General features: G+C 32.9%; 16 protein-coding genes and 2 non-coding genes across 24 annotated transcripts; 11 read left to right on the top strand and 7 right to left on the bottom strand.

The window, feature by feature from the left end:
• Nucleotides 1-4,632: 4,632 nt before the first annotated feature.
• Nucleotides 4,633-12,464, bottom strand: LOC106357095 (phosphoenolpyruvate carboxylase 4). Its single transcript, XM_013796782.3, has 20 exons — nucleotides 11,014-12,464; nucleotides 10,721-10,884; nucleotides 10,494-10,608; nucleotides 10,041-10,118; nucleotides 9,881-9,949; nucleotides 9,733-9,811; nucleotides 9,581-9,657; nucleotides 9,343-9,438; nucleotides 9,038-9,179; nucleotides 8,832-8,939; nucleotides 8,664-8,734; nucleotides 8,331-8,570; nucleotides 8,046-8,171; nucleotides 7,881-7,982; nucleotides 7,652-7,798; nucleotides 7,405-7,503; nucleotides 7,222-7,310; nucleotides 6,991-7,117; nucleotides 6,704-6,910; nucleotides 4,633-6,555 (listed from the first exon to the last, which is right to left on the bottom strand). Exons 1-20 carry the CDS (start codon nucleotides 11,167-11,169, stop codon nucleotides 5,731-5,733), a joined length of 3,117 nt encoding a protein of 1,038 aa, XP_013652236.1. The 5' UTR covers nucleotides 11,170-12,464; the 3' UTR covers nucleotides 4,633-5,730.
• A 10,119-nt stretch (nucleotides 12,465-22,583) lies between these two features.
• On the top strand, nucleotides 22,584-30,476 carry LOC106362667 (glutathione S-transferase T3-like). 5 transcript variants are annotated; one of them, XM_048735900.1, is made up of 4 exons: nucleotides 22,584-24,451; nucleotides 24,928-25,444; nucleotides 25,529-25,591; nucleotides 26,889-30,476. In XM_048735900.1, exons 2-3 carry the CDS (start codon nucleotides 24,937-24,939, stop codon nucleotides 25,546-25,548), a joined length of 528 nt encoding a protein of 175 aa, XP_048591857.1. In that variant the 5' UTR covers nucleotides 22,584-24,451; nucleotides 24,928-24,936; the 3' UTR covers nucleotides 25,549-25,591; nucleotides 26,889-30,476. The 5 variants fall into 5 exon arrangements, 4 of the variants coding, with proteins under 4 accessions (XP_048591857.1, XP_048591856.1, XP_013657987.2 ...); XR_007314701.1 differs by having other exon boundaries at nucleotides 24,928-25,591; XM_013802533.3 differs by lacking the exon at nucleotides 22,584-24,451 and having other exon boundaries at nucleotides 25,207-25,444.
• Nucleotides 30,477-33,160: 2,684 nt separating this feature from the next.
• On the top strand, nucleotides 33,161-35,451 carry LOC106357094 (transcription factor bHLH30). Its single transcript, XM_013796780.3, has 2 exons — nucleotides 33,161-34,267; nucleotides 34,790-35,451. Exons 1-2 carry the CDS (start codon nucleotides 33,689-33,691, stop codon nucleotides 35,270-35,272), a joined length of 1,062 nt encoding a protein of 353 aa, XP_013652234.1. The 5' UTR covers nucleotides 33,161-33,688; the 3' UTR covers nucleotides 35,273-35,451.
• A 1,180-nt stretch (nucleotides 35,452-36,631) lies between these two features.
• LOC125576182 (peroxidase 11-like) lies at nucleotides 36,632-37,930 on the bottom strand. The gene is made up of 4 exons (XM_048735594.1): nucleotides 37,853-37,930; nucleotides 37,446-37,637; nucleotides 37,178-37,343; nucleotides 36,632-37,059 (listed from the first exon to the last, which is right to left on the bottom strand). The coding sequence occupies exons 1-4, from the start codon at nucleotides 37,928-37,930 to the stop codon at nucleotides 36,632-36,634; spliced, it is 864 nt and encodes a 287-aa protein (XP_048591551.1).
• Nucleotides 37,931-39,982: 2,052 nt separating this feature from the next.
• On the top strand, nucleotides 39,983-46,430 carry LOC106357092 (protein SOB FIVE-LIKE 2-like). The gene has a single exon (XM_048735897.1). It carries the CDS (start codon nucleotides 43,251-43,253, stop codon nucleotides 43,671-43,673), a length of 423 nt encoding a protein of 140 aa, XP_048591854.1. The 5' UTR covers nucleotides 39,983-43,250; the 3' UTR covers nucleotides 43,674-46,430.
• Nucleotides 46,431-52,710: 6,280 nt separating this feature from the next.
• Nucleotides 52,711-56,379, bottom strand: LOC106353837 (myrosinase-like). The gene is made up of 12 exons (XM_013793646.3): nucleotides 56,166-56,379; nucleotides 56,022-56,082; nucleotides 55,890-55,951; nucleotides 55,728-55,803; nucleotides 55,464-55,629; nucleotides 55,102-55,357; nucleotides 54,898-55,013; nucleotides 53,770-53,996; nucleotides 53,619-53,653; nucleotides 53,404-53,515; nucleotides 53,193-53,295; nucleotides 52,711-53,113 (listed from the first exon to the last, which is right to left on the bottom strand). The coding sequence occupies exons 1-12, from the start codon at nucleotides 56,340-56,342 to the stop codon at nucleotides 52,861-52,863; spliced, it is 1,644 nt and encodes a 547-aa protein (XP_013649100.2). The 5' UTR covers nucleotides 56,343-56,379; the 3' UTR covers nucleotides 52,711-52,860.
• Nucleotides 56,380-61,494: 5,115 nt separating this feature from the next.
• LOC106353836 (DNA-directed RNA polymerase 1, mitochondrial-like) lies at nucleotides 61,495-66,495 on the bottom strand. Its single transcript, XM_013793645.3, has 17 exons — nucleotides 65,571-66,495; nucleotides 65,161-65,495; nucleotides 65,005-65,071; nucleotides 64,879-64,937; nucleotides 64,646-64,763; nucleotides 64,435-64,548; nucleotides 64,172-64,303; nucleotides 63,684-64,100; nucleotides 63,517-63,567; nucleotides 63,311-63,381; nucleotides 63,159-63,234; nucleotides 62,907-63,059; nucleotides 62,726-62,800; nucleotides 62,509-62,646; nucleotides 62,309-62,423; nucleotides 62,125-62,227; nucleotides 61,495-62,031 (listed from the first exon to the last, which is right to left on the bottom strand). Exons 1-16 carry the CDS (start codon nucleotides 66,228-66,230, stop codon nucleotides 62,130-62,132), a joined length of 2,679 nt encoding a protein of 892 aa, XP_013649099.2. The 5' UTR covers nucleotides 66,231-66,495; the 3' UTR covers nucleotides 61,495-62,031; nucleotides 62,125-62,129.
• Nucleotides 66,496-67,312: 817 nt separating this feature from the next.
• On the top strand, nucleotides 67,313-68,057 carry LOC125576269. The gene has a single exon (XM_048735896.1). The coding sequence runs from the start codon at nucleotides 67,531-67,533 to the stop codon at nucleotides 67,801-67,803; it is 273 nt and encodes a 90-aa protein (XP_048591853.1). The 5' UTR covers nucleotides 67,313-67,530; the 3' UTR covers nucleotides 67,804-68,057.
• A 2,534-nt stretch (nucleotides 68,058-70,591) lies between these two features.
• On the top strand, nucleotides 70,592-71,747 carry LOC106357089 (E3 ubiquitin-protein ligase AIRP1). Its single transcript, XM_013796776.3, has 4 exons — nucleotides 70,592-71,057; nucleotides 71,174-71,261; nucleotides 71,351-71,460; nucleotides 71,546-71,747. Exons 1-4 carry the CDS (start codon nucleotides 70,947-70,949, stop codon nucleotides 71,588-71,590), a joined length of 354 nt encoding a protein of 117 aa, XP_013652230.2. The 5' UTR covers nucleotides 70,592-70,946; the 3' UTR covers nucleotides 71,591-71,747.
• A 2,549-nt stretch (nucleotides 71,748-74,296) lies between these two features.
• Nucleotides 74,297-78,447, bottom strand: LOC106357088 (floral homeotic protein APETALA 1 A-like). Its single transcript, XM_013796775.3, has 8 exons — nucleotides 78,105-78,447; nucleotides 76,660-76,738; nucleotides 76,484-76,548; nucleotides 76,219-76,318; nucleotides 75,978-76,019; nucleotides 75,839-75,880; nucleotides 75,082-75,236; nucleotides 74,297-74,632 (listed from the first exon to the last, which is right to left on the bottom strand). The coding sequence occupies exons 1-8, from the start codon at nucleotides 78,287-78,289 to the stop codon at nucleotides 74,530-74,532; spliced, it is 771 nt and encodes a 256-aa protein (XP_013652229.2). The 5' UTR covers nucleotides 78,290-78,447; the 3' UTR covers nucleotides 74,297-74,529.
• A 4,499-nt stretch (nucleotides 78,448-82,946) lies between these two features.
• On the top strand, nucleotides 82,947-83,020 carry TRNAI-AAU. Its single transcript has one exon. It is a non-coding gene; the product is annotated as a tRNA-Ile (tRNA).
• A 1,156-nt stretch (nucleotides 83,021-84,176) lies between these two features.
• Nucleotides 84,177-88,322, top strand: LOC106357087 (nuclear transport factor 2-like). The gene is made up of 5 exons (XM_013796774.3): nucleotides 84,177-86,513; nucleotides 86,661-86,847; nucleotides 87,057-87,509; nucleotides 87,589-87,730; nucleotides 87,819-88,322. The coding sequence occupies exons 2-5, from the start codon at nucleotides 86,674-86,676 to the stop codon at nucleotides 88,235-88,237; spliced, it is 1,188 nt and encodes a 395-aa protein (XP_013652228.2). The 5' UTR covers nucleotides 84,177-86,513; nucleotides 86,661-86,673; the 3' UTR covers nucleotides 88,238-88,322.
• Nucleotides 88,323-89,142: 820 nt separating this feature from the next.
• On the top strand, nucleotides 89,143-97,481 carry LOC106355875 (nuclear transport factor 2). Its single transcript, XM_048735895.1, has 5 exons — nucleotides 89,143-90,761; nucleotides 90,959-91,220; nucleotides 91,297-91,502; nucleotides 91,627-91,768; nucleotides 91,857-97,481. Exons 1-5 carry the CDS (start codon nucleotides 90,588-90,590, stop codon nucleotides 92,303-92,305), a joined length of 1,233 nt encoding a protein of 410 aa, XP_048591852.1. The 5' UTR covers nucleotides 89,143-90,587; the 3' UTR covers nucleotides 92,306-97,481.
• A 227-nt stretch (nucleotides 97,482-97,708) lies between these two features.
• LOC106353835 (ninja-family protein AFP1) lies at nucleotides 97,709-99,505 on the top strand. Of its 2 annotated transcripts, XM_022689046.2 has the most exons (3): nucleotides 97,709-97,855; nucleotides 98,072-98,767; nucleotides 98,992-99,505. In XM_022689046.2, exons 2-3 carry the CDS (start codon nucleotides 98,083-98,085, stop codon nucleotides 99,348-99,350), a joined length of 1,044 nt encoding a protein of 347 aa, XP_022544767.2. In that variant the 5' UTR covers nucleotides 97,709-97,855; nucleotides 98,072-98,082; the 3' UTR covers nucleotides 99,351-99,505. The 2 variants fall into 2 exon arrangements, with proteins under 2 accessions (XP_022544767.2, XP_013649098.2); XM_013793644.3 differs by lacking the exon at nucleotides 97,709-97,855 and having other exon boundaries at nucleotides 97,891-98,767.
• Nucleotides 99,506-101,306: 1,801 nt separating this feature from the next.
• Nucleotides 101,307-101,380, top strand: TRNAN-GUU. The gene has a single exon. It is a non-coding gene; the product is annotated as a tRNA-Asn (tRNA).
• A 764-nt stretch (nucleotides 101,381-102,144) lies between these two features.
• Nucleotides 102,145-109,670, bottom strand: LOC106353834 (PLASMODESMATA CALLOSE-BINDING PROTEIN 4). The gene is made up of 4 exons (XM_013793643.2): nucleotides 109,415-109,670; nucleotides 103,177-103,416; nucleotides 103,056-103,083; nucleotides 102,145-102,690 (listed from the first exon to the last, which is right to left on the bottom strand). Exons 1-4 carry the CDS (start codon nucleotides 109,464-109,466, stop codon nucleotides 102,354-102,356), a joined length of 657 nt encoding a protein of 218 aa, XP_013649097.1. The 5' UTR covers nucleotides 109,467-109,670; the 3' UTR covers nucleotides 102,145-102,353.
• Nucleotides 109,671-113,579: 3,909 nt separating this feature from the next.
• Nucleotides 113,580-117,521, bottom strand: LOC106353833 (probable WRKY transcription factor 57). The gene is made up of 4 exons (XM_013793642.3): nucleotides 116,922-117,521; nucleotides 115,851-115,994; nucleotides 115,326-115,696; nucleotides 113,580-113,898 (listed from the first exon to the last, which is right to left on the bottom strand). The coding sequence occupies exons 1-3, from the start codon at nucleotides 117,275-117,277 to the stop codon at nucleotides 115,327-115,329; spliced, it is 870 nt and encodes a 289-aa protein (XP_013649096.2). The 5' UTR covers nucleotides 117,278-117,521; the 3' UTR covers nucleotides 113,580-113,898; nucleotide 115,326.
• A 6,430-nt stretch (nucleotides 117,522-123,951) lies between these two features.
• LOC106353832 (chorismate mutase 3, chloroplastic) lies at nucleotides 123,952-126,415 on the top strand. Of its 2 annotated transcripts, none has more exons than XM_013793641.3 (6): nucleotides 123,952-124,513; nucleotides 125,214-125,439; nucleotides 125,506-125,592; nucleotides 125,684-125,827; nucleotides 125,899-125,923; nucleotides 126,061-126,415. In XM_013793641.3, the coding sequence occupies exons 1-6, from the start codon at nucleotides 124,356-124,358 to the stop codon at nucleotides 126,309-126,311; spliced, it is 891 nt and encodes a 296-aa protein (XP_013649095.1). In that variant the 5' UTR covers nucleotides 123,952-124,355; the 3' UTR covers nucleotides 126,312-126,415. The 2 variants fall into 2 exon arrangements, with proteins under 2 accessions (XP_013649095.1, XP_013649094.1); XM_013793640.3 differs by having other exon boundaries at nucleotides 123,956-124,513; nucleotides 125,899-125,991; nucleotides 126,072-126,415.
• Nucleotides 126,416-131,909: the final 5,494 nt, after the last annotated feature.

Here is a 131,909-nt window from a genome sequence, read left to right as displayed (position 1 = left end):
AAAATCAGGTTCTTACACTTCGAAGTCAGGCTACGCCCTCTCCAGAATCACTTCTTACCCCCACAACATTGACCCCTTCCCCTGGAAAAAAACCATTTGGAACCTTAAGACTTCTCCAAAGCTAAGGTCCTTTCTTTGGAAGATCAAAAGTGCGGCGCTTCCAGTTGGCTCTGCTCTCCTAGCAAGAGGCATACAAGTCGATCCTAGATGCAAACGTTGTGGAGAGGTTGAGACTCCTATCCACCTACTCTTGACATGTACCTTCTCTGCCCGTGTATGGGATCTTATTCCGGCCCTGAACAAACCAGACCCTAGCTCCGACCTCTCCATCTCTGAGCTTCTACTCTGTTGCACTACAATGACCAATCTCCCACCTACCGGCCTGGCCTCCACTCCGGTCGCCCCCTGGGTTCTTTGGCATCTCTGGAAGAACAGGAACCAACTTGTCTTCGACAACAAGTCTTGGTCTGAAGCAGAGATATCTCTGAAAGTTTTAAAAGATGCTAGGTCCTGGGAAGAAGCCTCTCAAGCCCCTGTTAAGACTTGCTCTCCACACAACCGGCCTCCTCTACCGCAGCAACCCTCTACTGGATATGCTTGCTTCACAGATGGAGCCTGGGACCCCATCTCAAGAAACAGTGGACAAGGCTGGGTCTTTCACGACCCCAATGGTGTCTCTGTTGAGCACCGATCTTCAAACCGCTCTCATGTCGCTTCACCCCTGGTTGCTGAAGCCCTTGCGGTAAAGGCTGCTCTACTTGACGCAGTCGCTTACGGATTCTTTCGGTTGAATATTTTCTCTGATTCGAAATCCCTCGTCAACCTTCTCAACTCGTCCTCTTCAACAATCGAGCTGCATAGCTTACTGTTTGATATTAGGGTTTTAAGTTGCAGGTTCGAAGTTATCTCATTTGGTTTTATTCCACGTTTAAACAATGTTAAAGCAGACTCTCTTGCTAAATCTGCTCTGCTTTCCCTTGTAAACCCTCCCCGTGGGGAGTAACTCTTTTTCTTAATGATAATCACTTGTTCGTTCAAAAAAAAAAGAAGTAGATAGTGTGTTTGTTTTGTGAGTGTAGGTTAAGAGAGGATTTATAATGGACAAAAGAAAAGGCAGAGAAAGAGAAGAATATATGTGACTGGGCTTGCTTGATCCTACTGATAATGCTTCGCAAAGCACATTCTCAAATATCCTTCTTAAAACTAAACCTGATCATGTACTAATTTTAATCCTATACTTCTTCCACTTGTGCTTTTAGATAGGTAAATCTTGTCTCGTGTGGGACCTTCTGATTCTCACCGGTATATATACACCGATACTTCTCTGGCCGCCGGGTCTTCTTGCACCTCTCTCACCACTCAAAATGTTCCACCTATGAGTGAAGCTTGTACCGAGTACCGAACTAAATGAACGGTAAGGGTATATATAATGTGGGTATCGTAAATGGGATAGCCTTAAATAGTAAGTAGATTGTAGTTTAGTAATATTGTCTGTGGAAAAAAAGGATATATCTGAAATGGACCAAAAAGAAATTAGGTGCCGAGAGACACAAAAGATGAACTCAGGTTGGACCAGCTCGATTTCCACTATATTTGTTTTGGATGGTAATGAGATTTTGAAAACATGTATATCTTAAGGAAGAAGAAAAGAAGAAGAACTACAAATCAAATTTTGATTTCATAGTTTCATATTACAGTTGCGCATACTGCCAAATCCATGTTAATAGTCATTCAAGTAGTTTAAGTTTTTACCAATCAGAACATGTATTAATGTTCTTTATAACCCACTTTCATAAATACAAAACTGTAAGTTAATATTTAAAATTTAAAAATATTTTTAAAACCACGTTCGATTGCAAACAAAAACAAAACATATATTGCAAACGTTCCAAATTTTGAGGTTTTTAGTTTCGCATTCTAGTTTCCATATACATTGGAAAAAGTAATTAAGTATGAGGTTAAAAACTACCATGGGACTTCAAAGGTGTTTGCTGAGGGAGCTAACATTTTCATTCTGTTTATGGTTGCTTGTTTTACAGTAAAAAGTATGAAATTTTCTATCTGATATTTTAGGGAAAATATTATTACAAAGCACAGGATGCTCATGAAGCTTTATGCACGCGGTTTAAAAATACGTTTTTGAGCAACCATACGAATGGAGGGCATTGAAACTTCAAAAACGTTTTTGAGCAACCATTTGTATTTACCTTTTTCCGACTAAAAAGAGAAAATTCCTTATCATATCATATCCAACTTCCAATTTATGGCAATGTTGGTCCACCGTTTCTTCTTCAAAGCCAGCGGAAAATGATAAAACGACCAAATACCTATATTGCGAGCCACTAAAGTTTCTACATTTACAATTACTTTTTTTTTGTTGTCAAAGAACCCCATTTTACAACAATCATAACCGAAAATATACCATCACTATTTGGCTCGTCAGATTGCAGTAGCATGTAGACTAATGTAGTACGGGTAGTATTAAATAAGAGTGATGTATCCAGGGACATCTAGCCAAAGCTAGTTCAATGCTTTTGTCGGGTTTTTTTATAATAGCATATCCCATTTAGTTTTGTGGTGCGATTTCTCCTTCATTTTTTGTTGTTACTTTTGTAAAAAGGAATCCAAACAAATTCAAATGGTGACATGTAATAGTGAATCTAGGAGTTAGATAAATAGGGTAGCCAAATCAGAAAATTCTATATCATGTGAGAAACCTGAGCTAAACCTAAGAAAATCCATTTTGTAAGAATATGATACCAACCTTCAGTAGTACACTCTCTTTGATGTAGGCCTCTGGTCTAGACTATGTGGGAATATATGTACGTTGAATCTCTCTATTTATACCGTCAACTTTAAAAAAAAAAATTATGGCGCATCATACGAGCAAATTTCAGAAAAATATATTTTGTGATGAGATGCTAACCAATCGTACAATTAAAAACGATGATGAAGATATAATTAAATTAAGTAAGTGTTAAATATATATAAGCATATATATGTAAGTAGTTTAATAAAATTTTGAGAAAACATATTTAAATATATTATATATATTATTAAACTACTTGGAATTTTTGAGCGAGGGTTATATCAAATGTTGATATCGTAACAAGGATAATATAGAGGCAGCTCATAAGCACATTAAAAAAATTATTCAAAGATCATTTTATCGTAGACGCTTTGTATTTAGCATAAAAATAATATATATGCTTTTGTAAAGATGTTTTACAAGAACATATATTTAAAATTAATAAAAATAAGAAAATGTTGCTTCCCGTAGTGATTAAGGAGTGTTTAGTAAAAAAAAACTATGCTTCAGTTTGTAGTCAATATATAATAGTTTAACTAAATAATTTATCATCCAAGTATAAGATTTTGAATTAAACTAATAGTTTTTTATGAAAAATAATTAATAATTGTTGTCACCTCAACATAAAAACAAAAAGAAAAAAAAGAAAACAAATCAATGTATATGGAAAAACTTTAAGTCAAAAAAGAAAAAAAAAGGGTTGTATATGGAATATATTATTTCCGGAGTTGAATAAGCTAATAGTTGGAAAATACATAGATATATTTTAACCAAAAGGGGCATACGCCATTCTCATAGAATCTAAATAATATATATGAAGTTTAAAGAATGTATACTTATTTAGCTATAGCCATTTCTCACGAAAGTTATTTTGTTTTATTAACTTTTGCCCACGACGCCACGTGCAATTCTACGGTATATAGTATTAAATAGTAATACACATAAATATTTATTTTATTTATTTATAATTACAGTTCAAAAGGTAACAACGACGTTTAATTAGTATATGTTTAGCATATGCTTTCAATTTAGGCAGCGATGGATTAATGAAGTTTTGCCTGTACCTGGATTCGGATTCTTACAAGCCGGTTGTTAAGAATCAATTATCTTCGAATCGTTGAGAAGAGAATATATATACACACGATCCTATAGAGAAAAAGGTTGGTTTGGACTTTGGAGGTATTTTATGATTGTGATGTATTTATACTTGAGCGAATTCCATGTGTTTGGAAAATTTTTAAGATACTCTTCATCATGTAATGCATGCAGGTGGTGTAGATAAAGTCTTTATATGTTTGGAGGCAGTAATTCAATTAAAGTAATTCAATTAAAGTGAATTCAATCATTTGGAGGCAGTAATTCAATTAAAGTAAAGGTAAAGCAGTGCTTATCAATATGTGCTCGTGAACAGTTACAAAAAGTGCTCGTGTATCAGTGCGTGCTTAGCTCACTATTATCTTTTTTCTTTCCGAACAAATCTATTTTGATATTTAGACTTCGAATGCTTACAAACAGCAACGCACCGCACCTTAGTTATATTAACATAAATTTCTACATATATTTATTTATTTATATGTTTTTATTATTATTAAAACCTCAGCGTAGTAGTTCTTGCATATTGCCATTCGGACCCGTACTTTCAGTTTCAGATATTTGCGTTCTTCATATGAAATCTTATCTACATTTTTTATAAATTAATATACGTATACTCATGTATCAATAGTAAAATACAAAAAAATGAAAAAACCCACCCAAATCAATTTCAGTTGTCTGCCTATAAGTTAAACCCAAGTAGCTGAATCAAAATCGACAACTGAAAAACATCGGTTCGGTTTGCACAGCCTATACCTCACAACGTTGACAAAAGATATGCACCACACAAGCAAATAATAATATTCTAAAGAATATGCTCTCCCGGGATTCATGCCTTGTATTTCTCTTTTTCTTTCAGGTATGTAAAGGCTAGTAGGCTAGGATTCAGACATCAGTGTTCTACGAAAAAAAAGAGTAAAAAGCAATTGGCAATGAGAGAGAATAATAGCAAAACTAAAGTTACTTAGACCACAAGTTGGCAGTGGATTTATACATGAAAAGTTGTTCTCAAATCTTACTGTTTAGAAGATTTTTCCTTTATATCGATTTACATATAAATCGAATAACGATGTTAACATCCCAGAAGGATAATGATCAAGTAGTTTCTGCTGAATTTTCAACACTCAAGTTAGAAAACAGTAGTAAAAAGATCATCAGATGTGTCAAAAACATAATATTAAATAAAATAGAAACAATAGTAACAATTAAAATTTTTAATTTAGAGGTTGTAAAATCAAATTTTAATTTAGAAAGCGTAAACAAAAAAAAAAAAATTTCTGTTATGTTACCATTTTAAACATGTTTAAAACCTTTGAGTAATAGAATGGTCTTTCGACGTAAAAAAAAATGTTTAAAACAATTTTTTCAGTTTATAAACAAATTTAACGTTGTTATTTCAGTTCTGTTGCATTGTATGCGTGAAATATGACAACATATTTTATTTATGTACTAATCCATCATGGATACTTATTTCTCCTAAATGATGCATGCATGCACATTTTGATCGTTCATCAACGAAATCGGTTATAAGATTTCAGGATGGGGTTTAATCACAGGTTGTATAAAGGAAAAGGAATATGTGGATATAGAGACATTGCAATATTTTGCTCTGTCTTTACCTATTATTTCAATAATTCCACCGCAAAGTCCATTGAGCCCAAAACATTACAACTATATAAACTGTGGAATTAGTCCAATGATAAATTAAAATCCCCGACGCTCTCTTCTGTACGATTACCTTGTTGTTCAACAAGAAACAAAAGAACAGACCAAAAGAAACCAAATAATAGATTATTGTAAATCTCCGTTTAGTGTGTTGTGCTACTTTCTTAACCAGTGTTTCTCATTCCTGCAGCGATACCATTGATTGTGATTAGCAAAGCATCCCTAAGCTTATTGTTATCTTCATCGCGTCTTAGCCTCTTAAGTACTTCAACTTGCAACATGTTCATAGCGTTAAGATACGGAAGTCTACTCTCTATGAGTTTCTTCAAGCTCTTGTTGCTCTCCAAGAGTTTCTCGCGGCCAGTTATCACAAGCACATACTTTTCAGTAGTCATCAATTCTTTCCTCAGCATATCACCAAGTCCTCTTCTGTTCTCAGAGACAAGTTGTTCGTCATAGAGTTTTGTAATGGGGATGTCTGCTTTAGCTAACACCATCTCTATAAGGTCAATAGTTGACTGAAAAAACGGCCACTCTTTATACATCTCCTGAATATCGTCTGCGTAACCCTTCTCAGAGACACCCTTTAGACCAGCTCCTACACCGAGCCAAGCTGGTAGAACAAACCTTGTTTGTGTCCAAGCAAAGACCCAAGGGATAGCTCTGAGATGTCCTATGCCAGTAGAGCTCTTTCTTCGAGCTGGTCGGCTTCCTATGTTGAGGTAACCGAGCTCGGCTTGTGGTGTTGCCTCATGGAAATATGAGATAAACTCTGGGTTTTCGTAGACTGTGCCTTTGTAGTTTTGGGAACTGATTGTTGAGATTTCTTCCATTAGATTTCTCCATTTTTTCTCTCGAGGCGGTTGAGGAGGCTTTAATGTAGCGAGTAGAACCGCGGTTGTGTATATTTCTAGTTGTCTAACAGCTGTTTGTGGTATACCAAACTTGGCTTGAACCATCTCACCTTGCTCGGTAGAACGCAAAGAGCCCTGGCCAAACCAAGTAATTAATATTTGACATAAATTATTGTGGTGGTTATGTGTTGGTTTCCAAAGTGACTTAAATCTCAGTGAACCAGTAAAAGACCATATTCTTGTGTCACCATGAAAAGAAAACTCAAGAGAGATGAAAACTGACCATTACAGAGCCTGGTGGTTGGGATTGTATGGCGAGATAGGTCGGGCCACCACCACGACCAATACTTCCTCCTCGTCCATGGAACAAAGTGATTTTGATCCCAAACTCATTGCAAGCAGCAACAACATCTTCTTGAGCTTTGTAAAGTTCCCATGCTGCAGTAAAGCGTCCAGCATCCTTTCCTGAATCAGAGTATCCAACCATCACCTGCACGTAATATTAATTGTTACAAGTTTCTAGAGGGGTTATTCTTCTAAGAAATTGTTTAATTTACAGTTGTAACTTACCTCTTGGTGACCATGATGATTCTTTTGGATGTGTTCTCTGTACCAATCTATTGAAAGCAGTTTCCTTATCACAGAACCAGCAGCTCGTAAATCCTTCACCGTTTCAAAAAGAGGAACCACTCGTAGCCTAACGAATAAGAGAGTATGGCATCATACAATTCGAAATAAAATGTTTACATTAAAATGTTTCTATAATTAGTATGAAAATAATGAGTATGAATTTAAACTCACGTTCCACCAGGACATGGTTTTCCATGTTCACTAGTGACCGCAAGTCGAGTATCTTTCTGCAGAAGCTCCACAGCAAGGACGTCACTTGCCTGGAAATTTAGCAACAAATTAATCAATTTCAATGTATACGTATCACATAACTTATTGCTACATTTGATTCTAGAGAAACCAAAGCGATCATACATTTGAAGCCATGGAAATAACATAAGCTCCAAGTGATTCACTTCCAAACTCAGCAGCAACTCGGAATGTGTCCAATACTTCTTTAACTTCAGGAACAACCTACACATAATATAGACCACAGCTGATATTAAAAAAAATTGATACATTATTAGTAAGTTGTATTCTTTGGATCGCTCTTGTTCGAATGCACCAGTAACACATGCTGAAAGACGGGTTTTGATATGCAAAAGGTTATTGTCATTCTGACCTCAATAGTGGGAGGAACAAGGGGTCGTTTCCCTTTAAGTTCTTTTGTCAAGAAATCTAGTTTTTTCTCTTCATCCCATTCACTATAAGTACCAAGATCCAAGTATGTTGTAATTGCATCCAAAGCTTCAGCATGCCTTGCAGATTCCTGGTAAATGATTCATATATACATTATTATACGAGTAAAACCACTAAAACAAGAGCGATCCAAAAATAGAAGAAAATCTCACCTGACGTAAATCAAGTTTCACCAAAACCATGCCAAATGTAGAAACTCTACGGATTAGATCAGCAAGTTTTCCATCAGCTAGTACACCAGCGCCGGATGATTGCTAAGTAAAAGAATGATGTTAAAGATCATTTTGATGGAACGTTATTTTAACATGGAGTTTTACCAGTGATTCGTAGCAGAGGAGCAATGGTTCTAGAAGTTGCTCTGACGTTTCATACGATACCCTAGGGTCATACGCACAAGGAAGACCCTCAAGTAGAAGTTCAAGGAGTTTTCGAGTCTTCACAAGCTGTGATCATAGAGTATTCAGTTTGAGAATTAGTTAGAGCACTTATATGGCTCAAACTTTATGCTTACTAAGAATTAGAAAAAAAAACGAGTTATAATAGGTTAAGATGCAACCAACACGTAAAAGTTAATTTTGGATGAAAATATTAAGGTCTTGTACCTTATCCTTAACATCTCCAAGTACAATGCGGTAAGGAGCCATTCCAGCACGTTTAAGTGGAGGTGGTTCTAGTAGCTTTTGAAAACTGGCCCTCCCAATTTTAGATTCCGCAAATAGTTTCCTCTGGAAGAGAAGTTGAGAGGTAGATGAGAAAGAACCTCGCGAAGTAAGACCTCCCGTATGAGTATCATCAGCATTTGACTTCGAATCTATCTTTGGAGAGTCTTCTTCATTTTGCTTCTGTGTAAGAAAAATAAGGAAAAAATATCAAAAGACTTGGCAAGAACTCAACAAAACTATGTTTCATGTAAATATCAAAAGGCTTTGCCTTACCTGGAGATTAGGAGGCACAAAATCTGTCGTCGTATTAATTTCAAATTTGGGATGTTGTGAATCGCCATCTTCTGTAATGAAATGAGTTATAAGAACATGAATGCATCAGGAAAAAGGTGTGGATGTTGGTCGTGTTTACCAGCACAAAATGTAAAAGTATTTTTTTACCAATGCAAGAAGGATGTTGAGCTTTATCTGGAAGCTGTGTTGACAAGGATGAATTTTGCTGGTTTAAGAAACTTGATTGTCCTCTGTCAGAATTTTTTTCAGAACTCTCTGAGGGGAGAAAACATCAATTTGTAAGGTTTTATAGTAAAAAAATATTATGAATGGAAAAAAATATACAAATTCAACAGAAACTGATAGAAGCATACCTTTTTCAAGAATGTCCTCTGCTAATCTTGAAAATCTGTCACTGCATCGATCTGTAGACAATTCAAATCTTAAGCTATCAACCTCTCTTATGTACAGATCGATAGCCATCCACCTGGACAAGAGAGATACTTCCTTGGTGACCTGGAAAATTAGTATCACAACATTTAAGTGTGAGATATCAAGGAAATCACAAGGTTAAAGTAAGATAAGTTCGATGTTCTCCATGGAAAAGTAATTGGCAGGAATTTTATATGGGAAAATGGAAAGTAGTTGTGCCCTAGAATAATATACATAAAAGAGTAACCTTCGCCGTCACATTTGGGTTTCCATCTCTATCACCTCCCATCCAAGAACCAAATTTTATAGGCGTGCATGTTAATGGAAGTGGCTTCCCCGTAAACTAAATCACAATACTCTCAAGGTTAGGTAACTTGAGTTTATCCAGATTTTATTTTTGGAATGTTATATTTATTGCTTAATAAATTCTTTGCTAGAAACTTATTTTTCCAGATATACACTAGAAAATTTAATTAGAATCATACCTTTTTCAAGGAATTGCTGACACGACGCAGGTAATGTGGTACAGCTTTCCAAAGGGATTGCTCAACAATGTTCAAACCTGGTGAATTAGAAGGGAAGGAAAATGAAGGGAATGTCAACTAAATTTTTATACAAATTCGATTTAACATAATACCAGTTCTAGCTTCATCAACTGGAGTAGGTTTTTGACGTCTAAGCTCATCAGTCTGCCATACTGAAGTTATCTCCCTAACCTTTAAAATATGATAATTAGTTTATTAGATTTTAATGCTCTAACAAAACGAATTATAAAAGAAGAGTACCAAGTCTTCAATTAGTGTTTCTCGATCTTCATGGCCGATATCTGATCTGCTGTTATATTCTAAAAGATTCTGCAAGAAAGTAAACGGTCTTAACGCTTTTTTTTCTGACTAAAGAATACAGCAAGAAAGTATATATATACCAACATCATTCCAAACTTACAGCAATTCTGACATGCTTGTACTGTAAGGTTCTCCGGTTAATTTGAGTAGGATGAGCAGTAAGAACAATCTCGACCTCCTAAAGTCGATAAATAAAATTTGCAATTTAATATCAAAATGTGGAAATTTGACACGCAGCTCTGTGACATACTCCCTCCCTTCCAAGATAGACTTTTTAGTATTTTTACACTTATTAAATAAACACATTAAACTACCATAATAAAAGTATCATTTTCTGTAATTTATAATTTTCAATAATTTTTAACCAATAGTAATTCAATAAATTCAATTAATTTTTTTAAAGTTTACAACTTTTTCATAGAAAACACAAAAAATACATGTTTGTGAAACAAATTTTTTTTCTAAAAAATCTATCTTAATGGAACGGAGGGAGTATGATATACGTGTTACAAACATATTGGAACAGTTAAAAGTGATATAATATAAAGTCAACCTGCTTGCAAACCGTTTTGTAAAGCTCTTCCGAGGAAATTCCACTTTGCAATAGCTGAGTGAATATATCATCACACGATCTTGAAAGTTGTGTAACGTCTATGAGTTTATGCATTCTGGAAAAACAAAAAAAAAGGTTTATATACCAAAAAAAAATTAAGAATTTATTATGCTTGTTCATTATTTGTAAATACTTTTGTTGTAAATGTTTTTTTCTAAAACCATGACCTGTGATGAGTGTCTGCAATGCCCATAAGGTTAAGAGAGTGAGTGAACGCACGAGCCAATGTCAAAGCTTCCTCTAGTGGCATCTTGGATATTTCACAAGTCAGTTGCTTCTCTAATAGGTTTGCAGTATCTTCAATACCAGCCAAACGCAAATTCAACGCACTCTGAAACGTTTTTAACCACAAACACTAGTATCATTCCTCTTTATTCCAAAACCATTGTACACTTTTTAGATTAATGACTTAATTTTTAATAATATATTTAACACAATTATATACTAATATAAAACAAACCTGAGCCAGGATTCGAATGCGTTCAATTTTCTCCATGAATGAGCTTCCGACTTCCCTCTGCAACACATCATTGAAGAGACTTCCGAGCAACTTGCAGTCATCTTCGAAGCTTTGGAATGAGATTTCCTCTGCAATATCGTCTGTCGTATCCGTCATTGTATCGATGAAGGAATGACAGAGAGCGTAGTGATCAAAGTGAAATATTTAGACGAGTGATTTATGGTTTGTTAGCTATATATGGTGTCTTACTAACTTATTGATGCAATCTCATGCTGACAAGTGGTGGTCAACGCAGTAAAGTATTGCGCAATTAAATTTGTGGTGCTAGTAACTTCCCGTAAAAATATAGAGAGGAGCCTATTCCTCTTCCTTCACAAATTTTAATAACAATATTGTTAATAATTAATACGTTTATTTTTGGGGTATGAATGTTAAGAATATTAATTTTTATAACAAACAAAAACATTTGTCGAAAATAATAAAAGAAGTGTTATGGCTGGGACTCATGCCACTGGACCGTCTGACATCGTATAGTCAACGATGAATAAACAAATCGCCGACGAGAGAGGATGGTTATTTTATATTTTTATTCACACTGAAATGGAGACAGAAAGTGCGATGCCGAAAATCGCTGTTGTGGTCGGTAAACTCGGTGTTGCTAGAGAAGTAATGGAGGAACCGGGACTAGAGTTCGAGAAGATGAAGCTGTTGCACTGTCAATCTGTCATAAACAACGTCTACAAGGAAGTGCCAAAGGCATCGCGCACTACATCACTGTGTTCAAGTTCAATTTATGTTAAGTATGAAGATAACTTCTCATCACTCAACACTCTCTTTACTAATCTTTAAGAGGATTACACACAGACTAACACCGATTACAAGGATAGCTTGAGGTTTGCTACATTCTCATGGCGAGTGAATCTTGAATCACCGATCTCATCAAGATCGGATCTAAACTCATATGTCTAACCAATTACAACATCAAACATAACCTATTCTTCAATCAAGCGACTCTACTTATAGTCTTCTTGCTGATGCATATTACTAACGACAAAGCGTCTCAACCATCCCGAGTCTTTACTTTGCTCTAACCCTTCCACGTCATCCTGAGCACTTGCCACGTCAACATAATGATAGATGATACCTATCAATTTACCAAAGACTTGATATTGTCCAGAAAATGGTGAAAAGACTGCATCATTTTCTAGCTGATTGAAATAAAAAATGCAGAAAATGCATTTGGTCTAGTTGTATGATCCTCGCTTAGGGTGTGAGACGTCCCGAGTTCAATTCTCAGAATACCCTCTCTTTTTTCCTAGTCGTCTAGAAGAAAAAACTGTGGCAGACGTGTTGGTTCGTCTTTGTCTTGTGCATTTTATTATCTCTAATGTTTGATTCTACTATTACTTCAAATTCAAACTATGGGAGATGCTTGGTGTTTATTTATCAAGCATCAATAATATTAAAAGGAAAGGAGTCTAAAAAAATATACATATAAAAGTTGTTTAGACCCTTTTATTTAACTCATTATTTTTGGTCTTACCTTAAATTTATACTAACAATATGTTACCATATATTTCTCTAACAATAATTTAGTCAATTTTTTTATTTATTTAAATTTCACTCCTAACACTACAAGAAAACAGCGGTATTCTGACGGACGTATATAACCTTCATTAAGTGTCTTAACCAGATTATGAAGTCAAACTTTGGTGTTTTACCCAATAACAAACACTTTTACGATTGCATGAACGAAAACCACACAACATAAGAGAAACACTTATACACTTTAACAAACGGTAAAGGGAATACTTACAATTATTTTTGAAATTTTGTTATTTCATGGTTTATGATCATCTATACAAAGAATCCTCAATGGTATGCATTATAATTGTATAAGAAATGAAATACGGCGAAAATAATCGATGTTTTGAAACCCCAAACCCTGGTTCCTCAGAATTTCCTCGGTAAATTCCGAGGAAATTCCGAGGAAACCTGGTTCCTCGGAATATTTTCATTTAACCGGGTAAACCAAGCCGCCAAATATTTCGCGAAAATTGAATTAATGATTTCCGAGGAAATTCCGACGGATATAGTAAATATTTCCGAGGAAATTCCGACGGATAATTTCCGTCGGACCCCTCATTTTATTAGGTCGAGCCCGACCTTCTTCCCCATTTCTCTCCGCCGCACTCTCTCTTTCCCCTGCGATTTCGTCAACTCCTCTCTTCTCCCTTGCGATTTACGGCGCTTTCTCTCTTCTCCCTCGCGATTTCCACCCTAATCCTCATGTATGAACCCTATCCCACTCTTTTAGGTTAGATTTGTATGGTTTTTAAGTAGATTTGATGATTTTGGAATGAGATTTATAGATTTTGTTAGGGTGAATGGTAGATTTGTGTAAAATCGAGTTTGATTATGTATTTCACTTGATTTGAATTTTTTTTTTTAGTTTTTATTAATTTTGTGGTTATAAAAATCGAATTTGTAATTATATATATATATTGAAAACGTTTTTTGTATATAAAATCTATTTTTTGCATTTTAAATTCATTTATATATTTATTAAACATTTTTAAAATCTATAAAACTTTTTTTAAGATTAAAAATCATATATATAATATTTAAAATCATTTTTTGTGGTTATAAAACGTTTTATGTATTTTATATATAAAATATAAATTTCTATATTTATTAAACATTTTTAATATTATGAAAACTATTTTTTGTAATTATTTAACATTTTAAATATTTTTAAAACTATTTTTTGTAATTATTAACTGTTTTTGCGATTTATTTAAACTATTTTCTTAATTTTTATACTATTTTATATTTATTAAAACTAATTTTGTATTTATAAAACATTTTTTTTATTTATAAACACTATTTTATTATTTTTTGTATTTATAAAAACTATTTTGTATTTATAAAAAGATCATTTCATATTTATAAAAATATTTATATTTATTATAACTAATTTTGTATTTATAAAACATTTTTTTATTTATAAAAACTATTTTATTTTTTTTTGTATTTATAAAAACTATTTTGTATTTATAAAAAGATGATTTCATATTTATAAAAATATTTATATTTATTATAACTAATTTTGTATTTATAAAACATTTTTTTATTTATAAAAACTATTTTATTTTTTTTGTATTTTAAATATGTTTTCTATTTTAATTTTAATTTTGTATTTTCGAATTTCAATTTAAAAAAATAAATTTATATTTTTTTTTTAATTTTGGAAATATTCCGAGGAAGTGTATCCCTCGGGATATTCCGACGACATCTTCCTCGGAAGATTCCGAGGAAATTCCGACGAACTTGTGGTCCTCGGAATTTCCTCGGAAATTTATTTCCTCGGAATTCCGTCGGAAATTTCTGAGGAATTTCCGAGGAAAAATAAAATTCCGAGGAGTTATTTCCGAGGACTTTTTTCGTCGGTATGTCGTCGGAATAGCGTTATTCCGACGACATACCGACGATTTTTTCCCTCAGTATGTCGCTGTTTTCTTGTAGTGTAAATCCTAATCATTACTATTATTATATTTATCATTTTGATTTTTAATCGTAAAAGCATTGAAATAAATGTTTTATATTATCACTTTTATCATATAATATATGATTTAAAGCAAGATAAATTACAAGATAAATTACAAGATATATATGTGTACATTATAACTTCCTCTTTCGTTTGTAATAAAGTAATCATATCATATATAAACTTTTCCACTAAAATCTCATATCATATACTAAACTTTCAACCGTCTATAGTTTGATAATATTTTCATATTTAAAAATGATTTTTCTGAATATTCATGTTACCTTCACAAAAATGAAGAAATTCATTGGTTCTATTAAAGCTAACCCGATTTCACGATATCAGTATTGATTATTCAAGATTTTGAAAATTATTTGTTTAGATATTATACTTTTATATACTTTTCACTTAAAACGAATCAATACTATTAAAAAGGAAAGAGTTTTAAAAAATCTAATATAAAAAAGTTGTTGGAGTTATGTATAACTATTTATTATTTTTCTGATAATACATTAATCATTCTAAACATACAATATTTTAAATATTTTAACAGATCTTAATATTATTTCTTATGATACTTTTACTCAGAAAAATATTTCATCAACCATGTTTTTGTACAATAACGTTAAAAATCTATATCAAAAGGTTGTTGGACCTAATATGGACGTAATGGGTCCACATCTGTTAGGGTATTTAAGATCCTAAAAGAATTCAAAATATATAAAAAATTTGAAAAATATCCGAAACACGAAAAGTATTCGAAACTCCAAACAAATACCAAAAAAATTCAAATACCTAAAAATTTAAAATGTTATTCAAAATGTGACACGATGAACTAAAAAATACCCAAAATTTTATCCAAATACCCAATTTTCTTTTTAATTTGAAAAATTTACCTGAAATCAAAACTCTAATCGTAAACCAAAAACTTAAAAACAATATCCATAATACCGGAAACATATTCGAAATATCCAAATATACCTAATAAACACATATTTATGATCGGGTTTAGGGTAGGACCCGGACTCAAACAAAGACCTGCGGGTCAAAAAAAACATAATAGGTTATCTTCTCTGGACATGAACTAACCTATAATTTTGGATCGGTTTAGTTTGTTTTTTTATCCGGATATAATTCTCATGTCGAAAAAAACTTACGTAAAAGTGTACATATAAAATCTCAAATAAACTAATTTGTAGATTATATAGCTGTTAAAAATTATATTTTTCGATATAATAAATTTTTTATTATAATATAATCCAACAACCCCGCGCTTTTCAAGCGCGGGTCAAAATCTAGTATCTTCCTAAGAGAAAGACAAGTATTCCAGGACAATTGTGTTTGGTACATGCTTACTTAGATATCTTAATAACTTTTAGTTTTAGCAGTTTGACTTCTAAGACTAAAACCACATTTTGTGTATAATGTTATAAAAATAAAAGGAGTTGTACGGTGTCTTATTGATTATAAGTTGTTATCTTCAGGAGCTTATGACATAATTCAAGAACATCAAAAGATTGATACGAACACTGGATTTACATTATAAAATAACAAATTCAATAATATAAAATTTAAAATATTTTAAAATATAATATTTCAATAACAATAAGTTTGTCGTTTGAATACAAATTATTTCCAATAGTGAATTTTGAAAAACGAAAAATAAAGTAAAACAAACTGTAGGGCCACTTTATTTTGTTTCTGTACTGAAAATTCGGCCGTCTTCTTATAATCAGGCTTTTACTAATAACTTAACTAGGAACAATGACCAAAAATAAATGGGCTTTCGACATATATCAGGGCAACAATTAAAAAAACAACAATGCTCTTTTGACGAGGCTCGTGAATTGTGAGACTGTGAATATTTTACGGAAGCGTAAATCCATCAGCAAGGTTTCTTTCAATTAATCTATCAATTTATTGGAAATCAAATAACTAATCTAAAAAATGAGGTCACAATTTAACTCCTAAAGAAAGGTGGTGTGGACCGGAGTAATGATGCAAATGCATGTTATGACCTATGAGACGTCAGATTGAAGCAACATCGAAGTCTCGTATATATGAGATGTACGATCTGTCTTTCACACAGACACACACTTTGTGCATATATGTAATTACGCAGACACATATATATGCAAATTAATGATAAGCATGCATGTTAACAATTAATATTCGTGTGGTACCAAATCAAAGAGACTGAACGGTTCTTGATGTGCCTTTTTGTTATAGAAAGATACAATGTATCAAGTAGCTTCCAGAAAACCTCAATATCGAACTTATCACGAGTTTGGGTTCTAGATCACAAATGTACATACTGTTTCGCAGACCTAATTCATTTCATAAGATAGTCTGAAGTGTTTATTTATATATGGAGCAAAAAAAAACCATTGTCTTACCTCGGGGACACATTTGTTTTAGGGAATATGGAATATATTTGACACTCTCCAAAAGATAATTTAGAATAGGGTAATTACGCATTATGAAACATACTTTTATCGAACCAGACAGACAAAACTCATAATGTTTGATCTATGACTCAAACCACATAAGTGTATTGCACTTAACTTTGTTTCTTTTGTTTTTTTTTTGTCAGCACTTTGTTTTATTGTTCTCCACTAATACTCTTATTTTTCAAATATCAATATTAGATTATTACCTCCTTTACTAAGAAAAATAGAGTTGTAATTATGATTTTGGAGATGTATATACCTTCAATGTATTCTTCTATGTTTCCACTAAAATAAAGATGTGTTTTAATATTTTTTATTTTCCTCAAAAATATTTTTTTTAATATATTATATTTTGATTCTAAAATTTATTCCTTTTAATTATGAAAGTTTAAATCAATTCAATTCACTTTGATTTTTGCAGAATTTCGAAATTTCATAAAATTATAATATTATATAACATAATATAGTGTTATATATAACAACATTTACATTTCTTAAAAAATATGATATTATGGTATGAACTTGTCGTCTTATATAAAAATGGGATATTATATGTTTATAATTCTTAATTCGAATCTATTTATCTATTTTTAAGAGGTATATATTTTTTTACAAAATCAAATAGTGATACATGAACAATAATGCAAAACAACCTAAAAACAGAAATCATTGACAAGCATAATATTCTATCAAATTCTCATAGAGTACCTATATGAGATGTATATGACACAGATAAATTTATAACAACAACGTGTTGGATAGCTAATAAAATAAAAAGACAGTCATACATGATATAATTGACACGATAATAACACACATTATTCTGTCAACGCTAATTCATGCATGTATGTTTGGTTGTGAGTAACATTGAAACTACTGATAATAGGTTCAAATGTTGATGTAGTTATACATGGTGAATGGAAAACATATACTTAAATATTATTTTTTCAATAAATCATATGAAAAAGTATTGTTTGGACTAAGAGAAAATTAAAAATATTCATAAACCATCTTTTCAAGTTTAAAATATAGAGAATTTATATTACTCGATAAATAGTCTTTAAATGTTTTTCTACAGGATGATATAGAATAGAAATAGACATTTTTTATTAAGAAAAAATTATATATTTACTGAGAAATTTATCTAGTTTAATTTTTTTTTCAAAACATGGCATATGTAAAAAATATTTTATAACCTAATTATTATGACTGGATTATATTGATAAAAATATACATATCAAATGAAATTTAGGGAAAAAAGATAAGATAGAGAAAGATGAAAAAAAAAAAAAAATAAATAAACGGTTGTGGTTGATTACAATAGATATTATAATATTATATAAAATCTAAAGATTATTATAATATTATATAAAATATATAAATATTGTATAATTTGTATTAAATTATAGTTTCTTATAGTATAAACAATATATCTACAAAACTTAAAAACGTAGGGGTAAAACATACGAGTGTAATACGCCAATACCTAGTAGATTAAGAAAAAAAACGTATTGTTTGATTTTTGATACTTTCCAATATATTGAGTAAAACAAACAAAATTCACCAAAATGTTTATATCAAAATGGTAAAAAGAAAGGAGCCTGCGTCAATGAAATGGTGAAAGTAAGAGGCAGAAATGAAAGTAAAGTTAGGTCTTATGATTTGGCCTCTTTTTTACTTTTGTCAACCAGACTTCTTACGAAGACTGCGTTTTTGTCTGCACTTTGCCAGTCAACCTCGCTATTTCAGTTTTTAATTTACTAATCATCTTAGCTTCAATAAAACCAATTAAAGAACAAAATTCAACTAAAACTTCTCTCAAAATGACCAATAGCAAACTCAAGTACTCAAATGATCATTAATGACAACCATAGTGAAGGATCCAACAAGATTTTCCTTAATAAACATGTTTGATCCTAGCATAATTCTCAAGACAAAAGAATACTAGCTCTCCACGAAAATGCAAACATCATCATGTAAGTCGATTATAAAAGTTATCTAATATTTATTCAAATCCCTGATTTTAGCTTTCACCATAGCAAATGGTTTGGATATATCTTTAGACTTTAATTTGTACTCAAGCCATTTTTAATATAAATAAACGATCTCAAAATTATAATGGTGGAATTTATAATGAGTTTTACTTTTCAATTGGTGCACTTTTATCTTTCATCCTTTGAATGGAAAGATAGAATTTTGTGCTCATTGTGAGGAGTTCCTTTTCTCTATATTCTCAAAGAGCTTACTTTTGTTTTTGACAACAATACGAAGAGAGTAAAGAAAAACTAAATTGTCGTCCAAATTGAAAATTCGGTCTAAATGGACAATATGTGACGCTTGACTCCTTGCATCTTTTTATAATTTGTCGGTAATGGTGTTTGTCGTTCGAGGGTTATGTGAGATTGTGAAAACATTTAAATATTTTATACATCTTTAGAACTCCTCAATGTAGACTAAGAAAACTAGCCAATCCATTGATGTCGACCCTCGACACTGTCTTCACCAGTTACATACTGTCTGTTTGGAAAGCTACTTCTATTTGCCTAAAAATAATCATGCATTTCATTTTCCAAATTCGAGCCTCAAAATCTGCATTTAAAAAAAGGTAACCGAGAAAATAAGTAATCCATATTTGTGTATATTGATTATTTTGGGAAAATATATGGATTAGAGGGTATATTCAGAAGTATCATGTTTGTTTTGACGGCGGTCATTAAAATTCCATCACAATGTATCCTTGTGCCTTAAGGTTATAAGCTATTGACATACATCCTGGAAAAAAAATGCCAAAAAAAATGTTTCATTTTTAGTGGACACTTGAGTTTCTAAACAAATTCTTGTAAAGGATTTCGTGCGACTTGGTATCCTGATTTAGATGTGTTCCTGAGTTTGTAAAGTGCCTAAATATGGAATTATTTAGAGATAACGTACTAATATGTATTTTCCTAATGATTTCTGCATCTGAATCTTCAATAATGTTATAAAGGAGTTGATGGTTCCTTGTTTTTGTATGTCAATTGATAAATTGATCTACTGTGAGAGTGGGATAGATTTGTATTTTTGGAATTATGCTGGGCTCGGGCGGTGGACTGGAAACCAGAGATCGTTCGACATGTAGATCAATTTATCCGTTCTAAACTTTTTGATTAGTCATTTATTAACCATAGATATAGAAAAGGTGATACTTCACTATCCATAAAATGGTGAATATGATCAGATAAAGTTTAAAAGAGTTGTTTTCATGAAATATATCTACCTTCGACGATCCTTCTTTGGTTTCTAAAGAAGGATTTGCCATTCTTCTCACTCACAACTTGTGTTTCTTCATTTTTATTCAACAACTTTGTTCGTGACAAAAAAAAATATTCAACAACTTTGTAAAATCCCCTTTGATTTTCATCTGTATTTTTGGAATACAAGAAAATATTTATAGTCTGGTTGAGATAATTTGTTTCAATAGATAAACTAAGTATCTGAAAAATTCATTCCACAAACTAGCCAACGATCCCCTAATTTAATTTTAATTTATATATAAATCTAAAAAATATTTAAATTTATGCAACATAAAATCATAATAAACTTGTTAACTGCCAATTTATCAAACATACATGATTTTAGTTGTAATATTTTATATGGTTCTTCTGGTTGGTTCATATTTTTTTACTTGCTGATAGAAATAAGTGCTTAGTGTAACAACTTCAAAATTAACCAATTGCTCGTTTAGTCGGGAAATCGACCAATTCATACATCAACACAGGACTGCGGTCCCGATCAGTACATATACTCGACACATGTGCTAAATCATACATCAACACAATTTATATTCAAATTTCATACATCAACCAACAATTGTAGGTGAATTAATACATTGACCAAGTCTCCGTTAGTCAAATAGTAATGAATGCTTATGTGGATTTAACAGTGCTTACGTAGCTTTTACATTTTAAATAATTGATAAAAAAATTAATCTGTAGTCGGGGATGACGGACCTAGGTTCGGACCATATTGTCCCATACACACAACCACTGCGCCAAAAAAGATTATTAATTGGGTTATCAATTCTGACTTATTTATATCTAATATCTTCTATTCATATATTTCTATTTATCTAGAATTAGTTCCACAAAACATACAAATTCTAAGTAACTGTGTTTAATTATGTTAATTATTGTTATTGTGTTTTAAAAAAAAATCAAAAATCAAAAAGTACTTTTGAACTTTAAAAATAAAATATGAAAAATTATTTCAAAAAATTATTGTAAAATAAAAAGTTTGAATTTAAAAACATATAATTCAAAACTATTTAAAAATATTTTTTTTATTATTTATTATCAATTTAAATAATTATTTTTATATAACTATATTTATTTAAATATTAAATAATCATTTAAAATTATTTAAATAATAATAAAAATAAAAATAATTTTTTTCATAGTTTCAAATTATATTTTTTTAAATTCAAACTTTTCTATGATAATGTTTCAAAATTTGTTTTTATTTTTTTAGAAAAATGTTGTTTTCTTATTTTCTTTTTTATTTGAAAATGCCTTTTGATTTTAAATTTTTATTTCAAAAATTTTATTTTTATAAAAAAATAACAATAATTAAGTTAATTAAAAACAATTACTTAGAATTTATATATTTTGTGGAACTAATTCTAGATAATTAAAAATATATGAATAGAACATATTAGACGTTAATAATACAAAATAGATGACTTTACCCTTAATTTCGTTTGTCACAGTGGGTGAGTGTGTGGCTCAATATGGTCCTAACGCAGGTTCGATGCCCCCGACTACTTATTATAAATTTTGTATTTTGTTACTTAGTTATTTAAAATGTAAAAGCCGCGTAAGCGCCGTAAATCCACATAAGCATATGTTACCATTTGACTAACGAAAACACGGTCAATGTATGAATTGACCTAAAATTGTTGGTTGTTGTATGAAATTTGAATATAGATTATGCTGATTATGATTTAGCACATGTATCAAGTATATGTACTGATGGGAACCGTGACATTGTATTGATATATGAATTAGTCGATTTTCCCTTGTTTAGTCTATATACTGTTACACAAAAAATGTACGAAACAAAAATCTCGTGTTATTTATTGTTGTATATTATAACGTTTCGGCACTTATTTGTAATATAAAGTAAAAACTATATAAATTAATAATGTTGAAACTATCGTAATTTCTAAATTAATAGAGTTATTAATTTACAAAAACATTGTTTTCTAGATTTCTTTATTTAAAATATATGTTTTATAAATTACTAAAAATAATTGATTTTAGTGTATATACATTAATTAAAAATTTTGAAATTTAACATTCATATTATTTGGTGTATATAAAATTTAAATATGGTTTCAGATATAATTTTACTAAATCTCATCAAAGATATTAAGTGTTAAGAAAATATAAAGATAGTTCATTGTCAATATAAAACAAACAATATAATAATTTTTTATACTAATGTAAATGTATATAAATATAAATTATTAATTTGTAATTTTAATAGAACCATATATTTACATAGGATTTTTTAAAAAGTTATTATCTTATTGATTAGTGACATATTTTGAATGAGTCCATCGTGAGACCAGAAAAATTTATTAATTTATGATATTTATTAATTTATCAAATTTGTTGAGTTTCTACTATACTATACAATCAAACCTTTTGACTCTACAATTTATACAATTAGTTATGTTAAAGCTTGGTTACATTGGTGCAGAAAGCCATGTAAGCCTTGGCTTGCATTACATAGGAAGAGATGAGTACGTTCCAAGACAAAATGATGAAAAAGTCGTAGGGGAAGCCATAAAGGATTAGCGTGGGAGATGAAACTCAAGAGAAAGAGCACTGATTTTGTTATATGAACAAAATTGACCCTACTTTCCAACTTTATTTGTCAGTTTTTTTTCCTTAGACTATGGTTTAAACAGAGTCTCTGATATAAGTGATGTCTCACATTATTTATAGGCTTAAGTCAAAAAAATACTAACAGTATATTTACTAATATTAAAAAGTAGTTTTAAAAATTGAGAGCTATTTATATATATATATATATATATGTCTCATATTTATTTTGAAATTATAAGCTCTAAATTTAATAATATATCTAATTTTTAAAATTTAAACCATAGTTTATATATTTATAATCTAAATTTTGTTTCAACTCAGGAATATATGTTTGAAATCACTTCACCCGCTAATGTTTAAACCACAGTCGGTCAAACTTTAAACCCTACCAAATTGAAAAGAAACATTCAAAGAGATGTGCCAAGCTTTTTGCAATCTTCCTTTCTTTATTTTTAAGGAAATTCATTACAATAATAGTTCGTCTATAGTGCAATGGTAGTGTTGGTGTTACTTAGTCTAGTGGTAGTGACTTCGAAGCTCCATACCAGCATAAAATTACTATCAGGCGCTAAATATCTCTGTTACAAAAAAAAACAAATTCATTACAATTGGGAGACACATTCAAAGAGATGTGCCAAGCTTTTTGCAATCTTCCTTTCTTTATTTTAAAGGAAATTCATTACAATAATAGTTCATCTATAGTGCAATGGTAGTGTTGGTGTTACTTAGTCTAGTGGTAGTGACTTCGAAGCTTCATACCAGCATAAAATTACTATCAGGCGTTAAATATCTCTGTTACAAAAAAAAAAACAAATTCATTACAATATAAAAACCGTACAAAAATCTGAAGTTAATGTGAACCGTGTTTTTACCAATGATTGTCTTGGGCATGCGTTACGTTCAAAAGTAGAGAGAAAGTTTTTTTTTTGTCGACAAAAGTAGAGATAAAGTAGTAAAAATTTCTAGAACTTTTCTCATTAATAAAACTGAACAACTATATATATATATATATATTATATAATATATTTATATTTATAAAATAATAAAAACGCACACGTGCATGTATTTTTGCGTGTGCTCACATGTAGATGCCAATTTGCCAAGAGAAACTCGGTGCTGTATATTAGAGTTTATGTTAACAAATAATATTTTCAGTAAGGAACAAGTTTTAAAAGTCGACAGGACTAAAATTTTTGTAACCGAAATTTCTTTATTAATGCTAGCTTTTTGCAATGAAATGAAAGTGCGAAGAAAAGCAAAAGGGCTTTTTGATTGCAAGTTTGAGACTAAGAGCGTCCGTAACGGGGGTTCACAAGCAATCCTTAGCACAAGTACATAGGTTAGTCGTAATATAATAATAATAATTATGTTAATATTCCTAAGGATTGGTCCGTCGGGAAGGAGTTTAAGGAGTTGATCCTTAGCTACGTGGCAACAGCTGAGTGGGATTGGCTCAGTTTGTTTTTGGTTTTGGTTTAAAAAAATTGGTCATTCTCGACCGAAATTGAAAAAAAAAAACGAGACCTCGAGGAAAGACGATATTTGGGGGATTGAAAGCGATCGTCTTCACGAAGGTAAATCAAAGGTTAAACCTGTATGTTTGTTCGATTTAGCCTAGGTTTCAACTTGTTTCCTCTCCTTTAAGGGTTCGGGAACGGGTTCGAATCGATTTGGGTTTATGATTGAAATTAGGGTTTTCCAAAAATTTGGGGTTAAATCGATTTGGGGTTTAGATCCAGTATGGGCGTGTATAGAAAGGGTTTTGACAAGATTTGTGTTTCAATCGAAAGCGGATATTATCTTATTTCTCCGTCCCCGGTTTCAAAATGAATTTCGTATCAAACGGGATTTTTTTTTTTTGTCAACGGTTTCATAACCTTTTAGGTTGATATGTATTCGCTTTCAATCGGTTCGTCATTTTTTTAAATCCATATGTTGTTTGCTTCCTTCATTTTGTTGCTGTAACTATGTTCTTGTTATTGAAACCATATGTTGTTATCGGTTTAAGTTATTGTTGTTTTTAACTATCTTCGTTCATCATTTGTCTCAGGTTAACCAAATGGGCCAAGATTACAGCTACTCTCAGCCTTCTTCATCATCAAACTCTATAGACATGAGCTCCCTTCTTGAAGCTGAAGCCAAGATGTACGCGGATGAAGCTGAGAGTCCCTACTGCAATGCCGAGCCGGATCAGTTCCCACCCCAACCAGAGGCTGATGATGGAATCCCTACGGCTTGCTACTGTGGTGCTCAGCCTGTTGTCAAATGCTCTTACACAGCTAAGGATCCATACCGAAGATACTTCTCGTGCCCCAATGTCGATGATGGTGGCTGCCACATATGGAAATGGTGGGATGTGGCTTTAACGGAGGAGCTGAGTGAGGTTCAGAGACATGTCAGACAGCTCAAGGATCAAGCTTTTGAGTGTGACCAGAAGATGCTTAAGCTACAGAAGACGGTGTGTGAGGTGAAGAAGAAATCAGAGAATACAATTGTGTTTGCATTGGCAGTTTGTGTAATGGTGGCCGCAATAGTATTCATGGGTTTGGCTGCTATGTACCTGAGTGGTAAGTATCTCTCTTGTGCTATTTCCTTGTTTCTTGATGACATTTTTAAAAAACTTTTGACTGTGTGATTTAATGGTTATGCAGGAAGAGCTTCCAAGAAGTAAAGCAGATCAACTACTAAAGGTCAAGAGTGTCTTTATAATTAAGGTATGATTCCTACTCTCTTCTGTATGAAATGATTTGTATCGAAATGCTTTAGAATTGATTTGCTTTAGTAATGAATGCAAGTTAGTATTGATTGTGCTTGTATTGATTGTGCTTGCGCATAAATGCTAGTTGTTTGGTTTCTACCTTCCTACCGCCTTTGATATGATTGTTTTAAATGTTTTAGTACTTTGCAAATGGGTGTTACTTTGAATTGATTGTTTTAAATGTTTTACGCCTTTAGTTAGCTTTCTACCTTACTAACTGCTCGGTTTTGTTGGCCTTAAATGCAACTAGTTTAGCTCAATGTTTAAACTCGTCTACTTAAGTCTCTGTGTTGATATTAGAGTGTAGCAGACCGATATTCGAAATGGAAAATAATACACCTTATATGAATCTACTGTTTAGTCAAACTCAGACTCCGGTGGACCTTGATTCACCCGAACCTTTATGGTTCGGTAGCCAAGGTCCTAGGGAGGCTGTTGTCCCTCCTGTAGTCGAGCCTGTTGTCGAGTCTGGCGGTGAGTCTGGTCTCAGGAAGAAGTGGTCTCCGATGGAGGATAAGATCCTTATTGGTGCTTGGCTTAACACCAGTAAGGATCCTATCATCAGCAATGAGCAGAAAGCTGGTTCTTTCTGGAGGCGGATTGTAGATTACTACAATGCAAGTCCGCAGCTCGTTGGGACCGTACCGAGAGAGCTAGGTTCCTGCAAGCAGAGGTGGGGGAGGATCAACGCAGATGTATCGAAGTTTACAGGATGTTATGATGCGGCTTTGAGGGAGCAGAGAAGCGGCCAAAATGACGATGATGTGATGAAGGCGGCGTTGGAAATATTCTTCAAAACAACCGACTCCAAGTTCACCATGGATCACTGCTGGAGGGAGCTGAGGCATGACCAAAAGTGGTGCTCTGTCTACGGGCCGAAGGAGGGTGGAAAGGAAAAGCGTAAACAAGTGGTTGATGTTGATAGAGCAGAAGAGGAAGTCGGCGAACCAGAAGGTCGACCTCCCGGGGTTAAGGCTGCAAAAGCTGGTATCAAGAAGAAGAAAAGTGGTAGAGAGGAGGAGCTGGGGAAGCTTCAGGGGGTTTTAGCAGTCAAAGAAAAAGTGTCTAGAGCTAAGATTCTAGATCGTTTACTCGCGAAGAAGGAGCCTTTAACTGAGATGGAAACAACTCTAAAAATGAAACTAATGTCTGAAATGCTTTGATGTATTAATGTTGGTTAGAGGTATTATTTATGATTCCAGTAGTATAATGCATTTGAACTTTACTAACCTTTGTCTTATTTGATGTGTCAGGGGTTGAAGTCACGGGTTGAAGTCACGGGGATCTGGCACGGGTTGAACTCACGGGTGGAAGTCACGGGTTCTTTTCCTCACCTAATGTATTATAAGTAGAACGCAATGTAGTCTTTAACTTTCTATCTCGGAGAGGTGTTTTTCTTTAGCCTCAAAACTTGTTTCATGTTGTTCAAAACTTATGTTTCCTCTTCTCCTTACGTTTAACTTGTACTACAAGAACCACTTCTGATTAGGTATGTATGAAATGCTTTGTGTCCTCTTGTTCTTTTTTGTATGAAATGCTTGTGTTTAGGTAATGAAATATTTTATTTAGCTCATGAACTTGTTTAATTGAACTCACTGATATTAGTTTACTTGTTATGTTGAATTTGAGTAGAATAGAACTTGAATTTGAATTAAGCGACTTGAGTATCACAAGGTATCACTGGTTTGACTTGAACTTGACTATCACTGATTTGAATTAATGTTTCAAGGAAGGTAGGGCTTCTCTGTTCTCTGTGACATTGTGACGGAGAAACATATCACAAGGTTAGCAAAAGACCGAACATATCACAAGGTTAGCAAAAACATGTCTTAATGGAATTTAAGATGATTAGAAATTGGATTTTATGAAATAATACCATATAAGTTTAAAATTTTAACATCTATAACCAAAATGAGAAATAAGATGACTAGAAATTGAGATTTTATGTAATAATACCACTTTAGTTTAAAATTATAACATCTTTAACCAAATAAAAAAAATTTGGAAATCAGATTTTTTGAAAATGGGAAATAAGATGATTACAAAATGCGATTTTATGCAATAATACCAATAAGTTATTAAAGTCAAAATAAATGATATAAAAAACTAAACTTAAATTTTTTTTTTAAAGGAGTGAAACCAAAATGTCCTCATCATCATCATCCGATGAAATCGATGAAAGATTGGACGAGGTTCTCGATGAAATCGTCGAGGATGTATATAATGACATAGTGGAGGCCCAACCGAATAGGCAAAACACACGGGGTTATATTGAACGAGACCGTGAAGGGGGACACACCCGTTTAGTTAATGACTACTTCAGAGAGAATGCGACATACTCGGCACAATTCAGACGACGTTTCCGCATGAATAAGGGTTTATTCATGCGTATCGTCCTTGCCCTCCAGGAGAACTTTGTATTCTTTCAACAAAGACCAGATGCAACCGGGAGGTTAGGCCATTCTCCGCTACAAAAATGTACGGCGGCTATTCGACTCCTTGCTTATGGTACTGGGGCTGACACGGTTGATGAATATCTCCGACTAGCTGAGACCTCAGCACTTTCGTGTTTACATAATTTTACTGACGGAATTATACAGTTATTCGGAGACGAGTATCTACGAGCACCCACACCGGAAGATCTTCAACGACTACTCGACATTGGAGAGAAACGAGGGTTTCCTGGGATGGTCGGGAGCATTGACTGTATGCATTGGGAGTGGAAAAATTGCCCGACCGCTTGGAAAGGACAATACGCCCGTGGATCAGGAAAACCGACAATTGTCTTAGAGGCTGTAGCTTCCCAAGATCTTTGGATCTGGCACGCGTTTTTTGGACCTCCAGGTACCTTAAACGATATTAATGTCCTCGATCGATCTCCTCTTTTTGATGACATTTTAGAAGGTCGAGCTCCGCGGGTAAAGTACATGGTCAACGGACACATTTATAAGTTGGCGTACTACCTCACAGACGGTATATATCCAAAATGGTCAACCTTTATCCAATCCATCTCACTCCCTCAGTCACCAAAACAAGAGTTATTTGCTAAACATCAAGAAGCAACCCGAAAAGATGTGGAGCGGGCTTTTGGAGTATTACAAGCGCGATTTGCGATTGTGAGAAACCCCGCTCTTACGTTGGACAAAGCAAAGATAGGGAAGATTATGAGAGCATGTATCATACTACACAACATGATAGTCGAAGATGAAAGGGATGGATACATTCATTATGATATATCTGAATTTGAAGAAGGTGACGTCATGAGAAGTTCACAGGTGGAAACCGAGATTCCTACAATTCTCAATAATATTTTTCCCAGTCGGAATGATGTTCGAGATAGGAGAATACATGACCATCTGAAACATGATTTAGTTGAGCATATTTGGAACAAATTTGGTGACGAGGATTAAAAATCCTTCTATCTTTATGTTTAATTATTGTATTTTTTTAAAATCCCTTGATTATGTTTAATTATTGTATCTTAATGTTCAATTAATGTATCTTTATGTTTAATTAGTGTTTTAATATTCAATCATCTTATAAACTCTTATGTGCAATTTTTATATTTAATAATGTTTTTATTTAGGAATTTTTCTATCTTTATGTTTAATTATTGTTTTTATTTTAAATTGTTATATTTATATGTTTAATTATTATTATTAAAGTTTATTTCTACTATTTTATGTTAGTTATTCTATTTAAGAGTTTAATATATAAAAATTACATTTCACGAAACAAAAAAAAAATTATTTTTTTATTCCGAAGGATTCCAAATTCGGGTTCACCATTGTACACTCTCCTTTCACAAGAATCCTTAACTATTCAAAAAAAAAAAAAAAATTATAATTTATTCCTAAGGACTCCACAATGGGGTTCACCATTGTGGATGCTCTAAGGTCATGATGATACGGCTACCTTTTTTGAGTCTTTGGTCGGTCCGACAATCTGTGTGTCTTGTGTTCACTCTGTGTTTGTTTTTGTTTTTATTTAACAGTGAAAATCTGAGTTTGAGTCCGTAATTTTTCCTAGATCCGGAATTATGTTTAAAATATTTCGATTTAGCGAATAACTCTCCGTATCAAAGGTGATTTGAACCCAGAGCACAGGAAAACCAATCTTTTTGTGTTACCAATTGGCCACCAACATCTTATAAGAAAATCTCCAAAAATACACTATATTTTGAGGTTTGCAAAACTTTATATTTGAAGTTTTAAAAATATTATTTTCAAAAATTAAATTTTAAACTTAATTTCAAAAATATGTGTATTTTATATTATAGTCCTTATATTTATCATAGTTAACTTAAATTCATAAAAAAATTATACATATTACATATATAAAACTATTACAATAATATTAATTATTAAAAGTTACACTAAAATATAAAATTTAGGTGAAATACAAAATTAAATATTAAACTAAAAACAAAATATTATATTTTCCATAAAACTGTTTCCGTAAGGCTTCTATATATGACTAACTATTGCATTACAAAGTAAAAATGATTTTCTTTATTTTTAATTTGTAGCTTACGAGCCAAAAATTGTTTAAATTGGATATTCTCATTTCCGCCATTTCAACTATTGCTCCTGCCACTGATCTTGTATCCCTATTGACAAAAAACATTTAATCTGTTTGGACAATATTTTGGGTATTTTTTTTTTTGATAATCTAGGTAATCTGGACATTCCGGAGGAAATCCAACTAGCGCCTAAGTACACTTCCACAGAAGCATCTGTTGTAATATTTAAATTTTTGTAATAGTTATGTATCCATGTACTTTTTTAAAACATTTTTTTTGTTAAGTTTCTTTCGTGATATTATTATTTTCTAAATTTAGTTTTAATTTGTTTTTTTTAAATTATTTAATTTTATGTGTAAAGCATAAAGTTATATAAAAAAATTTAAAATAATTATGAGATATAAAATTTGTAAAGATTAAAACGATATACGATAAAATATGATGAATAATTGTAATGACTAAAATGCAAATAAAAGATGAAATTTTGAAATCCCTTATATATTATTTGAGAAGCATTACAATATTTTTTTGTAGCCACATGTCATCACTAGAATGATTCTTAGAATCCTTAGAGAAATAGGTTGGTCCATCTAAATATATAATAAACTTTTTATTAAACTAACCATAAATACATTATTAATGTGCTTCATTATTTTCATAAATAAAATTACGGAATTATCTAATATGGCTAAAGTATATATGACAATTAATGATTTTGAATAATAAAGATTTGATAAAAATAAGTGTGTTTTATATTATATTTATTTAATTTTAAACTATTAAATTAAATTAAAAAACCATAGTAACCATTTAATAAAAATTAAAAGTTTTCTTTATATGTTATATTTTGAATTTTTTAAAACGAATATAAATTACTAAAACCTTTAAAAGTTTCACATTCAAATTTTGTGATTTATGGTTTAAAATTTTTGTTATGATATGATACAAATAATTAAAAAATCATATAAGTTGAAAGTCTCATTTAATAAGTATTATATATATATATATATATATATCATTTTGAATTAAATTATATGTCATATAAGAAAATACATAAATATCTTAATTTTGAAAGTACTTTGAACAATTTGTTTTTGATAAAAAAATTTGAAAAAATATTGACAGCTTAATTTTTAAAAATATTATAAATTACTTAAAGTATTAAATTATATAAAATATTTTTTATATATAACATTCATCCCGCGCAAGACGCGGATCTTAACCTAGTTCTTTTTAAAAAAAAAAGCAAAACACTTCATCTTTGAAGTTATAAAGTGTTTTTTGGAGATATTCTTAGTATCATGTGTGCTTTTTTAATTCATTTTTATTTTGTATTATTTTCGGTTATAGAATTTATCTAGCCTCCGATACCCTATAAGGGAATGTAAAGTAAAATCTGGACTGAAATAAGACAATATTTTTGATTTTCTTTTTTCTCTTATAGCTAGTTAGCTACACTCCTAGTCCTTAGTTTAGCTTTCCGTAAGTTGAAAGCAAAGACGACTTGCAGAGTTACTTTTCAAGTTGCACACTGTTGAAAAACCTAGACGTTGTAAATGCTTTATCCATGTATCAGGACATATATTTATATGCATCTCTAGCCTCTAGGTTTAGAGATCCAAGTATATAATAAAACCCATAACAAATTAAGTAAATTTGTGTTCTTATCTTAAGATGAATTTTATCATTGGCAGTAGACAGTAGACACTAGTATTTGTAAATATATGATATTCAATATATTTTTCATAATTATGTGTATGTGAGGTCTAGTTAACTTGAATCTTAGTCTCGGCTGGAGATTATAAACTCATTCTCTTTTTCATGATTAACAAAGTGTGTATCATAAATAGCTAAAAAGAAAAACTGATTCTTACGAATTCAGGTGCCGAGATAGCATATTTTCTTGCCAAAATCTTTCCAATAATGTACAAGATGATGATCAGTATTAATACAACTCCCTCGCTCACTCAAATCATGAGTTCCTCTCTCAAACTTTCTCACTCTATTCCACATACATGCGCAAATGCTCTATTCTTGCCTTTTAACATGATCGTATACGAAAAAAACATTAACGTATACGGTATAACCAAATGGCCCCTCCACCTGTAGACGTCTCTCGGATCTCGTACCTCATGAACCACAAGATTCCTCATGACTATTTCAATAGTGAATAAACGCACATCGACTTTTTTGTGAGCGAAAGACTCTAAAGTCTAAACTGCTCACAGGGCCGGGCCTCACAATTACCGGCCCAGAAGCAAAATAATTTTTTTGTTCTTTTACTTTAAAAAAAATCATGAAAAACATTGAAAATGTAATAAAGGCGTTAGAACCCGGCCCCCTAAGATAATTATGCATCATTACCGCTAGACCAAAGACTATCTTCTGTTGTTTATGGCCCCTAAAATATCTAATAATAGTCCGGCCCTGAAACACATGCTTCACCTGCCTAGGCCCGGCCCTGCCTGCTCATAGACTCATAGTATTCAAACCTTCTATTTGGCAGAAGCTTAATATCTTGTTTGTTTAATTTTAAATTTGGTTTATTGTGTATTTTGTAATAATGCCGTTTATATTGATAGTAAACCGATTGGTAGTTAACTTTTATCACGATTTCGATCAATGAAAAAAATGAACTATTGATCGGATTATGTAAAAATATGACTTTATCTGCTAAATTAGAATTCACTGCCAAATGTGTTTTTGTTCCAACCATTGTGTAACTTCCATACAGGGGATAGTCTGGTTCACAATAATATTTTCTATGATCATAATACCAGACGATGTCGTAGATGAGTGGCCTCCGTAAAATCCAAAAATCCAGTAGATCAAAAATGGAACATATAAAATCCTGATTATGTTTTCAGCAATTAAAAAAGAATTAATAGTACGTAAATACATTCATTTCCTCTATTATGTGCTCCACTCTCTAATAATAGAGCAAGTAAAAACCAAGTTTAGTGGTCTAAAAAGAAACAATACTCTTAATTAATTCCACCATATTTGTTAAGTTAAAAATGTTTGTAAGTAAGAATGTATCTAGCTTTTAGGTTAACTAGAAAAATATCCAAGATAAAGTTTAAAGCTAATAAAAAAAAGTTTAAAGCTAATAGAATTTGAATGATGCTTGGCTTTGGACTTTGGGTTTACGGATGTCACCCTATAAAATGTTTGTATATTCCATTTAATGTAACTCAATATTTATGTACAGATTAGAAGATATCGACAATGAAGTATTAAATCTATGAATAATCTAAAGAATCTTAAACCCATTAACCTTTTTGCTTTTCTAATAATTCCACCACAATACAAACACACAAGTTGCAAACTCGATATGTAATTGGAACACTATTATAACACAAATGCATATAAGTGTTCCTAAATAAATCTGCATATGAAAGCAAGCTTTTTCCCTTTTTAACTCTCTCAACTCCTACCTTCCTTTACCAACCTTTACTTTCTTTTCACACACACACACATATGTATATATAGAGGGAGAGAGAGACCTTTATGACTTCATAGAAGAGAGTGATGTGCTCAAAGAAAGAAGTAGAAAGTTCAGGAGCCATGAACAACATACAAAATCACCCAAATAACCTCTTCTTTCACCAACTTGTCTCCCATCATCATCACCAAGAACCTTCTCAATCCGAAACTTTCAGAGCCCCAGGTTACAACGTCGAATCCGGATTCACTATCTTCTCCCAGGACTCCGTTTCCCCAATATGGCCTACTTCGACCCAACCACAGTTCGATCCATTTACTCCTCCTACTCCTCAGGCATCTTTCTACGGGAGTTTCTTCAATAGAAGCCAAGCTCATCATCAGGGATTACAGTTTGGATACGAGGGTTTTGGTGGAGGCACGTCAGCAACGCATCATCATCAAGAACAGCTTCGGATCTTGGCAGAGGCTTTAGGTCCCGTAGTGCAAGCCGGGTCGGGTCCTTTCGGGTTACAAGGTGAGTTAGGGAAGATGACAGCACAAGAGATCATGGATGCTAAAGCTTTGGCTGCTTCAAAGAGTCATAGTGAGGCTGAGAGAAGACGAAGAGAGAGGATCAACAATCATCTTGCTAAGCTCCGTAGCATATTACCCAACACCACCAAAGTAAGTCACAATACTTCAAGTTTTCACATTACATTCATGATTCATGACAAACCATTAAAATTTAAAATGAAACTTTAATATAAAAATAATATCACAAACAATGTAGAGTTGAAATGGACAAACATAGAAGCTGTGAAATGAAAGTTCATGTCACATTTTGTCTCTTTGTTTTTTTATTACATTTAGGGTTTTATAAAAAGAGCTAAGTTATTCAAAGGTTTTCTCTTGAATCATGGATCTTCTGTGTATTTGTTAAATTCCCGAGGAGAGAATCAGTCAGAGACAGTTGAATAAATAAAAAGTGTGGGAATATGGAACGTTGATGTCGCTTCTTGGTTAATTGATGTAATAAAGAGAAACAAACGGCGCTGCTCAAAAAGAATAAAAGCAACAAAAATTACTTATTGCTGGACCAAATCATCACTTCGTCGACCACATCATTTTCTCCTCGATAATAACAAATTTATGTTTTGTGATTATTTTACGTTTGAGATTATGATGTGTTTATCTTTTGGTATGCAGACTGATAAAGCGTCGTTACTAGCAGAAGTGATTCAACACGTGAAAGAGTTGAAGAGAGAGACTTCAGTGATCTCGGAGACAAACTTGGTTCCAACAGAGAGCGACGAGTTAACGGTGGCTTTCACAGAGGAGGAAGAAACCGAAGATGGCAGACTCGTAATTAAAGCGTCGCTTTGTTGCGAAGACAGGTCGGATTTATTGCCGGACATGATCAAAACGTTGAAATCGATGCGTCTCAAAACGCTCAAGGCCGAGATAACCACCGCCGGAGGACGAGTCAAGAACGTGTTGTTTGTCACCGGAGAAGAGAGCTCCGGGGAGGATATGGAAGATTATTGTATAGGGATGATAGAGGAAGCTTTGAAGGCGGTGATGGGGAAGTGTAACGTTGAAGAATCATCTTCTTCTGTGAATGCTAAGAGACAGAGAATGAGTAGTCACAACACTATTACCATCATCGAACAACAACAATATCACCATTAAGGTAATCAAGTTTTAATCAATATTGTACGTCATGTTATACTATGGATATGTGTGCTTGTGTGTGTGTCTGTATAACGGAGATATTTGTATCCATTAAGGGACTTGGTTTGGTTATAAGTACTTTCTTTTGGTTGTTATATATGTTGATTTGGTTATATGATTTTTCTTTTTTTCTCTTATGCATGAGTTTTGCACCATTTTTTTGTTTGCTTACAAATGTTAAAGTGAAACCAAAAAGAGACAATGAAGAAGTACAGGAAACGTACCAAAGATGATGTGTACCATTAATGATTTTAGTCGGGTTCGGTTTGGAGAAAACAAGAAGAGACAAGTTTGGATTCTGAGCTTTGTACGTTGATGCACCTCTGACTCTTTTGCCTTGTGTATTTACGTGTCTCTAGTGCAATCTTTTTTTCGTGCAAAAGATTTTACATATATCCATTTCTCGTAAACAACCAGCATTGAGGAGTTAGACCTTAAAGGACCAAAACACAAGAAAAATAACCGCACAGGAGTTTCTCAACTCTGGGATCAAAGGGGTTAATTAGTTACATTAGTACTGGTTTTATTTCAGTATGAAACTGGCTGGCCACTTGATCATTTAGGTTTCGGTCCACACGGTTTATCCATGCAGGAAGGCACCACTCGTTAAGGACTTGCCCAACTCCAAAACTAGTCAAAACCCATAAACAAAGAACCAAAGAACCATCACAATATTAAAAAAAAGGTTTGTATAAATTGCTTCACAAAAAAAATTGTACTTGACAAGAAATAGCGATCTCTTCTAAGTAGCTTAGTGCATATTTTGAAAATAAGAAAATAAAAAAGAGGTGAGGGGTGGTATTTTGGAATATAAACTTTCTTTGAATTGTGAGAAACCCCATATAAGACATATCTAGTGTTTATTGATTTAACCGAATATAATTATAAAACTAAAATACTGATTTTTTTTTTTTTTTGAGAGAGACTTGTGTGGTTTTCTCATGGACGCTGCTGATGCATGATCGACAGACGATTGTGATTGGTCATGCGATTAGTCATGACGAGGAGATTACGTAATTAACGTCGTATATGTCATGCCACATTTCTAAATTATGTTATTTTTTTAGAAAATGAATATGGTGATGATACATTAACAAAAAAATTATGAAAAAACAGTTATCAAACTATGAGCAAGGATGCCTGAGAATTGCTCAAGCCTCAAAGAAAGCCACCGGGTTCATTTTGTGGCATTATCGCCATAAATTCATATTCAAGCTCCAAATCACAAGAAAATTTTTTTAAAAAGGAGAAAAAGAAAATCGATTTTTCAATTTAAAATAATAAATTATAGGAAAATAGTTTTGTTAATGAATATCTTCATGTATTAACGAATCTGCAACTTCTTCGAACTTCTCCATCAACGAAACTCTCAGAATTCAAAATGTTCCCCATCTTCACCATCGACTTGGAGAATTGCTCAAAGAAAGCCACCTGATCCTCCGCGTACTTGCTCACTATCCGCCGTGTCTGTAACCCGAACATGCTCGTGTACATCTCTTGGTCAGAATTCAGCAACCCTTCTCCTCTCATCAGCGTGTGGTAGATCGAGTTGTCAAAGAGATTCGGCGTCACATTGTCCATCGCCGTCACGTTGCTGCCACCTTCTCCGCTGCTCGCAGGACATATCTCTCTGAGGCTCGCTAGGTACGTCTCCGACACCGGATTTAGTGCTGACGTCACATGAAAATCTCCATAGATACGGGATCGGAAGTTCCGACACTGTGCCTTCCCGATCGTGTGGGCTCCTATATAGGTTTGGTCAAATGTTAGGGTTTAGTGTTCGGTCTTATGTTACAATAATCCGGTCTACAACGATATCAATAATTAATCCCGGTTTAACTTGGTTTAGAGGATTGATCTTACCAGAAAGAGCGACCATGTCTTCAACAGAGAGACCCTGATTATGGAATTTAGAGATGATGCTGATCAGACCCTCTTCAGGAGTTGGAATGTTCGATGTCGCAAGCTCGTAGCTTGCTGCCTTTGAATCTTTTCTTCCCACAGGAACGTCCCAGTAAGGCCCACCAACCTTAAACCAAAAACAATATGAATATGTCGTTTCAGTTTCATAATTCATAATATGATTTTTTTTTCTTCTGATAAAACCACATGAGGGGCTAATAATATGTACCAGTATTGTAGCATCTCTAGCAGAAATTGTAAGTAGATCAGCGCAAGAAACGACTCCAGGACATTCAGATTCAATTATGTTCTTGATTCTGTCTACGATTTTGTATCCTTTCAGTGAGTTTATGTTGGGAGAGGCTTTCTTCTCTCCCTGAAATGTCTCTGTTTCATCTAGTAACACTGATCCATCGCATCCCTGAAATACAATTTAAACCCTTTTGGTTAAATTCAGCTAAACTCTGTCTATATTTCATTAATAATCTAAAAAAGAGTTGGTAATAGTAGATGCTTTATGAGTTTGCTTTACATGAAGAGGAAGTGTCATGAGGCTGAATGAATGAGGATAGAAAGGTGGGAAAGATCCCTTGTGTCTCAAGCAAGGTGTGTATATACTATTTAATTTGTACTTACTTGGACAAAGCAGTCGTGGAAGTGTAAGCGGATAAGTATGGCTGCATTCCTTGGATCTTCCTTCACTATGCATTCCATTTCTTTCTTCACTACGTCAAATACGGTTGGGCAAGTAGATTTGTAATAATCTAGGGTTAAGGGAAAATCCTTTCCCGGTACATCAAAGGAAAAGCATGGGATAAAGATGGCATGAACGATAAACATCACAAGGAGTTTCATAGTTCTTCTCTTGAAACCCTTTTCGGTCCAAATTTTTGGGGACATGTAAAAGTGTTTATGGGAGGTGATGAGTTATAGAAAGATGGTAGGACTTCAAAGAGATATATATGTTTGAGAGCAGAGGGTATAGTAGGGTTTTAGTTTTCTTGTGTCACAAGGGTTGAGAAATTGGTGAAGTGAGATGCAACTAATTTTGTGGGATAGTTGTTGGGTTTTTCTATCACCCAGATGGAAGTTTATTTGAATAGTACGTAGTACATAGGATTACCAAACCAAAATATTATATTATATTACCATGAAGTTTACAATGTCCACATCTGAATTAGATTTTTCTGAAGAGGCAGATCTTTTTGTATGTTTCCAAAAGTTCAACCATGCTCACTCAAACTTATTCTTGAAACAAATCTATAAGTCTCATTGTTTTGTATTTTTCATCTGATTTTATTTATTTGGTGACAAACTAAGTAACCTTTTTGTTTGAAGTTCCATATTTTGAGATATGATTTGAACGCCGGTTGTGATACGACAGCAAGGTCTATACTTACTTTGTGAAAAGCAAATAATTGTGGTGAATTTGGAACTATAACCGCCTAATTTGCATAATAATGTCATGAGTAATTGGTGAGGTATGTAGGTCGCCAATAGGATACATGATACTGAGTATTGGAATCGAATGAGTATATATATATATATTTTTTTTTTTGAAAAAGATTTTTCTATTTAAATTGCATGAGACCGAAAAAGTTTTACAGAGTTTTAAAAACTCAGTTGGCCAAGTGGCCTAACATATCAAACAGATACAAACTTGAATCAGTAATTTGTTGGATGGGTTTTAAGTAGAGAACCACAGCTGAAGCATAGAAGAGGAGAATTTTGGCCTGTCGATTCTTAGGCTGGAGATTCTGTTTTTTACGGTGAGCTTGATCTGCGCGACCAGTCCGTCCGGGGAAGAGAAGTGAGCATTGTGCAGTCGACCATTCCTCTCTGTCCAAATCGCATAAAGGGTTGCCTGCCAGCATAGAAGTAGGAGAGTCTTTTGTACCTTAGCTGAAGTGTGGTTCTTGATTTGGGGGAGCAAGTCAGTCCATTGACGCGTTGAAACAAAGTTACATTTTGCTGCGATAATTCTCCATACATCCCAAGCAAAATCACAATCAAAAAAACAATGAGCAATTGACTCATCAGCCACATTACATAGGAGACAGCATGGGTCAGTTTGCAGCCCCCAACTTAAGATTCTGTCGCGAGTGGGGCATCGGTTCCTGACCATCAACCACACTAAGAACATATGTTTGGGTGTACCACCTGAAAACCATACCTCTTTGTGCCAAGGGACAAGAGGAGAGAGAGGACGGAGCAGATTGTAGAGTGCGCCAGTTCGGAATTTCAATTGTCTTTTGTTTCCAGGCCACCATTCAAGTTCATCATTTGCATCATTTAAAGTGAGGGTAGAGATGTATGAAATAACCTCTAGTTGCTGATCTGAACGCGCATTTGGTAGGATCCATCCTCCATTCTCCCAGAGTTCAGCGAGAGTAGTTCTTGCAGCGACAGGGAAGCGCCTCGCGCCTGTGGTACCAAGGTAGTCCGTGAGCTTTCCATAAGGTGACCAGTTTGATGACCAAAAGAAGGTGGTTTCTCCATTGTGAACACGCTTCCTAATCCAAGGGAAAATAATTTCCCTCGAATGAGTATATTGCATTGGGTTGCTCTTTTTTTTTTTTTTGCTAAAAAGGTTTGCTCTTTTCTTATATGTACAGAGATGTATACAAGAAAGGTAAGACAATATTCTAGGAGATACAAAAAAAAAAACTAATTACAGAATAGGTAGCTGTTGATAGACAATTGTGATTATGTTTTTTCCATACTCTTACAGATGAATCCTTTTTGGTCAATATTTGAGTTTCTCTTAAGTCTCAACGAAAGAATGTTAAGAATTGGCGTCTTTTTTTTGTCTACGATTAACATTCCATACACTTACAGGATGTGCAGCTGTTGATAGACAATTGTGACGTCTCTTTTTATTTTGGTGCGAATGTTAAGAATTGACGTCCTTTTCTAACTAAGCTCAAAAACTTTTAAATAACAACATTGTAGTGAATGATTAGTTAGGCTTTTCAATTGTTTAATTTTATTTATTTTTAACTTATCAAAGCTAACCAATTATGATATAGTTTTATTTTAAATAGTCAAACATACATAAAAATTCTACAAATTTATACCAATTATTCTAAAAAATACAAAAGAAAAAAATTTGTTTAATGTATATTTGGTAAAAGGCCTACCTCTCTGTTATTTAAAATAGAATCTGTAAAAGACCATCCATTATATAAAATAAATTTCAAAACTCATAGATAAAGTTTATTAATTTTAAGAGTACTATATTTTCAAATTTTAAGAATTATTTTTAATTTTAATTTGAAAACTTTTAATCAAGAAAAAAAAGTAAATCTCAGTGGCTTAAATGGTGGTCTTGTGAGACCCACATTAATATTGTTTTAGAAAACCAAACACATTGGTCTCTGTTAATCAAATCAATGTACTCTACCACGACATAACGTTTATTAAGCAAGATGTCTTTCCACAGTCTCGTCTAAACTTATTTTTGTGGTCTCATCTAATTGCGTTATGATTACTTCTTTAGAAGGTGATGAGCACAACTAAGAAAATCTTTGAAAAACACAAAAAAATGGCATGATATAGAAGAAAAAAACACAAAAAATGGCAGAGAAATATAATCGAAAGTTATGATGTAACATCAGAGTTTTTTGTCATCTTATCTAAGATGGTAACCAAATCCTGAAAAATGGTTTTAAGAAGTATAGTGGTGTGTCTAATTTAAATGAGAAAACATTCCAAAATATATACATAAAAATACAATAATATATGAAATAATTTCACATGGGAGACTTATGAGTAAGAGACAAATGAATCCATGGAGAAGTATACCTGACAGAAGCAGGCATTTGAAGTAAAGCAAAAAGTTTGGTGCAAAGGGGACATACCCACTTTTAAAAACTTTTTAACAGCATCCAATTAACATGACATTTATGATTTAGTTTTAAAAAACATATTAGCATAATTTGTTCTAAGTTCATAGACTCATCATCATTTACCAACAACATGAGTAACCAATATTCTAGAACCCATCAATATACGTATGAGAGTGAAAGAGAAGCAAATTCAAATTCTCTCTTTTTAATCTTTTTCTCAACTACTCACCCACCTTAAGTGTCGAAAGGAAACAATATCAAATTCAACAAGTTATATATAATCTAACATTGGCCGACAAATTAGTGTAAGCTTAATCCCATTACTAATGAAATAACGATGTTATAGAGAGAAACAGTACTCACACGTGTAGGATCAAGGATGAATGATAGTACAAAGACCCACATGAGAAAAATACAAAAGAGTCTCCCAAAGAAACAAGCTTGGAGGCATTTACGATGTGTACAGTTTCCTCATATGTTTCCACTCATGAGACCCACAATGCGTATTATTATATGTACTATGAGGATCCAATTTCGTAAATTCCAAAATTGAAATTAATTTAAATGCTCAAAAGAAGGGTCGTCAAAGTCTTACTACACCATCCCCCGTCGTTATTGTTCCCCGTCGTTATTGTTATATCTGGAAGCTACCACACTTGATTTGCTTAGCTGTAACCAATATGGATTCCAAATGACTGATAATATGAATTTTCTACAGTTTTCACATATATTAAAAATATACGTAATATTTACAATTAAATATATTATTTTTACTATACATTTTTCAAATAACTATTAATAAACAATGTTTAATAGAAAATCTATCTTTTGAAAACACCAAAGGATATCAATAATCCGGTTGCATGACCTTCAATCCAAATGAAAACATTTCTATATTTTGGGAGGGAGAGAAACCAAAAGGCTGCAACACTTTTTATGACCAAGACAGGACTGGGAAAGAAGAAGAAGAGTATTAAAGGAATGAGGAAGAGGAACAGCTCCGAACCTAATTAAGAAAATGAGTTTCATATTCCTTTTTGTTACTTGAGATTTTTTTTTCCACCCCAAGAGCTGAATCTTTTTACAGTTGTGTGATTGACTATAGGTAAGTGAATGAAACATAGAGGCTGTGACTGTAAGTCACGTATAGCGCGAGAAGTTTTCAGCCAAAGTAGATATTACTCTCAGTTCCACTGAAATCATTCTAGTCAGGTGAAAAAGTTTTTAATTATTTTTTAATTATTTTTTACGTTCATCACTGTTTATTAAAAATGAAATTCTTAGTGCTATTTTCCTCTTAGTTTTTGTAGAGTAAAAAAATAATGTTCATTTCAACTTTTTACTATTCTTTTCCTCTGGCACTTTTCCTCTCAATTTATCGACCTTAAATTACTCTATGGGTGTGACTAAAAGATATTAATAGAGATCAATATTTACTCTAGGTTGAGCTAAAATGTTACCAATCAAGTGGAACATAAGTTTTTGTTAGTAACTCCATGTACCCTACACAAAAAAAGAAAAGAGACTAAATATTACTTTGATTATACTAGAGACTAGAAATATATGATTTTACTCTAGATATTTCTCTCTCTCATATTTTCATCTTTTACATTTTCCACTAAGTTTTACTTTTTTATTTACTCTCATTTTTTTTACCAATCACACTCTATATTGCGCTAGTTTTTTCCAGTCAGACTCGGAGAGAGAGAAGGAAAAACTAGTAAATGTTTTGTCAACCCTATCCTTTCAATCCCGTATAGATATCTCTAATAAAAGGTTTGGGGACTCTAATATTCAATCCCGTATAGATATCTCCAATAAAAGAAATGGGTAAAAAGGAACCAAAATTTATAGAAAGTGTACTATTTTTTATTTCAAGAAGGCTAGCCTTTTCTCCTTCATATATATCTGAAAATGACTTGTCTTTTAGTTCTTCAATTGAGAAAAAACAATGGTGCTAAGTTTGCCATGTGGTGATACTCACTTATGGTATTCATTTATATGAGTGATTCCATAGGCTCCAGCTTTTCTTGATTCAGAAACACAAGAAAGGAAATAGATCAGAAAAAAAAGACAGTTCTTTAAAGCCAGAGGCAGCGAGAGACACAGAGGGTAAAGAGATTAGAAGAAGCCGAGGTCGTAAAGTTATAATAAAGAAAAAGCTTAGTTAACTTTTTGTGTTGGCAATGGAGTCTCCTAGTATACATGGAGGTGCTGAGGAGAAGAGTAGTTGTGAATCAGGATGGACCATGTACATAGAAGACACGTTCCATGGGAGCCATCACTCTGAAGAATACAATGACGATAATGGTGATAATTTCCGTGTAAAAGAAGTCGATGATGATGGTGATGATGATAGTAGTAAAAATGGGAGCGATGACTCCATGACTTCTGATGCATCTTCATGGCCTAGCACTCAGCTTCCAAGGAACACCAAGAATCATGCAGAGGCGAAGAATAGTAATGCCAAAAAAGTCAATCATCAGACAAAGAACAGAGCTAGCGAAAAATCCAGCAACCAAGAAGAAGAATCTGAGTTCAAGGCTAGAACAAGAACCAATGCAGCTAGCCGTGTACGAAGTAGAGACAAGGTGAGCAAAACGAAATAAGACTCATTAATACATGGTTTTAGTTTCCATTGCTATATCCAATGTTCTCTTTGGCTCAAGGAAAAAGTTTTCTAGAGCTGATATCAAAATCATGTAGTTTTTTTTTTTTTCATTTGAGATGTTATTTTGTAATTGCATTGCTTTCTTTAACAGGATTATGTATTTTTGCTAAAAGCAAATCCCGTTCCTGTAACTTTAACAGGATTATATGTACCTTATCCGCACATACTCCGTTCTAACACAAAGGGAACGAGTTCTTTAATCAGTGGCCATTCAAAAGCAAAACAAGTATACTAATTAATCACTCATCATTCAAACAGTAATCAGATCCAGACATTTGTGTTTCAGATAAAACAAAGAAGTTGATGACAAACAGGAGTTTCTTAGGTTTACCAAATGGTTCAATTGGTGTGGCCCCAAAGTAGCTAACACAGCTTAGCTTTGCCTGGCAAGAGAAAGTTCTTCCGCTTTCAATGCCTTCACATGATTCTTTTTTTTTTCCTTCAAAAGAACAAATATCAATCATTCAAGATATTATCAACTTTCACAAAACTCTTCATTAATTAGTAATTACTAGTATTTTACATGAGGCGAAGAGTAAGATAATAATAATAATAATAATACTAATACTAATAATAATAATAATATATTTACGATATTCTTAAAATGTGTTTTACCGATTATAATTTTGAAGATAGATATTTTTATGGAATTTAATTATGTGACAAGTTTTTTGGGTTTCTCACTTAAAACTAATTGGTAGGAAATGAAGTGGTCCATATCTTTTATATATTACTCAAGTTCCTAACATATTTTCAATGTTGGATTTTCTCTCCAACATTTTTCCGCGAGAGACAATGCTTTATTTTTCTAGCAATTTCGAATGAATTGAACTTTTTTTGGGTCATCAATTCGTGGGATGATTATGTCACTTTCTGAATAGGATTAATGAGTCAGGGTGTTGGTCTGCTCTGATACCATGACAAGTTTCTTTGGTTTCTACCTTAAAACCAACTAGATCATGACCCGCGCTTCGGAAGCGCGGGATATTTTATTCAAAATTCTATGAACAATGTTACAAATATTTTTTTAATTTATAAAATTTTTGTCTATTTAATAATTGGCATTTAAATCAACACTTTTAAATCTAACTTATACCCTCGAGCCGGTAAACCTGTTAATCTGATATGTAATCCAATTTAGATTGGTTAAAGGGTAATGGGTTAAGAAGTTTGACTTGAATCCATTTTGAATATATCATATAGTATGGCTATATATATAATTAATTGGTTACAGAGTAATATACTGCATGGTGATTATCTCATAGACTTATTGGATGGTGGTTATGAAATCTCAAAATTAGACATTATTGCACGTTGTTTATGAAATCGATTGGGCAAGATTTTTTTTTTGAATATAAGGCATATGGACCAACTGATAAATAAATGCATATAAGGTATTAAGTTAGCAAAATAGAATAAAGAAATAATTTACTAATATTAATTGTTAACTAATAGAATCAGAAAATATATCATATCTAATAGTAAGTCCAACTTAAAATCCACCTAGAAAAAGTCACAATGTTTCTGTTTTAATAAGATAGATTAGTAGTAAGTGAAATGAACAATTTATCTTATAGATTACTCAATTTCTTTACATATTTTCAATGTGGGATCATCTCTCTAATATTATGTATTTTTGATTTTATTAGTACTTTATTGAGTTTTTTTTTAGATTTTAGATCAATTTAGGGTAAAAGTAGGCATTTTTGTGTCAACGAACTATATATAGTTGTGCAACATGTGTCACAAATTAGCCACTGGATGACTTCCCACCGAGTGATCAGGATATGTTTTATACAAAAACTATATAATTGAATTATTTTTCTTATGGGGTTTGAGATTTGATCTAACGATGCGATTCCCTAAAAAATATGCACATTTTATTCAAAACTGATCCGGACACAACATAGATCAAAAGTAAGAACAATGTAAAAAAAAAAAAGTAAGAACAATGTAGCTTTGGACACAGCATATATCAAATGTATCCATCAGAAAAAAAAGTCTCCAAAATCGATTTTGCTTTAAGAACCCTAAAGAGAAAGAAAGTATTTTCTGATGGATACATTTCTATGTAGATCCGGACACAAAATAAATCAAATGTATCCATCAGAAAAGAAAGTCTCCAAAAACAAAAACAAAAAACAAGGAAGAGTTACTACTGCAGAGATTCAACTGAGAGCCAAAAGCTCAATAACAAAGTAAATTGATGGACCAGTCCGTAAAATAGCTTGGTGCATCTTGGAAAGTCAAAGCTGGTGATTTGTAATCAATGTACAGTAAATGTTTTGAAAATGAATGGAAAGTTTTAGGCTTGTTGAGGCACATTGAATTTGGGAGCAGAAAATAACAAAGATGTTTGAGCTGGCAGCTCCTTCACGTAGATGTGATTCTCAAGTCACTTGCGAGGTTGTAATCTCAAATCCACCATGCACGTGCAGAAGCAATAAACAATAGACGATAATGAAACAAGGGTGTCCAATGTAATTCTACCTACAAAATGTGAGAGAATGTGACTCAGTAAATGCACAACAACTCATTGGACCTGGTCTACCAGTTTAAACTTGAGGAAGACTCATTGGACCTGGTCTACCCATTTCTTTTAAAATATTTGGCCTCTGCACAAGCTCCTTTGGTAATCGAAAATGATATCCAAGTAAAGATCAACAAAAGAAACTATGTCGACTTGAAACAAAAAGCAATCACCAAACCAATCATTAAGAGGAGATTCAGTAAAAATGTTGAATTTATATTAATTAGAAAATGATTGTGAGTTACACAAACAATACACCTCAAAATGACTACACAATACACATTTGTCATTTGGACAAAGGTAGTATTGAAAAATATATGAAATATATGAATCACATGACAACGTTTTTGAATAATTTTTGTTATCTTGCTAATACTATAAGCACAATTTCAATAGCCGAAAATATGTCAAAATTTGAAATTTGGCAGAACCCAGTAAAAGTAAAACTACTCTGAAAAGTGGATTATAACACATACACATGATAAAAAAAAATATGAACACATAGATCAAGCATTTAAATGTTATGGTATATAACAAAGAAGATGTGAAAGCATGTTAAAACATCATCATAACTTGATGGGTTACAACTCACAAATATGTTATACTTGTTTGGTTATCGAAATCATGTTGTTGGTGATGTTGTCATGTCATTTATATAGTTCGTGAAGTTATCAATGATTTCCGTATGAATTTCCTTCTCATTAACACTTTTAATAAGCTTTGCGGTTGAATCCCTCACTCCCATAACATAAAGCACTCTTAGAAACGGTATGTTGGAAATTATGTTGGTTACGATGGTGGCTTCTGTCTTCCCCGACTCTGCATCAGAGGATCCGGTGGCAGCACCGTCACTTACGTGATGGTGGTGGCAAAATTCAATATGATGGTGGTGGTCGAAGGGACAAAAATTGGATTGAGAGGGACCATGTACTGCAAACCGCTGAGTTGCTGGTCTGGCTCATGTGACGTACACCATTTGCATTTAGGACAAAGGGCTTTACGAATCTCTCGTAAGCAAAGTCGGCACCACAATCAACCTAGCTAATGAAGTGTTAGCCACTGTTATTTTGGTTTTGGTATCCATAAACATAATCTAATGAATCGCTTCAGACTGAGATGATGTTATGACAAGATTATACTTCAACTGGAGAGTTGGCACTAAACTAGCAAGTGCATTGAGTTTCTTTCTACAGATTCTCTCATACATCATCATCGGATCGATAAGACAAGAAGATTGAGTCCCACACTCTGAATATTCATTATCTTCAAATTTTCGAGTTGTGAATAATTTAGTTACAACTTTGAAATGTTTTTGAGTTTGAAAGAAGAAGCAGAGAGGGTTGAAAGTTGAAACAGAAGGAATCATTAAACATCAAGACAATGTGTGATCATGAGTGTTTTATGCATTTTTTTGTCAACACGATCATTAATAATACTTAAATTATATCAATTTAAACCCTTTAACGAAAAAAATAAATTATATCAACTTACAATTGGATTGTGTGGTGAAGAGATGTGGTGGTTCCTATTCGGATCTCTTAACACTGACAGAAACATTGTCCTCCATTACACGCACATACACAGGGACGGCTAGAGTTGCATTCCTTAGGACAGTACTTGTTGCAGTTATTATCTTCGTAGCAAAGCGCAGTGGTCTCCATTGTAGGTGCTAACGGCGACGACGAGTTACAGTTCTTCTTTTCTTGGGGACATTTGTCGCCGAGGCAATTCACATCTTCTTCCGTCATCACTCTTGCGTCAGCCAAATACGAACCTTCACATACATACACTACAAACTTTAATCAAGAAACAAAAAAAAATCATATAAGTAAAGAAGAAGCATACAAAGTGCTATGACTGTGAGACAGAACAAGAAGACAAGCTTGAGAGATGTTTTCTTCATCGTTAATTGTAATCTCAGTCTTTTCTTGTTTATTTTGATTATACAACTGATGATATATGAAGAAAGAAGTATGATTGTCTTCTTTTATAGAAGCAAGTTAAAAAGGGAGAAAAAAAATCTTGTAATACCAATTCAGGTCAGATGCTATTTGACTACACATTGTTTTATTCCTACTTGAGATCATTTTAGGATCACTTTAGTTTTTCTAGAGGGAAATAAATCCATAGTTGACTTGACTTGACATACTTTGTATGCTTCTCTTCTATGTCGATGGTCAGTTATTCTTTGTTATGTAACTTTTTGTAGAGGGAAATAAACCATATGCGTTTTCTCCATTGCTAATTGTATTCTTAAAATCATTTCTGAGTCTATTTTGACTGTACAAGTGAGGAAGAGACAAATATTTTGTTTGAAAGTTTACCAGATGGAGCCAGATGCTCTTTCACTACACTTTGTACTAGTCCACATTAGTCTTCTGAAACAACAAACTATGCCAGCTACTATCTGATTACAGTATGTGTACCAGATTATTTGATCACTTTAGAATTGGCTGATTATGTTTTTATAGAGGGAAATAAATCAACAGTTGAGATAAACACAAAAATACAAGAGATTAGAGTATTTACAATGAAATATACCAATGGCTAATGTTATTGCTAAGATAGAGAAAGATACTAACATATTTTTCAGAACTAAAGATTTTTTTCCTTTAACAAAAGGCAAGCAAAGAGTGAAAGAAACAGCACAAAAGCTACTGCAAAGTTGCTTGCTCCGCTGATCCTCTGCTTCAACATCAGTTTCTGGTTCTTCTCTTGTTTTCTTATCTCTCAAAACTGGTATATACATTGCTCCTCAGCGGTCCTTTTTTCTACTCTCATGGCTTTAGATGCTTTGGATTTGAGATATTCGATCATGGTCTCCATGTCTCATATTGCTGAATACGACATGTTCTGCTGTTTTTGACTTGCTTCTGATATACCTTAGATTTTGTTGCAACGTCCCACATCGGCCACAAACCAACATCACTAACTCTATATAAAGTCTCATTGGTCCCCTCACTTAAAAAGTAGCTTTTGAGTGGGTATTACCTTTTAGTTAAATATGGGATTAGTTAGGATAGATTGTGGAGAACTTGCACCAAATGTAAGAATCTCGTAAGCAAGACCGCAGCCAAAAAAAACACCGTCTGTTGAGCTCAACATCCCAGAGACCTTCAAACACAATTATTATGATTTTAAGGAAGTGAAAGAAGCTGAAATGGCACCACAATCTACGTAGCTAATGAAGTTTTATCCTATGTTGTTTAATAAACTCATCAGACCGAGGTGATCATGATGTACGACAAGAGTATATACTCCAACTGGAGAATATGCACTAAACTAGCAACAATGTGTTTTATTCAATTAGCAAGTGTAATGAGTTTTTTACAAAAAAAAGTGTAATGAGTTTCTTCATACATGTTCTTTCTCATATCATCATCGGATTAAAAGAGAGGACTGAGTCACACACTCTGAATATTCATTATCTTCAGATTTTTGAATTGCGAATAGTTTTTTTTTTTTTTTTTGCAACTTTGAAATGTTTTGGAGTTTGAAAGAAGAAGAAGCAGGGAGGGTTGAAACTTGAAACAGAAGCAATCATTAAACATGAAGATATTGTTTGATCATGATTGGGCTTGTTTCATGCATTTTGAGTCAGCGCATGCATTAATACTAAAACTGTATCAACTTCCAGTGGTATTGTTAGTGGTGCAAATATGTGTTTTCAAGGGGAATAATAAGTTAATTTAAACAAAAACAATGTTATTAAAAATATATATTTGAATTGTCTATTGCTCCTCTGTCTTATTAAAGTTTTAATTATGGTGGTTTTGGATCGCTTGACACTGACATAAACATTCTCCTAATTGAGTACACGTACAGACACATGGATTACTAGGCTTGCAGCCTTTAGGACAGTACTTTTTGCAGTCGTCATCTTTGTGGCAAACCACATTGGTCTCCACCATAGGGGTTACCGGTGACAAACAGTTACAATTTTTCTTTCCTTCAGGACATTTGCCGCCGAGGCAATTCACTTCTGTCATCTCTCTTGCATCAACCAAATATGAACCTTCATATATACACACCACAAACTTCAATACAAAACCAAACCAAAAATTATATAACAAGGAAGAAACATACAAAACGGTATGATGAGGGAGAGCAAGAATACAAGTTTGACAGACGTGTTCTCCATTGCTAATATTGTAATTAAAAATATTTTCTTGTTTATTTTTATTGTACAATAGTAATGAAAAGAGAAGTCTGATTGTCTTCTTTTATAAGAGAAAGTCAAAAATATGAAATCTACTGAAAATGTTAAGATTCACTAATAATATTAAATATAATATTTTATTGGTAATAATATTATAATTTTCACCTAAAGATGATAGATAATAATGACCATATATATATATATATATGTGTATATCATTATTTAAGAAGTGAATTTGCTAATTTGTCATTTTCTCCATAATTTTAAGATAATTCATTAGTTTAATTAATATTATTATTTTAAAAATTATTTTAATATATAAATTTAGCATAATATCTAAGATAATTAATAAACAGATATTAATGTACTTTAAGAATTCTGACTTATACCTTAATGTAGTTTAAGAATTCTCAAGAAATATAATTTCTTACAGTTGAATCTGACTTATACCTTAATGTAGTTTAAGAATTCTCAAGAAATCTAATTTCATTAACTAGAATCATAAATAAACATGAATATTACTAGTTTTATCATTATAAAAAATTAAGTTGTAAATCTTATTCAAAAAATGCATGTGAATTAATAAAAATCTTAAAACTTCATTTTAAATACGGAAAAATTTCAAATTTACTAAAACTAATGGAGAAAACTTCTCAAGAACTACGCTTTCATTACCTAGAAAAAGAAATAAACACGTATATCGCTAACTTTATAATTATAAACAATTAAAGTGTAATTTTTATTCAAGCATTCCAATTGAAAATACACATGAATTGACAAGAAAATTTTAAAAAAATTCATTTCAAATTTGGATAAAATATAAGTTTCTTATAATTAACAGAAAATACTTATCATAGCAGATTTTTCAAAAAATCACTTATTTAAATTATTTTTTTAATTACAAATTAACAAAAGAAGACTCTTCAATAAGTCTGCTCAATTAGAGGACCTTTTGATAAATTTTATTTTGTAAATAATTGGGTTACTTTTGTATTTAAATTTTTTTTTATTTTACTAAAGAAATCTTCTCTGATAATCCAGTTACTTTTGCAATTGACCAAAATTTTATAGAAATTTGATTTTTCATAGAAGACTTTTGGAAAAGTCTACTTTGAATAGAGTTCTATAAATTTTTCCTACGGTCACGTGAAGTCCTTGAAGTGTCACAAGAACTCGGTATATGTTAATTTTGCAATTGCAATGTTTGACTTTATATGAAAAACTTCTGAAGAAGAATTCCGTTAGTAGACTTCCCAAAAAATCTACTCTTAAAGCCAAACGCTTGACCAAAATCTCAAAATAAAAATAGAAAATACTTCTCAAGAAGTCTTATAAAAAAGATTTCTACGGAAACTGATAATTAATTACTTTTCATATTAAATAATTTATCATTTTTTATCAATTGCAAAACTGACCGTAGAAGACTTCGTGCAATACTTCGGAGACATCATGTAAAAGTAAGAAGACTTCTCGGGAAGTTTAGTCACATAAAAAATCAGATTTCTTCAATGAAACAGTTTTTTTTTTTTGAAACTTCTGAGGAAGTCTACTCGATTTTTTTGTTATAAATAAAAATTAAAAGATTTCAAGATAATTCTTCTATGGAAAACTCACAAAATATTTAATTGCAAAAGTAATCTATGTATTGACCAGAAGACTTTCCAAGAAATCTTCTCCGTGAAGAACACATCTACGCGAAACATATCTGATTTTTTTTTTGAATATCATACATAGATCCGGTGAGAGTTTGTGCTTAGCTTCTCCAAGCATCCAAAACTTCTTAATGAAAGATATCCCCTTGTTATTGACAAAAAATCATCAAAATTGAGTAATTTTAATGAAAATATAATCTTTAAATCCAGAATTTTAAGTTTTGAAGACAAAATAAGAAAGGATGTATAAGATAAATGATTTATGTAAAAAATGAGATAAGAAGAAGTATAAATTGATTTCTAGTACATTTAAAGATTAATTTGGTTGTTAATGGTGGTTGGTGATATAGAAGACGATGAAATTTTCGAAAAAAGTGATGAAGATGAGGATGTTTGAGTAAAATCAGCATATTTTGAAGTAAAAAGTAGATAACTAACTGCATTTTTTGTAGATTAGTTAAATTTTTAGGGTCAATAGGAAAAAAAAAAACAAAACTTCAAAAAGGGATAGTTTTGTATTTGACTACAAATTTAGGTCATTTCTGAATGAACACCTCTCATCTGTATATGTTAATTTTTTTACTCGAAAGCTTGTTTTATAGTGTACTGTTTGAGGGTATTTGCCAAAATATTATTCATTAATATGTACTTTTTTATTTTATTGGGAATATGTTTTATTTAGTTACAGTACGATAGCTAGGAGACGCTCCTTTATCTACTACGGAGCAAGTAGCTAGAAAGAGTGAGATGACATGAAGGTGATCTTGATGGGGATAAAAGTGTTTCATGCATCTGCGAGCGTCTTCATCTTGTTCTTGAAGGAGAGGCTTGAACGTAGGAAATCTTCGTTTGCAGTGTTCTTGGAGGTAACGTTGATGAACCTCTGGTACCATCTGCCAGAATCTTTGAGGTTTCTATCACTAACGTCTGTCCAATTAACGTAAGTGAGTCCGAATCTGACGGCAAAGCCTTTGGCAAATTCATAATTATCTCCAAGAGACCATGCAAAGTATCCTTTTATGTTGACACGCTTCTCCCTGAAAACCAAATTAACCATTAAAAGCCTACAATTGATTATGATGATCGAAAATAGTATAGTAACATCCACTGACTCACCTAATGACCTTACGGAGAAAACATAGGTGACTGCAGAGATAATCAATCCGCTTGGAATCTGCGACAGCCTCCGGACGGTTTTCAGAAGCGGGGGTAGTAAATCCTAATTGAATCGTACAATAAGTGAGTCAATTTCTTGGAAATATGTTAGCCAAAAAAAAAATTCTTGGAAATACAATTGACATGAGAAGAGATAAGTAGTAGAACTCACCGTTTTCGGTGACATAGATTAAAGGGTTACGGTATCTGGTTCGAAAGTGGTCCATAACGTAATAAATGCCTTTTGGGTAGTAATAGATTCTACTGCCTTGAAAGTCTTCAAACTGATCAGAAAGGGAAGCAGCATGTGTATATCAACAATCATAAGAAAAAAAGAGAAAAACGAATGAAACAATAGATCCGGGTGGGTAGATCATGCATATATACCAGTGGACCAATTTTTTCACCACGTGCATTTACAGCTGCAAACATAAGCATGAAATATTTGATGGTCACAAAATGTAGTATAATCGAAAAGGATATGTATATATATATAATGTATATGTTGTTTCTAAGTGAAAATAGAGTGGTACGGTACATGTGAGCGTTGTCCCTGGGTCCATCATGGCAGTGTATCTTTCCGATGTAACGGGGAGTGGGTTCGGAGCTGGCTGTACGTACTGACCGACATAATAGTTTAGACCAAGAAAATCATATGAACCCGCAACAAGTCTGGCTTCTGCTTCAGTGAAGTTGGGAAGCCGACTACCTACCATTCGCCTCATGATGTCTGGGTATCTACCTCTTGTTAGCGGCTCCATATACCTGATCATTTTGTCCAAAAAAAAAAATACCTGATCATATACAATTCATATATATTCATTAATTAGTTTATATATACACAACATAGTAATAATATAAGACTAAGACCATGTTCTTTTTGATGTTGGATGTTGCATCTTGATGTAAATGCTGGGATGTTGTTAGTTTAGACAATATTGCGTATGATAACATCTGGAAAATCTAGAAGTTTTAAGATGCAAAAATGGAAAAATTTAGATGGAAAATTTGCATCTAAAAATCCAAAATACTTAAATACCCTTGAATACAAATATAAAAGTAAGTATTTATATTTGGGAAATACCCTAAGATAGCACTAAAAAAGTTTTGGTCACAAATATAGATTCTAAAAATCAAAATGATCAAAACGTTTCATTAAAAAGATAAATATACATTTATACCCATAAGGTTAATTAATCCAAACCTTAGGGTTTAGAGTTAAGGGGAGGTGATTTGAGATTGAGATTTAAAATTTTATAAAATAATAAATAAATATTAAAAATTTGAAAAAAACAAATTTAAAAATAGTTTCAAAAATTATTTTCGAATTACAAAAAGAAAATTTGAAAAAAAAAAATTTGAAATAAAAAAAATTTCAAAATTTTTTTTTTATAAAAAAGTTCGAATTTGAAAACATATAATCTAAAACTATAAACTTTTTTTATTATTATTTTTTATATCTTGAGTATTAGGATCATTTTACCTATTAAATTAAATATTTTGGTCATTTTCCTCTTTGTGGTCTATTTTTGTGACTAAAACTTGAAAATGATCTATTTAGAAGAATTGCCCTTTATATTAACTACTTGATTATTAAGTGATATATTTTTAAACCCTAAAATCACAATTTTATTGTTGTTTTCCTTGATCATATATGTAGACGTACCATCCAAAGAAGAATTCTTTCATCCTCTCAGTTGCATCTATGCTGGCTCTATCAGTCTCATTAAATGGAAGAAACCATCTAGTTATCATCACGGGTCCGATTATCCCTCTTTGGAACTGTTGGTCACGATATACAGGATGATATTGTTAAATTATCATCAGATAAGTTAGATTACACCTATTTGAAAAATGGACAAGTACTCGCCCTATATTTTGTTCTGTAAAGATTGACAACAGCTGCATGAGCAAGAAGCTGGTTATGTGCAACTATATAAGGTTCTGTTGAAGAGTTTCCGCCGTAACATCTTTCATCAACCTTGGGAGAACATCGACCGGGTGCATCTGCTCCTGTTGAATAGCCTCTCGTAGGCACTGTGTACAGCTGGTTGAGAGTGAGCCAGTTCTTCACCTTTCCACCAAATTCCTTGAAACATAGATCCGCAAAATCTCTAAAATCATCTCTGTGCATAGCATAGAATCATTTCATTAATGTGCGATCAAATCTATATATGTTTTTTCTCTTTTATCTTTTTTCATAAGATTAATGTCATGGAACTAACAGCTTACATGACTTGGCGGTTCAAGAAACCTTGATATTCATCTTGCAGTGTTTGAGGAATGTCCCAATGGTAAAGGGTAACGAAAGGCGTGATATTCTTCGCGATGAGGCCATCTATGAGTTTGTGGTAGTATTTAAGCCCTCCTTTGTTCACTCCCCTACTCACCTTTCCTTCTGCTCATGTATACATAACATATATTTGATTTTCCAAACAATTACAATCAATATATACCACTACTTGTATACAGTACTGATCGACAATGTGCACATACCTGGAATGATTCTTGACCATGCAAAGGAGAATCTGTAGCCAGTAGCATTCATTTCGTCCAAAATGTCTATATCTTTCTGCAGTTTACATATACAATTGCATGTCATTAATCCACACGTAGAACATATATAATTCAGTGGGTATATATATTGTGAGAATTAACCTGCCATTTCGTATATGACTCGCAAGTAGTATCTCCATTCCCAAGATCGGGCCCTCCTTTCTCTGATAGTAACCAAATACATTACTATGAATGTATAGGGACATACATATCTATACCGGGCAAACGGTATACCTGGGTATCGGTGAGTGAAGCCATCCCACACGTTAAGACCACGTCCTCTGCCACCTTCGATCTGAAATGAAAAGGAACAACCATGCAACGCAAAAGTTAAGTGTTTTTAAGTGGTGGCACCATGTATGATGATTTGTTACATGCCTGGTAAGCAGACGATGCAACGCCGAAGATGAAGTCTTTTGGGAAGCCTTTACTGTTTAAACGAGCAGTGTTATTACATGTGAATGGCTCGTTCTCTTCGCAAGTAATTTCCCCATTAGCTTTGCAACTTACCACAGCTAATAGAAAAACGATCAAGACGAGTCCACGAAGTTTCATGGTTAGTGTATGTGTTTGTGTTGGATGGAACCTTGGGAAAATCTAGGGTTATATAGCCTTTGTAAAGAAGAGGTGACCCATGCATTTTCTTGTGCCAATTTAGGATTTAGAGCCTTGATATTTTGGATTACGTTTGGTGGGATGACTCCCGTGGTGGCTTCACGTACTTTAGCTCGATGTTCACCGATAATGCTTATATTTCTAACTTCTCGTTTTGTTTTCACTTTAATTTTAGCATGCTCTTCAATAGCCGATTTTATCAGAAAAAAATGTTGCAAATTGCAAATTGATGATATATAATAATATTTCCTCCGTTTTGAAAATATTCATGTTTTATAAAAATTGTTTCAAAAACATTTTATTTTCATTTTTAATGCATTAATTAATAGTAAATTATTAATTTCAAAAAATATAATTGGATTTACTGAAATTCTAGAGGTTAAAAGTTATAGTAAATAGTTAGTTATAAAAAATAATGGATTGGTAATCAAAATTTCATATTTTCTTAATATGTGTAAAAAATCTAAAACATATATATTTTTAAAACAGGAGGAGTAGAAAAATAACAAATGGGCATTAAAAATAATATATAATAGAATTAACGTCTTGTTTTATTAATTTGATTGATGTATTTATTACCCTAGAACAATTTTTAGTTTTGTAAAAAAAATTCTAAATAATAAATTTATAAAGATGTGATTAAATTTGTTAAAATTCTTCAAACAACTATCCCCAAAGATTCATTGAGAGGTAAAATGTCTGATAACCATCGAAATCTTAAGCCACTGAAAATTTGTTGTAACAACTATGATAGATTTCTCAAGTCAATTTTTGAAGGATTTTAATGACTTTTCGCTAACCATTTTACTAATAAAATTTCATCAATGCAGTAGCTATAGAAATCTTAGAAGGTTTATTCAACTGAAAGTTTGAAGTGATTTGTATTAAAATGATAAATTCATTATTCAAATATGAATATCTTAAACATTTAAATTCAACTTATTAAAATTTGACGGTTCATAAAATATTATGAAATCAATTGTTATTAAATATATTTTAAGATGTGGATTTAAAGTTTTCAAATTATTTTATACTTTTTGGATGGAGTTTCTTAATTTTTTTTTGTTAGCAACATAAGCAGACTCATGTATATTCTCTAAATCCCATCAGTAGTTCTGCATCCATAAACGACAAACAACAATTATTTCCTTGCACTGCATGCGAGACTATCCGCCTTTGAATTATGTGTCCGTGGTATATGAATGATTTATGAGCTGTTGAAACTTCTCTTTAAAATGTTATGTCTTCTAAATATCTTGCAAAAGCTGGCCACTCCTCTGGTTCTGAAACCATCTTCACCAATTAAGCACAATTCGTTGCAAAAATAACCTAGAACTGTCATTCCTCATACATTCGATTGCCCATATGAAAGCCTCTATCTCCGAGTGTAGTGGTAACTCGCTCTTGCATTCCTTGCTCCCATTAGTCTATCATAACCTTCCAGAGTACTATTTCATACTTGTCCTGAATATATTATCCTTTTAGATGACATTCTAAAATGGTTTGACAAAGAAAAACATATTAATTTTTTTAATTCATATAAAATAATCTAAAAACTCATTAAAATCAAATCATCTCAAATTTAATATTGAATACATTTCCTAAGTGTAATCTTTTTGATAGAAAAGTTTTGGACTTCCTCAAATATTCTGGCGAGTTTCTCACAAATTTTGAATTTCGGTTAATTAGGAGGGTGAATGGTTGTTGCTGTGAGTGTTTTTTTTTTTTTTTTGATAAGTATGTGAATTTTCATTAATGAATAATGATGCATGAGATACATTTGATTTTGAAGAATCAAAACCTTTTGCATCTAAGATAAGCTAATAAAGCAAAGGTCAGTGACTGCCCCAAAAAAAGATAAAAAGGACATTCAGTGACATGAAGATTCAATCATCACCCGAGGGTTTGATTAAAGCTTGACAAAACTAATTCAATAGCATCATTACAATTCTAGTTGATTTATGCTTTATCTTGAAGCCGGTACCTGCACCAAGAGCATAAATCAGAGAGCAATTCAGCCGGAGAATAGGCTTAGGGGCCGAAGCCTATCCCGAAGGCGATCCCGAGCTAAACAATAGGCGAAGCGGGGTTGACTAGGTCCCGGTCCGGCCATCGTCTAGTGGAAAATTACTCCAGACGCCGAAAGCAGCTCCAAAGTTGCTGTGAGTGTTTTCTACAAAACTAATTAAATCTACTGCTGTATTTATAAAGCAATCAAACTTTATATAAGAAAAATCTGTTCATATCAGCTTAGGAAAGAAGACGTCTGTAGAAGTGATTTACCAAGCCAAATACCTGAAGCCTAGTTTTATGGTTTTCGTCGTCGCGAGTTTCAATAGAAGTTGTCGGTGCCGTACTTATATGCTTTGGCTCTCGTTTAGCTCTTTCTCATCTCTTATGATGGCACAAGTTCCAGATCTGACTCTTCTGACCTTCAATTCTCTTCCTCTAGTTAAATCTTCTCATATCTCAGATCTATTGATGCTGCGACGTACTTTACTCTCCTCATCTCCTAAGATGATGAACTTTCTCTCTTCAGGAAAGATCTATCCTCCTGTCAGGTTTTGTTTATTTTATTAAATTTGTGGAAGTTCTGTCAATATTTTTTCCAAAATTTCTACGGAAATCATTTTATTTTAGGGCATCAAAAATTCATTTAAAATTATTATAAGTTTAAATTATTTATCGAAAGTCCATTAATATGTCGTTTGTTAATGTATGTGTTTGTGTTGGATGGAATCTTGTGCCAAGCTAGTGTTTATATTATTCTTTGTAAAGAAAACGATCAAGACGCATGCATTTAAGCCTTTTTTTCAAAAAAGAAAAAAGACGCATGCATTTATACATGTGTTTGAATTGGATGGAACCTTGTGTCTAGGGTTTATTTAGCCTTTGTAAAGAAGAGGTGACGCATGCATTTTCTTATGCCAATCTAGGGTTTAGCCTTGATATTTGGGAGAGGTTTGGTGGGATGAGTCCCGTGGGGTCACTTACTTCTCGATGTTCACCGATTGTGCTATATTTCTAACTTATTATTTTGCTTCCATTTTTTAGCGTGGCTTGGTGAATAATAAGAGACAATATTGTATTTAACAAAATGACAAACTCGCAAATTTATGATATACACAGTCCTGGATATACATTAGCAAATAACAAATGAACTTGCTGATTTTTCATGTCTCCATGATTTTAGATAATCTAACTTATTTATCATGTTCTCAGTAATTTTAGTTAGTAGTTATAGAAATATTCATTTGATATTCAATTATAAATTAATATCACAAAATTTGGCCAACATATAAAAATTTATTTAGCTTATAAAGTTGATTTCTATATATATTGTGTTGTTATCTTAAAAAATATTATTTCAATTATAACAGTTAAAAATTAGTCATCCTTCAATTTTATTTTATTTTTTGCTATTATTAATTATCAAAATCAATAGAAGTCACTTTAGAATTCACCTTGTGAAACATTGTTGATTATCGATTTCACAAATTTTATTTATATGTTTAAAATATCCTAGATATATGTATTTTTATACATCTTAAATCAGTAAACAAATTCAACTTTAAGATATTACTAAAATTCTTTAAAATATTTAAATAATTATTTTTAATAATTTAGATTTATTATCAGTAGAAATGGACAAACATTTTGTTATTCTGAGATTTTTTTGTTTGCCACCAGAATTCTTTTTTCATTATTTAAGATGAAATATAAGTAATTTCATGTTGTCTGTATTTTCTGATGAATATTAATGAAATTTAATGTCATAGTTTACAAAAGGTCGGATTGTCTTTCCTAAAACAAATATGAAATTGAAAATCTTAATAACTCACGAATAAAAAAACAAAAATAAAACAGACTGAATATAGTGTAAAATAGATTTTCTAAAACCACTTTTTCATATATAAATAATTTGATTTTCAATTTAAATTTTTTGAGAACATAAATAATAACTTATTATGATGATCTTTGAACTAATACTTAGGATATGTATTAATAAATATCCGTGAAATAATTATGCCCGCATGTGTGGATAAAACACATAGTTTTTAAGTGTTTAAATTTTAATACATTTTAGTTACTAGTGAATTTATTTGCATAAGTGTATTTCTCTAATTTTAAAACAAATTAAAAATAATTCAACATTAAATATTAAGATCTGCAGTGTATTATAAATTAGAATGATTTTATTATATAATATCCACTATATTAAAATAATAATATCTATAAATCTAACATAAAATTTAATTTATTATTTTCATATATTAAAAAACTAAGAATAATGTGATAATATTTAATAATAATTACATATAAAATGCTACATTATCTACGAATTTAATATAGTCGTATGTTTCTATAAAATTTTAAAAATGAAATATTTCATAAATATTAAGATATACAATATATTCTAAAATTTTAATTATTTTTATTATGTCAAGTAATATCAGTAAATATAACACAAAATCTAGTTTAGTAAATGTCTTCTTGCACAAGATGTAAGAGATCTCTGGAAGTGTCTATATCTACATTCTACTAATCATTGATAGTCATCATAAGATTTTTTTTATCAGGCACTTCAACTACGGACAGGTTCTTCGTCTGCAGCACCATGTCAATGGTTTATCCTCCTCCACCACATGGATTCATGTAACATACACTTATTGTGCTTATTTTCTACTATAGATAAAATAGAATTGTTGCATTACAAAATTATCTATTGACCATATGACTCTGGAGTATTTATTAAGATCAAATAAAACGATGTTTTGTAGTTTTTTTTTTTAATATTAAAGCTTCCAAAATAAACAACCATACATATTTATCATGAAATTTAGTTATTAGTTAATCATCCAAAACCTCTTTGAATTACAATTTAAAAATAAAATAATTCACAAGATAAATGTATATGTTTGTCATTTTTTATATAACTGATATTTGTTTCTTTTTACTTCAAACCATTTTTCTTCTTTTTTTTTGTGCACCACTACAAACATTTTTTTCAATTAAGCAATTATTTGTTAAGAGCGTTTGAACAGAAAATATTTGGTATGTACAACGAGTTTGCGAATAATAAAAGTACATCTGAACCTAAAGAAATTCATTGCTTAATAAATCAAATTGTTCTCTATTATTAAGTTGTTTTGGGTCGTGACATCCTCCTGCTTGATCTTTCATCATTGCAAATTTTATTTTATTCGAGATAAAACATTATCTTTACAAAAACCTAATGGATTCGAGTCTACTAAGACCACCACCTCTCAGGAGTGCCACTGGTTCGATACTCCAATCCAACGCCTTCCATGATGCCAAGGTGCGAAACACTCTTCCTGTTTTGTTATTTACAAGTAGCCCTAAGCCCACCTCTGAGTTGAGGTTAACCATCAACATTCCTCATTGCTGATTACAGATAATCTTTTCCCTTTGATCAAATTATTGGCACGAAGAGGCAAGCTTACTCTGCCCTAAATGCTAGATGGAGCACTGGAGCTTCTGTTATGTAAGTAAACTGAATTAGTTGAAGAAGTATGGCGACCGTATGACCTCTCTTAGATCAAAGTCGCCTCGTTCTGGCAGTGGTGGAAACCTTAGGCTTGGGAAGGACTTCTGGAAACTCCAACAGCTACCAATACACAACAGATAAAAACCATCCATCACGAGTTCAGTTATAAACAAGTGGAGAACGCATTTGTAAATAAGGAGATTATTTTTTTACATTTTCTAAGACTGGCTTGTCGTAGAGCTCAACAAACTCTCTCTGAGTATTCTGTTCATTACATCAACATCGGATGCATGCGTCCAGAATGAGTCATGCACACCTACAAATTTGGAATCCGTATTATGGTTAAAGAAGATAGAATGAAAACAAATCTATATCATATGGAAAGGCTAGGGCTGACCTGCAAAACTCAAACCTGCCCTGTTGCAGGCGACTGCTGTCATCATCATGTGAGACGCATCAAGGGAATGTACAAAATTTGGTGCGAAAGCTGTCATCTGCTTCCTAGCCTTCACCTAAACCAAGAGTACATTATATGGTGCACAAAGTTGAGACAAATGTGGAGAAGAGTTATAGCAAATGAAACTTGGTTGGGTTTACCTTTTCAGTATCTCGTTTAATAGTCAACACCTGAAGGGTAGTCTTAACCAAGTGTCTTCCAGGCTGCCGATAGGGTTGTACAACTGGAAGTCCAAGAGGAGTCGTCCAACAAACTGGTTTGTTTTGTGAAGCTATTATCTGTCCACCACAGGATACAGCTCTCTCATTGAAATTTCATTCAAACAAGAGCGTGGCGGATATATATATAAACACTGACCTTTGCACATTCACCAAACCAGATCATGATGGCTCTAGCAGCTCCAAACATCTCTTCCAGTGCGTTAGTAGTGACCTTAGAAACAGAACCAATAGAGGAGTGAGCATTTGGGTTCCAAAATCTAGAAAAAAAAAATCATTCACAGTTTAATAATGCATAACCACACAAAGCATATCCTTACTCTTGCTGCATAATAAGCTGCATGAAAATTTTGTGAATCATCCGCAAAGGCACCACGCTCTTTTAACCTCTTCTTTATTTGGTTACGTGCGCCACTGTATGTAACACCATACACTGTTGTCATGACTGTCTGTTTCACCAGCTTCCTGTCAACCTAGGGAAATTTAATAGTATGTTCATAAGCAAGTCATAAAGAAAACTTGGTTGTTTATTAGAAGGTGACCCAATTTAACAAGCAAGAGATGTCAAAAACCTGGTCAAGCATGAGCTTGGCGTAGGGAAATGTTTCAGGATCTTCCTCTGCATCTTTCTGCATGATCTTGAGAACCCTGATTAAAAAATTTAAACCAAATAAAAAAGTTGTCTGTCACTGTAGCCAGAGAGATAAGGAGATAGAAATAGTACCTAGCAGCAATATCTGCATAAATATCAGCCGGCTTTTCACCTGTAAAGAGGTTGACAGCAGCTGCTCCAGTCTATCAACAGAACCAATTTAAAAAATTGAAGGGCTCAGATAACCTTGGGAGAAATATAAATCCTTATGTGTGAATGGATATGTCTAGAAACTATATATATATATATAATAGTTACTGGTAAAACTCATGGCATACCTTATCCCTCCCAAGAGCCGCATAGTGTTGTAAACCATTACATGAACCATCCTTGCAACAAAAAATTAAACAGAAAGTAAGTAGAAAAGTAAGATTTTCTACTTAAAGCGCGTATAAGATAGATTCATGTTCATGTTCTGATGACACAAATACAATTGAGCGAGTACCTGGTGGATGGGGATATGAGAAATAGCTGCTTCAGGAACAGAACTTCTCAAAGCTTTAGAAAGGTTCATGCAAGCAGCCAAACACTGAAAGGGATCCTCTGCATTAAGCCACCATCTTTTTCCTTCAAGAGGCCTATCAGAAGAGTCAAATATATCTTCCAAGTGACTCTCGGTAAATGCAACTCGATCCTCATTAGCGAACTTATCAACCCCACCAGCGTATAAGTTCGCTATATGTACCTTCAGCCACCGCAATCCTGATTCGCCAAGAGGCTTTCCCTCACAAAACTCAAGGATGCCACGGCAGAGATCAGACCCGAGATGGTTAAGATATGGATGCATGGGATACGCTCGGCCACGAAAGTCAACGTTGTGAGGGAAGTAGAAACCTTCTTCTTCCTTCATTTTACGTGCCACCTGCGCAATGATGTTCTCATAGATCAGAGAAGCAAAAAGGAATGAAACAACATGAAGGAGTCTTTTCTTACCTCGAGTTTGAGCTCTACATCACACCTTTGTGAATGTCTCTCGCTGTTCTCTTTATTTGCTTCCTTAAATTTCCATTTCCATTGCTTTAATTCTTCCTGGTCCTCACCGTCGGGCTCCTCTGGAATGGGTACCTTTTGGTGTTTGTAAAGAGGTGAGAACAAATAAAAAACAAGGCTCAAAGTTGGTGAATGAGAAGTGGGAACAAAGGTTATTCTTATCTTCTCAGAAGAAGATGTTAAGAGAAGAGTGAACAAGATCTCACGTCATCACGGTCAACGAGACCACCAAGACGACCACCATTGGCCCAGATTCTGTCCACCAAGCTCAACACCTTTTTGTTTATTCTCCATTTGGTGTTTCCAAGAGTATCTAACGCCTGGTTTAAAACAAAAGGGAACCAACATGAACTTCTCTGTTATTCTTCTTTTAAGCATCCAATAGTTAAGCTCAAGCAACATTAAAGGAACTCAAACCTTGAATACTGGCTCCAGTTGCGCCTTGGGAGTTTTGTTTACTGCAATACGTTGTTGTTTAGATCCATTTGTTCTCATGAGGTATGAAGGCAAGAAAAAATGTGCCCCTTGATCATACCTGCAAAATACTGTCAAGTTACATAGCAATTTAGAAACCTTACTTGTATGAGATAACTTTTCCAGGATATACCGTGACGGCTACACAGCCCAGAAAAGAAGCAAACATCTCATACCCTGTCCAGTTCCGAGGAGGTATTAACATTGGCAAGTAGGGAATCACCATATGTCTTGCCTGATCAAAAAATGCAAAATCGTTAGAAAATCGTAGAAAGATTGTGACTCCAACCAATTCTGCTTACTGATTTGTCAAGGCCCTTTCGGATCAGAGGATCACATTCGATGCAACCATATCTTCTGCTTAATTTTCTGACAAAGAATACAATAGAATTTAAAATAAGCAGCAGGTACAAGGAGAGGGAGAGACATGGACATAACAGAATCACAAAGACTCTTACGTATTTTCTAAAGTGACGTTTTTGGAAGATTGCTTAAAAGCAGGTCGGATCTCTGGTGGACCATCATCAAACTGTTCAGCTGAAGGCTGTATATAAGCAGTTTCCAACAAGAGCTGAATCAAACGTGCCCCAACCTTCACTTGAGCCTCTTGACCCCATGGCTTGAACGAGTCATGTGCCTTCACTATTCCACTTACTCGCCTCACCTTGTGTTTCTTCAACAGTGTGTTAATTTGCTTCTTCAGCTTCACCGCTTCTTTAGTCCCAGTCTCTCCTGAAGCATCCACAGCTTCATTCTTCCTCTTTCCTTTCTGCATAAAGCTGCTGATCCTGGCCTGATCCAAGTAACAAGACACACATACCATTAAAAACCAATAACACATTAGCAGAAAAGAATCAAGAGCACACACCTCCTGCTCAATAGCTTCCCCAACATTAGTAACAGCATTCACCACTCTAACAACACCAACACCTTCAGCATTAGTCATCAACAGCGCCATCATCTTATGCATAGTGATAACAGCCATCATATCAGCAGGCAACAGCTCCATATAAGGAGCATAAGGGATCTTCCCTCTCTTGACCTTAAACGCATCAAGGTCAGCTCGAATAGCGTCGCGCAGAGGCTCAAACCACCCGAGAAACAGAGACTTCACGTAAGGAAGATTCGGAGCGAGCTTCTGCTCGCACATATCCTCTATAATCTCACGACACTCTCTCGCCGCTCGCTCCCACTCCTCGGTCTCGAGCCTCACTTGTCTCTGCTTCAAAGAGTGGTACTTCTTCTGAGCTCCCGTTCCCGTCTCCGTCATCAATTCGTTAACTTCTTCGGACCCAGAAGAGGAATCGTCTTCAATTGCTTGCGTAGCTGTGGCGAACGCAAAGCGTTGGCCGTGAAGAACAGAGCTCGCTCTTCCCAATTGGTGAAATGGGTTTGTGGGTGGTCGGTTTTGAAGGCTACCCACGAGCTCAATCGACGAAAGGATGCTGTGGATTTTGTTGCCGGAGGGGGAACCGGAGAAAGGTTTGAACTTTCTCGAAGTGGCTCTTCCGAAAATGTTCCTCCACATTTTCTGATCACGGATGGTTGAGAAGTATACGAGGAATCGTTGCGGGCATAGAGGTTGGGGACTAATGTAAGAGAATCAGAGTTTAAAAGTGAGACTTGGGTGAAGAGAGGAGAGAGGAGAGATTCTCTGGAGGGGGGAGAAGACGCCGTGAAGCACAGCAGCCTCCGATATAAACCCTTCGTAAAACCTTTGGTTTCTTTCTGCCTCACGTTTTTCATGGATCTTTGTTAACCCGACCCGGTTATAATATTTATTTGGGCTCAAAGCTTCTGTTTCCACGAGTTTTTTTTTTTTCAACTAGCACGGGTTACTAATTATTATAAACGTTATATATATAAATATTATTAAATGTAAATTTAAATAAAAATATTTATTTTATCGGAATTTTACAGATAATTAAATTAAATTTAAAATTAAATATTGAAAAGTAATAATAAATTTTTAAAACTAACACCTAGTGCCTCTATACATGCATAATGTGTTTCACTCACGAATTGCGGGGGTTGTTTGTGTGTAATTAGTGTTAAATGTTATGGAAATTATCTGTTTAAAAATTAATGTGTGTTCAACTTGAGATTTCTCCCGCTTATAAAAATAAACATGTTTGATTTGGGATAAATTATCTAGTTAACTGATTTTTAAAATAAATATGATGATGAAACGGTGAATTGATGAAAGATGGATGCCAAGTTAACTTCTTCAGTTTATCCCCTTTAGTGATGGGTAAACATCAAGTTAATAAGTTGGTGAGACTTGCCGTGTGACAATTCTTTGTATTTTTAGAGATAATGTTGAGTAGGATCAATTTGTAAGATGACCATATTCTAATCTCTCTAGTAGGATTGCTAAAAATACACAGCCGGTACGCGGCTACATGTTTCCAACAACGACAACAATAACGCATTCCTCATGCCAGGATTATTCCAAGACTAAACATAACATAATGGATGATATTGATGAGATCTAATACCTATCCAATCTTTTGACCATTGACCAGTTGAAATAGTTTTTTTCTGCCATATTGAGTCAATCAATACACGCACCACACAACCGCCAAACTTTCACCCAACTTCTTTTTCTTTTATTAGACTTAGAGCCATTTTCTTAGTTGGTATTGTTATCCGTTCAATTAATTACTCCATTAAAATCCTCAAGTAAAGCAACCCCTAGTTTCCTAATAATCGTCCATTGTGAAATCATATTTAAACCCTTCAAAGAAGCTGAATAGAACAAAACAAGCACCAACACTAACATTGCAAATCCAAAACACCAGTTCACAAAATCAAGAATTGATGAGAAAATGGAGGAAACAGGGCGTAAAGGAGTTCCATTTCCAGGTTTTGAGATGAGTGTTCACAACGACGACTGTGTATTCCGGGGATCTTTAAGCTGCCGTCTTCAGAGACGAGCTCCTTGTCCTCTCTTAGTACCACCAAGACCTCCTCCTTCCACCGTAGCTCCTTCCGCGTCTGCGTCTCTGCTCTGTCAAAACGGCACAGATCCAATCCCTCTATTGTCCCCACTTGTTCTTCCTTCCATGCTTCAACCTAATCCCATCACGACCTCTCGTTGACTCTTTCTCTTTCCAATCTCTTAGGTTTTTGTTTTCTTTCTTTCCTGTAATGACAATGTTCTCAACTCACTTATCTATTTTATCTTGGATAATTTTTGTTTTTATTTGATTTTTTTCATAATCTAGATTAAAAAAATGTCACTGTCTCTATTCAGATTCACATTTTCTCGAGTCTCGACCCTTGATTTTCTATTTGTACATTAATCTGTCTGTTTTCATTGACACAATAATATTCCACCAAGGTTTTCTTGTTTTTTTTTTTTCATGCATGGCCTTTACAAGCAGTTGTCAATTCAAGAAGAACAAGACGATCATAAGGTTGATTAGGGAGCGTACAATCTATATAAACTAGATTTGGCTTGATGTATCAATAAAGGAGGTTAATTATTTCATACATGTCCATTAGACGATATTAGCAATCTTTTAGGAAGTATTGAGATATCGATCAATCCTATAATTGATAACATATGAAATTTGTAATCAATATCATATCCTTTGTAATTATGTCTTATCATTCTTGATTGATTCTATTATAACTCTAGATTGATTTTCCTTTGTACGCGTATAAAATAATTGTAATTATAGGATCCGATTGGTAATGGTTGTAGCTTTAAAATTTTTGCTGTAGAAAAAAATCAGATTTTTTGTTGTGGCTTTAGATTTTATTGCTCTACAATTTTATGGAAAGCACTAAAAAATTGCTTTGGATATTTGGCTCTGCAGAGCACTTGTACAGCTGTAGGTTATTTCAAGAGTTGTGGTTTAAAAAAAAATTTAAAGCTTATTGTTCTGAATTTGGTGCTGTAGAAATAAATAAGGCTGTGGACAGCACCTACATCAACTACCAATCACCCCCTATGTTGGATATTGTACATAATCTTTAGTTTCTGACAAAGTCGAGAAAGATAAAAAAAAAAAACTTATTTTATTAAAAATTTGGATGAAAATATTAATTTTCTAATTCTTTTAGAAAATAACAAGAATTTTGATTGAATGAGAATGAGTTTCGCATGTCTTTTTAAACTATTTTCTGTGAACTGGCTGCCAGAATAGTCTTATGAAAAATTGTTACTTTGCTTAGTTTTTATTTAATTTAGACTTTTTACTGTTGCTTGGAGTCAAAGACTACAAATGAATACTGGAGTTTAACACTTGGTGTGCTTTTCAAATAAGAAAATTTGTTGATTATTTTAGGTAGCCAGCTTTTTATATCCTCCATCCTGAGCAAAAAGTAAATTTGTAGTTAAAATGGATTTGGCATAATAGAGATGGGTTATTATCTCAATGAAAAAAAGATGTGGGTTCCTATCTTTCCTTTTCTAAATTAAATAACCACCATAATCATCTTTCCTTTTCTAATCGATTAATATATTCCCTTCCCGTGTGAATTTTATACTGTTTACAAATTAATAACAAAACTAGATTTTGACCCGTGCAACCGCACGGATGTTTGTTTTCACTTTTCTATACATAAATTATTGTTTTAGAACATAAGTGATATATATTTTTAATGTTAATCATATACTTAAATATTTATATAACTATTTCAAATACAATAATTTTATAATTTACATGTTATAATTAATTAATTGTTTAAACCTTATGTATTTGCCACTTCTTATTATATATTTATCTTATTGTATTTGCATTTAGTTATTAAGCAAATTAAAATATTTATGAGAAAATATATTTAAAAAAATATTTTGTATTTAATTTATGCTAAATTCTGACCTGTATTTCAAAACTGGATTTCTTTTTACCAATATTTTTATGCTTATTCGTTTTAGATAATTTATTATTGTATATATAAAAGTGTAAGATATGTTAATTTTTAGACATGTATTATATAGTTTGTTAATTTTAAGCCGTTCTATCATCATGTTATATTTTAAATAAATAGTTTATATTTATGAAAATAAAATTTATAAATTTATCAATTGAATATAATCTTATCATATTTGTTTTAGTATAATAATTATATTTTAACATGATCATGACTATAAAAGTAGATAAAATAGGATATAATTTATTTATTTTTATTTCTAAACGATAACTTAAAATACATTAAGTTATTGTTTAAATATTTTTACACAGATTTATTGGAATTTTTAAAATATATTATATAAATATATATTATATTTAAAATGAAAATATATTATGATTAAAGTAGTTACAAAGATTTTACATTATTAACTTTAAAGAAATACATGTATTATATAGTTTGATAATGTTAACCCATCTTACCAACATATTAGATTTTATTTTTGAACATAAATATTTTATAATTACGAAAATAAAATATATAAATATATAAGTTTAATACAATTTTATTATATTTAGCTCAATATAATAATTTTATTTTAATATGATTGATTATGATTATATAATAAATAAAATATTATAGATTTTTTTTATTTTTCATTTTATATAACTGAATATATTAATGTATAATAATATTTTAAACTAATTTTGAAATTAGTGGAAATATTTAAATATAATTTCGAAAATGAAGAACTTGTAAAAATCTTTCTAAACAGATTTGTTAGAATTTTAAAATAAATATATTTATATTTAAAATGAAAAGATATCAAAAGATATTATGATTAAAATATTTTAAAAATTCTATTTATTATTAGTCTGAACTAAAATGTAGTATGAATTTCTATGAATAGGTCCATTAGGTCCATTTTTAAAAAAATCACACATAAATCAAAGTTGTGACTTCTGTTTTAATATATAAAGATATTTTTAAAGAAATAAAAATTAACTCTTCGACTAGTTTAACTTTTAACTTTTTTCATATAATAATAAAAAGCGGTAACTGGAGTTTATAAACTGGAGAACGAAAAAAAAAAGTACATTCCAAAAAGCAGTCAAAATTCCAAAACACTTTTTAATAAAAATAATATCCCACAAAATCTCCACGTTGCCTTGTGCAGCTCTCCAAAGAATCTACATCGCTGCAATTACGGACCAAAGCTCCCTAAGTTTGTTGCTTTTTCTCCTGCTTAATTGATTTTTATTTCTCTCTCAGATCGATCCAAAGATACAAGAACAGAAAGAAAAACATTGATCAATCTTCTTCTGTTCCTCTGTTTTTCTCCCATATTAGTTGACCTAGGTGAATAACCCAAATCAGATCAATGGGTATTTTACTTTGCTGTCTTCGTGTTCCGGAGCAAGGTAATGAGTCTCGAAACGTACCCAGAATCACAGCCTTCAGCCACCCAATAATGAATATCTTTCCCCTCAAGGTAACGCCCACATTATAAAACCTACTTTCCTTTTATAGTTTCATTATTTTTTTCTCCCAGAAAACTTATAGAAATTGCAGAACTAATCAAACTCTAACAACTTCGTGTTGATTCAGTACGAGCAACTATCTCGAAACCTGGAAAGAAGGGAATTTTCCTCTGTCGCCAACAAAGAAGAAGACGTTTGTCCGACATGTTTCTATGGTAAAACTAGTAACTCTACAAAAAAAAGCTATTTATTTATGTCTAAAGATTTGTGTGTGTTAACTCATTACTATTGTCATTGGAGACAGAGTACGCTGAGGATAATCCGAAAACAGTTTTACAATGTGGACATATCTTTCACCTTGCCTGCATCTATGAATGGATGGAGAGAAGTGCAGCTTGTCCCTTTTGTTCCAAGGTTTCTTTCATCTCTATATGTATTTTATTAACACATATATGTCGGTTATATCTATCTTTTGATGTATGTTTTGTGATTTTAACAGACAATGCTTTTCTTGGAGGATGAAATTACAGAGCAGGTGGACTAACTATAAGAGATATCCTTAGATTCTTGGCAAAAAAATTCCTTCATCACCAATTCTTTCTTAATTTATGTTGTAACTAACTTTTTATAGATTTTAGAAGACTTCGGCCAGATTCTTTTTGGCTTGTAATTTGGAAAAATGATAAGCTATTTTTGTGTGATATAAAAATTTCAATAATTTTAAGCATTAGATTAATTTGATAACTAAAGCTGTTGCGATTCTTTAGTTCAAGAGACCTACAATATAAAAGATCCTAAAGAAAGGTAACTGAAGATTCAGTTTGGTAGACACGGGTGAGACTTATTTGTTCAGTTTGGACACTGATTTATTAGAAGGTTCAATAATATAAACTAGGATAAGATCCGCGCCTTGCGCGGAATTAAGTTATCATTTGTATTATATTTTGGAGAATGAAACAATAGTTTGGCTTCATTTGGATTAGGGGTGTTCAATCCGGATATCGGGTTGGTTTCGGTTCGGTTCGTTTTTTTTCGGTATTTCGGTTAGTAAAATATAACTACTATTCTAAATCCACATTTACTTTGACTTTACTCTTTCACATACTTTTGAAAGATTTCAACTGGACGACTAAATTGATCAGCCAATCTTGTTGCTTTAAATCATTAGTATTTATATATATATATTATTTAGTTTGAATATTTATTAAATAAAAATTCATATGCGTTATATTTTATGATCATTTGTAACTTATTATAACAAAAAAAATAATCTATTGATCACAAAATTTTCAGAGTGGAAATATTCAAATTTCTAATAATATATAGACGTTTTGAAAAATTCAAAATATAACATATAAGAAAAAATATAAATGTTTTTATTATATATTTAATGTGATTTATTAATATCTTTCAATAATATAAAATTAAAAAAAAAGAACTAAGATACAAAAATTGTTATCAAATATTTATTATTCATAATAATTAATTTTCATATATACGTTAATCATATTAGGTAATTTCGTAGCTCCTAATTAAGGAAAGTGCAAAAAAATATTTGGTAGATTATTTATCAATTCGATAGTTAGTTTAATAAAAAATATAATGTAAGTTAAGATGGACCAACATATTTTTCTAAGAATAGTATATTTTATATAGTCATTTATTAAATGAGAATTTATAATCATACAGTTCTATGATCATTCATATCATTTTATAACTGAATATTTAAATCATCGATAACAAAATTTTCAATGTGAAATCTTTAATAAGTTTATAATTTATAAATGTTTTTGAAAATTTATTGAAAGTTTTAATATTAAAATATTTATGCAATCTTATGGTATATAGTATAATATATATATATATATATATGTTTTATTATTAAATTATATTTTTTACTCATATGGTTTTAAAATCATGTGTATCTTATTATAATATTAAATAAAAGTTCATATTAATACAATTTTATGATCATTTGTAACTTATTATGACAAAAAAATAATCTATTGATCACAAAATTTTCAGAGTGGGAATCTTCAAATTTCTAATAATTTATAGACGTTTTGAAAAATTCAAAATATAATATATAAGAAAAAAATATAAATGTTTTTATTATATATTTAATGTGATTTTTAAATATATTTTAATAATATAAAATTAAAAAAAATAACTAAGATACAAAAATTGTTATCAAATATTTATTATTCATAATAATTAATTTTCACATATACGTTAATCATATTAGGTAATTTCGTAGCTTTTATTTAAGGAAAGTGCAAAACATTTTTTGGTACATTATTTATCAATTCGATAGTTAGTTTAATAAAAAGTGTAATATAAGTTAAGATGGAGCAACCTATTTTTTTTAAGAATAGTATATTTTGTATATTTATTTATTAAATAAGAATTTATAATCATACGGTTCTATGATCATTCATATCGTTTTATAACAAAATATTTAAATCATCGATAACAAAATTTTTAATCTGAAATCTTTAATAAGTTTATAATTTATAAATGTTCTTGAAAATTCATTGAAAGTTTTGATATTAAAATATTTATGTAATCTTATGGTATATAGTGTTTAATCTATATATATAGTTGACAAAAAAAAATCTATATATATATATTTATTTTATTATTAAATGATATTTTTTACTCATATGGTTTTAAAATCATGTGTATCTTCTTATAATAAAAATGTTAAACCATTGATCATTAATCTTTAACATAATAATTTTAATAGTTTTAGTCATTTATTGTCGTTTTTAAAAATTCAAAATATAACATATACGAAAAAATCTAAATTTTATTTTTATAGCTAATTTGATTGTTTAATTTATTTTAATAATATAAAATTAAACAAAAAATGATGGAGGGGATATAAATTGTTATCAAATCTTTATTATTAAAATCATTAATTGTGATATATATATTAGTCATTTATGGTAATTCCGTAGGTTTTATTTAAGGAAAGAAAATATCATATCATTATATCATATAGTTTGACCAACTTATGTATCTAACAACATATAAAAATCGAATGTGGACCTACTTATTTTTCAATTGAATGTAATTGACTACCTAATTGAGTGCCACCTATGCATTGGGGCCTCTTTTAATTAATACAAAATTGAGGTTACATCTTTTCAAATGTTCCTCAATTAATATATAGGGGATTCAGATATTGAAATATATTACAATTTTGCCACATACTGAAGCAAAATAACTTGAGAAAGATATATAAAAAGAGACAAAATAGGAACTTGCTAATTATATGAACATGGAGCTTGCCCACATATATTAATTAGTTGGATAAAAAGGGCTCGCCAAAATATATATGTAGCTCATATTGTTTTATTATTGATGATTATAAATATTATTATTGAATTGCTTCATGCGGCAAAGCAGCCAAGGTTGCAGTTGTAAACGGGTTCAAGAGACAGATCGAGATCGTTCCTCCTCATTGTCAATTGATCTTCTTCATGCGGCAAAGCAGCCAAGGTTGCAGTTGTAAACGGGTTCAAGAGACAGATCGAGATCGTTCCTCCTCATTGTCATTTGATCTTCTTCTTGATACAGCCCCCTGCATTCACATTCATATGCACATGATATAGCTTACAAAATTATCTACATAGGTGCTGAAAATATCACATGTTTTGTAGTGAAATTGGTAAAGGCCCATATCAAAGATAGTTTATTTATCTAACTACCTCAAGTTTTAATTTGAACAACTAAGAAAAACGACCTGATCCCAAAGGTTTCTTAGGCTTTTAGCAGCCATTCCATCTACTTTTCCCAAAAATATAAGTCTGTTTTTTTGACGACCATTGGATTGATGATCTTTTTTTTGGTTCAACTGGATTGATGATCTATACGTTAATATATACATGAAAAATCTTAGTACTTATAATTCACAATTTAGACGTCTAACCATCACTAAAACAACCTAACTCACTGGACTTATAACACCTAACTATCTTGTATATATAACACATATGTACATGAAAGTAAGAGGAACGAATTTTTAACTACCCCATGTTGAGAAAAGGAGATGGCTGATGAGAGAGCATGTAAGGATGCTGGATTTGATGCTGCTGGGGGGGTGGAGGCGGAGGCATATTATGGCCATGGTTCTGCTCGTCCCATTGCTCTTGTTGCGCCCTAAGAACCTTTTCCCTCTCCTTAATCTGACACGTTTTAATTTCACAATTCACACACCAGTTTGTTACCAACTTATACCATACTATATCATCATCAATTTTCAAAGCCACGACCTCTAAATAGATATACATATAAATAGCATCAAATGTAGTTGTGTTTAGATCTTTAATTTGGTTACGAATAATTCCTTGCGTCATGTAATAAACTCGTATACATGTCTTAAATATATATCTTCTCAAACAATTTTTCCTTCTGTTGCCAAAGTAGCCCAATTTTTTTTTAAATAAGAATAGTGTCTATATTCACATACCCTATATAGAGACGAAGAAAGTAGAATGATATGAGACGACTTTTCAAGTTCAAATATTTTCAATCCGGAAAAGAACCTTAAAACTAAACGGGCAATACCCATCTACGTAGTGGCTGACGAGTATATCAATCATAGACTATAAAAATGATATTTTTATCTATATTTTAGTTATAGTGGTGTCGAAGCTAAGTGGAGAAATATGGAAAGATCTCGTAGCCGTAGGTATAGCTTGGCTTGTAGTGTGGAGTAGAACAGTGGAAGCTAACAGTACTACAATAGAAAACATTTTGACGAAATAAAAATAATGACAAATGGCACCTGCTTGGAAAGCATGCTGTTTTGTTCCTGTATGGCTTTCTCCTGTCATTTCCAAAACGGCACGATTGTTAGCTCCCCTATAGGATTCTTACACGCAGTTATTCTATGTGAACTTCAATTTGATATGGTTTTTACATACCTTTCTTTGGAGCTCATTGATGGAGTCGTACATAAGTTGGTTCTGCATAAACGTACCATTACATCGACTAATCGTACTCTTATATACTAATTCTTTAAAAATTCAAACATTCTAATCGACGTGATTTTTTCATATCCAACCAATAAAATCACATATATACTATTTCATATATATGTATTTGAATAAGCAAATAATATGTTTTTAAGTTGTATACATGTTAAAGAAATAGGAGAATTCATACTTTTCTAGAGCGGATGTGCTTAAGAGCAGTATCAAGCTGTTGCTCTAGATTCTGGAGCTCCTTAGAGCTCATTGCTTGCAAGTCTTCCCCAAGATAGTGCCTAAATTTCAATAGAGCATCGATGCATTTTTTGTTATTTAAATGCATCATTTTTTGTATTATAAGTAATCATGCATTTTTTTAAAATCATGCATTTTTAACTAACATTAATCCTACCAGTTTGATATGTCATATATATATATATATATGATGAATGAAAATGTACCTCTGGTTTCTCTCCAAAAGCTCAATCTTAGCCTTGAGCCTATTATACTCCATCGACCAGTTCGTCTATATCTCACAAGTTTAATACAGATAAGTATATATATATATATATATATATATCACTAATACTGAAATAATATTTAATTTATATAAGTTAATGGAGAGAAATTGGTTTACATTGGAGTCGGACTCAGGTGCTATAAGCTGTCTCTCGGCGTAAGAGTATCTCTCATAGCGTTCAAGTATCTTCTCCATACTGTTCAATTCACAGAATTAGGGCTAGCTTCTTATCATCAACAATTTATGATCATATTTTATATATAGAGTATACACTGTGTAAAACAAGCAAAAGATCATGTAAATACAAGCTTAGGATGAGGTCGAGTTACCATGACATTAATTTTAGGGTAGATCTAGCTAGGTCTTAATGATGGTTTTATCCCTTAAAACCAAGATTTCCTAGATCAAATCCTGTAAGAGATCTATAATATAGCAAAACAGTGAACCAAGATATGACCCTATACCTCTAGCTTAGAGTTGTAACTGCGGTTTCCTTAAAATTGTTATAATTGTGTACAGGAAATCTTGTTAGAAATTACACATTATAAAAAAATATTATAATCTGATCAAATCACTAATTTCATTTTGTACAGAATACGAATAATGCTTTTTAAAGAAAGAACAGCTGTTGGCTGTTGGATTAAGTTTGACCATCGGTAAGAAGCCGAACATAGGATAAAATTGGTTCTTTTCGTGGATCCCCAGAGGTCAAAAAACCCCTACTCAGATTTGACATCCTTATTTCCAGCGTTTCAATTTGTAAAATCTTATAAAACAGAAGCAACTACGTTTAATACTACAGTGTTTAAGATTATGAGTTAATACTTGTCGAAGCCGACGGAAATTAAATATTTCATTGTCTTAGGTTTGCAGTATTTTGGAAAACACAACTGGGAGATCAAACGATTCACAATGATCTTAGGGCTGGAAAACCCCTAGCTCAAAAATTAAACACTAATCCGTTTATATAATCCCAATTTAACTTTGAAATCTTATAAATTAGCAGTATTTTTGTTGCTTCTCATTACATTTTTGGCTTATCTACAATAATAGACCATTTGCAATTTTATTTTATTAAAGCAACATTATTTTCAATGCTTGAGTTCCTAGCTAAGAAACAAGAGAAATTAAGCAGTTTCTTTAAATTGACAGTTTTTTAATTTCTTACCTTGGCTCTAATTCAAAATTAGGTTTCAAAATTCTTAAGACATATCTAGGAAAACAAAACAATTCATGATGGTGTATATACACCCACACACATATATCCAGACCGATACTATAAAATAGTTAATGTTCTAGGGTTAAATTCACTCCAGTCCGTATATAACTTTTAATTTTCTAGCTAATACAGATGTAGGTAATAAACATTTTTCTGACGGTATATTAACAGATTCAGTAAAGATATCTAACTACTAATAATCCAAATCAAATGAAACCCCTAGAAAATACCTAAATAAGAACAGTAGTTACTAATTAGGGTAAATCAAGTAGTCAACTTAAGAAAAAACGTGAGACAAATGAAGTAATTAAACATATTTTTGTTTCTTAAATGAGAAAGTTACCAAGAATCAGTGGAGTATTCAAAGAGTTTCCCCTTATGGGAGAAGACAACAAGCGCAACTTCAGCATCACACAGAACAGAGATCTCATGAGCTTTCTTCATAAGACCAGCTCTTCTTTTCGAGAATGTCACTTGTCTATTGATCTTGTTCTCTATCCTCTTCAACTGAACCCTACCCCTTCCCATTTTTATCCCTTTTAAAGGAACAATTTCCTCTAAAAGAACCAAACAAAACAAGAAACTACAAGAAGAGAGATAAAGAAGAGCTCAGACTTTGGTATGATCCAATTAGGAAAGTTTTTCTTTCTTTCCTTTATAATATAGACTTGTGTTTGAGTCTCGGGATCTTTCTTTCTCTCTTTATTTATGGAGAATTTGGGTAATAGCGGTTTTAGGGAAAATCTAAAACTGGTTTTTTCTTGTTTTCAAAACCAGTGTGGTTTTCTTAAGGATTCGTGTCGACATCTCATTGGTATATTGTATACTGGATGTCAGGCCCACGTTTCTAAAATGAAATATATAATATAAAAGTTTGATTATCGACGTCTTGTGAGCGAGAAGTAACATAGTACGGACCACTGGACCATCCCAAGTGTCACCTCCGCTTTGCATTGACGGCGGAGATTTCTCTGTAGATATACGAAACGAAATCTGGACCAACGAAAATATCTAATCATCTTCTTTTTAAATGAACTCTTCTATTTGGAATAAAGTGTGAACCCTTTGTTTTAGACAGTTTTATTAAATTTGTTTATATTTAATGTTCAGCGGTAACAGTGAAGTACAAATAGACCTTTTCTTTAGCAATAGATGTTATGGTGAAGTTGAGAATCAATTGACAATTGTGTAATGTATTGCGTTCACGGATTTATACGCAGGGTTTAAGGAACAACAGGGACCAAGACGAATAATTATGATGTGAAGCGTGGTGTAATGCGTATGGTGTAGTTCTAATTACACTGTAGATCTTACCGTATACGATCTAAATAAATCGAAAATGATGATCAATTTACTTGATATCAATAAATTATTTTCCTTAGTGGTAGTATTTAATCAAATTTGTAGATTTCATATATATATTTTCTTCATGGAAGATATATTAAATCAGGCATGCTGTGACCATATACACTGAAATGATGGTAGTTATATAACTAAATTTAGAATTATTCTTCGGTTCGGATAAAATAGGTTCACCAACCAATATAATTTTGTTATTTCATATTCTATATTTTTTAAAAAAAAATATTATCAAGTTATATTATGTTTTTAAAATAAAAAGATAAAAAATAAATAAAAATAATAGTAGTTACCAAAAAAAAGTTATTTAAAAAAAAATATTTTAAACGTCGTCAACAAAACAATAAACCATAAATCCTTGGGTTTAAGATTTATCCAAGAGTTTAGGATTTACCCAAAAATTTAGGGTTTATCCAAATATTTAGGGTTTATCTAAATGTTTAGGGTTTATCCAAAGGTTTAGAGTTTAGTGTTTTGCTGACAACATTAAAAATATTTTTTTTAAAGATTTTTTTTGTAACTATTACTGTTTTTTATTTTATGTTTAGTTTTTTATTTTAAACTATAATATAAATTGACAATATTTTTTTTAATAAGATATTGAATATGAAATAACAAAATCATATCGGTTGGTAAATCTACGAGTTTAACTTAGAGGGTGAACCCAAAAATAACTCCTAAATTTAAACATGTACGTCTTGAGATTTGAAATGCTACACAGGACAGAGAGAATAGAGAACTCCATTTGATGATTAGTATACTATATGTATGATAATGTATATGGAGATGATGAGCAAAAGTAGTAAGCAACAAAAGGAAAAGTAGAAACATAACAAATCGAGCAAAACTAAAAGAATCTAAGCTCGTGGCCTTGAGGACAACGTCCCAATAATATTACATTATCTTCGCCTTTGTTACATTTCCACCCTTCTTTTCTCCCATTTAGTATACATTTCTACTCTTTACTTCATTATGCATAGTGTACTACATTGTATACAATATCTCCACTAAACCGTATCTTCTATTCCAAATACTAGAAAACAATTTAGCTTTCTTAGAAAGGGGGTAATATCTATCTTTATCTCCAATATAGTAGTCATACATTCAAAATGGTTTTGAAAGTTAGAACCAGAAAAGCTTAACAGTCGCTTTAAAGCAGATCCCACGAATTGTCTTCGATGAGTGATATTTGTTGTGAAGTTTCTTTGAATCACACGGTGACACAAGATTTTATATGAATTTTAGGAAATTGTTATTCGAGGAGGATCTTTCGATGATAATTTAAAAAAATTCTATCCATGTTAATTTCTGTTTTAGTAATCAAAATCTGTTTTGAGATCTAACAAGTTATAAACATTTAGTGTAATTAGTTTTAAACAGTATTTTAGAGACTTTAAAACCTATATTTATACATATATGCATAAGTTTTTTTTTTAAATTAGAGACCAATTAAAAACAATGTTTCATTGAACTTGTTCCTAATTTTGAAGAATTTGAAAACAAGTGAATTTTGTAGGTGAGTGTATTCAAGGTCTAAATAAATTGGTTTAAACTCAAGAGTTATCTACTGTTACCACAAATTTCTCAGAAGCTATAGTTTAACGCACGGATGATATTGAATTTTCAATCTCTGTTGTTTAAAAAGGTATAGAGTGCTTGTTGTGATACGTTATATTCAGTTAATTCAATTATGTAGACCGGACAATGACAATAAGAAAGGAGATAATGAGGTAGCAACTCAAATTCTCGAGAAGAAATGAATGAAGAGCAAAGCTGTCTTAGTTAGGTCTCTATCAGAGAGCAAGGTGGGGGTCCAATCCAGCCACATCAAATGTCCAATTAATGTACACATCAATACCCTTTATCCCCACCATTCTATATATAATACATGTATATGTATCTTTTAAAAATTCTCAATTCTGAAAAACAAAAATTAAACGTTAAACCTTTATTGCTAAACAGATGTAACAATTCTTGTACCATAGATGTTAAGTTTTGGTGAAATTTGTGTAGAAGAAAATTTTAACCTTTGACATCTTCTTATCAGTTTTTTATACTGAAACATATTATGTTGTTCAAGAAAGAAAAAGATATACATGTTAGTGTATATTCAATCGAATATAAAAATAACAAATAGCAGAAGTATATAGGGATCAAATGCTGAAATAAAACTCTTGATTCAATATAACTCTTTTTAATAAAAATGGTCCTTATATCTAAGTAACCTTTCTTATTCAATATAACTCTTTTTAATAAAATGGTCATTATATTTAACTATTTATACTGAATATAGATTTTGATGTTGAACCCATATCAGATCAAAATCAATATTGGTCCTCTCTATTATATTCTTCATCTTGAATCTTCCTTTTTCCTTATAACTCAAGCTTTAATTTATGTGTTCTTCTGTTATATTTGATAATTTTGTTATACAATTAGAGAATTTCATCTTATATATTAAAACAGAAGTCACAACCTTAATTCATGTGTGATTTTTTTAAATGGATCTAATAGACATATTTCTATAAAGTCATGTTACATTTAATCTTTAATCTTATCATTTAAATTTTGGGCCTACCAAAAAATTTTATTGGGCTATCAATAATTGAATTTAAAGAATACATGGTCCATTGGATTTATAGATAGTATAAATTAAATAGATATAATTTAATGTTGTAATACTATACTTCCATATGTTAAATATTTAAATATTTGTCGATGTTAACTTTTAAAATTATAAAGATTTTTTTTAAATAACAAAAATCATATTATCTAACAATGATTAATCTTTACTACCTTAAACCAATGAAAACAAATTTTAAATTATATAGTTTATTTTAAAAATTAAACAAAAACTAAATGTTTAATTATTTACTCGATAATATAAATCTATGAATCAAAAAATTTAATTTTTTAAAAACTTTCTAAATTTGCAAAATGTTACAATATCTTTGAATATGACAATAAAAAATATTTTACTAATCTTTATATATATAGTTACGATTTTAATAATGAAATAATAATCCGATTATATATATATAGAAGAAGATACAAATACATGTGAAAGTTTAAAACAATCTATTCAATGAAAAAATATACCGTAAACTTATTATGTTTAAAAAATTGATAGATACATATATTATAATATATACCAATTTAGAATTGAAAACAAAATATTTATATAAAAATAAATGAAAACAAAAACCCGCGCGGTTGCGCGGATCGAGATCTAGTTTGAGGATTTAATTTGGTAATTTCTATATTCTTACTAAGTTCTCAATAGTGCAAAATAAAAAAAAAAATTCCTTAATAGGATTTTACAGTGGTAATCTATAGATTTAAGAAGTTAAACCATATGTAATGCATGCATTGAATTGAGAGGTAAGCTGGAAGTGTTCGTAAAGTATTTCAGTTGTAATCTATATTACTCATTTTGATTCGGATTCGATTATGATGTGTAGAAACCTAAAAATATTTAGATAACCAATATTCAAATTATATGGTGACATATGTAAAATATATAAAAACAAATATCAATATATAAAAAAAGATAAAAACCAACATCCTCAATCTTTTGTTCATATTTATATATAGCTAACGAATATATATCCTTAAACTCGAAATCGAAATGTAGGAAAGATACTGTTATTTAAACTTCTCAGTATTGCAAAAAAAAAAAAAAGAGTTGTTTGTCGATACATACGTATATTACTTATCTGGGTTAAGAGGCTTTGGAAGCTTCTGAGTTCTGATCCAAGCTTCTGAGTTCTGACCACTAAGATATAAAGTGTAGTTTATATAAATAATAATTAACCATACATTCAAAGGCCTATTAGCTCAGTTGGTTAGAGCGTCGTGCTAATAACGCGAAGGTCACAGGTTCGAAACCTGTATAGGCCATATTTTTTATAGCACGTCGCCTTCTCTCATCCACGCTTTTATTAATATATATATAGAAATTGAATAGCCACCATTGTGTTCGGAGGCAAGGAATAGTAAAGTTTCCAAAATGATTGCACGAAAATAATAAATGTTGATAAGCTGACGTGATTAAAAACACTGTAGCTTGGTCTTTTTCGCCCACACACTTACTGTAGTTTCTTCTACAAAAGATAGTTAAAAACTAAATTCAAAAGCGGTAGGAGAAGAAATGTAACGAGTTCAGAACCAAACCACTCCTTTCATATCTTTGGTGATTGACTATAACAATCCTTTCTTATCAACATTATCTTTCATATCTTATTTATATTACTTATTATTGATAACTTGACGCGTAAGATATTATCTTGTTAGAAATCAACAAACAAACCACAAATGAGAGCGAGATATAGAGACACTTACGAAGCAATCATCATCAATGGTGTAGATGTACTTCTTTTTGGAGACCAAGAAACCGAAGCAGCGGCAACCAGAATCTTGGAAGGAAATGCAACATGCCTTGGCACCTAAGATTCGATTGATGTCGTTCCTGTTGTACAGCTCATAGTCAAACCCTTGTGGGACCTTGATGGTCTTGGCAGGATCACCGTCCTGAACGATGTTCAGATGGTATTGCTCAAAGAATATTTTTTGATGTCGAGATCATCTTTCAGCATAGCGATTGGTTTCACCGAAGAAGAGGACTGTTGGGCCATTTGAGATTACTAAAGCAGTTGAAGCATACTGGATAAGAGAGATAGATGGTGTTGTACTATTTTTGGAAATGGATACTTCAGTATTTATACAGGTGAGAAGATCGTTATAATAATCGAAGGATAAAATAGTTACTTCACTCCTCCTTTGGCCAAACCTGCTTGATGTTTCTTGTGTGTAATCCTCTTCTGTTTATATTATGTTATTATCATATATATTTTTTCAAAATTGGAGTTGCGTGAGAGCAATGTTTTTGTTTTCATAATTTTTATATTATTGTTTACGATATTCAGTTAAGAAAAATGATATATAGATAGATTAGAAATCGAGTACGTCTTAACTCAGATTAACTGTCCATTTAATTGCTGATATATAGCTCCGAGCATCTTATTCTGTCAATTGATTCAGTATTGTTATCCAAAGGCATGTAACCATATCTTGAGAATGCCGTTGTTAACTTGTTTTGATGGTTGCTTAGCAATTGAGAACCTGACATAGTTGTTTCTATCGTTAGATTTGTTTTTTTCAACATGTTAAATCCATTGATCAAAAGATAATTATGTACAAAAACATTGAAGGAAAGAATGAAAAAGGAATATCTAGAACGTGAAACCAAGTTACAATACTTCGGTAGTTGAAAACATGGTGCAAGTTTAGGCGGTTCCTCTAGTTTGAAACCACTTCTGCCTCCTATTTTCCAACCGTGCTGAATTGTAACAGTGAAACTAAAGTTTGACCCACGCTTTAACGGATATTTTACATCGTAAAAATAAAAATAAACACATCAAATATTTTTGTTATGAATGTTATAATAGGAAAACATGACCAATTTAATCCATTCTGTTTAGGAACTACCCTCCAGTTTAAATTTTGATTCATTCAAACCCATCTCATTTAGGTTCATTTCATTTACCTTCGTCCATTTAGAAACCAATCTCATACTTTTTAAATATGTTATTATGTTACTATAATATAACTTGTCTTACCGGATTTTGAAAGCTATAGAGTTTGACTACTATGATAAAAACTTTATTATATGAAAGGTATTTTACAATATAAAAATAACCAAATGTAGCATGATCATATATTTATGTTATTTTAATAAAACAAAAACCATGTTATTCTAATTAAATATGCAAATTCGATATAAAAACTTTAAACATCATTAAATATTAATATAGTTAGATATGAAAACTAAAATATTAAGAGACCATAAGGTTCCTGTGTAAATCTCCAAACAATATATAGAGATATTATAAAATTTGTTAGATATTTGAAATATATTTGTTTGTTGACTAAATTATTATTTAACGGAAACTATAATTTTGTACCTAATTTATATATATTTAAGTTTTTCATATTATGTTTAATTAGATTTACATAAATTAATTATTGTAGTTATGTTTATTAATTGTGCTATTTTGGGAGTTTAAAGAAAATTATAACCGTGTCATGCATATTATTATTATTATTATTTGTTTTGTTCAAATAATCAAAGTTTAGATGAAAAATAATTTATTTGAAGTACTATCACCAATTATTACAAATTTTTAAGTTGAACCAACGATTTGTGAACAGTTGTAATGTTTCATTTAATGTGTTGGTGTTTTTATAAATGTTTATGTTAATGTGTTTCATGTTTATTTGGTTTATGTGTGTTAATTGTTAAATAGAACGTTAGCTATTTAGTGCAATTAAAACTCGAACATTCCATACTCTTTGGTAAATCTTATAGTAAAAGATGCCAGTGTCAAACGATTCCTTGTTGAGATTAGCTGATGGTCCAAGCTAGCAAGCTTCACGAAGGAGAAGTTGGATCTCTTTGATTAACACATGAACCGGTTTGAAGGCATCCGAATGCAATCTTACGTTCCTTTCATTTGTTTAATCTGTGCTTACGATTTACTAACATAATTCTCTTAAATTGACTATTTTATAGATCTGTAGAAAATTCGAAAACGAATTACAAGTGGATGAACACAAAGATGTAACTGAGCATAAAGATGAAATTTGGGCATCAAATATGGGGATTAGACGTTAAAGAAGGGATTTGATGTCACATGTTATTGATGAATGCTTTTCCTCATTTGGCTCGTCTTCTAGTAAGAGCCATTGTAACTAGAATACAATTTGTTGTATCAGATATATCAGAACTATAATGTCAAGAAATTACTCAAAACAAATAAATAATAATAATAATATCAAGACAAATTGTGAACAAAGAACGAAAACATATTTTTAAAGTAATTTACAATTATTCACATTGGCGCTATTTTCAGAATTGCACCTTCAATTAAATTATGCTAAAACAAATAGTTAGATAAGAACACAAGATTTTGTATCTATCTTTGAAAATCCATTAATTATTAGTTCAAGCAAGTAAGAATAAATTAGAAAGAAATCTAGAAGTCATTAACTAAATAGTTTAAGAAAGTTTGACTAATAATTTCTTTTGGCAAGAATAAATAAGGTCAACAAGAAAATGATATATTGGTCAAAAAACATAAAGCATCCCACCAATCAGAACACAAGTCCGCATTTCTAAAGCTAACCGACCCTTTTTGTTGATGAATACAAATATTCTCTTTCCTTTTTTGTTCTCTCCTTATGGAAACATAATCTCTGCCAACCTCTCTTAAACCCTTATATAAAGCACCTCTCTTCTCTTGCCTTCTCCTCACAAATCTCTCAAATTTCTTTAACCTAATCACAACTAAAAGCCTCCTCCTTTTCTCTAGACTCTCCTTGGTTCCATCTCTAGGTTTGTAAAACCCTTGATCCAAATTCAGATTTGTTCTTTTTTTCTTGCATTCTGATTGAAAAGTTTTGATTTTTAATAATGGGTTTTGGATTAGAATGTTGATTCTTTCTGTTTGATCTGAATTGTATTCTCCCTTTTTTTTCTCAGGACGTGTACAGATATGGCTGCCGAGGGATGTGTTTATGATGCTCACCAAGTCTCTGAGGCTTTTGTGAAAAAATACTATCATTTTGTGGTGACAGCGACTCATGCAGCTCATCAGTTTTATGGCGTTGATAGCCTTGTCACCAGACCAGGACCTGATGGTACTATGATGTCTTTTTCATCCGTCGAGGTAAAACAACGTCGTTTTGAATGTTTCTCACGATTCTCGTTTTATATTAGGTGTTATTATGTCAAAATGTTATTAGATTCATGAGATATTTATTACTTTATGCTGAAACTAGTTATGATGATTGTCTTAAATACCGGAGTTAAGACTCTTTGTCTATGTTTAATGGAGAGAGAGACTTGACATTGTTTTATTATCATCCTTGGTTCCAGGCTATCAAGAAGCACTACCGTTCCTCTTACTATGATGGTGCCACATTCGATGTGGTCAGTGTTGATACTCAGAGTTCGTCGGGAGGTGGAATACTCATCATGGTTATTGGTTTCTTGACTGGTAAAGATAACCTCAAGAGGAAGTTTTCCCAAGCGTTCTATCTTGCACGTCAGAATCGTAACTATGTTGTCTCCAATGACGTTCATCGTTTTGTTGATGAAGAGGGTATGTTTGCCAAGTCTTGTCCACAAGTTACAAAGCCAGTTGAAAAGATAAAAAAGACTGGGCAGGTCCACAAAGCCACCAAGAAGAAGTCTGTTAATGCTGCTGAGGTTAAGAAGGTGGTTGCTCCTGAAAAAGCTGTTGTAACTGCTCCAAAACCGAAAGAGCCAGTTGCTGAAACATCAGCTGCTCCTCCTCTTGTTGGAGCCAAGATATCTTATGCTTCCATAGTGAGTTTTATTCTTGCAAATTTGACTTTATTTTACTTGGGCCATCTATAACACTTATTAATCAATGTTGAAACTGCAGGTTCTATCCATGTTGAGAAACGCTGCTCCTGTCGAAGTTAAAGCAGCCCCCGTTCAGAAACCTAGTACCGTGGCACAACCCAAACCCCATGTAGCTCCAGCACCTGAAAAGAAGAGTGACCAGAAGATGGTTGATGAACCAGGTTAGAAAATGTTCATCCATTGTTGTAAAACAACTCTTTTGTCTTTGTCTATTTTTGTATATCTTATTCATGTTGTTTTTGGTTGCAGGGACTTCCATATTTGTGTCGAATCTGCCAATGGATGCAAGGCCTCTTCAAGTCTATGAACTGTTCAAACGTTTTGGCGCTCTCGAAGGAAAAGGAGTTCAAATCAGAAGCTCCAGGGCTAGTGGAAGTTGCTTTGCCTTTGTTGCCTTTGAATCTGTTGCATCCGTACAGAGTGTACTTAAGGCTGCCAAGAGCAATCAGTTCAAGCTTGGGGAGCATAAGCTTCGTGTAAAGGAAAAGCAAGTTGAGTATAATAGTAGCAATCCGTCTGATTGGAGAAGTGAATGTGGAAGCATGAGTCAGAGTGGTTCTGTTGATGGAAGCAAGACTGAGAATGTATATGTAGGAGGCGAAGAAGATGATGGCTTCACGCTGGTCAGAAGCCGTAGGAACAGAAGTGGGAAGAGGAGACAAGAATAGCCAAATAATCAGTACAAAAACAGTTACAGTTTCTTAGAAAAGTTGATTGTTTGAAAAGATAAGGGAAGAGCTTGCAACTTGAAAATATTCCGGCATTACAGATTCACTCACATCTCTTTACTTTTTTTTTAAGTCTGTTGTCCAATATAAATTCTGTTTTTTTTTTCTTTTTGTTTTACTCCTTATGTGACTCAATACAAAACTTCTGTTCTTTTTTTCTTTTCAGTCAGACAATTTTCTATCCTTTTTTGCTTGTTTTCAAATATTTTAATTTGAATGTTTCACTATTGATGTTTTTAACAAGATTCTGATCCATCCACTCTTGCATATTTTTTTTACATTTATAATTATAAGTTTCTCTTTTTATAACTATAAAATTGTATATGATATTTTGTTATATATTGTGTAAATAAATATAAGAGTGGTCGTCATTTTTTTCTGGTCGTTTATTATAAATAAATTTATTGTTATTTTTTTTTTTTTTTGCAAATTTAGAAGTAGTTTACAATTTCTCAGAAGCTGTAATCAGTCAAGAGACTTGACTGTAACTACAAAGTGGATTCATTAGCATTAGCTCAAAGGTTGAGGTCTCCATGGACTCACGGTAGCTTCTACTAACGATTATGTTCTTTTCAAAAAAAAAAAACGATTATGTTCTTTTCAGACATTTTTCTAAACAGACAACATAAATAACATCTAAAGTTATGAAGCTCAAAACTATAAGTTACATTTGAAAGTCATGGATCAGCTACCCCCTTCACTCACTATATCTCTCTTTCTCAAATTAGGCAAAGTCAACAACCTTTTTACTGTCTATTTCCTTCCTCAATTCACCTAAAAAGTAAAAAGTGTGGGAGAGCGCTAGAGAAAGTGCAGCATTTGAGAGTACCCAAACATGAAACAGACCAATGAATGATAATGACTCATGCAGCACATACGTTTGAAATGATAGATGCAAACTTAAATACATATAGTCTAAGGGCATCTCAAACAATGACACCAAATTTGGTGTTGAAATTATACCCAATTTAGTATTTTGGTGTCAATTCTTTTTTGTCATCTCCAACAATAACATCAATTCTTACACCAAAAGCAATATTATATATTATTTTATATTTTCATTTTTAAATTTTTTATATTTCTATTATTTGTAATTGATAAATAATAATTATGTTACATCTAGATTATATTTATATTTTGTTATTTGTAAGTGATAAATATTATTTACTAATTTATGAATATAATAATAAAATTAAAATGAAAATTAAAATTTTAATTATATGAAAATAAATTAAAAATAAAAATAATATAATATAATATTATTTATGATTAATTACAAAATTTATAGTAATTGACCTATATTATTAAACGAAACATATTAAAATGTATTTTAGAAATTTTGTGTGATGAATATTATTACACCAAATGTGAAAATAAATTTAAAATAAAATAATACTATATTTTTATGTTTAATTACAAATTTGATAGTAATTAAGCTATATTTTTAAATGAAACATATTAAAATATCTATTATAAAGATTTGGTGTGATGAGTAGTGTTATATCAAATTTAGTGTAATACTATTCAAATTCCACCAAATTTGGTGAGATGATGTCAAATTTGGTGTCTTGTTGGAGATGAAATCCCACCAAATTGGCAAATTTGATGTTTTGGTGTCTTGTTGGAGATGACCTAAATCAAAGTCAAATATTCATAATTTCCTTTCCTTGGCTTAAATCAATATAGAAAAATATTTACTTTCAAACTTATATGACTTTTAGCTTGAATGGGAAGTTTATATAAATTTTCATATCTTATTTGAACTGAGATAAGTTCTTTACTTTAATTTTTTCTTTTTTTTTTTATATAATGATTCAACCTTTATTAAGTTATATCATATTGTATTTAAATATCTTATACTGAGTATATAATTATTTTTGAAATATTTATTTTGACTTAATTTTTAGGTAAGAGTTCAAGAAAGTTTTACTTATTTTCTTGGCAAGAGTAATAGGGTTAAGGAGAAAAGGATATAAAGGTCAAAAACATAAAAGCATCCCCCAGTCAAAACTCAAGTCCGAGTTAAAGCTGACCGACCCTTTGTCATTAATTCAAATATTCTCTTTCCTATTTTTGTTCTCTCCTTATATGGAAATATAATTTCGCCGACCCTCTTGAACCCTTATTTAAGCTCCTCTCCTCTCTTGCCTCCTCATCGCAAATATCGTCTTCTTTAACCTAATCACACTAAAATCTACCTCCTTTCATAGAGGCTTGCCTTCTTTTAAATTGATGAAAGTAGTAGATATAACTTTATAATAAATAAAAAAAACTCAGGACGTGTGTAGATATGGCTGCCGAAGGAGGTGCTCTTGATGCTCGCAAAGCCTCTGAGGCCTTTGTGGAAAAGTACTATCATACTGTGGGGACGATGACTCATGCAGCACATACGTTTTATGCTGATGATTGCATTGTCACCAGACCAGGACCTGATGGTACTACGATGTCTTTTTCATCCCTCGAGGTATTGGTTCTCACGATTCTCCTTTTATATTAGGTGTTATTTGGTCAAGGTTTGTTTTATGTTGGTTGCCTTATTAGATTCATGATATTATTTACTCTCTGACATTAATTGCACTTTATTCTGAAACCAGTTAAGACTCTTGTCTATTTTTTTTTTCGATAGAGACTTGACATTGTTTTATTATCATCCTTGTCCAGGCTATCAAGAAGCACTACCTTTCCTCTTACTATGATGGTACTACATTCGATGTTGTCAATGTCGATTCTCAGAGTTCGTTGGGAGATGGGGTATTCATCATGGTTATAGGTTTCTTGACTGGTAAAGATAACCTCAAGAGGAAGTTTTCCCAAGCGTTCTATCTTGCACGTCCGAACGGTGTCTATGCTGTCGTCAATGACATTCATCGTTTTGTTGATGAGGAGTCCTCTACTACAAGAGCTCTTCCAGTTGTTGAATCTGGTATGTTGCCTAAGGCTTTGTCTTTATAACTATATATTTGAAAGAGAACTAACTCTATCATGGACTAACATTGTAGTGCCAGAAGCTACAAAGCCAGTTGAAGAGATAAAAAACACTGCGCAGGTCCACAAATCTACCAAGAAGAAGTCTGTTAAAGCTGCTGAGGTTAAGAAGGTGGCTACTCCTGAAAAGGCTGTAACTGCCGAAAAACCTAAAGAGCCAGTTGCTGAAACGTCAGCTACTCCTGCTCTTGATGGAGCCAAGAAATCTTATGCTTCAATGGTTAGTTTTCTCCTTGCAGATTTGACTTTTTACTTGTTACCTTATATGCAACACTTATTTATTAATCAATATTTTTTTATAGGACTTATTATTTATTTATTATTAATCAATGTTGAAAATGCAGGTTCTATCCATGTCGAGAAACGCTGCTCCTGTCCAAGTTAAAGCAGCCCCGGTTCAGAAACCTAGTACCGTGGCACAACCCAAACCCCATGTAGCTCCAGCACCTGAAAAGAAGAGTGAACAGAAGATGGTTGACGAACCAGGTTAGAAGATGTTCATCCATTGTTGTCAAACAACTCTTTTGTCTTTTTCTATTTTTGTATATCTTATTCATGTTGTTTTTGGTTGCAGGGACTTCCATATTTGTCTCGAATCTGCCAATGGATGCAAGGCCTCCTCAAGTCTATGAACTATTCAAAGGTTTTGGCGCTATCAAAGGAAATGGAGTTCAAATCAGAAGCTCCAGGTTTAGTGGAAGCTGCTTTGCCTTTGTTTCCTTTGAATCTGTTGCATCTGTTAAGAGTGTACTTAAGGCTGCCAAGAACAATCAGTTCAAGCTTGGGGAGCATAAACTTCGTGTGAAGGAAAAGCAAGTTGAGTATAATAGTAGCAAACCGTCTGGTGGGAGAAGTGAAGGTGGAAGCATGAGTCAGAGTGGTTCTGTAGATGGACGCAAGACTCCGGCTGGCTCTGTAGATGGAAGCAAGACTGAGAATGTATCTGTAGGAGGCGAAGAAGATGATGGCTTCAAGGTGGTCAGAAGCCGTAGGAACAGAAGTGAGAAGAGGAGACAAGAATAGCCAAGAGAAACAGACAAGAATATATTCCGGCATTACAGATTCACATATCTTTACTTCTTTAAGTCTTTTCTGTTGTTGCTCAAGTAAAACGGAAAAAAACTTTTTTTTTGTTTTACTCATATCATAAATCTTCTATTCTTAATTAATTATATAACAAAAAACGATCAATCACTTTGTTTGGTCTTGTGTCGTATCATGACATGGTGGCTAACCATGGAGATGACTACACTCATCTTATGGTAAGCCAACGACCAGTCTCATGACATGAGATATGTGAAAGGTTTTGATAACTTCCATATCAGTACAGTGCTGATCATATGGTCAGTTTAGAAGATCACTTTTGCAAGATATCGTCATACTGTTGTTGTATTGGAAGGCAGAAGCATTGGTAAATACCCTCTAGGCATTTCCTTTGGTTCATTCATAGCTGTTGCTCGTTCACGAAGTGTAAACATGTATGTTGGCCTTTTGACTTTAGTGAGTAGTGGTAAATATCCAATGATGCTCCAGATATTGATTAAGAAGACAAGGATTCTTCCAGAGGCTCTAGCACGGGCTAAACAAGGTTTGTTGTTTCATTCTCTTATGTTCTACTTTTGCTTTCCTCTGTGCTGATCCGTGTGTCCAATGCCTCACTGGATATTCGTCTGACCTCGCTATCTAACTCTGTTGATTCTGGTAGTAAGCAAAGCTGATGGTGAAACCACCAAACACGCTAGGAGAGACTAGAGAGAATGCCCTGTTAGCACTGTTTTCTATCAAGGTTTGTCTATCAGTCAATAAAAGGTTTTCACTGTTGTAATATCCTCTTACCCTTTACAATCTACCAATCCAAGATTTTTCTCTCTATATATATATATAGAGAGATCCCTGTGCTTTCTCAGGAAAGATTCAAACATACCTTAGTACACCTTATAAATTATTATGCAGGTTGGCAAGCTGAAGGATGCAATGTCCAATAATTATTTACAACTCGAGGTAAGCTATGAAAAATTTAAAGTCTTTCTGATATACTAAGCTACTCGGAGTAAAATCCAAGAACCAGTAGTTAGTAGTGTGTACATTTCGTGTACTGTTTCCTTGATATCAAACAACTCATTTGTCTCAGGCAATGAAAGAGTTGGTGCAGTTTGATCTCAGACATCAGGTTTATTCACTGGTTCGCCCAGTGCAACAGGTTAAGCTTCTTCCAGTACATATTTGAGAAGAGCATAAAGTGTTATTACATCATGCCTTGGTTAAGTCCATATTCTCCACTCACATTGTATCTATATCTGATTTAACCAGCCTAACTTGTATTGTAAATGATCTTAACCTATTTTTCCTCTACCAGGCTCTTGACGCTGTGTTCCAACACTACAAAGTCGACTTGCAGAGAAGAACCACTTTAACGGATTATATTCCAAATTTTTCATTCGAATATTCACATTTCTTATTATAGCTATCAGAATACTAAAATAAAATTAGATTATCAGTTTTAGGTTTAATAAAGTTTCCCTTTGTGAATACGTGGAAGTATATCCTATGGTTTGTTCCTTTACGAATCAATCCTTTTAAGAATATAAATCATTTAAGATGAGGTTTATATCTAGTCCAGTGTTGCGTCAATCAACTATTGTAATTTGTAAAGAAACAAAGAATGATGCACATCTGTAATTTGAAAGTAAGTTAGTGGTTATAAAAAGAAGTAAACGCATTGCTTGATAAAGAGAAGAACAATCATGCGAATGTAACACCTCCCTAGTCTTCAGGTTTGGATTACAAAACCCTTAACACGTCAAAGATTTTGCTAGATTTGATTCCATTCCCTTCTTCATCTTATTCTTACCTACCCTTTTTTCCTTTGAATATTTGCCAACACAGCTTATTTTCCACGAAATATTCATTTTCAAATAGTTACTATAGTGGTCTAATAGTCGTGCCAAGTGTTTAGAATAAGAAAATTAAGGAAGTAGAGGCAACGAAAATCGACATATCTTCAGATTGAAAAATTGAGTTTTCTAGGAATAAAATTTTTTAAAAATAATCTTGATCAAATTCTCCGAAAATGATGGACATCTCTTGCCAATAGTCGAAGTTTAACGATTTGATCTAGACTCTGTGCAATAGTTTGTATGTTGCGAGCATTATGTAGCCACTTTAATCTCAATGCCAGAACTTTTTTTGGCTTGTACTATTGACACACTACTCGTAAGTTATGTGGTACACACTACTCGTAAGTTATGTGGTTAGACAAATTTCTATTAGCGGTACACATTTACCGAATCAACACTAGCGTAAAAAATCGCGTTCTACTATGAAGAAGAAAATACAAGTATTGGGTTTTAGATAATTGACACGCGAGGATCTCACACCCACTTGGGCACGTGTTACTTGTCCGATGTCTGACATGCTTCACGTTCCCGCGACAGTTCTTTGAGGGCATTTTCGTAGTTACCCGGAGAGATTTCTAGCTCAGCTGTCACAGTGTCACTGGTCTCCTATATTTCTGAGCTGGCCGCTTTGGGGACCATGATAATACACTTATGTATATAGGGCTCTTCGTTTCCCTACGTCATCACCGTCTCCGTCTAGATGTATCATTTACATGATTCATCCAAATGAATTGTTTTTTAAAAATACATATTTTACATTGAAATGCATGTAATAATGATAAATTGTGAATTCGAATACATTAATTGTGTTCACTGAACTTTGATTGGTTAGACATTATAGAAAATAGCTAATCACGAAAACTAATGCATTTATAATCAAGAATTTATGTATTTTTATTTTTTTATTTACAACAAAAGGCTAAAAAAGAACTAAGCAGATTTCTGATCGAAGAGCCACCTCGAAGGAATCAAATCAACATAAACCATAGCAGCAGGCTGATTTCTAGCACATCGTGCTATCTTGTCTGCCATTATGTTTTGTGCCCTCGGAATATGCAATTTACGTGTTTTCTTAGTGTGTGAAAATTCCAAAACAAACATTATATTAAAACGGAGGGAATATCATTGTTTTGATTTAATCATATTTTATTTTTGTTTCACTATATTAATTTTCTTAAAGATAGTCATTTTAAACTATTGTTTATTGAGAAATATAATTTTTTGGTTTTAGCGAAAAATACATATTCACGATTTAGTTCAAGAAATTTGATTTTGCGGTTTTAACGAGGAAAAAAAAAAATTGTGGTTTTGTTGGAAAGAATGAATTTTACGGGTTTGGTGGAAAAAATGCGATTTCGTGGTTTTAGTGTGAAAACATGTTTTTACAATTTTGGAATGAAAAATAATTTTCGGTTGAGATATATTCAAAATAAAAAACAAAATTTAAATACAAATTTAAAAACAAACATAAAGAAAAACACTTAAATTAAATAGAAATTAATCTAGCATATATCAAATTAATCAAATAACATTAAAATTTTAAACCAAGCATGAAAACAAACATTGTTTGTAAATAATATGCATTACCTTATATAAAAAGACTTGTTATTTTCACAAAAAAAAATTAGGAACTACTTATTTATAAATAATGAGTATTTAATATATTTATTTTTATTTATCATATCAATATAATTGAGTATTTGTAATATTTATATATATATAGTTCAAATATTTATATAGACTATTAGTTTTTAATTTTTCAGGTTATCCATTTGGATTAGGTTCAGATAAGTTTTATACTATTTTAAAAAATTTTGTTAGGATATTTTTATATTTCAGATCGTATTCGATTCATTAGGATCTCAGTTTTCAGATTTTATGTCCAGTCTTAAAATCACTTACTCTGAGTTAACATATAAACGTATCTGGTACACTTTTGTAAAGACACGTGTCGAATACACTATCTTTTGCGGTAAAGACGACACGTTAGTAGCCAGCGAATAATAAACAAAAGATAGCGCTCCTAGAGAGAGAAAGCGAAAGAGAGTAAAAGAAAAAAGTCTCGCCGACCGGCGGAGTGGGCTTCCACAGCCACCGTCGGTCCGGTTTGTTCTTGTTTTTTGGTTTTCGTTTAAGCTTTCTTTCGTCTCGATTTAGCTGTGTGGGATTTGTTTTTCGGTGGTTTTCCGGTTCCGGGAGGTGGAGGCTTTGACAGCTCCGCCGCCGCCGGTTTTGTTACCGAGAGGTAGAGGCTTCCACAGCTCTGCCGCGTCGGCTTTTGCTACCGGGAGGCGGTGGCTTTGTCAGTACCGCTGTCGTCGGCTTGTGTTCCCGGTGGGTGGTAGCTCCTCTAGTATCGCCTTCTTCGGTTTCGTTTTCTTTGGATCAGTTTTTTATTCCCTTTCTTCTCGATCTATGAGTCGGCGCTTCAAAGTCTCTCTGTCTCTTGATCTATCATCTGAAACCGCTGCATGGAAGTCGGAGGTGATGGATTGATTGTAGGCGGTTATTTGCTCGAGTGATTTCATAGATCCGCTTTGGTGTGTGGTTAACCGTTTGGCTTGGGTTTTGGACGAGATCTCGATAGGTTAGATCGATGGATGCTCTCCGAGGAAGGTTCTCAAGCGGGGAAGATCGGCCGGTCTCGTTCTGGTGGCTTGCGGCGCCGGTTACGGTGGCATGCTTGGAAAACTAGGGTTTCCATAAGTTTGGGCCGCGTGGGGTTTAAAGTTTAGGCCCGTTTTTTTGTTTATACTAGTTGGGCCGGATGCGTGGGCTTTTATTGTAATGTTTCTTGGTTGGGCTTGTCCCTTAATTTTAATAAACTCAGTTGGGAAAAAAAAAAAGAAAAAGGAGCAATCAATAATAGGGCAAAAAAGGAAGGGGACAAAGAGATTAAAAACAATTTATTTAAAGATTAAAAACTCTCAAGCCGTACGAAAACGTGTCAACGCGAGGAGCCATCTGATCGACACTTGGCTCTTTTTTCTCTCTGCTCTCTTCTGTCCTTTTCAGACATTGGCTATTCTCGTCGCTTTCTTTTCATCTACGTGCCCAACATTTATATATTCTTTATATTTAAATAAATATATATATAGGTGTAAAAGTATGTGAATAGTAGATATAAACTTTATTGGATAAACTGCATTTCTTCCTTTTTATTAATGTTTACGTTTAAAGAAACATTATTTCAAATATCACTGATATTATATATTTTATTTTATTATCGGTATAATTAATAGTATTTTTAGGAAAAACGAAAACTATTTTAGTTTATAATTACAATCATAAACACCACAATTAATAAAACAGAAAATATAATTTATGTATAAAACGGTAAAATAAACTAGGAAATTTTAAACCAAAACAAAAAATTATTTAAATCATTTTTTATTTAATTCACAACTACATTTTTATTGAATTGACTAAATTATTTTTGGTACATAAGAATCAACATTAATTTGATTTAATAGTTAATTTAGTGTATTTAAAATGGTTCACTTGTTAGGAAAAATAGATAACTTTAACAAATTAAAAAAAAATAGTTTTAGTTGTTTAAAAATTAAGAGTATTGTTCGGCATTTTTGAGAGACTCTTATTGATTTATACTCCTAAGCAGAAAACAGACAAAAGAAAAATTATTACAGGGAATTTGATGGTACTTTGAGCTGAACAGGTAATTATGAAGTGAAATGGAAGTGAATATTCAGTGTTCTCTGTCTCTGTCTCATCCGTTGAATATGTAAAATACTCATTTAGGGAAACAAATTAAAGACAAACCTGGAAACTTTTCTTTCTCTGAGATATTGGATATGGATTTGATCAAAATCTAATCTTTCTTTTGTTACTCCGACCACTGTTACATCACCTCTCTCTCTCTCTCTCTCTGCAGTTTCTCCTATCATGGCGGAAGCTAACAAGACGAGTAGAGAAATCGCACGAAGCAATAGTTGTGTGTTCCCAAGAGATCTGCTTCAGAGATTCATCTCTAACTCAGCCGAAGGTGAAGATGGTGGTGATCAAGAGGAAGAAGATGATGAAGAGATCGAGCTGAATCTGGGGTTGTCTCTCGGCGGGAGATTCGGAGTTGACAGGAGCAGTAAGCTCGTGAGATCCTCCTCTGTTGTAGTGACGATGCCTCTCTTCCGGGAGCCGGAGACGACGAAGCCTGCGGAGACATCGGTGGCGATGGCGAGACGCACGGGCTTGACGAGAACGACGTCGTTGCCGGCGGAGTCGGAGGAAGAGTGGCGGAAGAGGAAAGAGATGCAGACTCTGAGGAGAATGGCTGCTAAGAGAAGGAGAAGCGAGAAGCTTCGCACCGGCGGTGGAAACAGCACCAAGTCAACCGAAGCTAATAATAATCCGGGAGAAGCCGCCACCACCTCGAGGCGGCGAGGTAGACCGTCGTCGGGGCTGCCACGGTGGTCAGCGACGGCGGCTAACAGTGGTGGACTTTTACGGCAACATAGCGCTGGTCATGAGTCACTACATGGCTCCCTTGAGTCCCAAGGCGGCGGCGGCGGCGGCGGCGGTGGTGTCGGAAGCTCTTCAAGTGTCTCCGAGATGGAAACCAAATCGAATCAAGGTGTACTATTCTTATCATCATTACACAAAGCTTTAAACTTTGTTAAAACTTGAGTTTAAAGCAAACGGATAAATCAATCTGAAATTATTACACAAACACAAAAGTTAGTTTTCACCTTGTCGGAACCTGAAAGGTCATTTGCTTAGTTATGACAGATTTAAACTTACTAAACACTTCTTTTTGGTAATGTTACTAAGAAGTAGTAATGGTTTGATTCATTACAGCATCTAGTGAAGAAGCAAGAAGCTTACCGACAACACAACAACAACAGGAAGCGATAGCAAAGCCGAACACTACTCGGCTTAGAAGATTGAGTTCAGTGGACATGAAGATAGAGCCACCACAAGGGAAAGGGAAAAACGAGATGCCATGTGTGTTCACCAAGGGAGATGGACCTAACGGGAAGAGAGTTGATGGGATTCTTTATAGATACGGTAATGGAGAAGAAGTGAGGATCATGTGTGTCTGCCATGGTGACTTCTTGTCTCCTGCTGACTTCGTTAAACATGCTGGTGGTCCTCATGTAGATCATCCTCTTAGGCACATTGTTGTCAACACTTCGTCTCCTTCTAATCTCTTATAGAACCCCCTTCCTAACCCTCCCTCTCCTCATTTGATCCCTTTATTTTAAGACCAGAGCGTAGAGAAGATGTTTTTAAGAGGTTTAGATCAGGACAACATATGTATGTTTTGTCTGAATCTGGTGATTTCCCAATATTTGAGAGTTTTATATTTGTATTTTTACTACTTTATAAAGAGGAGAAGCAAAAAAACACACTTTCTTCTTTATCGACGGTGCATTTTGAGTGCTAAATGCAGAACCTCAACCAGATCGTCTTGAAGACTCAACATGACAATGTGAGAAGAGGAAGAAGAATCTAGAGCTCGCTCATCCAATATCAGCTCCAAGACACGGCAAGTCATTGCATATTCTTGGAGCAACATAACTTAATGTTCCAGCCACCCTGTTGTGTGTGACATCAGATAAGATCTCTGTTTCGCTTGCGTGGTAACCATTTAAATGAGATTCAGATGCCCTTGAAACCTCCCAACAGAGTCTTTTGCCAGAACACAATGTTTTGAAGACACCTTGGCTTTGTTGTGTCGAAGCGAAACCACCATGAGTCCATGACCGATGAGCAGTTTGAGTTGCTTCCCTCTTGAGACTCATGAGCTTCCTCAGCTCGATACCATGATTCCATGAACAGCATTGTCCGTTCTGTCAAGTTTTTTTTTATCGTCGTCTTTAGGAGGGAAGGTCCCACTCCAAGTCACTGTTTTAGAGAGAAAGAGAGGTCTCCACTGATCCACATGGCTGCTTCTTTGTTTGACCAGCCGGGCTAAGTGTAGGACCTACCTTCTTTTCATTGGTCCACGATTACAATCCTAAAACGTTGTCAGGGTTTTTAAGTAACTCGACATGTATCTGCGTCATTTTGACGTTTTATTTTACGTCAGAAGAAACAAGGCCCAAATGTTTTTTTAGTATTTATTTCAAAAATATACTAAAAAATAACCCCTATGTTGCGTAATATTATTTTCTCTGCTTAGCAGAAGATCTTTCTTAGTTACCTTAAATTTGAAAGACGCAAAAATGCAAGCCATAAGCTGGACTGACGAAAGTTTGGTAGCGCATAGACTAGACGATTAGTCTTAGGTATAGAAGATTCGGTTCTTGTGGATATTTTGGAAAGACCAAAGGCGTGACCATCTTTTAAGGTTGAAAGTACATTGTTAACATTTTGAGGAATATCCCAAACTGGAAAGTCATGCTTGAAATGAAGGAGACTAACAAAGAAGTTTATCTCATTGCCAAGAGTGCCTCCTCAACACATTTTGGGCAATCCTACGTGGCTGCAGGTCATTCGGGATGGCTTCAGAGGCGGTTTGATAGTGAGAAAGTGGGATCCTTTGCCTAGTCTTTTGAGGTGTGGAGAAGGTGGAAGTTTTTGTTCAGGCCTTTTTATCGTTGAAATATGTATTGGGGTTTATTCAATTCTTGTTTGGGTATGCAGGAATGTTTGATCCATGTAACAAACCAGTTTAATTTAGCTTATATTATTATACCTTTGGGGAAAAAAATATTATTTCTCTGCTTCATCTGACTTGAAAATAACAGAAAACCAAATTGTTTGATTCTTTTTTTCTTTTGGTAACTGCTTTCAATAAGCAAGAAATATGTACTCTCTCTTTATATTTTTGTAGTCCCTTTACCTGAAGGGAAAAACAAAAGAGTTGGAAGTAATCTAAACTGAAGTTTAAGAAGAGAAAGGAAAGCAACAAATCATTCATGAGATCTTTTGGACTCTGCCTTTTGTTGTTTTTCACTTCCTCTAGTTTTGGGGGGTTCGAGGCGGCGATAGTGACCGTGTGAGGGTGGCTGGTTTGCAGGAGAAGAGAAAATGTTTGAAGAAAGAGTAAATTTTCTGAACATTTCTGCTGAAGCTGTGATCATTCTCTGGTTTGAGAGAGACCACATACCGCCATATTGAATTTGGGTCTGAGGTTTAACAATAGAAACAATATCATTAACAAACAAGCTGGAATAGCTCAGTTGGTTAGAGCGTGTGGCTGTTAACCACAAGGTCGGAGGTTCGACCCCTCCTTCTAGCGTTTTGTTTTATTTTGTTGAAGAAATCACTCTATAAAGCCCAAATTCATTCTTTGATGTATTATAAATTTATAATACCTTTTCTTTCAAAATTATCATACATTTTATTTTAGCTTTAACTAAGAAGGCGTCGTTCATACTAGGTTTAACCTAGTAGGTTAGTAAATTTTTTAGTTTTTACATGTTTTTCAAGTAGTAATTGGAGAAACCACTTATAATAAGATATGATATGTAACTTGAGAAACCACCTAAAGTTACGACGTTAAGAAAAACCTTTGTCTATATGAGTTGAGCCTGACTGAGGAAGGTGTAACACAGACTAGAGATAGAAAAAAAAGAGATGCATGCAAAATATTCTGTTGCTAATAATCAAAAGTAGCTTTAAGAATCAGCTTGAAATTGAGGGGATGGAAAGAGATTGGTATCAGATTCTTTGGCCAGTACTAGCCGCACCCGATTCCCCAACTCGTCTCCATAAACACTAACTTTCAAACAAAAGAATCCAAAAGATTCTGAAAGTATTCAACTCCCATTTTTAATATAGGATTAGGATCAATTTTTGGGAGACCAAAAGTTAATTAAGTAGTCTCCATATTCTGTATGAAAACCTTATAGCCGCAATCATTACGTTAACACTTTACATCTCTTGTTTTTTATAATTCAAGTCCTAAATGACAAAGTTACACATTCTTTAGTCATTTGTAAGTTGTAACCAGCAATTTATATGCCAAGTTGATAACGGAGGTGCGTATTAAAAGATGAAAGATTCAAAGAAAAAGAAAAGATAAAAATAATAGAAAAGAGCATCTCATCCTCCGGATTTACAAAAATAAAGAAAAAGCTCTTGGTGAACATCCCCAAATTACTAGCTAATAACAAAGACGAGTTAAAAAAAAAGATGTAGCAGTTCTAAACCGTTGGCAAAATCTCAGTCCATCCATTACAACCAAACCGTGTGTCCTGAGATGATGTTTTCTAAACCACAAGCCCAATAGCTGCACCGGCTAGTAACAAGAACACCGAGTTTGTTCGGACTGATATCTTCTCTCCACCGCTCGGATCTAGCCCACCGCTCCCGGTCGGTCCAAGAGTAGTGCCCGGGAACACAGAAGATGAAGATGAAGTTGGCATCCCGTTGGTGGGCGTTCCTGAAGTTGGCATACCAGTGGAAGTGGAAGGAGTCCCGGTGTTGGGCATTCCGGTGGTTGGAGTCCCGGTGGACGGAGTACCTGTGGATGGGAACCCACTGGTTGGTGTCCCGGTGGTTGGGGTCCCTGTGGTTGGTGTCCCAGTGGAAGGGGTCCCACTAGAGCTGCAAAGTAGCGACCAAAAGAAACATGAGTGATGATGATCTATTAAGGGATAATTAATGATGTATTAAGAGATTTAACCGATAATACACATCTGGATCATGTGAATGATTGTCTGTGTTTTCATGTGCTTTTTGATTTTTAGTAAAGTTGAAATGAACACATATGATACATTCTTATCATGATACCTTGTCTATTCGTTTGGTTTTAAATCACTATCATTGTGTCACCACAAAAATCAAATTAAAAAAAGTAATTTAAATTAAAGTTGGTTAGTCTGTAGTAAAGAAGCAGAGTACCAAATCTATCTACACATAAATCATCTTAAGACAAGGAACAAGAATGAATAAAGACAAACAAAACATACCTGGAACCAGTTAAACAGCTTGACGCCGCTGCAGTAAAAAAAACAGAGTAAATCATTACAACAAAAAAAATATAGATTTGATACTATAAGCACAGTGGGTTATGTAATAAAGATGGATTACTTGAGGGAGGGGAGCTAGAGATGATGGCCGCGCCGTTAAAGTCACAGGTGGCGCCGGAGGAAGCTTTCTTTTGGTAGTAACTGTTGACGGCGACGTCACAGTGGGCTTTGACGGTGTTAGGCTGGTAACAAGCACCGTTTTGCTGGATCTGTGTACAGTCAGCTCCTGCTCCACATGCGTAGTCTATTGCCTTCTGAAGCACTTGCTCGTTCCCGTCTTTGCACACACAGTACGCCGCATCTTTTCCAAACAAAAAAAATAAAATCAAGAACATTACAACTTAAAACCCAGAAAACAAACCAGATTTGAATAGCGAACATTATGGTTAAAATAAAAGGATTGTTGAACTGAAGAGGAGATGGAGCTTGTACAATAATAGGGCAAGCTCTAGAAGATGTCTAGAAGAGTTCAATCAAGCTTCAGAAGTGTTCTGAAGTAGTTATCTTGTGAGGTTAAGTCTAGGAAAGACTTATACTGATCATATGAAGGCTTTGGAGGAGTTAGAGAGAAGATGGAAGTATGGTGCAAAGATAGGGCGTTGTAAGGGTCAACCTTAGAAGGAAGTTAGATGAAGGCATAGGGCGAGTGTACGGACCTCAAGGCCGTACAGCGTCCGTACAACCTATCCAGTTCGGCCATCATCCGGATCAGCCTTGCCCAAGTTGTGCAATGTGTGGGCGCGACTTAGTTTGAATCATGTGACCGTTGGAGACTCTTGGAGGCAAGGGAAGATTCAAATGGATAAGGTGAGCTGTTGGTATGAGCTGGAAAGGTAAAGGTGCTTTACCTTTACAGCCTTGACTCATCCTATCCATTCAATTCAAATGAAGCAATCTAAGCCCTTTACATTGGATCAAGTCGCCAGCTAAGAACCAGAACATCAAGACCAGTCTTCTCTCATCCTTACCATCCATTCTATCTTGTATTTACAGCCTTAGGATCTAGGTTTATGATCTAAGTTGTAAAGCTCATATAAAAGCTTAGTATGGTCGTTTGTAAACAGGTTAAGTGAGTAAAGGGGGGAAACCCTTCTCCTTCATGTTCTATGAAAGTCTGTTCTTGATACTAAGTCTCTAATCTATTCTCTAAGTCTCTCAGTCTCTTTAATCTCGTTACCTAGTCTCTTTCATACTCTAAATCTCTCCCCATACTCATAAGTCTCAAATCTGTTCACATAAACTCTCCTAAACACTTTCTCACACACACCTTGAGTAAATCCTTATAAAATCTCATGGTATCAGAGCCAGGTTCATCAGAACCTGGTATCTAACTTCCGCAAAGCTCAAGCCCACTTCCATGGCTGTTTGAAGCAAAGAAGAAGCTCTTTGGTCCAGCCAACGTTTGTTCATCTTCAGGAGGAAGATAAACACATCCGAGGTGCCTTAGAAGCTGTATGTGCTCTATTCTGACTTATCAAGCTCGACCTGAAGAAAGGAGACCCTGAAGAACAAAGCCTTGAAGCGGTTTGACAACACTCTTCAAGAGCTAGATTCATGAGTCTTAGTGGTGGTTCAAGAAGAAAGGTGACAGCTTTCTACTTGGTACTGGTTTTGGCGACTTGAAAGGGAGGAAAGGAGGTGTCTCAGCCATGGTGGGTTCAAGAGGATGGTTCATGGAAGAAGAAGGGGTGTGATATGACACCAGGAGCTCAACATCTGGTCATGAACCATGGAGATTCAAGGAACTAGCAAAAGTTCCTTGGCTGTAAGCTGGATCTCTTTCCCTCTTTATTAAAAGCTTGAGTATAGAAATGTTGAGGTGGTGTGATGATTGATGTGTTGTGTAATCCCGGATCTAATGATGCTTGTCAGGAAGTTAGTAGACGTCTAAACCTGCTTGTGTTTCATGAAATGAATCCGCTGGCTGTCTTACATTGAAGCATTAGATTCATGTCTAAGTGCTGAGTAAAGAAGCTCTTAAGAGTGCCTAAGTAACTTGTCTTGAATCTGTTAGGATCTTGCTTGTACTTAGAGAGTTAGCTTGCAAAGAATAGAACTTGATAATGCCTTGTGTCTATCTGTTGCATTGCTTGTGATAGTAGGAATCAAACTTGATTATATATTAATCAAGATTTGACATCAATACTATTGAAAATGGTTAAATGCTTAATGACAGCTCTGAATAAACTTGTCTTGTTAGGATGATAGATTATATTATCTAATCATGCTTGCTTTCATGAGTTAAAAACTGATTAGGATTAATGCATACTGCCTTGGTGCTGCCTTGTATTATTGCATTTAGATTAAAATCTAAACTGCATATTAAGGAGTGTTTAAAATTGCCTAAATACTTTGACTTGAATCTGATAAGGTCTTGCTTAGTATTTAGAGAATGGTTGCTTGCATAGATAAGAACTTGACATTGTCTTGATTCTATCTAATGTTATAAAGCTTGAGACATTGGTGATCAAACTTGATGAAGTCAAGGATTGATCCCAATGCAATTGTGTCTTATCTTGGCTAGAGTTTGAGTGATGTTTCAGGTTCACAAAAGGTGTTCCTAAGTCATCATCAAATCCGAGTTGAAAGAGAAAGTATGATGCCCATTGTGTGTACAATGGAGAGGTGTTACAAGAAAGGGAGAAGCACAGATGGTTGTAAAACTCACTGGTGCTCTTCTTCTTAACATTGCAAGTACCAGAAGAAGAAGCCAACCGGGTCTAGGCAGTGGCGTGCCTATTCAAGAGGGTGCTCAAACTAAGACAGAGCACTCTTGGCTGTGTGAAGAAGAAGGCTACTCTATCAAGGCGGCTTCTATTGTGAGGTGATTGAAGAAGTAGCTGAAGCATCCACAAGCATTCCATCATGGTGGTGACTTCAGAAGGGTGATTGCAATAAGAGAAGAAGAAGAAGTAAGGATTCAAGTGGTAACTTTGAGAACCACTCCTCATCATTTTAACCAAGGGAGTAAACCTAATCTCATCTATTTTAATATGTCTTGATAGGTTTATCTCCTGATTATACTATGTGCTTTCCCTAATGCCATTAAGAATTTATAGCTTCTAGTAGAATGTCTAGGCTAATTGCACTGAAATTGTTTTGCTGCTGCATTGTCTTATTGATAGTAAGTAATGTCTAGAGTCCCAGAATCTCATGGTCTGTTATTGCATTGTCTTGGATGTTGTCATAGCTTGAATCATCCTGAATGTGTTGTAGAATTGAGTAGAATGTCTCTGCTGCTTGCATCATGATTGATAAGCCATTTTGCATACATAAGCATATCTCATAGTGTCTAAGTTCAATCCTATTGTTATCTGATGCTATTGCCTATGTTTAATCCATCAATGAAAGTCTTGCATCAATTAGAAATTGTCTAAGTTGTTTGCATCATTGGTTTTGATTGAAACTGTTGTGCATAGCCTTAATATTGCTCATGGATTGAACCTGTTGCATTCATATAGCTAAAGCTTTAAGATTGTGCATTCATGTAATAATGCATTTAAAAATGAGCCTAAATTGCAAATGTGCTGATAAGCTTGTATTGCATTTAGAGAACTTAAAAAAAAAAAATAGAACTTGCATTGTCATTGTTAAGAGATTGAAATCTACTTGTCTTGTCTCAGTCCAGTTCTGATTGTTGCTATGCCATAGTTAAATCCATCAGTGATGTCTTATAAGCATTTAGAAGTATGTCTAAGCTATTTGGATCATTGGCATTGATAAAACTAGTGAGCATAAGCATGAATTGAATCACTCTTGTCGCCTTGATTGCATAAGTATCATCTAGACTTGTGTTTCATTTGGGTTAAATCTATTTCATTCATATAGTGAGTATGTAACCTAATGCATTCAGTTATTGTTGCATTTAAAAAAAAAAACTGAATTGATTGTCTTTGCTTTATTGTGTTGATTGTCTAGCTTGTTTCAAGTATTATATATTATTGTGGCATTGGTGATCAAACAGGATAGATAATCTTGGTTTGATCTCAATGGGATGATCTGATCTTGCATTGAGTTGTGGTGGTGTTAGGTACACAAGGAATGGGATACATGTAACTCACCAACAACCAAGAATATAAAGACAAAGGTCTTGTGCCATTGCATATCATCACTAGGACATGTTAGTCCATAATCTACAGGAAGTGTAGTGTGATTGAGTATGCAATGAGAGATGGCCATTGCATAATACCATTGGACATATCTAGTCCTTAGTCTACAGGAAGTGTAGCATGGGTCATTATGCAATGAAAGGTGTGTCTTGTGAGACTCTCTATGGTGATTCAAACACCCTAGTTCCTGGTTAAGGAAGAGAGTAAACTCACAAGAAGAAAGCTATCATGAAAGATGATAGTTATTAGACCATGGAGATGCATAGGATCATCACAAGCTTAGCTCCTTCTGGTCTCGGTTCTAAGCTTGAGGGGGAGTCTTAATGCATATGATCCATGGTCAGTAACAAGTCTTTTGCAAAAGCTTCTACAAGGATCATCAACCGGACCAAGTCAGTGGCGTGTCTAGGCAAGAGGCTGTTCAGAGCAGCCTTGGCGAGTGAGGAGGAAGGCTCTCCATCAATGCGGCTTCAATGAGGGGTGATTGAGGAGAAGCTGATGAATCCATTCTGCCTTTCCAAGAAGTTGATGATGCCATGAAGATGATGCTTTGGCCGAGTTTGGAAACTCACAAAAACACAAGGGAAGTTCCCTTAGACTTTTAAAACTCTTTTCAATCTTTTTCATTCATCTTATTCATTACTTGTGCTTGAAAAGATACTTAAGATGATTATGATTGAATTGTGAGATTGTGTGCATCAAATGTGATGCAGGATATTCATTTTCTTGTCTTTGATAGGTACTGATGCACCTTTGGGATAATGTATCAGGTACCATTGCTTGAGCCTCACTAAAGATGTTCCTGGTCAGTTCCTAGCTTCTCTAAGATGGCTGAGAAGTCTGTTGAGAGGGGGAGATCCAAACCAGTTCTATGAAGAGGGCAAGCCGTGTGTGAAGTGTTGATCAGCCTCACTAGTGTTTCAAAGATGATCTGGTCGTGTCCTAGCTTCTCTAAGATGGCTATGAAGTCAGTTGAGAGGGGGAGACTTCAAACCGGTTCCATGAAGAGGTGAAGCTGAAGTGTGAAGTGTGAAGTGTGCGCAAAGCTGTGAAGAGTTGCTGCACCTGTTAGGCCGTGATCCAGAGCTTCTTGTGTCCAACCACATTGGTTCTAAGGCACAAGAGCTCACTGGCCAATCCCTAGGCTTTGGAGAGCTCTACTCTTTTTCCCTTGCAAGGTTTTGTCCCAATGGGTTTTCCTTGTAAGGTTTTTAATGAGGGAGACTCTTCAGAGTTCCAAGCTTGGCTTAGGATCTCCTAAAGTCAAGCTTGAGGGGGAGTGTTGAACTGAAGAGGAGATGGAGCTTGTACAATAATAGGGCAAGCTCTAGAAGATGTCTAGAAGAGTTCAATCAAGCTTCAGAAGTGTTCTGAAGTAGTTATCTTGTGAGGTTAAGTCTAGGAAAGACTTATACTGATCATATGAAGGCTTTGGAGGAGTTAGAGAGAAGATGGAAGTATGGTGCAAAGATAGGGCGTTGTAAGGGTCAACCTTAGAAGGAAGTTAGATGAAGGCATAGGGCGAGTGTACGGACCTCAAGGCCGTACAGCGTCCGTACAACCTATCCAGTTCGGCCATCATCCGGATCAGCCTTGCCCAAGTTGTGCAATGTGTGGGCGCGACTTAGTTTGAATCATGTGACCGTTGGAGACTCTTGGAGGCAAGGGAAGATTCAAATGGATAAGGTGAGCTGTTGGTATGAGCTGGAAAGGTAAAGGTGCTTTACCTTTACAGCCTTGACTCATCCTATCCATTCAATTCAAATGAAGCAATCTAAGCCCTTTACATTGGATCAAGTCGCCAGCTAAGAACCAGAACATCAAGACCAGTCTTCTCTCATCCTTACCATCCATTCTATCTTGTATTTACAGCCTTAGGATCTAGGTTTATGATCTAAGTTGTAAAGCTCATATAAAAGCTTAGTATGGTCGTTTGTAAACAGGTTAAGTGAGTAAAGGGGGGAAACCCTTCTCCTTCATGTTCTATGAAAGTCTGTTCTTGATACTAAGTCTCTAATCTATTCTCTAAGTCTCTCAGTCTCTTTAATCTCGTTACCTAGTCTCTTTCATACTCTAAATCTCTCCCCATACTCATAAGTCTCAAATCTGTTCACATAAACTCTCCTAAACACTTTCTCACACACACCTTGAGTAAATCCTTATAAAATCTCAAGGATATTAAGGTCTTACTTGAATAGGCAATCATGGAGATAATCAGACACAAAGGAAGTAGTACCGACATGACTTTGTTGATTTGTAGAGATCTCTTGCGGTTGAGAGTGAATTACAAAGGAACAAAAGGCTCAGATAGAACTTGTTTATGAGGTAGTGTGTGTCTTTGAGAGAGAGAGAGAGAGTTCTAGACAATAAAGGCAAGTGTGGCGGTGTGGTGTTGATATATAATTATAGACATCACCATTGTCCAACACTTTCTTTTTTATTTGTTTTCTTAAACATCATTAACCAAAAATATAAAACAACAGTCTGGTAAGTTTTCACACATTGCAAGTAAGTCATTTTTCTCTTTTGCAAATAAGTAATTTTTCTTCAATGAACAAAAGTGTAAGTGAAATCGATGAGTGACTGATGGTAAAAAGTTTAAATTGCAGTGGAGGAATAAAAATTTAAAAGCATTGTTGTCTTCTAGTGTAGTGTAGTGTTGTGTTTGTGAAAACTATTCGGGGGCACCGAAAGATTATAGTAAAAGGGGACCATACCTCTTTTTTTATTTATCAATTTTGCCAACTCGATTTACGTAGCTCAGATAAGTTCTCTTGGAACGCCTTTCTTTGTAGTTAAACTCATTTATTTAGAAACGGTCAAAGTTACGTAGGAGCGTTATGTAAGAACTAAAACTTGTTTTAAACTACTTTGTGATTAAAAAAACTACTTTTTTCTTTACGAAACTACACGTACAAATTCAATTCATCCACTCTTACCGGAATTTAGACTACATTTCTTAAATAACACATTTTAAGGAAAAAAAAAGTTTCATCGAAGACGAGACCCAAAAATTTAAGAAGACGAGACCTAACGGTAACAAAAAGAGAGAGGAAAAAAAGAAACTCAGAGAATTGGGACTGAGCCATGTGCTTAAGACAATCTTTGCCGATGCTACAACACGTGTGATGTGCCACACACAACAGTACAACACACATTTGCACACGAAAGTGTTGCCGTTTTATTTCTTTTATTATTTTCCTATTTTTAAAAGTAATTTTCTACTTGTATGTTTGTGCGGGTATTCTTGTAAGGAGAGCTGTTGTAAGTCGGTGCCTCAGCTTTTCAAAGACATTATTTATCAAAAATGAAATTCAATATCAAACAATTTCCCAACGTTGGTTGCTTTGGGTTGTCATATACTCCCAAACCCATGGAAACTTTGTTGGGCCTTAAGTTTTTGTAATATATGTGCCTTTCAAGGTTATTTGTGGTTTACTGTGTGATCCACAGACCTTGTTCTATTCTTTTATTTTTGGTCAACGACCTTGTTCTATTCTGTGGCTGTATAAGCATTGTAAACATGCGAATACATGTAAGCTCTTTTGATAGAAACTTTTTATGTATTTACACCGTATTTGAAGTTTTTTTTTTCCGTATTTGAAGTTTGATTATAAAATATGCACTTTTATAAATGTCAATTTATTGTGGGTTAGTATGGTGCACTTAGAGCATTTCCAAAAGGAATCTCTATTATAGAGTTTTACAAACTCTATATTTGAGGATTCAAGGTATTTTTCTCTAAAAATAAAATATCAAATTTAACTTCAAAATTATTTGTAATTTACATTATGCTCCTTATATTTGTCATAATTAATATAAATCCATAAAACTTCTATAGATAACTAGCACATATATAAAAATATTATAGTAATATTAACTAATAAAATCTTACACTCAAATATAAAATTACAAATAGAAATACATAATTAAATATTAAAATACAAGAAAATATCACATTATTACATAAAATTATTTGATTAATACTCTATTTTTGGTTACACAAAATTTGTTTGGACAATATTTTAGAAGTTGCGGAGAAAATTTATTAGACTATTAGTGTTGTTGCAATATTTTAATTTGTGTAATAATTATGTCTTCAACTACCTTCTTAATTTTTTTTATTAAGTTTCTTTTGTAATATTCTTGTTTTCTAATTCTACTTTTAAGATATTATAAATCTTATTTTGATTTAAAAAAAACTTTTATGTGTAAATTTTAAATTTATAAAAAAAAATTGAAATATATAAAATAAAAGTGTTTTAAAGATTAAAACTACGAATGAAAAAATATTGAAGAATAATAAATGTGATGTATAATTAATTATAAGGACCAAGATGCAAATAAAAAGATAAAACTTCAAATTTATAGTTTTGGATAGTGAAACTTCATATTTGAAGTTTTACTTCTTAAAACTCTAAATTATAATTAATTATAAGGACCAAGATGCAAATAAAAAGATAAAACTTCAAATTTATAGTTTTGGGTAGTGAAATTTCATATTTGAAGTTTCACTTCTTAAAACTCTAAATTTGAAGTTTTGAAGTTCTCTTTTTTAAATAAAACACTCAAAATTATAGAATTTTTTTTGGAGATACTCTTGATACTGCCAATTTCAAATTTGTTTTATCATAGTCAGTGGAGATCATTCTTCATAGAACAGTGTATCGCAGCAAAAGTTGTATATTGCATAAACGTACGTAGACAAGTATAAGGCTTAAAGAAAAATTTTAACAATTTTTACAAGTTACAACCGTATAATTATTTTAAATATATACTCAGAGCATCATTACTGATGATGAGCTTCTTCCCATAAATCTCTAGATATTAGTATAGTAATATATTAAAATAATTCGATTATATAACTAAAGTTTATTGATTAAAAATAATTCTATCAATGAAATTTTTTTATGTGGTCTATCTCTCACAGTTTTACGAAAGTTTTCAAATGAGATATTTTTTTACACTATCTTCTCTTATACTTTAAATTTTTATTTATCATTTTTATAAAAAAAACTATGATGAGAAATTGTTAATGTTTATGTTCTTAGACTCCACAAATCACCAATAGAAATGATATAACAAACAAGTAAACTCACAGTTGTCTACAGATTCACAAAAAGTGTAATAAAACTTTTCAGGTAGAATTTCTCATAAAAACTGATAATATTTATTAGGAAAATCTCTTTTTTTCTTATCAAATTATTAGGAAAATCTCTTTATACTTGAAAAAAATTGGTATAACTTTTTAAGCTTTTAAAAAAAAATTATTATTTTTATGAGATTTAATGGTGAGAGACTTGATGCATATATTTTTCCATCATGGTGGTTAGATAGAACTATTGTTTTTGTGGTATGCATGGTTTGGTCTTTAATTTGTGGTGTGGTTCTGGATCTTGACCAGGCTGGTTTTCCACACGTGCATCATCTACCACATCTAGATAGAGCGAAATTCTCATCGTCACCATGGAGCCTCTCTCGATACAGGCACCATACCATCATTCAAAGGATTGATACAACGATTCGGAACAGGATCGTCTCTCTTCACTATCATGGAAGGCATAAATAAGAAGGTTTGCTGATGAGACGTTGGTTTGAAATGTTTCCCAGTTGATTAATTTGCCGCCCAGTTTGTTTGAGTCACATTACATTTGTTTTTCATACGGCTTTTAAGATTTAATTATAGCTCTAGCTATATTGTTTTGTCATTTGTAAATGTCTATCATTTTCTGACTAATTAATAGACAATTTAATCAAAATATATATACTTCGGGCTGACGATATCAACATGATATATCCAATGTGACCAGGGGCGGATCTAAACATACTTTTAATTTAATTGGAGGCACTATTATAAATTTCAAGTTAAAGCAAATTACATAAATAAAATCAAAATGTTGAACAGATCACCTAAAGGAAAATAAATTTTAGTCGGGGCGCGTGACCCCGTTAGGAACAACATACGTCTGCTCCTGAATGTGCCTATGACTTCTTATTTTATTTAGTTGCCTTGGTTCTCTTTGTCGTCTTAATTTTGTGGATGATATGATCTTTTCGCAACCCAATCATAAGTAGTGTTACGGCTGAAATATTAATTTGTAGAGGTTTCTGTACAAAAAAATCTTGGATAGCCGAAATATTTTTTTTTATAATTGTAGTGAATTGTGGTGTCTCATATTTGACTCCAATTTGAATTGGGATAATTCAAGATATATTTAGAGTTGCAATCCTTTTTCTTTAACATAGATATGGATGCACTTGCAATCTGAAAAGGTGGTAAAAGTAATCTAATAATATCACCCTAAAGTACAAAGATAAAAGTCTAAAATGATTGTAAGAACTCAGAAAAGATTAGCAAAAGTATTATCCGAAAACCTCCATGTTTTCTTTTCTTAAAAATGCACATACATGCTCTACGTTGGCACATAAGTCAGTAGATATATTAAAGTTGAGTTACATCAAAATTATACTGTATACATTCATATATATGTACTATGTATAGACCTTACGACATTGCAATTTTAGCGGTGGTGAGACGCCTTTGATCAAAATTGAAATAATATAAAGAGATATATGCTTACAAGTTACAGCCCCTTGCGCCCGCATATCTCCACAATGAGTTAGCACCTCCTTAGCTTTTTTTTTTCAAGGTTATGATGATTTGCTGATGGTACCTGGGAGATTATATCCAACAAATGCAGACATGTTTATATGTCTCTTTCAAAATAATCAAATATGCAAGCACACATTCTCTATTTGACATTATGTGATATAATATATTCGTTTGGTTTACCAAAAAAATATATATTCGTTTATTTGTTATTGTGAATAATGTATAATTTTGTCATGTGGCTAATTTGTCTGACTTCTAAGAAATGTTCCAAGTCAATATTGTTAGTACTTAATAAAGGCTTTTACTCGTGGAGCTAAGATGCTCATTTAATTATTTTCTCCCTTTAACTTTCTTGGCTGTCTTTAGCTAAAACAGGAAGCATTTATTCCTGTGACCTAACACAGTACCCTCGAAACTTATACCATATATATGCGGCGCCTCATGCATACATGTACGCATACATGTACATAGAATAATGCTATGCACCCGGACATTTATTTATACATGCAATTAAGTTAATGTGAATACACAATATTAAGGGTTATATATAACTTATAAAAGGAGAGATTCAAGATCAGAGTGACATCGAGTGGAGTATCTAAGCTTGGTTATTAATATTTGTTGACATTTCTATAGTCATGCCGACCCATTTCAAGTTCAGCTCTACCTTATATAAGTAAGTCTATACCTATGCCTTTGAGCAAGAGGAGTAAGCACTATATAATATACCAGTGCTTGGCCCTAATTGAATCACTTCTAAATAATACTCCATCCGTTTCACAATACATGATATTTTAACTCTATGTACAAAGATTAATAAATTTATTTTTTTCTAAAAAATAGTTTTAAAAATATAATTTAAAAATCATTCAACCAATTACATAAATGATTACAATACCTAATTGACTACAAAGTTTCCAATAAAATTAAAAATAACATTAAAATATCAAAACATCGTCTATTATGAAACAACACAAATCTTCTAAAGCATCATGTATTGTGAAACGGACGAAGTAGTTAACATGTTTTATGTATATAAATATACAAATAGAGAGAGAGGCAACCAGCCATTTATTATATATGCATCATCCAACTTTTATGCGTTCTGAAAAGGGACTGGCCTACATATCTATCAAGTGATCTAAATTATTCGAAAAGAGAGATGATGGTGCATCATCAGTGATTAGACAAACACGTTATTGATTCTCATTTATATTCATCAGTACATCTACATCACTACAACAGCTAGATTTGCTTCTGTCAAAGCATGGGATATTTTTCCCACTTAAGATATCTCTTGATTTGGGTTTTGAGTTTCGGACTAGAAAAAGTAACCCTTTTATGCCTTTGTGGTCCATTAAAAGTTTTAAACCCTTGGGAACCAAAATAAATATCATTTTATCTATTTATAGAATTCACTTCTAATCCTATATAGATGAACATTAATTAACAAACTCAAATATATATATATATATATATGAGATTTACCTCAAGGATTGCGCATGGTTTGAGGTACAATATCACCAAGTAAACCTTCTTCTGGTTGATTAATAGACGACACTGCAACATGTCCGTCTTCAGTAGTAGATTGAGGTAATTGCAGTGAAGAAGTATTTTCACTGTGAAGTTGATGAAGGAGTTCTTGGTAATAATAAGGATTTAGCAATGGAGGAGGGAGATGATGATGGGATGTGAAATTATGAGGGTCGTGAGCTGGGAAGATTCCGCCTCGAGGGAATCCAACGGTTTGGTGGCAATGTTGTCCTTCGTATGTTGTGATCACTATCGATGGATCTTCAGATGATCGTTCCACTCTCTTCTTCACCGTGCATCTGCTGTTCGTGCATCTATAGTAGCTCCTACATATAAACAGCAATAAAAAAATGTTTGATGATCTCTGATGTACCATGTATATATATATGTAACTTTCCTTTTGCAGATAATATATATTACTAAAAGTCATTGGCTAGAGAAGTTAAGATAATGAGAAGAAAGTGATGATAGCTAGGAGACCTAGGGAATGAGCTATTCTTGACAGCTTTCTGTCCATATTTACGCCAACGATATCCATCTTCAAGATTATCTACATCACTCTTGGTCATGAATGCGAATCTTTGTTGCCTGATTCGCTTTTGCGCCTTCTTCTTCTCCTTCTTTCTAAAAAGAAACATCAAAAGATTATTAACATATCACCATGCTGCAGAAATTACAGAATAACTAATCAATCCGTCAAAAACAATGATACTGTAAAGCTAGCGCCACCACACTCCCAGTCAAACTACCACAAAAAAAGATTTTTTTGCTTTTAACTTGAATATTATATATCAACCCGGAACCGTGAATTAGGAATTTGATTACAAACCGACTCAAACAAAAACGACACAGAAAAAGATATTTAATAGTAATACTTTCATTAACTTCTTTTCCTTAAAGTTCTAGTAACTTTCATTGAACTAATCGTTTATTGAGTTTAAAACGCAGAATCATGAGCATCCATTTTACATTGCTATAACGATGTAAAATCATACTCATCTGCAATCATTTAGTTTTCGATCGTGGACTCCAAACCCTACATATCAGTTAGGGTAGTGATGTCCTCACAGTTTACGAGACATGAATTTTAAAATAATTCAGGGCTTTTCTTTAACACTTTGCTATGTATGCAAGTATTCGATAACATCATTAAAACGTGAGACACTTTTTGACCTAACATTAGTTTAATAAAAGCAAAGACGAGGAGGATGCAAAAAGGAGATGTAGAGTGCACGCTAACATCACATAGCCGCAATAGCGGCGCTGTGTTCATCATTATTTTTTCCTCTCTAAACTGTCACCGACGATTCATCTTACTGATGATGACTCTGCTTAATTATTTGTACGGACGAATCCATTTTCTAGCGGTGGCAACAATAATGAAGAAGAATTGTGTTTTTAATTCGTTTTGATGGCTTTGACCCTATGTTAAAAAACTCTCCCGACCACCACCACCACCAACATGTTGAGTAAATTACGATCGGACCCCTGAAAAAAAAACCCACGTGTTTCTCGTCTCATCCCTTATTTTGAAAAAGAAAAGAAACTCACGGTGTCTCCGGTGTTTTCGCGGCGGAGGCGGTTGAGTTTTCAGTTGGATCTTCGCTTGAGCTAGAGGTGGCGGTCGAAGGATTGTTGATGTTAGTTGAAACCTCTGTAACGGTAACAGAAGCGGCGGCTGATGAGGAACCGGAAGATGTTGGAATGGGCTGATCAGTCTTTGAGGTGGTGGTGGTGATGGAAGATGGGACACCGGCGGTTTGTGTAAAGCTAGAGGAAGCGTGGAGGTTCCAGGCGAACTCAGAGAGGATGGTGGAAGTGTCTCTGTAGAAGAAGTCAGAATCTGAAGCTGTGAGTTCTCTCCAAGCTGAGTCGTCGCTCAGATCGGGATCTTTAGGATCGTTCATGATACAATCTTGAGAGAGAAAAAAGAGAATGAAAGATAAAGTTAGGGTTTATTTGCGATTGGAAGAGAAAGAAAGCAAAAGAAAAGAGAAGAGTAGAACTTTTGAAGAATCCCGTTAAAGTGCTGTCAGTGTCTTATCAAACACCGATCAGACTCTGTCTTAAGAGATTTTTTTATTTTTAATTTGTTTTTGATATTGCCAAATTGCAAAAATAAATAATTCATGAGAGAGAGAGAGGAGTGAAAAAAGAGAAGAGAACATTGAGGAAAAAATGGTACGTCAACGTCAAGGGTCAAGTGAAGCGAACGGAACGGGAGGGGGAGAGAGAGAGAGAGATGATATATTTATTTAAGCTAGAGGTAGGTCACACAGCTACTTTCCCCTCCTAGATCGACGCCTCCTATTTTTGGACTCGGATTTGCATTTTTTGCTCACTTCCTTCGCAAAAAGATGAAACTTTACAATTTTACTTTGGGCTTCTCGTTTGGACATCTTCGTTTGGACATCTGGAAAATGCATCTAGATATCCTATCGAGATGCTATATCTGTGTTATTCGATTTTGTATTTCGTTTATGTATCCAGATTGAATCATCTGAATACAATTATGTTTGTTTGTTTCTTTTTTTTTTAACTTGCATCTGCATCGAAGTAGACTTGTTAATAAAATGATAAAAATAGATTTGTTTTACATTTTTTTTGCGGGAAAATAACGTTTTTACGATTTTGCTGGAAAATGTGTTTCTATGGTTTTGATGAGAAATAATGTTTTATGGTTTTGGCGAAACATACGTTTTTACAGTTTTGGCAGAAAACTGCATTTTTGCAGTTTTTGACAGAAAACTGCATTTTTGGAGTTTTTTGTTAAAAACTGTGTTTTTACAGTTTTTGACAGAACACTGTGTTTTTACAGTTTTTGACAGAACACTGTGTTTTTACGGTTTTGGCGGGATAGTGCGTTTTTGCAGATTTTACGAAAAATGCATTTTACCGTTTTTACGAAAAAGCGCATTTTTACAATTCTGACAAAAAGTGTGTTTTAACAAGTTTAGCCGAAAAGTGCATTTTTGCGATTTTGAAGAAAATATACGTTTTTGCAAGTTTGGGTGAAAAATGTATTTTTTGCAGTTTTGGCGGGAAATGTTTTTTTTTGTGGTTTTGCGGAAAAAATGTGTTTTTGACGAAAAAGTATGTTTTCAGGTTATGACGGTAAAATATTTTTTTCACCAGAAAATACTTTTTTGCAGTTTTGGCGAGAATACTTTTTGCGGTTTTGGCCAAAAGTGTATTTTTGCGATTTTGGTGAGAAAATACGTTTTTGCGATTTTTGCGGAAAAGTATTTTTTTGGTTTTTGTGCGATTTTACGGTTTTGGCGGGAAGTGTTCTTTTACTGTTTTGGTGGAAAAGTACATTTTTACGTTTTTGACAAAAAAAGTTCATTTTTAGGGTTTTGGCCGAAAAGTGTGTTTTATGAAAATTTGTGTTTTTACGCTTTTTGTTGTGAAGTGCATTTTTGCGGTTTTGGTGGAAAAATGTGTTTTGCGGTTTTGACGAGAAAATGTATTTTCGGTTTTTGACAGAAAAATGTATCTGAAAAGAATTAGGATTTTGGTATTGAAAAAATTATTTTGATTTTAAAGGTTATTTTTGTTATTTGTCATTTTGAAATAAATTAGATGCATCTGCATCGAGAAACACCATCAAGATTCTTTCTCATTTGAGTGAAAATTTAAGATAAGTTTTAAAAAATTCAGATAGATGATCCATCTGAATGTAGTATTTTAATATACAAAATGAACATCGATTTGCATTTTTACTTGGAAAAGAGTTGTTTACGGTTAATTTTACTTTTTATTTTATTTTTGATTGAAGAAATAGTTGCAAAGTTTCAAATGAAGCAAAATTTGGTTTTCCTTAAAGATGAAGCATAATAAAATAAAATACTCCTACTTAATAGTTGACCAAAAAATTAAAAGACTTAATAAAGTACGCATTTAATTTTTGATTGAAAAAATTGTTAGAAAGTAATTAAGTGTTGATTCCTGCGTGTTGTCCGTCTTGGATATGACAAGATTACAAGAATCTAGCCAATGTAATCCACAAACCACTAAACGGCCACGTGGAATTTCTCGATCCTCATGATCATTATATAACCATATTTATATTCCCATAATTGCAATCCTTCAAATAGCACTCAATCAAAACGAATCTTCAAAAATCATGGAGCGATACTGTGTCAAAAGAAATTAAAAAGTGGATCAGCTGATCAGTGGATTATTTTTAAAGTAAATGGTTGAGAGCCAGACACATGTCTAGGTGATCTCTAACCATTATTCTAATATATTGTTGAAAACATGTAACATATGTACCACACGCTAGAACCCTACCAACATATCTATACAGCTGTAATATTAATGCGTCTACGTTTAAATTTGTGATTTAATTATATACAATCAACATTGTCCATATAAATTCCTGTGTAAATATGTGCATGTATCTTTTGGGAAACCATCATATATATGCATATGACCAAAGAATTTAGTGTTAATTTACACATTGAAAGAGCAATATTTCGCTTCGCCATTTATGGGTTTCGTCTATCGCACTCGGTGATATATACTGATAATAGAACGCTAGCATCTAGTGGCGAATCATTTGTGCGTACACGCAAGAGTGACACCTACCTAAATTTCCACAATTCATCTATAGCCCCGTAGGCACTGTTATTTAGTTATTCGATATACATTATATAGTCGGTAGTTAAGAAAAGAGTAAATTATGAATAGAAAATATCAATAGTGTATACGAATCCTGTTGGATGGAACCATGAACAGTAGAGTTTGCAATCATTAAACGCAAACGCTCTTATATGCAGTATTTGCACTTTTCCTCGTATTATTAATTTATTATTCACAAATTTGAAACGCTAGCATGAATGAAAACATCACCTGTAATTATATTCTTCGTCTGTTTATATATCTCACGTTTTCAGTCTACACTTGAAACAATAAACTGTAGTGAGATCATGATGTAAGCAATTTCTTCACCATCTGTTTGTATTTCACGTTTGTCTAGCAATATTATTTTTCAAACATAATGGATAGGACGCACATTCATTTAATTATACATAACATAATAACAATTTTTAAAAGTAGTAATCATGTATCATCAATATATATACATGCACGACAATGTGTTTTCGGATTATATAGCATATTAGCATGTTATCGAAAAAGTTACATATTATTTTTTTAGAAATCATGCACGAATCACTTAATAAAATGTTATATAACCAAAATGTTTTTAACTTATAAAAATATTTCAAAATCATTTGCGAAACTTATCAGAAAATATAGGGTTATCTAGTGTTTACGATTTTTTACTTCCATTTTTTGCATTTTAACTAATATGATTAACAATCGTGCTTGCACTTGTATATAATTTTATGTTCGTGAAAAGTATAACATGGTGCTTATGTTTAAGTGTTTTTTGCTTGTAATTGACAAATTATTTTGGTAATGAAAACAGTAAACCAGTAGCGGAAAAATAAAAAAGATATAAACCATAAAAACAAATACAAATATAATACAGATATTACCAGTTTAATTAATTAGAGAATCAAACTACTATTTTAGATGGCTATGCGATGGTATTAGTTAATCAGATCCGTCAACGTCGATAAAAGTGGGGACATGGTGCGAGATCGAGTCATAAAGTTAGCATAAGTCAAGTGTCATCAGCAGTCAGGAGCGATGCACCTTAAACATCGAATTCGACCATACAATTTTCATGGAATATACCCGCAGTTAAAATTTCTCTTAACTTCTAAGTTTTAACATTATAAAATAACAAAAAGCATTGTTTTGAAAAAAACACAGAATCATGATTACAATATGAAAGAGAAAAAGATTGCGAATCCATGATTCATATACGACCATGTTCGTTCTCTTCTCGAAATTGACACTAAGGATCACGATTCAATTAAACAGTGAACCAACCTTTTGTAATGGAAAAGATAATTCATACTTAAGCGACCGTGATCTAGCCATCTAGGAATGATCAGTACCAGAGCCGTGCTCGTGTTACAAGAAAGGCGCCTTAGGCCCCCAGTTTGTATTTTATATTTTAGGGCCTCCATTTTAGTATATTTCACTTCATGCTAGCTGTTATAGAATTTAAACTTTCATATGTATTCTTAAATTACTATTTTTATTCTTCTCCTCATTTTTCAGATTTTGTATCAGAAATTTTTTTAGCTCATTTAATTTTATTTCTAATATATGTCGTAGTAATACATTTCTAACTCCACCTTTTAACCTATCTAAATTAACATATATTTGATTAAATCGTTACAAAGTTATCATAGATAATTTTAAATATGTGTAGTTTTTTTAGTAGACTATATAATTTATATTCTTGTAAGAAAATTTTTGTTTGTTTCATCATATGAATTTATAAATATAGATATATAATTATCCAGGGGTTTATGTAATACATGTTTACTAAAAAAAATTATGGAAACCTTTTTCTTTTTCTTTTGGTGTAATATGGAAACCTTTTTTATTTTAGCCATAGGCCTCCCAACACCTAGGCACGGCACTGATTAGTACATGTACCCCGCTTGGGACGTTTCATGTTATTCACCAGAGGAGAAAAATCCCTACACCGATTTCATATTAAAAATGATTTTTGATATTGCATTTCAGAAAGAAAAAGCATTAATCGGGTTATATGAATTAATAATACTTGAATCGTATACGTTCTTTAAATATATACAAACTTTAATCGGGTTATACCAATTAACCGAATAATAGTACTCGACTCGTAGGTTCTTTAAACCTGTACCAGTTATTTAGCATATACCCAAAATAGAACTATATCATTCCATTTTCTGTTCGGTTGGTTTACTTATATAAACACCCGTTACTTAACTAGATAGATTTGAGCCGAATGTATAAATATTATAATGGGCCGAACGAAATTACCTATGGACCCAAATAAATGCGAATACTCTTGACTTAGAAAGTAACGATGGTCAAAAAGAGCCAGAAGCCATCTCTACACGAAAGGGAGTATGGGACAACCAACTAGGTAAAGTTCTACTCGATATAGGGATGTAAAAATGGGATTTCTTATATGAACAAGACGTATATATTAGTTTATGGCACTATCCAAAATGTTAAGACGCGATAGAAGTTGTGTTATGTTCTCCTATTCACCTGTCATGTTCAAATGCTGGTTCAATGTTGAATAGTTTGATCGGACTTAGTAAAGAAAGAGGCAAACTCAATTGTGGGTTACTTCGAAAGTGTTTTATTGATAAGAAAAGAATGAGGTTTCATAGTGCATGAACTGAGGAAAAATTGGCACTCGTTAGAGTTGGCCGGAAAAGTACAAGTCGGCAAAAAATAATAAAAAATAAAATACTAATTTATAGCTGTCAGCCTCTGTTTTTCCAGTTCGGATCTCATTCTTGATTCTTCTTGTCCTTCTTTTATATGTAAACCTACTTTTCTTATTTCCCTAAGTCGGTTTAACCTAATGGGCCGAGTTGTGCTTTACAGGCCTTTGGACTGAGCGTTCGGGATATTGAGCCGAGCTCATGGCGCCAAGTAAAGTCAAGCTGTCTAGCTAGGCAATAGCAAATGAATATGAGAGTTGTTTATTCTGGAGTGGTGGAAAGTGGATTGGCTTATTATGAAGATTGACATTTAGGGGGCAAGGGGGCCGAAAGCCACCTTATCGTTATACGTGAAGCAGATGCCTCTCGTCTTCTTTCGAGGCCAAAAATGATGCATAAAGACCACAACATTCATACTATGTTGGTTGTTAGGCACACCTCTGCACAATTGGTCATGCAATGTCGAGCTTGACTCTGAACAAGTGCTCATGTTGACGTCGGGCTCGCCTCTTCAACCAGGTTCGTACGATTGTCAGGGGTGTCGTTTAACAAGGTGGACATATGCCTAAGTTTGTATATTTAACTGAGTTAGTTTTCTCTTAGATTTGGAACAGTCATTTATGAGAGTGAGAAACTCTCATTCACACGAAATATGTATACTAGATGTATTGTCAAAATGATAAATCAAGACTTTAAATGGTAACCACATGCATCAAAATAAATAAAGGGTTAATATATGAAATTTGAAATGAACATTTTAGTTATATAGGCTAAAATGAAATTTTAATTATTCACTACAATTAGTTATATTTTACAGATTTATTTAATATTGTAGAATGTATAACATCAAGTGAATTTAAATACTAGCGATAAAAATCAAGAGAAAATGAAAACGTAAGAAAAAAAGAGAGTAAAAGAGTAAATATTTCACATTTGAATTCCTTTATAAAAAACTAAGATAGAAAACAAACTAGCACAACAATAACCAAAAATATAACCAAAATAATAGATACATGAAAGTTGGAACCCAAAATTATATATCTAAAGTGGAGTGTGAGACATTTGCCTTTTTTTTAGCACATGAGCCTGCATGACCCTGATAAATTATTATCTTTTTTTCTTTCTCATATATCAAAAACCATCGAAAAGTAATTTCTTGGAGGAAAAATATACCTCCAACTACAGTAAATCACAAAACTACATAAAAAACTCTATATAATGAAAATCGCTAAAAGATGACCCATATGATACGGTCGATGAAACAAATCAAATCATAGTTTGGCTCGAATAGATTTGCCCAGTTTAAGGCCAAAAGCAATGTATGTCAAGCTCGAACCACAATGACCACCAAGTCTTGTAAAAATTTCCATTTCAGTGGAAACATAGAAATAGAATCTCCCAAGAGAAAGCAGAGAGTTTAAACATCTGAGCCAAAGTCATGGCACAGAAACACATCCCTTTTTTTTCTCGGACAGTCACATTTCATGACAGAACATAAAGTTAAAAGAAGGATTAAAGCACTGTGATTCCATTACTCACCGAATCTCTCTTCTGTCCTTTTTCTTTCTCCTTCCCACCCCCATTTTCTCTCCTTTCCCATTTCTTTCTTCTTTTTTCTCGTGATTCTCCGGACGCAACCCGCAGATTCAACCCGACAACAAACAAGGTTCTATCGGGGATGGAGGCTAAGCTACTGAAGAACCCCACTATTTACAACTCGCCAAGACTCAGTCTCGCGGCTCATTCTTCCACACCTGTCTCGTATCTACCGGGTATATCAAGATTTGGACAACCTGGCGCTCTCCCACTCCGTCTCTCCGCAGTAACACCGATCCGGTAATAGTGTTTTCTTGTTTAGTTAAAACGAGAAAGAAAGAGCCTTTGTGCATGCCACATGTGTTCGATTTTATCTACACTCGTCTGTCTTTTTCCGTTATTGTTTTCAACATTCGATGTAACTCTTGTTTCTACACGACATAGTCTTGACCTGAGCTGTACGGTAAAACAATGTTTGTGTACTTGTAAGATTTAGTAAAGACATGCATGTCTGTATAATGGAGGATTTAATCTAATTATCTTTTATAAAAACTGACACGTTTTTGGAGTAGATATAGAATAAGCTTCATTACTGTTTGATCCAAAAGCCTAGGATCTTGTTAAATGCAAATCTTTGTCTGTCGTTTTCTTTAAAATTTTTTAATGATAATTATATTCCATGATGCCATAGTGTTTTAGCTGAAGTTGATTAAGTTTTTGGATTATGGTAAGACAAGACATTTATGTGTATAATGGAGGATTTAATCTAATTATCTTTTATAAAAACTGACACATTTTTGGAGTAGATATAGAATAAGCTTCATTACTGTTTGATCCAAAAGCCTAGGATCTTGTTAAATGCAAATGTTTGTCTGTCGTTTTCTTTAAAAATTTTTAATGATAATTATATTCCATGATGCCATAGTGTTTCAGCTGAAGTTGATTAAGTTTTTGGATTATGGTAAGACAAGACATTTATGTGTGTGGCTATTTGTTTCAGATCCTCCAGGAGGGGCCTACGGGTGGATGAGAGTGAGAGCCTGACACTTGACAGCATAAGAAACTCTTTGATTCGTCAAGAGGACAGCATTATCTTCAACCTTCTTGAGCGAGCTCAGTATCGGTACAACCCTGATACTTATGACGAGGATGCTTTTACCATGGAAGGGTTTCAAGGATCTTTGGTCGAGTTTATGATCAGAGAAACCGAACAGCTTCACGCTAAGGTCGAAAAAATAAAACCAAGCTTCAAAGTTAGCTTATAGTTTCTGATTGTGTTGCTTGAAAATTAGGTGGACAGGTACAAAAGTCCAGATGAACATCCCTTCTTCCCACAATGCTTGCCTGAGCCAGTCCTTCCCCCTATTCAATACCCACAGGTGAAGTTAAAGGATCACACTCAAGATTGTAATGGTGCGATGCCACTTATGCATATGACACATGTAAAGTTTCTATTCTCTCTTGTACCAGGTTCTACATCATTGTGCCGATTTGATAAACATCAACAAGAAGGTGTGGAAAATGTATTTCAAACAACTTCTTCCCAGACTGGTCAAGCCAGGGGACGATGGTAACAGTGGTTCATCTGCTCTCTGTGACACAATGTGTTTACAGGCAAGAAACTTTTGGCATGTGATATTATTACTAATGGACCTAAAACTTTCATTTGCATGATCTCTTTGCAGATACTTTCAAAAAGAATTCACTACGGTAAGTTTGTTGCTGAGGCCAAGTTTCGTGAAAATCCATCTACCTATGAAACAGCCATAAGAGAACAAGTACTCTTATGCTGTAATGCAACTCTCTTTATTCATTATCTGTATGTTCTTTTGTCGTAAACTGGCTAGAGTCTTTCCAGGACCGGACACAGCTGTTGCGACTTCTGACGTATGAAACGGTTGAAGAAGTAATCAAGAAAAGAGTTGAGATCAAAGCTAGAATTTTCGGTCAAGACATAACAGTCAACGATCCAGAAACTGGAGCTACTGACCCTTCCTACAAAATCAATCCTAGCTTAGTTGCTAAACTATATGGAGAAGGGATCATGCCACTCACAAAGGAAGTCCAAATTGAGTACTTGCTTAGGAGGCTGGATTGATGTTTATCAAGAAGAAGGAACCATATCATTTGTATTTGATCTTAATTTATAAAACTATAATCTGACATAAGCACGGAAAGTTAGCTAGTTAAGTTGCCTGGGCATCGATTCTGCAAATGGATGAAATGGATATTGTGATGCATATAAAAACAGAGAGTCACAACAAATATAAAAAAAAGCAAAAAAAACATGACATACTGTTTGTCGATAATGAAATCGACTGAGTAGTGTAATGAAAATACCTATACAAGTTGGAAGAGTTTTTCATGCGCTGAATAATGAAAGTTTGATTACAATCGAAATTGAAATCATAGATTGCTCAATAGCTGATCTGATCCTTTTTTTTTTTTATCAACTGCTGACCTGATCCTAAAGGCCACAAAAAAAAAAGTAAAAGAACCTATAGCATGAAGGAAAGATCTAAAAAAATTGCAACAACAAACATAGAAATAAAGTTTAGCAACAAGTATCAACTGAGTTCCTAACACAAGTGCAGAAGTGTTTCCTAAATCCTTTGCTGATCGAAACCAGCTGAGAAGAGGAGCTGGCAAACACAACTTACAGTTATTTAATCCGTAGGTTTACAAGAAAATAAGAATTCTTTTGAACAGTATATATTATGTGAGTTGAACTTCTAATGATGATGTAACGTTACTAGTACAAACCACTAGACTATAGTTCATGGTCCTTGCCTCCTTGGTCAATCTTGAAAGAATTCTTAGTTTTAAGTTGTTGTCAAATTTTATCACTGAGAGTTTCCAGCAAAGGGTTTCAGGTTTTCAGAGAGACAAGTGCTAATGAGATTCGATCCTAAGGGCTTTTCTCTTCTTTTTTCCTTTTTGTTCCCTTGCTCTTCATCTTTGAATAGATCAATCTTCAGTCGCTTGTTATCTGGTGGCGTGGCTAGAATTTCTCCAGCGTTCCTCTTCGACCCGGTGAGTTTTCTCCTCTCTGGCTTCCTCAAGGGCGGTGGTGGGTTTTTCTCGTCCAAGCTCTCTGTGGTGGCGTGTTTATTGCTCGCATCAGTGAAGGGGGATAGCAGTGAGCCGTGTCGCGGATTTAGCGGTCATGAAGCGGTGGGTGTTTAGGTTTCGTTGTGACTCATGAGTAAGCCCCAGTTTTGGAGGACGGCGGAAGGTCATGAAAGGAGTCTCGACGGAGCTGCCTTTAGCTGGACCTGCTCTCTTTCCTGGATCCTTGCTTTTGTGGCTCTCGGTGAGCTTCTCACTCGTAGTCCTTTGCCAGTGTGCTCAGTTCAAGCGGTGAACATTTTATCCGATATCTGAATCCGTATTCGAACCCAACCTGAAAAACCCGAACCGAAGTAGTAAAATATCCGGTATTTAATTATGAGAGATTAGATATCCTAACTCTAACATGTAATATCTGAACCCGAATGAATATCAGAAGATAACCGAACATATGAATAGTTGACCTTATATTTCTAGTTTACTTCTCTAATTTTATTCAAAATATTTATATTGATATTGCACATGACTCAAAATCAGATAATATATATAGAATTATGGAAAAAAATCATTTGCTACTCACTTAAAATACATATCAAACTCTTGTTTCTTACATTAACAAAAATTGCCTCCAAAAATAAAAAATAACAACTAAATTAGTGTTTTTCTATTTTTAATAGTTTAATCTATTAAAAATTAGAAAACAAGTTAAGTTAAAAATATATATTTTAAATACAAAAAACTTAAATAATGAAGAATTTAATTTTTTCCTTTAAAATATAAATATCCAAACCCGAAATAACCGAACCCAAACTTAAAATACTCGAATCCGACCCAAAATGTAAAAATACTAGAACAGATTATGTACCTCTATACCGAAATACCCAAAAATCCGAAGTACCTGATTCGAACCTGAATAGGTATCCGAACGCACACCCCTACTCAGTTCTCCCCCCTCTTCCATGGTGGAGGTTTCTCGGTTGGATCCTCGCCTTTGGCACTTTGAGTTTGGAGCTCTCTCGAGAGCCGCAATGTTGCTTAATGTCTAGAATTTAAGTTTTTTGGCTCTTTTGTAGCAGATTGGCTGGTTAAACTTTATGTTTTATGCCGATGTAACTTATCTATTCAATTAAAACTAAAGTATATTTTAAAAATAACCCTTATTTTATCATAATAATGACAACTTATGTCGTCGAATTAATAACTATTAATCACAAATCCTTCATTTGTTAGATTATTGTTTAACCAAACTTGTAGTTATTCTCAGTAAATCATGTAACATGAATGGTACTGTCTTATACATGTGCAGATTATATATATATATATATATATATATATATATATATATATATATATATATATATATATATATATTTTTTTTTTTTTTTTTTGTCATCAGCAATGTGCAGATTATATATTTTAAGCAATCAAGCAAGCTGAAACTTCCAACCCATGAAGGTTGTTGTAAGGCTGGTAACACTAAGTTTGGTAGTAGCATGTTATACTTGGTTTCTACTGTAATGAGTTCTAACACTACAAGAAACCGGCTCATTTCTGACCGACGAACAGATTCCCGACAAAACGCCGGTCGAAAATTCTGATGGATTCCCGACAGATAGTTTCCATCATGAATATATCCGTTGGGAATCCGTCAGGAAAATTTCTGACGAATTTTCCATGAATTATTCCCGACAGAAATTATATGTTGGGAATTTGTCGGAATTTTTTTTAATTACCAAAACATATAATAAATAAAATGTCATCAATTTTTAAATTACATAAAATTATAATTTTATTAAAATAAATATAATAAAAATTATTTATTAATTTTTTTTTAATAAACACATTATAATCTATATCCTTTATCAAACTAATGAAAACAACAAATCATAAATTAATAAATTCTAAATTAACAGATTTATAAAGTTATATAAAACATTTTAAATATAACGTTTTAAAATGTTTTTTTAAAATATATAAATATATAAAAAAGTTATAAAATATGAAAATAATTCTACATAAAAAAAATATCTTGTAAATTTGAAAAATACATGTTTTGTAAAATATTATTTATAATAGAAGTATTTCTAAAATAGTAAATATCAAAAAAGCATTTTTTATACATTAAAACATTTATAAAAAACATTTATAAGTTTGTAAAATTATAATAAATGTTTTGAAAAAGTTTTTTTTTTAAATAATATAATTACTTTAAATTCAAAATATGTTTTAAATATCTTTTTGAATATTTTTCCAACACAAAAACATTAAATTAACAAATCCTAAAATTAATATCGAAATCTTACAAAACATTTTAATCCTAAATTCATTCAATCTTAAAGCAAAAATCTCTCCTTAAACTAACATCTAAAACTACATCTTAAAATCAAAATAAAAATCTCTAAAACTAATATTCAAATCCTTGAACCAACAACTTAACATAAAACTAATCTACCAATCCATTTTAAATAAAAAAGAATAGGGAAGAGAAATATTTTGTGTTCTTGAGGAAAAAAAGGAGTTTAATGTACTTTTGAAAGAGAAAAGAGGGTTATGTATTTGAGAGAGAATATTTTGTGTTCTTGAGCAAACTGCCTTAGGGTCCAACTTGTAAGTTCCTCATTTTAGTCTCTCTTTCAATTGGTTATATTGTATATATTTCGTTCTAAGCAATAATATATATATATGCTATTTAGATTTATTTTGTGCTATTTTAGACTTTTAGATTTAATTTATTATATATCTTCTTAAAATAATTATTTTATTTATTTTCATTTTTTAGACTTTGTATTATAATTTGTTTTAGCTTGTATGATTTAATTTTACTATTGTATTATAGTAATACATTTATAGGCTTGCCACTTAACATATCTAAATCAGCATATATTTAATTAAATAATTACAAAATCTTCATAGATTATTTCAAACTTGTATTTTTTTTGCTTAATAAACTATGTAGTTTGTATTCCTTTAGGAAATAATGTGTTCAATTTTTCATATGAATTTAAAAATATTAAATATATAATTGGTTGTAAGGTTTTATGTAATGAATATTTATTACTAATTATGGAAACATTTTTACTCTAGCCTTAGACCCCTAAAAACCTAGGCACAACACTGAAAGTAGGTGGTTAAAAAGCTAAATGCTATATGGTCGAATAATGGATTCAATGGACAATCAAGGAAACATTAGTTTTCACATGGCAGCCAACAGTGGCTACCTTGAACTCATAGAACTTTTAGCTCGGCCTATCTCTACTCTCCGTCAGAAACAACATGTGACACCTCCTTCATGATCAAATCTCGTGTTTCTAGACTCCAGTGTTTGAGAGGCTTGAAAACACACTGAGATCATGAACTTTCCTATCACATCCGCCGCCTTGAAGTCCCCCGGAGATGTTGTGAACTAAAAGTGAAGGGACACACAGCTTTTCACTTTGGCAATCCCAGGGAATGTTACTTTGGAGTTTGTTTATATGCTCGTGTCTGTGAAATTGATCGGTATTAAGATCAAGGATGATTTTGGCATGACTCTGTTTGATATCATCAAGCACAAGCCACACTTTCCAACGTTAGATCTTGTTTCGATGGTTGGTCTCATTCAGTGGGACGTTCAGTTGTCGTGTTCAAGACCATCACAAGTGTGGTCGCGTTTCACTTGGAAATACAGAGGAAATGTTTGCAATCTAAAATCTTGACTCGGGGTATTTGCTTAATTGGCCAGCTAAACGTATTGGACAAGAATCATCATTTGTATACTCTACATGAATCACAAAAGGAAGCTTTTAGATTTTTTTTTGTAGCATTTTAATTCTGAATTTTGCCTTGCCTTGTTAAAGTTTCCAACATTCAAAAAAGTAAGAAAACTCTTTACACAAATTCACAACACATTATGCAATTATTATCAAGAGAAGAAATCATTTATCTTTAAAAAACAGTTTTATGCTATAGAGAAGAAAAAATTAGTGTTCTTTTTATCAATCTTTTGCCTTTTAAACGGTTATAAAATATTTATATATAAATTCATTATATCAAATAAAGAAAAACTTTACAGCAATTCTAAATTGTTTCAAGTTTGCTATTCTATCTAAAATAGTTGTATTTTTTGTAGTGTCTAAAATAGTTATATATATATATAAAAAGTTACGACTCTTAGAAGTGAAAATTTCATCATCTATTTAGATAGTGATTGCCTTAAAAAAACATACGGTTATATTTAATTATACAATCAAAATTAAGTATAATTTTCAATAAATAAAATATAAATTTATACGAAACAATCTCTTACACGTGTATCGCAGCTATTTACCTAGTTACTTGCAAAGAGACTTGCGACATTACATTAGATTTGATCACGTTTTGGTTTATCTCTAATAATCTACTGTCACTAAGAGAAAACTGACACGAAAACTTTGATGGCTTAACCGGCTGATAATTGGCAACTGGTTACACAGTGCACGGCATTAACATTAATTCTGAATTAATTTTCATGTATCAAACTTGCTATGTTTTATTTAATTGTCGTTTTAGATTTGTACACATAGATTGAAAAATATTTTATTTTGTATATCTAAATATATTCTAATAAAAAATAAACTCAAAAGTTTTATTAATAAATTAATTTTAAAAG

Source organism: Brassica napus, chromosome A7 (assembly GCF_020379485.1).
Source record: "Brassica napus cultivar Da-Ae chromosome A7, Da-Ae, whole genome shotgun sequence".
In the NCBI taxonomy this organism is placed as follows: Eukaryota; Viridiplantae; Streptophyta; class Magnoliopsida; order Brassicales; family Brassicaceae; genus Brassica; species Brassica napus.
The sequence above is the reverse complement of the archived record's forward strand: the minus strand, read 5'-3'. Positions and strand labels throughout refer to the sequence as shown.

Coding starts and splice junctions, on each gene's coding strand:
- LOC106357087 (XM_013796774.3), top strand. CDS start 86,674: ATGGCTGCCGAGGGATGTGTTTATGATGCTCACCAAGTCTCTGAGGCT. Junction 87,510..87,588: donor AGATATCTTATGCTTCCATA/GTGAGTTTTATT, acceptor TTGAAACTGCAG/GTTCTATCCATGTTGAGAAA. Junction 87,731..87,818: donor GAAGATGGTTGATGAACCAG/GTTAGAAAATGT, acceptor TTTTGGTTGCAG/GGACTTCCATATTTGTGTCG.
- LOC106362667 (XM_013802533.3), top strand. CDS start 27,780: ATGTCCTCATCATCATCATCCGATGAAATCGATGAAAGATTGGACGAG.
- LOC106353836 (XM_013793645.3), bottom strand. CDS start 66,230: ATGTGGAGGAACATTTTCGGAAGAGCCACTTCGAGAAAGTTCAAACCT. Junction 63,235..63,310: donor TATGCAGATATTGCTGCTAG/GTACTATTTCTA, acceptor TTTTTTAATCAG/GGTTCTCAAGATCATGCAGA. Junction 62,424..62,508: donor TTAAACGAGATACTGAAAAG/GTAAACCCAACC, acceptor CTCTTGGTTTAG/GTGAAGGCTAGGAAGCAGAT.
- LOC106357088 (XM_013796775.3), bottom strand. CDS start 78,289: ATGGGAAGGGGTAGGGTTCAGTTGAAGAGGATAGAGAACAAGATCAAT. Junction 76,739..78,104: donor GAATACTCCACTGATTCTTG/GTAACTTTCTCA, acceptor TGAATTGAACAG/TATGGAGAAGATACTTGAAC. Junction 76,549..76,659: donor CACCTGAGTCCGACTCCAAT/GTAAACCAATTT, acceptor TGTGAGATATAG/ACGAACTGGTCGATGGAGTA.
- LOC106353832 (XM_013793640.3), top strand. CDS start 124,356: ATGGAGGCTAAGCTACTGAAGAACCCCACTATTTACAACTCGCCAAGA. Junction 124,514..125,213: donor TCCGCAGTAACACCGATCCG/GTAATAGTGTTT, acceptor TATTTGTTTCAG/ATCCTCCAGGAGGGGCCTAC. Junction 125,992..126,071: donor AAACAGCCATAAGAGAACAA/GTACTCTTATGC, acceptor GAGTCTTTCCAG/GACCGGACACAGCTGTTGCG.
- LOC106353834 (XM_013793643.2), bottom strand. CDS start 109,466: ATGTCGGTACTACTTCCTTTGTGTCTGATTATCTCCATGATTGCCTAT. Junction 103,417..109,414: donor CTCCATGATTGCCTATTCAA/GTAAGACCTTAA, acceptor TGTTTGGAAAAG/ATGCGGCGTACTGTGTGTGC. Junction 103,084..103,176: donor CTCTAGCTCCCCTCCCTCAA/GTAATCCATCTT, acceptor TTTTTACTGCAG/CGGCGTCAAGCTGTTTAACT.
- LOC106353835 (XM_022689046.2), top strand. CDS start 98,083: ATGGCGGAAGCTAACAAGACGAGTAGAGAAATCGCACGAAGCAATAGT. Junction 98,768..98,991: donor GGAAACCAAATCGAATCAAG/GTGTACTATTCT, acceptor GATTCATTACAG/CATCTAGTGAAGAAGCAAGA.
- LOC106357092 (XM_048735897.1), top strand. CDS start 43,251: ATGGAGTCTCCTAGTATACATGGAGGTGCTGAGGAGAAGAGTAGTTGT.
- LOC106357094 (XM_013796780.3), top strand. CDS start 33,689: ATGTGCTCAAAGAAAGAAGTAGAAAGTTCAGGAGCCATGAACAACATA. Junction 34,268..34,789: donor TATTACCCAACACCACCAAA/GTAAGTCACAAT, acceptor TTTGGTATGCAG/ACTGATAAAGCGTCGTTACT.
- LOC125576269 (XM_048735896.1), top strand. CDS start 67,531: ATGGAGGAAACAGGGCGTAAAGGAGTTCCATTTCCAGGTTTTGAGATG.
- LOC106353833 (XM_013793642.3), bottom strand. CDS start 117,277: ATGAACGATCCTAAAGATCCCGATCTGAGCGACGACTCAGCTTGGAGA. Junction 115,995..116,921: donor GCGAAAACACCGGAGACACC/GTGAGTTTCTTT, acceptor GTTTCTTTTTAG/AAAGAAGGAGAAGAAGAAGG. Junction 115,697..115,850: donor AAGAATAGCTCATTCCCTAG/GTCTCCTAGCTA, acceptor GTTTATATGTAG/GAGCTACTATAGATGCACGA.
- LOC106355875 (XM_048735895.1), top strand. CDS start 90,588: ATGGCTGCCGAAGGAGGTGCTCTTGATGCTCGCAAAGCCTCTGAGGCC. Junction 91,503..91,626: donor AGAAATCTTATGCTTCAATG/GTTAGTTTTCTC, acceptor TTGAAAATGCAG/GTTCTATCCATGTCGAGAAA. Junction 91,769..91,856: donor GAAGATGGTTGACGAACCAG/GTTAGAAGATGT, acceptor TTTTGGTTGCAG/GGACTTCCATATTTGTCTCG.
- LOC125576182 (XM_048735594.1), bottom strand. CDS start 37,930: ATGGAATGCATAGTGAAGGAAGATCCAAGGAATGCAGCCATACTTATC. Junction 37,344..37,445: donor CTAGAGATGCTACAATACTG/GTACATATTATT, acceptor TTTTGGTTTAAG/GTTGGTGGGCCTTACTGGGA. Junction 37,060..37,177: donor AGACATGGTCGCTCTTTCTG/GTAAGATCAATC, acceptor AAACCTATATAG/GAGCCCACACGATCGGGAAG.
- LOC106357089 (XM_013796776.3), top strand. CDS start 70,947: ATGGGTATTTTACTTTGCTGTCTTCGTGTTCCGGAGCAAGGTAATGAG. Junction 71,058..71,173: donor TGAATATCTTTCCCCTCAAG/GTAACGCCCACA, acceptor GTGTTGATTCAG/TACGAGCAACTATCTCGAAA. Junction 71,461..71,545: donor CTTGTCCCTTTTGTTCCAAG/GTTTCTTTCATC, acceptor TGATTTTAACAG/ACAATGCTTTTCTTGGAGGA.
- LOC106353837 (XM_013793646.3), bottom strand. CDS start 56,342: ATGAAACTTCGTGGACTCGTCTTGATCGTTTTTCTATTAGCTGTGGTA. Junction 55,630..55,727: donor ATGGTCAAGAATCATTCCAG/GTATGTGCACAT, acceptor ATACATGAGCAG/AAGGAAAGGTGAGTAGGGGA. Junction 55,358..55,463: donor TTCTTGAACCGCCAAGTCAT/GTAAGCTGTTAG, acceptor TGCTATGCACAG/AGATGATTTTAGAGATTTTG.
- LOC106357095 (XM_013796782.3), bottom strand. CDS start 11,169: ATGACGGATACGACAGACGATATTGCAGAGGAAATCTCATTCCAAAGC. Junction 8,940..9,037: donor AGAGGACATTCTTGAAAAAG/GTATGCTTCTAT, acceptor TTCTCCCCTCAG/AGAGTTCTGAAAAAAATTCT. Junction 7,983..8,045: donor TCCTCTGCTACGAATCACTG/GTAAAACTCCAT, acceptor TCTTTTACTTAG/CAATCATCCGGCGCTGGTGT.